This window comes from Monodelphis domestica, chromosome 8, assembly GCF_027887165.1.
Source record: "Monodelphis domestica isolate mMonDom1 chromosome 8, mMonDom1.pri, whole genome shotgun sequence".
In the NCBI taxonomy this organism is placed as follows: Eukaryota; Metazoa; Chordata; class Mammalia; order Didelphimorphia; family Didelphidae; genus Monodelphis; species Monodelphis domestica.
The window spans coordinates 20,591,918-20,736,096 of NC_077234.1; positions in this window are offsets into that span (position 1 = coordinate 20,591,918).

Consider the following 144,179-nt stretch of genomic DNA (forward strand, 5'->3'; position numbering starts at 1 on the left):
GTTATGTGTTTATATGTTATTTTGAAAGGAATATTTTCAGGTGGATGTATATTAGTTTATAGTAAAAATGGAATTTTTCCAGTGGAGTATGGTAGGTGGTATTTTGGAAACTCAGATTTAGGTTGAAGTAAAAGACCAGTAGAATGATGCTCACCATTTACTGTCATCAGTTTTTTTGCCCAGAGTTCATTTTAACAGGTTAACTTAAAGTTGTATGACTGTGTGATTATCATTTTTAAAATCTTATTCCTAGAGTTTATTTTCATAGCTATTCTACTCTATGGCAGAAATATAATGTTTATATTTCTATAAAATATTACTAGTATAAAGTTTTGTAGTTTACTATTTTAAAAAATCACTATATTTAAATAAGAAATTAAAGTCATCAATTCTTCAGAAAAATAGGTGAGGAACCCAAGTCTCCATATGTTAAAATCTAAAGGGCACTCATTGGATCCTGGCTCTGCTATCCTATGTGACTGTGAACAAGTCACTTATTCTCTCTCTACCACATTTTTGTCCTCTGTAAAATGACTAGAGGTTTGACTAGAGGACCTCTGAGGTCCTTTTCAGCTCTAAATCTGTGATCTTAAGACCTTAACTCAAAGAAGCAGAATTTGAACCCAGATATTTCTGGGTTCGACCCAGTACTCTAGACACATCATGACTATACTTCTCCCCTCACTACTTTAAAGGGTGGGTAACACAAGGGTTGCCAGCCCCCAATTAACAGACGACACTTAGAAAGTTAATTGACTTGCTCACAATAGCGCAAGCTAGGAAGTGTCTGAGTTTGAATTCAAACTTAGGATTCATACAACTCCAAGCCCAGATTGTTCTACATTACTTTTCACTCATTAATCAATCAACAAACATTTATTAAACACTTATTATATGGCAGACGTTATGCTAAGTTTGGGGGAAACAAAGAAAAAAAAGAAAATGACGGTCCCTTCATTTAGTGAGTTCCATTTTGGGTCACAGATTCCTATAGCAATACATACAAGATCAATACTGAGTCAATGGAAGCCAACAGTGTAGGCTTTGAAGAGAAGGTATTAGCAGTTGGTTCAATTTCTCCTATTTACTTCTGCCTGGGTCTTAGCTATTTCCATTGTAATGTATGCCAAACACTCTGTAAACTGTAAGGTTCCACATAAATGCCAGCTTACGGTGGTAGTAATAGTAAATTATGTGACACAATTAGATTCTACTTTGTTTATTCATAATCACTACTTTCTGGACTGAAAACAGCAAGGATTCTACAACTGAGGAACCACATCCAGTCAATTAAACACAGAGCCATTATTTTTGTTAAACCCTTTTCTTCTGTCTTAAAATCAAGAAGAGTGGTAAGGGCTAGGCCATGGGGTTAAGTGATTTTTCCAGGGTCACACAGCTAGGAAGCATCTGAGGCCAGATTCAAACCTAGAACCTTCCATCTCTTGGCCTGGCCTCATTTACTGAGCCACCTAGCTTCCACAGAGCAATTATTAAACACCCACTACATACCAGGTTCTGGGGAGACAGAGATAAAAGAGAAATAGTCAATTTATTATATTACCTAGTTAACAAAGTGATAATGAACATTCTATTGTGACTACTAAAATCCTTTGTTTTGTTTTGGGTTTGTTTGCTTGTTTTTAGTAGTTGACAAATGTCACTGGGGGGGGTATCCCCAGGAATGAAGAGAACACTTTATAAATTTATGGGCACTGCTACTTATATTATCTCATTGTAGCCCCATGACAGGCTTCAAAAGTGGTACAGACTCTAGAGACCTTTCCATCTTATAGACAAACAAAATGAGACTTAGAGGGGTTGATTTGAAGACAATGAATGAAGTAAATTGAATGAATAAATAAATAAATAAGCATTTATTTTAAAATTTCATTTATTTTATCTTAAAATTAATACTGTGTATTGGTTCCAAAGCAGAATAATGGGAAGGGCTAGGCAATGGAGGGTAAGTGACTTGTCCAGGGTCACACAGTGAGGAAGTGTCCAAAGTCAAATTTGAACCCAGGATAGACTGTCTTCTCTATCCACCTGCCCTGATAAGTATATATATGATTAAAGTTAATTTTTACAATACAATAAACCTCTCCACCGAGAACCCTTGATAAAGTATGAACAGAATCACAGAAAGTTAAAAAAATTAAGAAGACTTTTAAAAAGCCTCTGGTTTAACCCCTAATCCTCCATTTTACAAATGAGATCTGTTAACTTGGGGGGGGAAACACAGAAGTACTAACTCAGAACTAAGTCAGAAACTAAGTCAGAAAAACCAATAATAATCGGCCTCTATCACAGAGCCCAGCACCAAAAACTTCACAGAGCCTCCACCCTGGGGCTTGGGGACATATTCCTGGGAGCATGCACAGGGCTAGATGATTTCTCTGAAGAACAATAGAATTTGAGAAACTTATATACCAGTAGGGGAACTAAGGGCAGGCAAGTAGGATTGATTGGCATTACCTTGGCTACAAGGAAAAGAGAAGCCCAGGACAGAATTATCAGGGAGAGGCTGATGCTTTACAAAGGATACAAAAGGGAACTGTCCAGCCAAGAGCTTCTACCTGGGAGAGGACTTTGATACAATGGGAGAAACTACCAAGACAAAAAGCGTGCTTCACATTTGATATGGTCTACCTATTGTTGTCTGAACTGGTGAGTCTGAGACCTCCCTGGGACAAATTTGGGGTCTTCAGATTGCAAGTTGACAGGTCTTTCCAGATTACTAGAGGTTACTTGTAAATGTTCAATTTTGGGGAGAGGATGAAAGTTTTTCTAAGATGAATCGTACTTTATTGCCTTCTTAAGCAATGTATTGAACAAAATTCAACCTTTTCTTGATGCCATGGGTCATTATGAGCACCAATTATTTGGTTTTGGGGCATGAACTGTGTATCTGTTTTGTTTCTTCTCCCTTTCCTAGTTCTCCAGTTCTTGTGCTTGACCTAGGTGAGTTTAAAGTTCTTCACTTGTGAAGGGTTGGGAATATGTGAATAATGGGAATACCTTTTGCTCTTCTATAACAGTTCTCCATCAATTATCTGTGTGAACAGTATCTAGGTGATACATTGCCTAGAGCACTAGACTAGAGTCAGGAAAACTTGAATTCAAATCCTGTCTCAGATACTTAGCACCTATGTAACTCTGGGAAAGTCACTCCACCACTGTCTGCCTCAGGTTCCTCATCTGTTAAATTAGCACTTACCTCCTAGGATTGCTGTGAGGACAAAAGATATTTGTAAGGAGCTTTGCCAACCTCAAAACTCTCTTTGAGTGCTTTCTATTATTAACTAGTTCTTCATGATGTCAACATGGAATCTAGAAATCCCCAAACTTGTAATCTAGTAAGATCTGAATACCCCCAAGTTTTAGGACTAGCTTGTAAACTGGAGACCTCAAAGCTTGTCCTAAAACTTGGGGTTATTCAGATCTTACTAGACTACAAGTTTGGGGGTTTCTAGATTCCATGTTGACAATGACTACATAATGAAAAACTGGAAAACCTCCCAGATCCAATGGCACAGCCATCTTGATTTTCAAGCAAGGCGATGGCTGTCACACTTACAGAAATCACTGTTTATGATACAGAACCCTGTGGCAATAGCATAACACTGAGGGTGCTGTTGTCACAAATGCAAGGAGGAATTCAAGTGGCTTAACCATGGAAGCCACAGTGTTCTCTTTCTCTTTTTTATTTTCCATCCTGAGCAAAATCATACACTCAGTCCCCATGACAAGGAGGCAAAATTAGCATGCAACAACCTTGCCTTTCCAGACACATAAATAGCAATGGGTGTCTGAGGTATCATCCTCCAACCCAAGGGACAGCATTCAGGGACTCTTGCTAAATGGAAGGTTGCCCAAGAAGACCTTCTTGGTCAGTCAGCACCAGTTATGACTTGTCAGCATCCTCTTTCCAAAGTGTAATGACACCCACAGATCCATGTCAACCTATATAGTGGAGAATATCAAGATGTGGTCTTGCGTTGGGGGCAATGGAAGAATAAACCTGCCACTTTGATTGCAAAAGAGAACCTCCTGATTACAGTATTTGAGACTGTTGCTTGAGATAAGAGTCCCATGAAATACCATAAGGAATCATCAGCCTGATGCCTACCCTCGGCACTGAGTCCTGGATCCATTTATATGTGCCCTGGAGACCAGTACAGCATCTGACATACACTAGGTGTTTATTAAGTGTTTAGTGCATGAATAAATAAATAAATAACTTAGAGAAAGGGATGGGACTTGTCATTCATTAATCAGTTAACAAAGGTTTATTAAAGTCCTCCTGTGAACCAGGCACTGTACTAAGTGCTGGACATTTTTTAAAGGGATACATTGAAATTAGATCCCTTTGTCTCATGCTGTGTGACTTCTCAGAAATTAATAAAATCATAGATTTAGAATCAGAAGGGATTTTTAGAGGTAGGCTGAGACTCAGAGATGTAAAAAGATTTGATCAACATCAAACAGGACAGAGGTCAGGTAAGTGGCTCAGTGAATAGAAAACCAGTCCTGGAGATGGGAGGTCTTGGGTTCAAATATGATCTCAGACACTTCCTAGCTGTGTGGTCCTAGACAGGTCACTTAACCCCCATTGCCTAGCTCTTACTGCTCTTCTGCCTTGAAACTGATACAGAGTATTGATTCTAATAGGGAAGGTAAGGGTTTAAAAAAAGATCACACAGGACCCTTAGGAAAGCACCATGAACCTGTGGGACAAATGAATTCTAATGGGTTCAAGAGAAGAGTGGGAACACAGGGCAATAATGACCAGCTTCCAGAATGATAAAAAACAAATAGCATGGAATTTGGAATCATTGAGTCAAGGCTCTGATTATGGCATACCTGGCAGTGGAGATACTAAATTGTTCTAAAGATACATTTTGCCTGTTCATAACTCACTGAGATCAAGTCCTGCCACCAGTCAGTCAGCATTCATTAAATGCTTGCTGTGTGCCAACCACTGGTCAGAGAAAAGCAAAAAACACAGCCCTTGCCCTCAAGGAGCTTATATTTGAATGGGAAAACTATCATATACCTAAATGTTTATGTACAAGACACACACACAAAACAAAAATTTGTTTATCATTCTGTATGTCTATATCCATCTAGTTGAGACAGAAATTGCAAATGAGCAATGTTCTGGCCCAAAACTGACTAGGAGAAGCAGAATGCACTAGGATGACTTTGGGAAACTGTGCAGTTTTCAATTATCTCAAACTACTCCCTGAAGCAGAAACTCATATATTTTTAAACCCCAATAATCTCCTAGAAACACTATGTAGCTCTGGCTCATGGATCACCACAAGCTCTAGAAAATCAAAATTGTGGATGGCTGAAAGATCAGTGCATGTACTCACAGAGGGCGCCCCTGGGGAATAGCATCCTTAACAATAATGACTCACATTATTAAATGGCAGAAGAGTGTTTATATATTATCCAGAAAATGAAGAGGAGAGAAATGAGGCAGAATGATCCTATAACAAGAGTGAACGCAAATGGACGTAAAGCTCGAGACCTTTACTGCTCCATGTACCTAGAATCCCTCTGAGCTAATTCCTCTGCGTTGCACAAGCGTTTTCAAGTTGACTCCCCAAGAGGATATGTGCATCTAGTTTGCACTGTGCTTGCTTCTAACACTATAAATCAAGAGTCCCTCAGCAGGGTGCTTCACACTAACAGTCAGCTAATTGGCATGATTAGTTTTTAGATAAGGCATTTGCCAAGATGTTGTCTCTGTCATTTCAGTCCCATCTGACTCTTTATGAGCTCATTTGGGGTTTTCTTGGCAAAAATACTGGCTTGGTTTGCTATTTTATTCTCTAGCTTATTTTACATATGAGGAAACTGAGGCAGAGTGAAGTGACTTGGCCAGGGTCCCCCTTCTAGTGTCTGAAACCAGATTTCAACTCAGAAAGATGAATTTTCCTGACTCCAGGCCCAGTGCTATAGCTGTCCATTTACCAAGATATCATAGTGTGAAAAAAAGACCTATCAAAGTAACTCCCTCCCCCCAACCAGAACTGAGACACATTCTATCACAAATGCATATGGTATCCATGGAAAGAGTGGCATGCTCGGGGCAAATGCAACTCCCAACGTCTGGTGTTGAGGGGCCTGGCAGCCTTTTTTTGTCTTTATTGGGTTCTCATGAACTCCCCTTAGGTGCAGCATCTCTTCTGGATGGACTACTTGGCTGCGTTCCCAGGGTCTGCTCCTTCCCATGGCTACTCTCTTCCCTGCAAGCTGGAGTCTTATTCCTCACAGCTATATCCTCCCTTAGGAGATGGCCCTTCTGGATCCCTGTTTGTCTGGAGCATGTGGACTCAGGGTCTTCTTCCAGTGTAGTAGTTTTGCTTCACATCTACATAGCCAATGGGTGGTTGGGCAAAAGAAAGTCCCTCTCCCCACTCCTGGCTTATCATGCTTCCCAGAACTAAACTCTCTCTCCCTAGGTCTTAGCTATTTAAATCCCTGCTCATCCAATGAAGTTGTTCCCTTTAATTCCCTATCAAAGAAAGGTGTTCGTTTGCCCAAAGGACATAGATATGGCTTTATAGTTAATTTAACCCCTCATTAATACCTCAGTTCCCAAGATATCAACAAAGGAGCATTGTGAAAAATATTATCCACAGCCAAAGAAGGAACTGTTGAGTTTGATGGCAGATCAGGGCATGCCATCTCCCTCTTAATTTCCTTCATGAACTCGTTATTGTATATGGGATATGTGTCTTCTATCATGACATGAGCAATATAGAAATATGCACTGTATGAAAGCATTGGTATAATCCATATCTATTCATCATCCTGAGGAAATGAGGGAGGGAGAAAACCTCAATCCTAAAATGTCAGAAAACAATTGTCAAAAGTTGTTTCTATGTGGGACTGAAAAGATAATGGTTTTTAAAATTTTATCTCTATTTTATTTTAATAACAAATTTACACATGAGTTTCCCAGATTTACTTGATTCATGTTGTCTCCCTTTCTTCTTCCCTCCCCTCCCAGAGTTGACAAGCCATTCACTCTGGGTTGTACATGTCTGATGATGTAAAACATATTTCCATATTATTCTAAAGAAATAATTTTTAAATGCCTTGTGATTATACTCTAGGCTTTCTGAGCTGGACAGTTGGTAAAAAAATCAGCTACCTGACTTACATAATGAGAAAAGATCTAGAAGAATGTCCCCCATCACCTTGAGTGAGTCCTCTATAGAGAATATTTGGGAGGGTATGGACATACATCATGCAGGATAAGAGGAAGAAAAGGAGGTGCCATCTTACATGGAAGAAGGTGTGAATATTGATAAAAATCATGTGACCATTAAAATATGACTGAATTCTGTTTGTTGTTGTTTAGTTATTCATGATTATTCATGACCCTGTGAACCATAATACACAAATACTGTCCATGGGCTTTTCTTGGCAAAGATACTAGAGTGGTTCTCCACTTCCTTCTCCAGTGGATTAAGACAAACAGGGTCAAGTGATTTGCCCAAGGTCACACAGCTAAGTATCTGAGGCTGAATCTGAACTCAGATTTTCCTGACTTCAAACTCAACATTCCATTCACTGAGCCATTTAGCCACCACTAGCCATCTAGATGGACTGTGAGTGAAAGGAGTTATTCTGAGAGGAAGAGTGGAGTAGAGAGTGCCCTCCAGGAGGGGAGGAGGCCTGTGGTAAGGAAGGAAAGAAGGAAGGGAGGAAGGAAGGGAGGAAGGAAGGAAGGAAGGAAGGAAGGAAGGAAGGAAGGAAGGAAGGAAGGAAGGAAGGAAGGAAGGAAGGAAGGAACGGAGGGAGGGAGGGAGGGAGGGAGAAGGAAATTACAGTTGTGTTAACAATGTCCCAAATTTACCTGGGAAGATGCTAGAATCTTCAGCAGATTCTTATATCCAGTGGAATGAATCCATGCACACACCTACTCCAGTAATGGTTAAAAGCAGAAGAGCTTTACTTTTCCACTCTCTTTGTATTTCCAGCTACTAATCCTAATGGCCCTTGCTGTTGAAACTATAATGAAGCAAATTCTTATTCTAAACTGAATTGAAGGTGGGCTTCTTTCCATGTAAAAAAGAGGTGAGTTGGCAATGGCTTCTCACACAAAATCAACTGGGTGAACTTCTTAGCTATCCAGCAGCAGGATTTGCAATGAACTGATGGGAAAGGGTGGATAGTGATTTCTTAGTAGACTGGACTCATGGACATCTGGAGAGCCAGCCTCTTCTTTCCCAGCTGATGCAGCTTCAGAGTGAAGTCATCTTCCCTGAGAAACATAAAGCCTTGGTCATCTGAAAAGCACTTGGGTTGCATATTGTATAAAACCAAGCATGCTACACTAAGAATGAGCACAGCTTCCAGTTAGCTATACCATGGAGTGACCAGGTTTGATCCCAGAGAAATAGGAAGAAAGGACAACACCTCCCTCCTTCCTTTAGAGAAAGGAAACATATACGCTGTCAAGCAAAATAGATCTGTTGTTTGTTTTGCTGAACTGCTTCCCCCTCCCCTTGTTCATTCTTTGTTACAAGAGATGGTTCACTGAATGGAAAGCCTCCAGTAATCACAAGGTATTAATGAGGGGTTAAATTAACTGTAAAACTATATGTCCTGAGGACTTTGTGGGAAATGAACACCTTTCTCTGATTTGCAATTAAAGATAATTTAAAAATAAAACACACCAATAATTTAAAAATCTCTATCATAGTGGGCTTTGCCTTGTGACATAGAAAAAAAAAACAGAAAGTAAAATTAACCAACACTCCATTCATGTCTGATAGTGTATACAACATAGATGATGCAGTGAATAGAACACAGGACCTAGAACCAGGAAGAGCTGGGTTCAAATCTAGATTCAGACACTTATTAGCTGTGTGTCCTTAAGCAGTTGTCTTAACCTCTGTTTGCCTTGGTTTCCTCAACTGTAAAATGAGGATGATAATAGCACCTAGCTCCCAGGGTTATTGCAAGGATCAAATAAGATAATATTTATAAATAAGTAGTTTGCAAATCTTAGTGTTGCATAAATGCTCACTAGTTAGCCCTTTTTTCTCTTCTTTTTAGTGAAAGAAGTGTTGCATGTCCTCATCTCTTCTCTAGGGCTAAGTGGGGTATTTATAATTACATGGAGTTTCCCTTATGAATTTTTGATACCATCCTTAGAATTCTGAAGTTAACTCATTCTATATTTAAATAGACAACCATGGATTCTTGTAAGAAATGATATTTTTTCCAAAGTACTAATTTAGAGTTACTAAATAAGACGATGACTATGAGGATGAGGATGATGATAACTGATGATTCAAACTCTCAGACTTCTAACAGGTTTTATATGAACTTTCTCATTTTATCCTCATGAGAAGCTCCAGGGGTGAGGACTATTACTATCCCCATTTTACAGATAGGAATAATAACATTTAAATCATTTAATAGTGTTCCTATTTGTTAACAAATTTTAGCACCTTCCCTAGGTATAATCAATGTCAACTCAAACAACCAATTAAACCATTTTGACTCAAATGCCTCTTTATCAGCCATTTACTGAAGTGGGCAGAGCAGTAGAATCAAATCCAGGAACATCTTGTGTCCTTGATACCAGTGACAGTACCTTGCCAAGAGCTGTGTACATACTAAATAGTTAATACGTATTTATTGAATTATTTAATCAATTAAATTGTTCTACCTATATTACTCATTCTCTTTGCTAATTTTGACCTCCTTTGCCACCTTCACTTTTTAGAAACATGGTGGCCTGATAGAAGGGGCATGAAATTTGGGTCACAAGCCCTAGATTTTAATTCCAGTTATGCCAGTAACTCATTGGATGACTTTGGGGAAACTGTTTAATCCCTGTGGGTCTCAAATTCCTATGGTGTTTGAGGAAAGTGTTTTGTAATGCTTAAGGTACTTTCTTGCTTGAAGAAAAAATCCATTTTATCCCCATAACTAGGTGAAGTAACTTAGAGTTTTATTATGTGGCTAATTGAACTCCTTTCCCAAGGCATTAATTTTCCCTAATGTGGTCAAATCATAGAGCAAAGTCTCTTCTGGCCAGATGAATATTTCTTAGAGCAAAATGTGTTTTCAGTTAAGTTAGTCCCCGCCAGCTCTCCAAACAGGCAATGCCCAAGCTAGCCTTACGTTGAAGATCTTGAGTTTCCAGGGAGAGTCCTCAGAACATAGAGGGACCAAGAAAGACTGTTTTCTTTTCTCATGATTTTCACAAATTAACATGATAAAATAGTGATTCTTCTTCTCCCTTCCTTCTTCTGCGGGGATACATTTTAGTTTGGGGCACCACAGACAAAAAGGGAGTCAGGTAGAAACCTGATTGATGATCTCCTTTTTGTCAAGAAAGGAAAATGAGCATCAAGCTGAGAATAGACAAATTGGGTGGGGGGAAATGTTAGAAAGACATCAATTGTGTGTGCTAGTTTCATTCATTCAGTTCACATTCAGTAAGGACTTCCCACGTGTGGGGCCCTGAGGAGCTATGAAGATACCCTCTCTTACACAATGTCTTCTCCAAAATAACCTTGTATCTGCTTTGTATGTATCTGATACAGACACACACACATACAGACACACATGCACCTATAAGTGTACAAGTCTCTCTCATGAGGATGTAAGTTCCCTAAGGGTCGGAATTGTTTTGTTTTGTCTTTGTATCCTCACACACAATTGGTGTTGTTTTTGTTCAGTTATTTCAGTCATGTCAGACTCTTCATGATCCCACTTGGGGTTTTCTTGATAGATATTGGAATGGTTTGCCCTTTCCTTCTCCTACTCATTTTACAGATGAGGAAACTGAGTAATAGAGATAAATGACTTGTCCATAGTCACACAGCTAGTAAGTATCTGAGGCCAGATTTGAACTCAAGAAACATGAGTTTTCCTGACTCCACGTCCAGCATTCTATCCACTTTACCACCTAGCTTCCCAGCATACAATAGGTGATTAATATAAATTCTTGTTGATACAATAATTTATTTTCCCCAATTGTGCCCTTTCTGTCCACAAATTATTTTGTGTTGTATGTATGAGTTTATACTCGTATTGATTTTGTATGTACTTGCCACCCACCTCCCACTAAAATGTTAGCTCCTTGAGGGCAAGAACTGCCCCTTCTTTCTCCTGCAATGTCTTTACTGTCTAATATTTAGGCTCAACCAAATGGCAAATTTGTGTAAAGCTACTCTATTAGACTTAAAACCTGGAAGAGAATCTCTGGTGTATGCTGAAAATGCACTACACTCTGTGAGTAAACAATATGAATATGCTGAATAGCCTATTCTGAGAGTTTGGACAACACTGTCCAATAATCTCCTATTATCCAAAAACACCTTCTGCCAGTGGGAATCCAAACAAAGCCCTTGGCAGCCATGAAGAAGGACAATTGATACTCTTCCTTTCTTGTGAGCTGTTAAGCATCTTTCATTGTTCCCCCAATAAATCTGTTTCACAACACTTTCCATCTCAATGAGCAGCCCCAACACATATGAGTTTGTAGAGAATACACAATCCATTCTCATTAAAACCTGTCAAGGTTGATTTCAGGTTAGATTTTTCCAAGATATCCAAGTAAAAATGCAGCAGAAAATCTCAATGCCTGAACCAAGATAATTAGTGATGTCCATTGTTTCGCTTTGGGGGAGTAGTCTTTTTCTATTTGGATGATAGATGGTTTCCATTTAAGAAAACAAATTCCATGATAGTGATGATATTTGCTTGTAAATATGCTTTAAGGGCTGGGAATAGAGTGTTTTAAAAAACTATTCAATAAAAATTTGCAGAGGCAGGTTAAAAGATAGTGTGCTCCTCATTGTATACACAGAAGAAAATAGAGATAAAAGAAACACAAAGAAGGGGAGGCAATGGCTATTGAAGGAGCCATAATATTGATTGATTGAATAAAAGGAGAGAATCTAGCACAGGCAAATGAAGAAATACCTAAGTTTTAGAGGAAAGAAAAAAGTACAAGAGGATAAAAGTACCAGACACAGTCATGATGGGGAACACAGCAAAGCCCTGATCAACTAGAGGCAAGCAAAAAATAGTCCACCCCACATGATCAGTTTCTAATGATGGGGGAAAAGTGGTAAAGATTTAGCAAAGGAATTAAAAAGAAATAACATAAGTGACCCCTCCCACAAAAGGCACATTGGGGAAAATAATTCTTTCAGGCTCTTGAAAAGTGGGCTCAACTATGACCAGCCATTTTGTTGTTGTATAACACATGCCAGTAATTTAACTTACACTGGATTTAGGTTCACAGGACCTAAGATTTAGGAACACAGATGTCCTGGGTTCAATTCTCAGCTCCATAAAGTTTAGCAGGTATGACCTTTGACTAATCATTTAATCTCTCTGGAACCAAGGTTCTTCTCCTTTAAAATAAAGTATTAAAGAAGGAAGTTTCACACTGAAAGATGTCTAGGGTTTCTTCCAAATTCCAGTCTATCAATGTTATTTTAGACTGAAATTGTAAAAATATAGGCTATTATATGGTCATTAATAAAGTACAATGCACTTCAAATCCATTATATCTTTTTGATCTCCCAACAGTCCTTGAAGTAGTTATTACAAGTATTTCTCTCCCCATTTTGGAGATAAGGAAACTCAGATTCACAGAAGTTCAGTGCTTGCCAAGGGTCACATTGTAATCATCTGAAGTAGAATTAGAACTCACACTTTTCCAGATTGCAAGTCCAGCATTTCATCTGTTATGCCACAAGGCATTATTGATAAGAATCCATTTTAATTGCATTAATATATTAGTATTATGGGTTTTTTTAGATTTTTTTAGATCTTATTGAAGAATCACTTTCAGTAGTGAAAATTTTGAAAATGATCAAAAAGAAACTATGGAGCTAAGGAAGCAAGGGATTTGTTTTCCTGGAAAATAACAATATATGATTGAAGTATTTGCCATTCCCATCAGAGGCACCTTTCTCCAGTTAATTCAGAGAACTGGGTATATCCAGAAAGACAACATGGTGATAAATAGCATGAAAAAATCAACTTATTAATATAGACAAAAAGGCATCTCAGGGAAAGATGGAAAGATTAAACTCATTCCAGGTTACAATAACAGGCCTACCCAATTAAAGCTACTACCTAAGATAAATGAGGCAATTGATTCTGAGAGCCCCTAGCTGCCATCCCTGAGCTCATCACAAAGCCTAGATAAACTAGATTCCAGGATATTTATTAAAAATAGTGATAGATGTGATTACTGACCTATCCATGTGATATTAGAAAGATGGAAAAGAAAAGATGTGCCACAGACCTAAAGAAGGACAAATGTCCCAATTTAGAAAAACTGAAAAGCAAGAAAGTATAGCCCTTGAAACAAAATCCGCTGATCATGCCTTGGATTCCTGCCAAATTCAAGGACATCTTATTAAAGGGATGGTGTGACCATTTAGAAAGGGAAGCAGTAATATTCTTTCAATAACAGATCATGTATACCAAATGGATTTTATTTCCTTTCTGTGTGTGTGACAGGATTACTAGAGAGATAAGAAGAATGCTTTAAGTATAGTTTACCTGTATTTCAGGTATATGAGAACTGGTTAGAAGAGTTGGAGATGTCTAATTTGATGAAGAGAACAAAACTGGTCATGATAGTAGATATTAAGTGTCTGGACAACAATTATTTTGAAGAGAACTTAGATTCATTCTGCTTAGATGAACTGGGAGCAAGAGGTGGAAGTTACAGAAAGGCAAATTTAAATTTATGGTAAGAAAGGTAATGTAACAATAAGAACTATTAAAAATGGGATGGGACTGCCTCAGAAGTTAGTAGGCTTTCCATCAGTGGTCTTCAAGAAGACATCATATAGGAGATTATCGTTCATATATGAGGACTCCCTCTAATTCTCATAGTTGGTGATACCAATATTAGTAGCAGTAATGCTATTTTTAGTGAAATTGTGTGATTGAATATGCTTCTCTAAAAAAGATGATGTAAAAATGCATAAATATCCTCCCCAGATAGGCAATCTGAAAGACTGACTCTGGATTCAGTTTATTTTGATACTTGGATTGAAACATAACCTCAGGACTGAAAATGTAACCACCAGTAGATCTAAATGGAAGAAGTGACTCATGGGCTATGCTTACTAGATGACAATTCTAATTTTTCAAACCCATGCACTAAACATGTAAATATTCTTGTCTTTATCTGGCTAGTAATGTTTTATCTTCCCTAGAATCTATAAATTCTTGCAAATTAAGCAGAAGACCTTACTTATTTAAATTTTTAACAAGTGCATTCAAAATCCAATGAGACTTCATCTGGAAAAATTTTTTAAATAATTAAAAATTTTTTCATAATATATGCTTTTTTAAAAAATAAGAAAATTATTTCTCTAAGTTTTTTAAGGTATATAGATGTTAAAGTTTGTAGAGTTGTCAAGCATCGTGTTTGGCCCTCAAAACTTAGTTTTTTAATATCTTGCTGTTTATAATGGTTTAATACTACCATTAGCTAAACTCAAGGCATTATATCCAGTTAGGACAGGGTTTCATTGGTAGCAATAGTATATATAAATTCATATTCCCTTCATCTTAATAATCTTAAATTCATTGGCCAATTTCTTTTTAGAGTTCATGAAATCATTATCTTTTCCCCCTTTGTTATCTGATCTGGCAGAGTTTGTACCAGAGGTAGGAGAAGTGTCCTTCTGCTATTTTCTTGCCATTTTGTTTTTGTTCACATTATTAGTATTACCTTCAATCAGTAATTTCTTTTTAAGAATCTTTTAAACCAGTTATTCATTTTGTAAGGATCAGTTTATTTGAGACTAGGCAATATAATCTATAAATCCACTTACTTGTACATTTTATATGGCATAATGCTGCTAAAATGTGTTAAAAGTGACAAACAAGTGAGGGCACCACTGTAAACTTCTCCATTCTATGGAAAACCAACTTCCACAAGATACCTGACATACTGTATGTGATACGTGCCTGTCTGATATACTGAAGGTACTAGTAGCAATTCACATCTAAAATTTTAAAAGAATATAATCTCTTCATTTTCAGACAAAATATTAATATAAATATACCTTCCAAGATTCTCTTCTCCAGCCTCACAGGATCACTTTGAAGCACCTTGCTATGCAAGTACACCTCCCCAACCCCCACCATTGTGTTAGACTATAATGATAAAGTCAATCAAGAAGCATAATGGTGCCATGCTACGAGTACTAGATTTGAAGTCAGATGACCTGGGTTCTCAGCTCTGACACTTACTACCTAAGAACTATGCTGGATGCAGGGAACACAAATGCACTGAAGGGCCCCATACTGGCTGCAAATCAGGGCAAATCACATAACCTCTTAGTACCTTGGACAGCTCCCCGAGAACATCAATCGAAGAGAAGGTACTGACTTCCACTGAGAGAGGGGATACAAAGAAACACAAAGAAAGGGAGGAGAAAGTCTCAGGTCAAAAGGAGCTCACAGTCTAAAAATGAACCATCCTCTAAACAAGTATGTAGGTATAAATATATTTGCAAAGTCAATAGCAGGTCATCTCAGAGGGCTCTCTGGAGCAGATGAAATCATAGGTACAGCATGTGTATATATTACATATAAAAGCATCATATATAATATATTTCAAAAATTATATATTAAATATTAACTACATTTATATATATAACTTGTATAGAATATTCTATAGTAATGTTATGTTATATGAAGTAGTTATAAAGTATATTATAGTACACACATTATGTATAATATATTTTACATATGACATACATATTTAATATAAATGTATTTGTTTATTGCAATGTGTACAATATACATATTTTAATTTATTTATTAAATGTGTTTGATGTATTGCTTGTGTTTTGTGTATATGTTTGTGTTTGATGTAATGTTTGATGTATTTTTAATGTGCATATATGTGATGTGTATGATTATACACACAAACATTCATGTATGTTTAATTCAATGTATGTTGTAAACATATACACGTATGTCATGTATGTGTGAGCACACAATAAATGTATGACATGTGTTTGTACGTATATTGTGTGTACATAGATATGGGTATATATTTATGTGCATACATACAGCGGTACCTTGATACATTAGTTTAAGTTTGCTTGTGTGTCAAATTGAACTTCCCCATTTAAAATGGAAATGAAATTAATCCATTCTGGCCCCCCAAAACACAATTTTATATGCTTTTAAATACAAAATATACTTAATACACAATTTTATATGCTTTTAAATACAAAATATACTTAATAAATAAATACATTTATAGATAATAAGAAAGAATGTAAGGAGATAAACTTGTTTATGAAATGTTATTTACCTTCAAGGTCAGGCGAAGATGCTGGTAGATGAGGTTTTCATTTTGTGTGCTATTGCTTAACATAACTTATTCTCTACACATGTAATGCTACATTTAAATGCAAAATTGACCTTACACATTACTTATGATATACAACTTTATTGCTAAACTTAATTGCTATTTTTTTACTTTAATTAATTATCATCATCTTCTTCATTTAATTTTGGCTATTTTGCCACAATTTCCTTGATTTTACTTAAAGGTCATTTCCATGGAAGTTTGTTTCTTCTTTTCAGAATGTTTCAATAATTAGTGAAACAAGTGTCATCACACAACTCCAGTGTATGAACTGTTGCAACTTTTTCTGGGTATGTCTTTTCAATAAACTGTTTAATTTTTTCTCAAAATTTCAACATTTCCTTAATCTCACTTGTACTGCTTATTTCATCCACCTCGGTCTCCTCCCTACTAATTTCCTGCAAAGCCTCTGAATGCTGCTGCTGTAAATCCTTCAATTCCTCCATCATCAGAACCCATGGTTAAAAGTTAAGAAATTTGCCCAAAAAACTGATAATAAAGACAGAAATAAAGAAGGAAGCAAAAGAAATTTGATACAGATGCTCACATGGCCAGAGAAACACTGACCTAAATGAGACAGCCTCCTGTAACTTGTGAAACCTAACGTTTGATGGGCTATCTTGTGGGAGGTGGCAGAAGCTTGTGATTCAAATATCTGCTTTTGACTTAAAGCAAAAAATCCTGATCATGATGCTCATATCTCAAATGGCTCTTGACTTAAGGTGCTCGTGTATCAAGGTACCACTGTATATAGACATATTTATACATGTCCTTTTCCCTGATAGAATCTGACCTTATCTATCTATCTATCTATCTATCTATATCTATAGATATAGATATAGATATAGATATATATCCAATCCCTGAACACATCGTCTTCCACAAAGTAAAAGCTTAATCAATACTTTCCAATTGATGGAAGCATATGCTCTACTTCCCAGTACTGTTGGAGGCTCAAATAAGGTAGTATATGTAAAAGATTTTGTAAATATCAGTCAACAAGTATTTTTGAAGGGCTTACCGTGAGCCAAGAACAGTGTTAGGTTCTAGGGGATACAAAGAAACACAAAAGAAAGGGAGGTGAAAGTCCCTGGTCAAAAGGAGCTCACAGTCTAAAAATGAACCGTCCTCTAAATAAGTATGTATGTATAAGATATTTGCAAAGTCAATAGCAGGTCATCTCAGAGGGCAGGTACTAGCAGTGGGTGGGCTTGGAAAAGGCTACCCATAAAAAGTGGGATTTCAGGTGGATCATGAAGGAAGCCAAGAAGAAATCCAGTAATAGAATTTAAAAGGGGGAACATTTCATCCCAGGAGGCAGTTTCTGAGGAAGCATGGATTTAAGAGATGGAAGATTCTGTGAGAGGAATAGCAAGGATACCAGTGTTTCTGGATTTCAGAATATACGGAAGAGAATAACACATAAGAAGACTAAACATAGGAAAGGACAGCTTGGAGAAAACAACGTAAATGTTAAAGTAATGATTTTATATCTGATCCTGGAGATGGTAGAAAATGCTGGAGTCTGGGAAGAAGTGGGACGATGTACATGTTTGGACCTTCCCCTTAGGAGTGGAAGAAGGAGCAGAATGCAGAGAGACACCATCAGAAGGTAATTGCAGTAGTATAAGTGTGAGATATGTATTTGCAAATTTGCTCTTAAAAATATTAGTAGCTATATTTTCCAAAAACATACACAAATATTAATTGACACTTACATAGTGCTTTAAAACTTACAAAGTGTTTTACATAAACTATTTCATTTGAGCCTCCCAGAAACCAAGAGGGAAAGGTATAATACTTCCCCACTGGAAACAGTGTGCAGTAATCCTCCTTGAAAAAAAATGCTTATTAAAATTCCAAATATCTTTTCTAGGATCACAGGACAGAATCCTAGCCTCGCCATTAAGTTCAAAAGTTTAATTTGACATCTCTCTGTGGAGGGCGTCAGAATGCTGTAGGCAGTTACTTATACAAGGAGCCATATGTAAGAATTAAACCAACATGAAATATTCAGGTGTGCTGAGTGTCTCTTCAATTGAGATATAAATAAAATTATATGGAATAAAGATGGCAGAACTCTTAGGATAAAAGAGAACAAAGGAGTAGAACATAAACACATAATTTTGTCAAAAGAAATGGGACCTGGGTTCCACCTTATTGGTGTTAGTAAATCTTAGTTAAACACATGGCTGGGATTTATGCTTAGGTTGGTAAGTAGAATGGAGCGCTTTTAACTCACAAAGCAGAGGTCTCAGGGCATCCTTTCTAAAGTGATTTACCCAATGAGTTGGAAAGGGAATGCTTTAAAGGTTTGTTTTATTCAAATGACTTTTACCTTTAAAAAAGATGCTCCTTCCTCCTTCCCCACTAAGAGATCTATCATCTCTGCCAATGTATGCCTAATACAACTATATGAGATTAATGGAGAAGAATGTAGATTATTTGCTTAACATTTTTAGAATAGAGTCCTACTGGGCCCAAGATAACAGACAGTACTCTAGACATTAATGTCCACTTTAGGATTAGAAACCAGGAACTTAACATAATGGAAGGAATTTTCAACAACCATTACCCTCAGAGAAATTCATGTCTAATTAAAATGGAAAAGAAAATAAAAGGCTTATGTTTGTGTGCAACCAATTACATTCAACAAATATTTTTTAAAGAGCTACAAAGTGCAGAGCACTTTGGCAAGTGAATGAGACACAAGATAGTAATTGAATAGTGTCTGGCCTCAATGAACTTACATTCTATTGAGAATGGGAGAAGTCCAGAAGGTGCTGTACAAAGAGAAGGGAACATTGAGGTAGTTTGAGGATAGTGAGAGTTTTTAAAAGTATGGAATCTGAGAAGGGTTCAACAGGATGCTGCCCATGGAAAATGACTTTTCAAATATACTGAGGTAGGAGGTAGAAGCTATAATCTGGAGAATAGCTAGTATTTCAACTTGGCTAAATTGGAAAGTGAATAAAGAGGAGTACCATAAAATAAAATTTTATTTTTTAAAGATAGTTGCATTGTGTGATATTGCAAATATGGAGCAAAGCTGAGTCAAAAAATGGTGACTATTGCAGAAGCTATAGTATACGGATACATTGTTGGTGGAATGGTGAATTGGTCCAACCATTCTGAAAAAAGATTATACAAAGGAAGCAACTAAACTACAGCTTTTATGAAGATTCAAAGGAGGTCCTTCTAATATATTAAATTACTCTTTGCAGCTTCTCTTGAAGAATTAAAAAAACAGAAATTAAGTGGGTGTCTATCAAATGGAGAAGGGCTGAATAGATTGTAGTGTATGTATATTATGATTACTTTTGCCATAAGAAACAACAAACATAAGGATTTCTGAGGAATGTGAGAAGACTAGTATTAACTGATGCAGACTGATGCAGGGAAGGCCAGAAAACCATGTACTCAGTCAGTATACAACAACTACAGTCATGTAAAGGCAAAGAGTACTATAAATAAAGCTATGTGTTGAGAAAGAACAATCAGTCATAGGAGGAGAACAGATAAGAAAGTGCATTTTGCTCCTTTTAGTAAAGATATGGGAAACTCCAGGGTGAAACTCTTACTTAGTTACCCCCAAATGCTTTTAGGGTTAGTTTAAATTTTCCTTTGGTTTCTCCAGTTCTGATGAATAAGATTTTGCCTTCTGCTCTGATGAATCACCTTTCTGTATGTCAACATATCACTTTCAGATAGAGCTTTCCACCTTCTCTTTTGGTATTAGCTTCTCCATTAGAACAAAAGTTCCCTGAGGGCATGGACTGTTTGTTCACTTATGTTTCTATCCTCAGTGCTTGGCAAGGTGCCTGGTCAATGTTAAGTGTTAAATAAATGCCCCATCCATCCATCCAACCACCTATCCATCTAAAAGCAGGACTTATTGAGCTGAGATGGGGGTATGTCTCTGGATGAGACTGTAATATTTTAAGAAGAAATTAATTGAAAAATAGAAGTTACTTCAAAAAAGAAATAATGGGGAAATATTTTTGATTTCCTACCTTTTTTAAAACTTTGAACCTGAAATTTCATACACAGAGGAAAACTCTTTCCCTTGCCACAATCAGTCAATGTCATTTAGAGAGTTGCCTGAAAAGATAACAAGGTTAAATGATTTGCCCACTATGCCATCACCAGTATGAGTATGTATCAGAAGGAAAACTTGAACACAGTTCTCCTGACCCTAAAATTCGGTACTTGATTTGCAAAGTACACCATACTACCTCTTCATGGCTCTGGGGGTATTGATTAATTGAGGAGGGGATAGCTGATGAAAAGCACATTTTAGATGAAAACTACAATACAAGACTCACTCTGAGAACATAACCTGCCAACCTATTTTATAGATGAAAACATACAGCACTATAGAAATCATATCAAAGAAATGTTATGTTGAAGAAAAGACGCACATGAAGGAAATAGACATTCCCTATGCTTAGAAACTTGGCTGAGGGTATTGCCCCAGGCTTAAATAAGATGATCTCTTGTCTGATACCTGTATTGAATTCATAATTTGCTTCACTGGCTGTAGGAATGTGGGAAATGAATACAATGGATGAAATAAGATCTTTCAGTTATAGAGGAAATACTATGGAGCAGCCAGGGCACCAGAAGACCTGGTTTCTAGCCTTGGTGCTGACCTTACTTAGCAGGGCGACCTTGGGCAAATCTCTTCAACCTTTCTGTGCTTCAGCTGAGGGCTTTGACTATTAAAGGAGGAGGTAGGACTAGGTCATTTCTAAGGTCCTTTCTGGTTCTGATGATACATGATCTCCATTTTCTCCAGACCCCCAAAAGTGCTTCTGGAGATGTGCTCCTCTTCTTCTTTCAATCCATCTCCATTTTATGCTAAGATCCATACTGATCTCCCAGAATCAGATGAAGAGGAAACAAACAAACAATTTCAAACATTTCAGATGGTAAGATTTCCTAGGTTCAATTTTGACTGATTAAACTGTCAACAACTTCATGTCCTTTGATTTCACTCATTTACAAGAAAAATAGTATGATTCTTTTTAAGTTTGTCCTCTATGTTTAGACTTGGAAAGTCAAAGTTTTCTCCTTATGGAGTAACCTTGTTAGCTTGAAAAGAGCTAGACTTCAGGCACATCTTTTTTCTCATCTATATCATAGAGTCTATTGTATTAAAGTGGATAGGTAAGAAGCAGTTTTTGTTCAAATCACTTGGGAGTCAAGCTCTGAGGTGGTAGTAGGTTGTTTTTTTTCTCCTCTTTTTTCCCTTCTAGGATAATGGCTCTTTGGAGAGCAATGAATCTTTCATGCATGGAGTTTTTAATATTTCAGCCATGAGATTAGCACCGTTGTGTTGCCAGTCTCATTTAAATTGTTTGCCAAAGGCCTGAATTAAAACAATTTATGATAATGCAAAGTCACTATGGCAGGAAAGAGATGACAGATAACTTTTAGTGGATTTCAGAATAATTGTCTGTTGGACAGAATGATTTCTAAGTCAAAACTTGATGCACTTGTTAAAGAAAATACTTAGTGTTGTGCTAATTACATTCAGGAGTTTATTTTTTAAGAGTTAAAATTAGTTATATCCTGGGCAGGGGTTTGAGCTTCTTTTGTTGGAATGAATAATGCAAAGGTTTGTTTAAATTCATGTAGTCCTATTTATAAGAGAACACCTGGGTAGCTTTATTTCAAGCTTGGAATGAAACATAAAATTGTTAAGTTGAGAACGGGATATTTAAATTTGCTCATTTACATTTTTAAAATGATGGGTGATAAGAAAATAAACCAGAGTAGGCATCCACTGAGGACACACACACTTGGGATTTGCAAAGTAGGGGTGGCTGGCAGTCAGGAATGATGGATGGCAGAATAATGGTAGAAGAAATGAAAAGAGACACAGGTTTTGCCCACATGTTGGGGCTTTCACCCAGTTCATAGCATCATAGAATGGCAGATTAAGAGCTAAAAGAGACCCTAGAATGCTACTGATTTTAACCCCATTCTTTTACAGAAAAGTAAACTGGAGGGCAGAGAGGTTAAGTGATTAACCTATCTAGTAAGCATATGAGGCAGGATTTGAATTCAGGGTGTCCTAACTCCAAATCCCATCTGCTCTCTCTGTCATCTTGACTCTTGTGTGTTCATTGTATCATTCTCCTTTCCCAGTGTGTTATTACTTCTCCCACCCTAGCATGGAAGCAGGAAACAAACACAGCGTCTGATGGTCAGAATCAGCAGCAACTTGGGAGCAGGGAAAAAGCTGATACTACAAACTTCTTTCTCAGTGTCCATGCTGGGGGAAGTCATCATCTCCACTCCCAACCCTAAACTAAAATAATAAATTATGTTTTAAGTCTTCTCATCACAAAGGCAGCATACAGCACCATTGGCAGGCAAATAGATCTGTTTATACATTCTGAGTTGGAAGAAATCTTAAAGAACATCTAATCACCCTTGGTTTTTGGTAATGCTCCTGTTCCATTTCACAGATGAGGAAACTGATGCCAAATTAGGTCTGACTCAGGCCCTCCTCAAAAATGAGAGTTGGAGCTCTGAATCTGTAATTCCAGGGAGATCTCCCCCACCCAAAGAACAACACAAAAATCAGTCCTGGAGAGCTGAAAGAAGGAGGAGGTGGAACAGGTCTGTTTAGTGAGGAGGCATGGTGAGAAGACTAAAGAAAACATTGTGGAGCACAAGATCCAGGACAAATAACTGCCACCCACTTAGTGGAGGAGGAAGAGGGAAGAAGGAACCAGGAGACAAGTCCAAGCCTCTGGTGGGGTAGAGGTAGTCAGAGAGTGAAGCCATGGTAGGAAACCAAAGGAAGTCTGACTTAATTAATCCATGACCTTCTAGATTTGGTCAAAGACTTGACACTTTTGACTTCCCTTCTGTGATAACCTTGGCCCATGGGATTAGAACTCTGTATTCCACTTTGGCTTCTCTTCTGATCCCCTCCTATTTTTCCCATTAATTTTATATCCTAGGGATGAAGAAGTGTGGCAGATACCATATGCATCTGAGACCTTTGAAAGGGCTTCACTTTTGGAGGCAATAGCCACTGATCTTTTTCTTCAGCATATATGAGCAGCACTGCCAACAGAATTCTGATGGTCAGAGAACCACAGCCCCTCTGTGAACATCCCTGAGTGGTTTTATGCTTTTGCAGAGGCACACTAGGCATAAAGTTAAGACCTGCTCATGGGAGACTCTAGTCCTGTGTTAGAATCCAAAGTATAAAGGGTACCTGGTTAGACTTTTGTGCTATTCTGGGAGGGCTCTCCTGTTGATATGCCAGTGGTCTGCCTGGGGTCTTTCATGAGTATTCCTGCTTTATTTCTCAAATAACTGAAACCAAATATTTCTCCTGCCCCCGCTCACATACTGAATCTTAAAAATGAGTTTTGAGCCCCCATCTGGAAAGAGAAAGGAGTCAGGGAACGTGTTTTCTTTTAATGAACAAAAGCAAATGAAAGGAAGTTCAGAAGAAAATAACAGACCAGTAGGCCAGCTTTAGAAATAACATGGTGAATTTATTATACTTTCTTTGTTAATATATACTTTTTTTTAAAAAAAATAAAGCAGTATATAATGAAAGTTCTTAGTTTCACATATACAGTAATCACTTTTTTCAGTTCTATTTTGGATTTGGGAATTGTTTTTGGTGTTCTTTAAATTCATAACTTAAAAATAAAATGTAATTTGATAAAATGAATGCTTGCTTGTCACTTCATGAATTTCCATAGACAAAGCAACAGTTGCCAAGTGGACATGCCCTTGAGGATGTAGATCTCAGAGCTGGCTGGGCTGATCCTCAGAATGAAGACATAGCTTGTTACCAGGTCTGCCCTCAAAGCCATTCCAACATGGCAGAGACTTAGCCTCTGCCAGCACAGTCTTCAATACCTCTCTTGTCACCTCCAGGGGAATCTGAGCCACCATTTATATGCCATAGTTCTTGCATTCCATACAGAGACCTTGAATACTTTTAGAGTTATGATCTTGGTAGGAATATTTTCATATTTGAAGTCTTTTTTGGAGTCATTGTTAACTAACATTCAGAAGCTTCAGACAACTTGTGTTGATAAATTATCCTCTTAAATGCAAAGTGTAGAGGCAGAATTGAGAATTGAGAAACCTCAATTAATTACTCATCACAGCCATTAGAACAGTTCGTAGAGATAAGTGCCCCACTCCTGGACTAACCAACTCTTTATCTCTACTCATCTAAGTCTAAGGCTTCCTTTAAGGATGAACCCAAGATGTTCCTATGCCTGCAAGAAGCTCTCCTTAGCCTCACAATTTTGTACTTGCCCATATTTTAATGATAATCACTGATGCCTTGTTTCTTATAAGAGCCATTTATCTTCCCAGTTAGGTCAGAGCATTATAGATGCAGAGATGAAAAGAACATCAGAGGTCATTTAGGCTACCTCATTGTACAGATGAGGGAGGAAGGAAAGAAGGAATGAATGAATGAAGAGAGAGAGGGGGAAGGAGGAAGGAGGGAGGATGGGAGGAAGAAAGAAAGAAAGAGAGAGAGAGAGGGAGGGAGGAATGGAGGGAGGATGGGAGAAGAAAGAAAGAAAGAAAGAAAGAAAGAAAGAAAGAAAGAAAGAAAGAAAGAAAGAAAGAAAGAAAGAAAGAAAGAAAGAAAGAAAGAAAGAAAGAAAGAAAGAAAGAAAGAAAGAAAGAAAGAAAGAAAGAAAGAAAGAAAGAAAGAAAGAAAGAAGAGAGAGAGAGAGAGAGAGAGAGAGAGTGAGAGAGAGAGAGAGAGAGAGAGAAAGGAGGGAGAGAGGAAAAGAGGAAGAGATGGAAAGAGGGAGAGAGGGAGGGAGGAAGGGCAACTAAGAAAGGTAGCAATAGAGGGAGCACCAGTAAGCAGATACAGTGGGCTTCCCCTATATTCCCTACCCTAAGATAAAGCCCTGTATACCCAACAGGAGTTGCAGCTCTGTACATCAGAAATCCTCTGTTATATTGAAGTACATCCCTAGGAAGATCATATGTGAAAGTTCACATTCTAGAATTCATTATTACATAATTGATAGCAAAACTATAAATGGTTTCTCCGATTGTTGCCTAATTCCCATTATGGCTTTACCGTGCAGTGATATGATAAATTTGGAGCGTATACAATTTTCTTGCCAAGGACTGCAATAAGTACGCCGGTTGCTTCTTTTCCCCCAATATCGTCCGGCTTTGCCTATTTTGTAATCATTGGCATAAATATAAAAATGGCAAACAATGTTTATTGTTTGCACACAAGTGACTGGGAGTTTGAGGCTTTTACTGCAAGTCATTCCCAGGGCAATCTCCTGAATGTAATAGGCAATCAGTGGGTGATTTATTGGCCCCATTATTGAGTAAGAACCAAGAAAAATCTCAGCGTCTTCTGGTACACTCAGGAAAGCAGTGAATTATTTGAGCTGCTCCATGTTCCTCTATTCTGTAACCATTTCCAGGAGCTAGAAACAGCTTTTCCTTCCTGACTGTGCTGGGCGTCTGGAAGTTTGGTCATCGGAAAGAACACTGCCTGAAAACCAACGGGCTTGGAGGGCGGCGTGATGTGGCAGACGGGAGGCAGGATTGTGTGACTTCAGAGTCAGCCTTGCCTCTGACGCGCGCTGCCCTGGGCCTCCAGCTTGCCAGGGAGAGACCCTCTCTGCCTCTGGGCTGAGGTCTCTGAAATGACAAGCTGCAGAGCATATCTGCCCCATGTCAGGGATTCCCTCCATCAATAATGAGTCGAGTCCAAAAACATTTGTTGTGGTTTACTTGTGTCTGATTCTCTTTGACCCCATTTGGGGTTTTCTTGACAAAAATACAGCAGTGGTTTGCTGTTTCCTTCTCCAGCTAATTTTACAGATGAGGAAACTGAGGCAAACAGGATCACATGGCTAGTAAGTGTCTCAGGCCAGATTTCAACTCGGGAAGAGGAGTCTTCCTGACTCTAGGTCTGAGCTCTGTACACTATGGCATCACCTAGGTAAAAATAATAATAATAATGGAAACTCACAAAGGGAGAAAAGTTTGGTTTATGAAAATCCCACTGGTGGCTCTGACTTCCTCATGAGAGATTTTCCTTATTTCTTTGAATAAGAGGTGATGTAGAATGCAAATGGCATGGTCAGAGGCATCAAGTTGGTACTAGAGGGTATAGATCCCTAGACCTGAGGGTCAGAAAAACTTGGGTTCAAATCCTACCTCCAGCACTTATTATTCCATGGGTTTCAGTTTCCTCATCATGTGAAAATGAAGAGGTTGGATGTGCTGACTTCCTGGTTTCTTTTCAGCTCTAAAACCTGTGATCCTCTGACCTGTGGACCCTCCTTCACTAGCTGGGAAAATTCTTATTGCAATTTGCCTTGATTTCCCGTATTTTTCACTACCCTCTCCTAAACTCTTGGGAAATGAGTCTGCTCAGCAGTTATGAAAATGGCAGAGGTTTAAGACACTTCTTAAGCTTCAATAAAAAGCCAAAGCCAAATAATAATAACAATAAATATCATTTAAACAATCTCTCTCTTATTTCTCTTGTTTTCAGTTTGGGATAATTAATGAAGATGGAAAATTGATCTGAAATGAAAAGTATTTGACACGTGTATGCACCAAAAGAATCATTAGAAACTATTGCATAAAAGCAATGCAATATGAATTCATTTATTAAAACTTCTCCATCTTCATTATCTTTACCTTAATATCGGGTTAAGGGTGGCACTCTGAGATAAATAAGATAATTAGTTCCAGACCAACTTTTGCTCCATTCATAAGGCCACTTGGTTTAGTGACTCAAGAACTGAGTTCAAATCCCACTTTTGATAGAGGCTGGTGACCTTGGACAAGTCACTTAATTTCTCACAGACCCCAAGTAATCTATTAAGACTCAAAGTTGCAGAGCCCATCATGACTTCACCATAAGGGAATGTTTTTTCACCTTCTTTTGATATGCCTTAAACTTGCCTTTCTGGGCATAGTCTGTCCTGCTGTCTCTGAACCCCAATCAATGGAGTAAGCTTACTCCTCATTCCTTTCCCCTCCATAAATGGCCTCGAACCAAAGGCATCCTGCCAGAGTCACATTACCCAACTCGATCTTCTGCTGAAAGAGAGAGGAAAGACCCACCTAAAACATACAAATGCGTCTTGGCTCAAGATGAACTTTTATGACTTTGTTTGCATTTGTCGAACTTCTTATTATGAAAACTAGAAAAGTGTCTTCCAGAGATGCTTTGGGAGAAATGAACTGTTTTCAGCTTTAAGTATCCAAGTCTAAGTACTGATATAAACAGTGGAAAGTAATGCAGATATTGTATTAAGGCAATTCACGGAAGATTAAATTAGAGCGATGCATCTCGCTGAAGCCAACAGGCACAAACTCATTTACCTCTTGACACAAATTATTAAACATTATCTTTGGCTGAGACCTGATCTACAGGCTGTCAAGGATCAAAGGAGATTATCCATGTTGCTACAGTGACGAATGAGGCGTTCTTGGTCAGGAGGAAACGAGGGGAGTCCCATACAGCTCTGACATGCAATTAGAAGCATTCTGATGGAGGGCTGGAGATTTAAAAAGGAAAAAAAAAGATGTCATAGCAGGAATCACTCTTTTTTTTAATGAGGTAAATTCAAAGGTTATCCAGTCTTGTTGCAGTAGGAAGGGAGAGTTTTACCAGTCCAACGATTACTTTTTCAAGGAGAGAAAAGCAATCACTTTAGGGTAGTTCACTGATGAGAAGAAGCACATTTAATCACAAATTGGCAGGCTTTTCCCACTGCCCCTTTGCTCCTTCTTCCCAAACTCGAGGTAACCTGTTATTTAATTTACTGGATATTTATTTTAAATTAATGTTCAACTACTGGGCACATATCCAAGGGAAGCCAAAGTCAGAAAGGCCCCATACACCCTCCCGTTTCTTCCCCCCAAAGATAAATAAAACATACAACAGCTCTCTTTGGGGGGGAACAAAATCTGGAAATGAATCAATTGACAGCCACTGATTAAACACTTACTCTGTGGAAGACATATTGCTAAGCACTGGAGATGTCAGAACAAAATGGAAATAACACTGACCCTCAAGGAGATTAAATTCTATTGGGAGGAAGCAACTAAGTACTGATCATATGGGAATGAAGAAACAAACTGATTTGTAAATATCAGGGAATCTTATTCCACTGTAAGAAATAACAAATACTCAGAGAAATAGGAAGGATTATAAGAACTGATGCAGAACAAAAGAAATATATTTCCTAGAGGAACAATAAGTAATTTAATATAAACAAACTAAAAGGCGATGAACTCTAACTAATTGATAATGACTAATGTAGAGAAGACTTCCAATTCAGAGATCCAAGCTAAACATTCTTTAATGTTGCCTTAAGCACTAAATAATTGCAAAATATTATGAGTAGTACATTAAATTATTGTGGGAGTTCACAAGTCATTTTTTATGGAAACTACTTAACTAGAATGCAAATGCTCCTCCTTCCTATTAATGTCAAGGTTGGGAACTTTGGGGGTAGATTATTTGTATATGCTGTCAGAAAGTGTTGATGCATTAGTTGGATTTGCTTAACTGCTTTTCTTCATTATGTGGGAGGATTGGGGTGTGGAAGGACCATATCAGGAAATGGCTGTGGTTTACAGACAAAAAGGACCAATAATGTTTATTTTCAAATTAATGGCTACTAAAATGGGAAAGAAAAAGATTGTTGTACCTAGCTTTTAAACGGTTGGGGAAAACAGTGAACTTTTTCTTTCAAAAGACCTTTTGTTTCTAAAATATCCAACACATTCTCTTAGGTGACAACAGTCATAATTTACTGTATATAACATGCCGCATTAGCTGAGAAGCTGAGGAATATTTCATAGCTACAACCTTGACACAGCAAAAATACGGCCATAAAAAGGGGAAATGTGTTTTTAAAAAAGGTAGTCTATGTGACTAAGGTGTTTAAGCATTAGGGATCTTTGGGGTGGGAAGCCTCTGCCTAGCCTTTGTGTCTAATGACATTTCATTTTGAAAACCCTTGCCTTCTGTCTTAAAATCAATACTATGTACTGGTTCTAAGGCAGAACAACATGAAAGTCTAGGCAATGGGGGTCAAGTGCTTTGCCCAGGGTTATATAGCTAGTAAGTATCTAAGGTCAGATTTGAACCCAGGATCTCCCATCTCTAGGCTTGGCTCTCAATCCAAACTGAGCCACCTGGCTGCCCCTTCTGTATTCAATGACTTTTAAGTGATGGTTCTGCTAATAACTTGGAAAAAGTCTCATTTCCTATAATATCCTAAAATTGTTCTTGTTAATTGATTTACAGAACATAGTGATTAGGGCAAGAGATTGATCTGAAAGGCTTGTTTATTGAGGCGCTATTTGAACTCAAGAGAGTTGATGAGCTCCCTAAGGACAAGAGCATAGAGAGAAAAGAACAAATCCAAAATAGAGCCTTAGAGGTTACTCTTAGAAGGGGTGTTGAAGAAGCACAAAACCAGGAAAAGGAATATCACTATAGACAAGGTATCCAGGAGGCTGTCATCATTCAGTCCATTTTTTCATGTGGCATCACTTCATGTAAGTCTTTCCAGTTTTTTTTGTGATCATCTTGTTTGTCATTTCTTGTGACACAAGAGTCATCCATTACAATCATTTACCACAACTTTTTTGGCCATTCCCCAATGGAAGGACATCTCTTCAGTTTCTGGTTCTTTGTAAGCATAAAAATCTGGTTTAAATAGTTTTAAGGGCCACATGGACCTAGGCTTGACTCCTCTGATCAACTCCCCTCATTTTACAAATGAGGAAACTGAGGCTTAGAGGAAATGTGAAAGTTATGGATCATGAAGAGGAAACAAATATGAGTAAAGGTGAGATCAAAGATGTGATAATCAAAGGTGTGAAGAGCTTTGGCAAACATATTTCTCTTTATTTTAGGTTTTACTCAATACTGATCATCACAGAACTGTTAGCCAAATCTAACTCATCACTATCAAGGAATTTTGCAAGACATTAACACATGGATAATATATTTATAATCTAGAATTGAATTGATTGTCAGATCTGGGAGATGGGAGGGAGATAACATGGATCATATGACTTTGGAAAACTTAGGTGGAAATTTGTTATTAAAATTAAAAATAAATAAAAATAAAACAGATGTCCTGTTTGAGGATGCCTGGGGAAAAAAGATTTTAGTACATGCACAGAAAACATCCTATTAGCTATATTTTGATCTATAACTATTTAATTTTGGGGGGTGGTAATCAACAAATAATAAATGCTGTAGAAAACCCTGTAGAATCTTGTGTTGTCTTTTTGTGGCATTATTTTCAGATTGGTTGGAGATGATTCTCATGGTGGCTTTGAGCTTCTCTTCTTCTATTCTGCCATCTTGACTCCAACCCCATTTAATTAATTCTTGAATGACTTAAAAACAAATATTTGGAGAATTCTAGACCATTTTCTTGATCAGTCTGATATATAATATAGGTATGGGGAGAATGGATTTCAAAGTGCTCAGAGAAATGAGGGGTGAGATCCCTTGGCCAAAAATTCTATAGGAGAAGCTATCTCAAGAAGGATGAGAAGCTTTTAAATAGGTATAGTAATTGCTGAGCAACTCTTAGAATGAAAGAGTACCATAAGATTGGAGTTCAAATGATAATTTTACTAATTAGATCAAAATAAAAGAAGAATAACAAGTAGAAATAAAATGGAACAGATTTCCCAGAATTTCTAAATGATCTCTATGCACCCATCAGAAACATCGTATCTGCCCTCTACCAGCTAAGTACCAAAATGATATAAAGAAGTAGTAACAAGGACAGCTGGGTGGCTCAGTGCATTGTAAACCAGTCCTAGAGATGAGAGATCCTGTATTCAAATCTGACCTCGGACACTTCCTAGCTATGTGACCCTGGACAAGTCACTTAATCCCCATTGCCTAGCCCTTACCTCTCTTCTGCCTTGGAACCAATACACAGCATTAATTCTAAAATGAAAGCTAAGAGTTTAAGAAAAGAAAAGAAAGACAGTGGTAAGACCCTCCTTTACCCTCATGGTCAAAGTATTCATGGAATAAGCACTAGGACCTGACCACCTACCCTAAGCTAGGTCATCTTTACTCGACTGGAGTTTTCATACCTGGAATTCCCTACACTTATAAAAGAACAGTCTTAAGTGGGAAGAGATAATAATAACATATTGATTTACTTTTTCAGATTTGTAAAGTGCTTTCATCACAGCTCCTTGTGAAGTAGGAAGAGGAAAAATGTTCTCCCCATTTTATAGATTAGAAAAGTGAGGCTTACTTTTAGCTAAGTGATTTTCTAGAAGTCGTTCATTTCAACTCTGATGACCAGACTCCAAGTCCAGAACTCTTTCCATAGTATTTCGGAGAGCCTGCTAACATTGCAAACTCAAGGTCCTTTATAGCAGGCAGATCTCCTGCCTTTCTGAATGTCAGTATTAGCCTCTCCATCTGGTGAAATGTAATGATGCTCATATTATAAAATAAGATATTTTTAAATGAAGCATATGATAATGCATTCCTTCCCAGGAATTGTCAGGACCTCAGCACGTTTGCTTTTCATCATCTTCGGAATGCACGAGAAGTCCTCTTACCCACAGGAATTTTCCTACCTGCTATTTGAAATAAAGTAATTAAGGGGTAGTCTCTCCTAGGATCACACTGAGGGAACTTTAAAAACCCTGAAAATTGGTTTCAGATTCAGCCACCAAATTTAGTTTCTCTTCTATTCTATCCATATTCTGCCATTGTCCAATCTATTTCAATGAAATCAGAAGAATGCTGAGATGTCCTTGGAAATTCATCTGGGAGAGATGGCTCCTAGTGCTAATTCTAGAGTCTTTTAAGGAAGAAATCTTTTTAAATTTACTCTTCAAAGAACTTTGGTTGTCATTTAAGAGAACGGTAACCTTTTAAGTAGAAATTGGCAAGGGAGAAGGAGAGCAAAATGTTACTCTTCAAATTAACAAGGTCAAGGTCAGAAAGACAAAATGGTCATGGGTTTGATGAAATGAATGAACTGCACTTGTAGTTTACTTTACTTCTGAATTATGTTTGATTATTGTGTTTTAATGTTTATTGAGTACCAGAACAGGTACCTCCCGAAGATTTAGAATCTGATGACTTGGGAGTAGAGAAAGCCCACGATGATAGCATAACCACATTTCACCCAAATAGATTTCCATAAAAACAAAAGTCTCGATGGGGACTTCCCCCACTACCCCACCACCACCACCATAGAATCGATCTGTGACAAATACCATAAAGTAAAGTCTTTGTTGAGAGAAGGAAAACAGAGTGAATGAAGACACCCTCCCCTCCATCTTATAGCTTCCTGTTTTACCTGATAATTTTTGCTAATTAGACAATACACTCAATTATTTCTATGCTACTGGAATGCAAGTGCTATCAGTACTTTTTAAACTTCACACCCTTGACCAAGGCTCTTATCACATTACCCTAGTGATACATTTCATAAAGTTAATAGAAATTCAGCCTGTGTCTAGACAGATAAAACTGTTCAAGCATTTTTGCTTTAGAAGCATCATTTTGTAAGGGGTTTTGGGATTAGAAAACCTAGAATCCTCTGTCTGCCTTTTGGAGCAGTAGTTTCTGTACTAACTAAGTTTGTCATAATATTAGTAATATCTACCTCACAGGGTCACTTCAAGGAAAACATGAGAAGTTATTGTTTTCTGAAAGGAATCCTGATGCAATAGATCTGAGGCTTGTAGGCAGGAAGGTCTGAATTCAAACATCACCTTTGATACATGCTAGCTGTGTGAGGCTGGGTAAGTCACTTAACTTTTCAGGGATCCACCCACAGATAAATAAATAAGATAGACAGGCAGATGGATAGATAGATAGATAGATAGATAGATGGATGATAGATGGCTAGATAGATGGATAGGTAGATAGATAGATAGATAGATGGATGATAGATGGCTAGATAGATGGATAGATAGATAGATAGGTAGGTAGATAGATAGATAAATAGATAGATAGATAGATAGATAGATAGATAGATAGATAGATGGATAGATAGATGGATAGATAGATAGATAGATAGATAGACAGACAGACAGACAGACAGACAGACAGACAGACAGATAGATAGATAGATAGATAGATAGATAGATAGATAGATAGATAGATAGATAGATAGATAGACAGATGAATGGATAGAGAAAGAGACAGAGAGAGAAGTGAGTCAGAAAAGAGTCAGAAGAGGGAAAGACAGAAAAAGAGAAGGGATGGAGGGAGAGACAGACAGACAGACAGAGAAAGAGAGAGATGGAGAGACCTTGTTAAGTGTGTTCTCTGTGGGGGTTATTGGGCTAAGTTAAGTGTAGATATGCAAATACAAGGAAGCAAAACTGTCCTTACCCTCAAGAAGCTTACATTCTAATGGGAGGGGGGAATAGCACATGAAGAAGAGCTGGAAAGAGAGGGAGGGCATGTGGAGATTTCTTGGAAATGTCATAGAGGTCTGGTTTGAAGAAAAATAAAGCAAAAGGTGATCTGAGGCAGAGTCCAAGACTTCAATGAGGGAGATGAGAATGATAGTCAGAACATGGGTAGAAGTGAGGAGATGGTCAAGGAGAGAACAGGACTCATGAAGCATGGTGATGGTGAAAGGTATGCCCCAGGCTGAAAAAAATAATGAATACTTCTCATAGTATTTGCTGATTTACTAAATCAAAATAGTTTCAATAAATACATTCATTCACATATACCCTCTTATTGCTTATATGTGTATGTATATATAAATAATATTCTCATAGATATACATAACTGTGTATGTATGTATAAAAAATCTGAGAGAGAAAACAGAGCAGTTTATACAGATACACAGAGTTCTGTAGACAGTCTCAGAAACAAAAACATATCTCATTCATTCAGCAAGTGTTTATTAAATATCTATTATGTGCCAGGCAATAGGATACAAAGACAAAGAGAAAAATATCTTTCTCTTCAAGGAGCTCACATTCTGTTGGAGAAAACAAGAAGGACGATGTCAGCAAATAAAAATATTTACAAAGGACTTCAAAAGCTAAAATGCCTCTATGATTTTATCAATTCAGAAGTTCCCTCCAATGATTCAAATTTTAAGTCATTCATGCAAATCTTGTTCCTGCCCTCCAATAAACTTATCACAAATATAGTTCAACTCTGAGCCCAGCTTATTATCCATCTGTATTTTCTTTTTTTATTATTATATTTTATTTGATCATTTCCAAGCATTATTCATTAAAGACAAAGATCATTTTCTTTTCCTCCCCCCCCCACCCCCCATAGCCGACGCGTAAATCCACTGGGCATTACATGTTTTCTTGATTTGAACCCATTGCTATGTTGATAGTATTTGCATTAGAGTGTTCATTTAGAGTCTCTCCTCTGTCAAGTCCCCTCAACCTCTGTATTCAGGCAGTTGCTTTTTCTCAGTGTTTCCACTCCCATAGTTTATCCTTTGCTTATGAATGGTGTTTTTTTCGCCTAGATCCCTGCAGATTGTTCAGGGACATTACACCGCCACTAATGGAGAAGTCCATTACGTTTGATTATACCACAGTGTATCAGTCTCTGTGTACAATGTTCTCCTGGTTCTGCTCCTCTCACTCTGCATCACTTCCTGGAGGTTGTTCCAGTCTCCATGGAATTCCTCCACTTTATTATTCCTTTGAGCACAATAGTATTCCATCACCAACATATACCACAATTTGCTCAGCCATTCCCCAATTGATGGGCATCCCCTCGTTTTCCAGTTTTTGGCCCATCTGTATTTTCTGTCTCATATATAGGCAGAGATAAATTCTACATTTGAATGGAAATGAAATGATCTGTTTAAATGAGTGTTTACATCTGAGAAATAGACAGGCTTCATCCCCTTGGTCTTTCTTGCGTGAATGGATTGGCCAGCTCTTTTGAGTGGTTATAATTTGCTACCAGTAAATTCTGCATTGATCTGTAGCTTGAGGCAATAAACATATTGTCAACTGCAAAATGTTGCAGAAATTCCTCTTTGACCTGGATACTGATCAGTCTCCTTCATTAGTAGCAAATATGTGAGAAAGATGGACAGACAGATGATAGAATGAGAGAGGTGTGTATGTAGATTGATTAGTAGACAAATAGGTGATAGATAGATAGATAGATAGATAGATAGATAGATAGATAGATAGATGGATGGATAGATAGATAGATAGATAGATAGATAGATAGATAGATAGATAGATAGATAGATGGATGGATGGATGGATGGATGGATGGATGGATGGATAGATAGATAGATAGATAGATAGATAGATGGATGGATGGATAGATAGATAGATAGATAGATAGATAGATAGATAGATAGACAGATCTGAGATAGACAATAAAGTAAAAAACAATAACAGCAAGACATTACTAGGTAGTATCTATTATAAGTAAGTATTCCACACAATTGCTATATTCCCCAGACTATTGCCCATCTTTCAACTAGTTTTATAAGAGAAAATAGCTAAGATATAGAACTGATGCAAGAAATGCCCACACCTTGCAGGCATTCTCTCTTTCTTCCATCACCCCCCCATCTCCGTCTCTCTGTCTCTCTGTCTGTCTGTCTGTCTCTCTCTCTCTCTCTCTCTTTCTCTTTCTCTTGTCTCTCTCTGCCCATCTGTCCTTCTCAGTACATATAGATATTCAAATTCCTTGAATTTTAGAAAAGATGTCAACCTAACTCTTGGTTTCTTAAGAAACCTGCTGATTTAAGACAATTTCTTAAAGAAAGAGAATTCCAATTCAGTTAACTGCCCAAGTCCCTGTGTTGTTGGAGTTGCTAGGGCAGCTGTTGTTTCTATTTCCTTTTACTAGTGAGAAAATAGATTAATTTTCTAAAGAAAGCCCATGAAATGACCAGGTTCCCAAGGCCTGCAGTTGCTGGCTATTGAGACTCCACTTTCTTTTTGCCCTCTCCCCCATCTCCCCTCTTCCTCCCTTCTTTCCCTCTTTGTCTTTCCCCACATGCCTCTTCTCCTTTCTCTTTCAAGATGGTTTTTACCTTTAATTTTCCTGTAATTCCTGGACAAACTTTCCTCTAGTGTTAGTGGGCTCTCTTAGGGCAGTGCCTCAGTCTTCTTCACAATGAGTTGGGGGTCTTGTTCCCTAATTACCGTAAGCTTAACGAATTGGGAAAAGAAGTTATTTATGCCAAGCAGCCACATCCATCTACTGGAAATTGCTGAGAAGGGCTCTTTCTCTCCTGTGCTGTGGGATTCCTCTCAGTAACAACTGCTGTTATTTATTGCCCTCTCCCCAAAAGGCAGCTAAACAGAAGACCGTGCATTTTAACCATCACCTCCCATAAATTAGCAAAATTCTGAACTGACAACTTGCCAGCATGCTTTTCCTCTGGTAAAGAGGCTACTGAATCCCATGGGGGCCCCCACCCACAAGGAACCTGGCTTTCCTAATGTCTTAAGAACAGAGCCAGCCTCAGATCCCTCGTGGAACCCCAGAGGCATCGTTTTGCCTGAGCTCCATCCATGATGGATGGGGAGAAGAGAGGCTCTTGCTGCTCCTAGTGGCACAACCACACTGGGGAAAGGGGCCTTCGTTATGCCAAGACAGCACTTTATTTACACATAGGTTGCAGGTGTAGATGACTCAAGGAAGAGACAAAGGAAATATGGTTTGGGTAAACATTTACATTTTAATTTTCTCTTAATTTCTTGAGGCCCATTATGTGTTTACTAAGGCGTATAACAGCTTTAAGTTAACAATGCAGCGATGCATCGTTAGCCGGTTCACCAGCTGTTTGCGTTCTAGTACCTATTACGGAAGGCCCTCAACTTTCCCTCCCTGTCAAGGGAAGGAAAAATGCGCGTTCTCCTTTAATAACCAACACTAACCCATCAAAACAAGGAGCCATAATAGAAAGACTCTGACACATGGCTTTGATCAAATGCTGCCTTGAAACTCATTAGTGTAACGGGCTGCAGATGAGCCAAAGGAGCCGCCACTCCCGCCATTCTTCTGGAAGAGCTCGGTAATAAAGATACTCAACAGAAGGTTAATCCAAAGGATTGAACTACTGATGCAATTGGAAATGATGGGCACAGAGATGTCCTTGTGAATTCCAAATACTGGAGATTTCAAGGGGAGCTTATAATGTGAAAATGAGTATGCAGTGAACAAAATTGAAAAAAGGGGCAAGATGTGTTTTTGCGATATTAACCCAACCAAAGGCTGGTACAGATGGGGACATGGGCATAAAAGTTTCATGATGGGCACACACACACACACACACACACACACACACACATAAGCGCTTTCTATGGAGAGGTATAGTTGGGTCTGAGAGCTGAATAGAGATAAGGTTATTCCATTGCTTTCCCTTTTATATGATTAATATACCTCTCTGGCAGTAGTTACTAAAATGTACTTTCATAGATCCACTGTATCCATTTCTAAGAAAAGATGATGAATTTCCCTGGTGGCTGATAGATTTATGGATAATTCTCCAGGTCAGACCTCAGCCTCTGAGTTGCGGAGGGGGAGAAGAGACAAAGCATACATAAGAAAAAACATGGGTTATGGTTAATTGATTATAATAGCAATAGCATTTGCATAGCACTTTAAGATTTACAAAGTACTATTTAAATATGATATCATTTAATCCTCACAAAAAACTTGGGAGGTGACTATCATTATTATTCTCATTTTACAAATGAGGAAATTGAGGCAGATAAAGGTTAAGTTACTTGCTCAGAATCACACACTTAGTGTCTGAATCCAGATTTGAATCCATGTACATGAATTCACATCTAGAACTCTATCCACTATACCATCTAACTGCCTCATAGCCTTGATCATACTCCAAAACTTAAAATTGCTGTAATAGCATTGATATTGGTCCATGTTGGTGAACCTATGGCACATGTGCTAGAGGAGGCTACTCCTTTTCCCCCTTCTGCACTGCACCTGAGGACATTTTTCACATAACCTGACCTTCTGCCCAGCAGCCCAATGGGAGTGCTTCTTCCCTTCCCTGTCCAAGGTAAGGAGGTGGCTCACATCTAGTATGAGGGTTCAGTTTGGGGTCTCTATCTCTAGATCTCCAAAAGGTTCACCTTCATCCATATAGGCATTCTCTCACTTGATGTTAGTTGTGCCTCCTTCACATCTGTAAAGGAATGAACTTCTAGACTTGGATTCAATCAAGCATTTATTAAGCACCTCCTATGTACCAAGCACTGTCTAGAGATTCAAAATATAAATACAAAGAATGTTAACAATCTCTACTCCTAAGGAACTTCCATTCTGATAGAGGAGACAATACAATGGCATGCATAAGTAAATATTAAATAAATACAAGGAAAAAAGAAAAGAAGGGAGAGAATCATCATTATCATCCATACGGTCATACAATCATGGATCTAGGAAATGGAAACCATCTAATCCAACCCCCTTGTTTTATAAATAGGATAACTGAGACCCAGATAGATTTGGTGTCTTGTCAAAGATCACACAGATTATAAAGATTCTCAGAGATGGAATTGAAGTTCAGGTCTTCTGTCTTCAGACATGAACCCCGCTGCCTGCTGGCTAACCATTTAGAGACAAGCTTCTCCATGCTTAGCTAGATTGGTTCTCTAACCCTAGTCCAAGGCTGGGCTCATACTTCAAGCTTTTCCAGATTGCTTTGTGAGGTGGAACTTACTAGCTGAGTCAACAAGGAGCTAGGCTCACCTCCATCAGGGATATCAGTCATGTTTAAATAGAGGAATCATGGATCATTTCTTACTTAATAAAAAAAATTAATACAATTATAGTGTTCTTCTAAAGCAGTTTGAAAGCTTTGGTGATCTCAAGTAACTGAGTAATCAAACAGGACCCAACTTCCCTCTATGTCCTGTTTAGTTCGGTGGAGGGAAGGAGGGGAGGGAATATCTTCCAAACTGATAAACTCAGAGAATTTCAAGGGAAAAATCAGAACTAATGAAGTCAAAAGCATCTATTAAAATGTTTTGAGACAGGTAAAACATATCTTTCTCAGGGGCTGAAGATGTCCCACTTCAATTTTTTTGGGCTAAAGCTTTATTTAGCACAAATGAGACTTCCACAGGAAATGTGGCAGAGAACCGAATGTGAAGTTGTAGGAGCATGGTTCAGTTCCTGCTTTTCTTGCACATTACCCATGTGACCTTGGACAAATGATGTAACGTTTCTGGGACTCCTATTTCTCGTCTGTAAAATAAGAAGGGTAGACTCAATAACTCCAAAGGTCCCTTACCATTCTAGATGATGCTATGGTCATCTAGCATTCCAGCTGCTCCCTGGTATTTGGGGATCTTGCTTTGAAGTGTTGAATGGACATTTGGTGGGCTCTTTCTTCTATCTTTCCTTTTATGGTCCTTCCCACTTATTTTTTAGAAGGAAGAAAAGGTGGAGAGGAAGGAGAAGAAAAGGATAAAGGAAGAAGGAAGAGAACCTTCCCCCTCCCGAGAGCACATTTAAGCCAGAGATGATCAAGCCATGCCTTGAAATGCTGAAGTTTCAGGTCTCTCCAGAGTACCTTCTTGCCATCTTTCACATGGCCTTTTATTCTTTCAAAGCGCCATTCTACTAGCATTTAGGGACCCTAAGACCCTTATTGAAACAACATTGTTACAGATTTCCTGAGGGCTTGAATCGTATTGCCTACCAGTTTTATACAGTCTTTAGCCTGTGGGAGATACTTGATAAGACTGAACTCTTGGCAAAGAATTCTTACTCTGCCATTTGAGAGATCCCTCAAATGCAGGAAGCAATCAGGTCTGCTTCTGCTTTTTCATTGACCTGTTTGGTCAACTTCTACATCTTTCAAAATTGCAATTGAAATGAGGAAATTGACCCAAAGAATACATCATATGCTTCCTTTGTTGTGAAAACAGTAATCAGAGTTGAAAAGCCCAGGAGTTCAATTCAATTCCATAAACTTTTATTAGGTTTCTGTAATGTGTAAGACACTGCTAGGTCCTGAGGATGAAAATATAAGTGATTCAGTCTTGGTGCAGTGAATAGAGTCGGTGGATAGAGTCAGGAAGACCTGAGTTCAAATCCAGCCTCGCATACTTACTTGGTATGTGACTCTGGGCAAGTCACTTAACTGCTATCTACTACCTCAGTTTCCTCATCTGTAAAATGGAACTAATGATAGCACCCTCCTCTCAGAGAAGCTGTGAGGATTCTGCCTTCCTTCTAGTTCTTGCCAGTTTCATTGGATGGCAGGGATGTTAAAAAAAGGAGACAAAGAAATACCACATGTGCATAGATAAATATAATACAAGACACTAGGTCATAGGGAAATGGAAAAATTGAAACCGAAGAGCATTTTCATTTGGAGAAGGCTCTTTGATAGATGTAGGACTTGAACTGGACATTAAAGGACAGCAGGATTCAGAAAGGATGAGAAGAGAGCTCATACAAATCTTTACGTTACAGTATATGGAATCAAGAGATGAGATGATCTGTCCATTCAAAAGCCAGCAAGTAATCCAGGTTTGCTAGAACACAGAGTATGGGAAGGTGAGTACCCTGAAATAAGGATGCAAAAATTAGATTGGAAGCTGATAGGCTAAGGACTTTGTATTTTATTCTAGAGGAAATCAAGAGCCACTAATTGTTTCTTTAGAGAGAAGTGATTATTTTCCCCTCTTAAGTACCTCAAAAATCTTGTTCAACATATCAAATGCCTCTGAGCCTGAGCAGGAAAAGACTGGCTTTGAATGACCTGAGTTCACAGGATCAAATATTTCTACACAATGTCAACAAGATTGAGTTATTAAAAACTTAAGATTTGGGATTTTAACAAAACTTTACCAGGAACCTGAAATTGAAACCACTGGAATTATTTCTTGGAGCCCAGATATTAATATTTCATCAACTTACAAACCAAAATGAGAACAACAGAAATTCTTGGGCTTACATACGCTATTACACACCAAGGGAGACATGTGCATTTCTAAATCTATGCAAATTCCATGCAAGCAGTAAGGGGTGGCACTAGTAACCGAGAGGAAGAAGGACATAGAAGGCGATGCTTAAAAAATAAAGAAAGAAATAAAATTTAAAACTTTTTTAAATTAAAAAAATAAAAAGAGAAGGTGGTGCTTGAGCAGCACTGGGGAGGAAACTAAGGATTCAGAGGCAACTATGAAAAGGGAGGACATTTCTGATATGAGAGACAACCTGTACAGTCGGGGACTGAGAAAGGTGAGGAACCGCAATAAGGAAGTAAGCTTGACTGAACCATGGAGTAAGCAAAAAGGGCATAATGAATAATAAGGCTGAATAGGTTGATTGTAACCGATTTGTGAAGAATTTTTAATGTCTAACAGAGTAGTTTGTATTTAGTCTTAGGGGCAAAAGATATGAAGTCAAGCCATTAAGGAACCATCGGACAATCAGGGACCTGACAGTATCAGAAGTCTGAAAAAAAAACCAACCCAAGACTTATTCTATAAACAGCCACACTCAAAGTTGGGCATCCAAATGGGCATCCACCTTTTTAGAGGAGATGGGGATTTCTCCTAATCATGCATCCCTTCAAAGAATTCTACTAGTTCTTACCTTGGAAATACCTTCAGAGTTGATTTCTGTTCTTTTTAATATCATCTAATATGATAAAATGCTGTTTTTTCATTCAACATTCCAAAAATATTTTCTGAAATGCCCACCATATGCCAAGGCCCTGTGCTAAGCTCTAGGGATATGAAGACAAAAAGGAAACAATTCCTGCCTGCAAGAAGCTTAGGTTCTACGGGGAGCTAACATTCTGCTTTGACAGTGGGTTTGATACTGAAAATAAGAAAACCTCAGATTTAGATCTGGTTTAAACTCCTTGAAGACAAAGACTGTGCTGTTCTTCATCTCTGAATCCTCAGTGCCCAAACTTGACTCTAAACGGAGCTTAGCACAGAGTTTGCTGGGTTGTACTGAATCCTAATATTACGAATAGCCAAGCAGAGCAACAGTAGTGGTGGTAGAAATTCAATGAGATTATAGAAATGGAACTCTTGCTTTTATGAATATAAGCAGACTCAGTGGGGATAGGGGAATAGATGCAAGTCAAGAGATTGAGACAAGAGTGGAGACAGATTCCTTTTCTTTTAATAATAAGAGAGAAATTGAGAATCTTTCTATCTTTCACTTTGCCATGGGTACCAGCCTAAATAATTCATATAAATTCCAAATCTGAGCTCAAAAGATTGACATGATCAAGAAGACGATGGCTCAAGGTGATTTACTCTGTGGTCCTCTGTACTACATCTTGACTTCATTTCCTTCCAAGATTCCAGAATATTTTATTAAGGAAGAGTTTATGATCATTTAAAAAGGAAATCTGCATCCTTAAAAGCCAGCTTGGCTTCATCAAGAACTAGTGGCAGCTGAACTCCATTTCCTTTTTCTATGGTTACTAGACTAATAGCAAAAAAGAATGCTTTAAGCATGGTATACTTGATATTTGACAACTGCAATTGACAAAGATTCCCAGGATTCCCTTAGAATGAGATAGTGGTCTGGCCAGTATGATAATACAGACTCAGGTGGACTCCAAACTGGCTAAATGCCCTGATTCAGAGTCCTAATGAGTGGATTATGGCTCACCTAGAAGGAAGTCTTTACTGGAGTACCCAAGTGATCCATCCCTGGTGATACTGGTGGCATAGATGGCATGTCTTTTAAGCTTTCACATGATAGAAAGCTGGGAATGATGGTTAAGTCATTTGAAAAGTTAGGATCCAAAACAATTCATCACAGGCTAGAAGAATTTGTTAAAATTTAATAAAAATTTTCAAAAGAGATAAATAGTAAATGTATAGCAAAAAATCTTTGGTTCAAAATTGAATTATATATATGAGCACAATGCATTAGACATCTTCTGTCAAAAACAACTTTAGTGGACTTCAGTTTTCATAAGAATAAACAGTGTGATGTGGCAGTCCAAAATGAGTAACTGAAATTTAATTACTTCTGCAATTAGAGCCATAGCATCCAGATAGGTGGGTGTAATCATACTCTCCATGTCTTCTCCTATGATCAGAAAATCTCTGAAGTATTAGAATCAATTCTGGTGCTATATTTTAAGAAGTTCATTGATAAGCTGAATGATGTCCAGAGGAGAGTGAGCAGAATGGTGAAGGACTCTAATACTGTGCCATAAAAAGATCAAGGGGAATGTTTTGCCTGGAGAAGAGAAGTCTTAGAGGGAGAGGTGATAGTTAATCTTCAGGTATGTGAAAGTCAATAATGTTAGAAGGGATTAGATTTGTTCTGTTTAGCCCTAGAGGATGCCACTAAGAATAATGGGTAGAAGTTGTAGTGAAACAGATGTTGGTTTGATACATTGAGAAGCTTTCTATAATTAGTTGTGTGAATTTGAAATAAACTACTGCAGGATGTGGTCCATTCCCCATTACTGATGGTCTTCATGCAGAGAAGAGATCATTACTTGGCAGGGATGCTGCCTAGAGCAATCTTTATCCAGCTCTGGTTTAACCAGACCTCCATGTTTCTTCCAACTTGGAGTTCTTGTGATTCTGAGACAAGTAAAAGAACTAGAATTCAGAAGTCCAAAATCACCATCCTAATGCACAAGTCTTATTGTACCTTTCCCCTGTCTAAAAACCCTCAAAACTATTGCCTGCAGTCTAATGTATAAATTCTTTGATCTAGGATTCAAGACCCTCCACAACCATGCTCCAAATTTCCCTTTCTGCTTTACTTAGTACTACTGCCTTTCAAACACTCCATGTTCCATACAAATGAAACTACTGCCTATTTCCCTGGTCTCCTTCCTTTCCAAATATTTACATCCATCTATACATGCTGCCCCATGTTCCTAGAATATAGAACATACTCTCTGCCTAGCAAAATCCATTCATTGTCTTTAGCATCAGAATATGGGGGGACACCAGCTATCTAGAACTAGAAGGGACCTCAGAGGTCATATATTTCCAACTCTTCATTTTAAAGATAAGAAAACTGGGAGCCTAAGTCACTTGCCCAGGGTCATACAGAAAATAAGTGATGAAGCTAGAATTCAAATCCCTTTGAATCTTTGAATCAATTCAACAACCTCATGCTCAAGTGCTATCACCTCTAAAAACCTTTTTTCAATTGATCCTCTCAGTTTAAAGTAAATGCAAGATTTATAATTCTGTTGTACCAAAGAGTTCGTTTTGCCTACCCTCTCTTTTCACACATCAGAAAACTGAGGCACAAAGAGATGAAGTATCTTAAATGAGATTGTTCATTCTCATTCTTGCTTTTACTTTGCTAATAAGTAACAGAACCAAGATTAGAATTCAGATCCTCTGACCCCAAATTCAATGCCATTCCATGATGAGAGCTCTCATCGCTCTCATTTGTAACAACATTGTCTGAGTCTCTCCTTTGTACTCATCACATCATGCTTTATCTAAAGGCCATTTCTTTAAATGCCTTATCCCACATCATAGTTCATTCTGGTCACAGACTGGATAATTATTCATTTTTTGTATGTTTAATGCCTAACCCATCACCTTTCATTTAATAGGAATTTAGTAAAGGTCCTGAAATTGAATTAATGCATTTAATTTTTTAACATGGTGTATCTGGAATAGTCTAATAATGCATTGGACTATTCTAGATACACCATGTTAAAAAATTTCTGAAGTAGAATACTAATGGTCAGAATGGAAAGTAAGGAAGATTTGTCAGGGAAGAAGTCAAAGAAAATCAGTCCCAAAGTGATTAAGATCAAATAAGGATAAACACAAAGTCTTATATGCAGGTTCAACAAGTCAATTTCACAAGCAAAAGATGAACAAACTTTGGTTAGAAAGCAGTATGTCTGAAAAGATCTGGAATTTTGGGTGGGCTATGTATGAACTTAATATAAGTCAGGAGTATTATATGGAAACGATAGGTTGCATTTAGAGGAGTAGTGTCCAGGATTAGAAAGATAATAGTCCTACTGAACTTTACTCTGATTGGACAATGGCTGGAATCATGTGTTCAGGTCTGAATCCCATATTAAAGGAAAGTCACTGAAAAACTGGAAATCACTAAGAGGACAGAAACTAGCATAATAAAGGACTATAAGTCCATGTCATTCAGTGTCTGGTTGCAAGAGCAAGGGATGGGAAAGCTAGGTGGCTCAGTGGATAAAGAACCAGGCCCAGAGATGGGAGGTCTTGGTTTCAAATTTCACCTTAGACACTTCCTAACTGTGTGACCTTGGGCAAATCACTTAACCCCCATTGCCTAGCCCTTACCTTTCTCCTTTCTTCTGAGGAAGGAAGGAAGGAAGGAAGGAAGGAAGGAAGGAAGGAAGGAAGGAAGGAAGGAAGGAAGGAAGGAAGGAAGGAAGGAAGGAAGGAAGGAAGGAAGGAAGGAAGGAAGGAAGGAGGGAAGGAGGGAAGGAGGGAAGGAGGAAGGAGGGAAGGAGGAAAGGAGGAAAGGAGGAAAGGAGGAAAGGAGGAAAGGAGGAAAGGAGGAAAGAAAGAAGGAAAGGAGGAAAGAAAGAAGGAAAGGAGGAAAGAAAGAAGGAAAGGAGGAAAGAAAGAAAGAAAGAAGGAAAGAAAGAAAGAAAGAAAGAAAGAAAGAAAGAAAGAAAGAAAGAAAGAAAGAAAGAAAGAAAGAAAGAAAGAAAGAAAGAAAGAAAGAAAGAAAGAAAGAAAGAAAGAAAGAAAGAAAGAAAGAAAGAAAGAAAGAAAGAAAGAAAGAAAGAAAGAGAAAGAAAGAGGAGGAAGGGATGGAGGGAGGAAGAAAGGAAGAGAGAGAAAGAGAGAAAGGAAGGAAGGAAGGAACAGAAGGAAGGAACGAAGGAACGAAGGAAGAGAAAGGGAGGTAGGGAGGAAGAGAGGGACAGTAAATCTAAGAAAGAGAAGACTTAGAAAAGACAAAATAGTTGTCTTCAAGTATCTAAAGGACAGTCATGTGGAAGAAGAGTAAAATTTATTCTTCTAAGCTCCAGAGGACAGAAGTGCGGACAGTACAAGAGATTATGATGAAAAAGCCAATATAGGCCTGATTTAAAGGAAAAACTTCTTAGTAACTAGCATTGTCTAACAGTGGAATAGCTTTATGAGATAATGAATGTATTCACCCTTATTGGTTTTAAAGAAGAAATCTAGTTTAGCACCCGATAATTATGAAGTGAGGGGAATTCTTGTTCAGATGTGGGTTGGACTCCATGACTGCTGAGGTACTTTCCAATTCTGACATTCTGATTGTATAATTTTGTTAAATCAATTTCATTGAATTAATCAACAAGTACTTATTCTTCTGTACAGATGGGGTATGGAATTCTAATTTTATTATCATCAGCAACTCCCAAGTGAGGAAGCTCCCTTTACCAAGGCAGGTCAGCACTTCTATCTTACAAAGTTGCCTAGAGGTTAAATGGCTTGCCCAGATCCACCCAGTGTGTGTCTTGAACTCAACTCTTCCTGTCTTCAAGCCATATTCTCTCTCTCTCTCTCTCTCTCTCTCTCTCTCTCTCTCTCTCTCTCTCTCTCTCTCTCTCTCTCTCTCTCTCTCTCTCTCTCTCTCTCTCTCTCATCCCCATTTTATAGGTGAAGAAATTGAAGCCCAGGGAAATGATATATCTAAAGTCACACACAAAAGAGAGTTGCTGAGAGAAATCTCTGTGAAAGCAAGGCTTTTTGTGTCTTTATATTCCATCCCAAATCTCAGTAACCTAGTTCTGAATCCTCTATTTTACCTATTAAAAATATCAAGGCCCCCATTACAATGATATATTGGTAGATGTATCATTGACATCTTTAACTTTTGCTTTCATTCATGTATTTCTCTTGCTCCTCTCATTCAATTTTGTTATCTTAAATATTTTTTAACAATTTGAGGGTTTTTTAAATAATGAACCAACTTAATTGGAATGGACTAAAAATGACTTATAAGGTCAGAAATATCCATGTTGTGCCTGACATTTAGAAGCATCATTAGCATGGCAGAGATGAAGATCCTGGGCAAGGGTTTGATTTTGTGTCTGTTTCTCCCCAATTGGTGGTTTTCCAATCTGGCAGCAAAAATCTGTACAACATTAGTTTCAACGGACACGACTTTAATTTCTGCAAAAGGAGAATTGTAAAATCCCCCAATTTGCACTTGCTCTTTGTGTGATATTCCCTCTGACTACCCTTGCATTTTAATTGGAAACCTTCCTTTGGACAAGGGCTTTGTGAGCAACCCAACTGACCTTGAGTTTCCTAATCACCATTCTGGGTCTCTGCTCCTACTGAAGAGAGTCATTTATGTTCTCCAAGTTGGAATGTCAGTGTGGCTGTAGTTGCATTTTTAATTGTGGCCCATTGCCTTCAAAAACCCCATTACGCAGAACATCGAGGAGGATTTCAGTTACCGCTGTTTCTCAAAACATTCTTCAGGGAAAGTCAATACTTCCATGGAAACAAATTATGGCATGTAGAATTATAAGATGACTATCTTTAAAGGCATTTAGCCAACCCTTCCCACCCTTCCATTTATTTTGAAGAGTAAAATTGCTTTCCCAAACACAACAGGCAGATGTGGGTCTGGAAATATTTGAGGTAGAATTGTAAAACAGCATTAGAATTGTTAGCTTTGTAATCAGACTTCAGCCCCTTCCCTAACCTTACCATTTATTTGAAGAACTTCCTTTATTACCTGACAAGCTTGCTCATTCTGTGCATTTATTTCGATTTTGTCGGGCTTCCAGCCATGCCTATAATGTTGCCAGGGAGTAAAATATCGGTTATAACCAGAATCATAAATCTTTCTTATAACCATGAGACTGTATCTTTATGGTCATAGATCATTTTAGTTACTGTCCCAAAAAATGCCATCATATCATGTTACAAATTAGAAAACTGGAAGACAGTGCCCAGCTGACATCACCTATTATGTCCAAGCAGGGAAAATGATTTTCCTTTCTTAGAAGGCAGTATTTCCAATTAGGAACATTTTGGATACAAGTGGCATGCACCATGGACATGTGCTCCGACCAGATTTTGAATGTTCTGGGAAGCACGAGAAATAAAAATGACAATCTCTCTGCAGACGTGCTCAGCCAAATGGAGAAGGCAAAAACTCTTCACAGATCAGAGAAGAAAATTGACCCCAGCTTTGTTTGAGGGATTAGATGATCAGATTACCCTTCTGAGTAGTAGGCAAAGGTTGACAAAGGATGCAGGGAAAAGATAAATCTTGAGTTTGGTCTTGGCAAGATCACGTGATTCCCAAGATCCTCAGAATATGACCCTTGTTGATATTCTGAACATAATTGTCAGTAAACTACTTTTCCCTGGGACAAAAAAATTACAACAAAGATTACTTTTTTTATCCTGGAATAAAGGCTATTTTTAGCCTTTTACCAGGAATGTAGAAGTTTGGGCAAGTTCTTCGTAATGCAAAAGCTTCCAACCCCGATTAAATGATAGACCAGAACTCTATTGTCTTGGGTCCCACCTAGATGAGTTTGAGGATGCTTAAAACCAGCTACTATTCAACTGTAATCATGACCATTGGATTGATTCTAAGATGGAAGATAAGAGTTTTAAAAAGAAGTACCTAATAGTTACTGCACACAAGTGTGAAGGTCCTCATGAAATGAGGTTGTTATTACCAGAAGAATGTCTCCTGGACACTTTCTTGTATCACGTCCCATGAGGCATAAATGTAGACTTGACCACTGACCTAATTATCATTACTTGTTACTGAGCATTCCCTTGGATAGTCACGTAGCTACAGCCTTTAAGGACCAGTCTCCATAGGGTCAGCAATGCATATGACTGCTGAAGCATCCTCCCATGATGCCCTGAAAATGGTCTCAGACTTCTTCCTGTGATTCCCCTGAGCTTTTAACCTCAGTATACAATCAGGAGCCTCTTCAGAGCCTACTTCAAAGAAAGAAGAAGCTACAGAGAAGCAGGAAGAGTTTAGATAATAGGGGAGAAAGCAAGAAAAAGCAACACTTACGTATATATGTGAGTCCTAGTCCCAGCTCACCCAAACTGGAAGTCATTTAGCATCTCCAACCTTCAGTCTCTTCATCTGCAAAGTAGGGATCCTACTATCCTGCTAGAGGAATGCTCAAGGATGAAAGGAACTACTCTACAGACATACCTTGGAGATAGGGAAAGTTTCATTCCAGCCCACTGCAGTAAAGTGACTATCTCAATAAAAAGTCACCTAGGTTTTTGGTGTCTCAGTGTACCTAAAAATTATGTTTATACCACACTGCTGTCTGTCCGTGTCTGTGTCCAAAAAGAATGATGCACATATCTTCATTTTAAAACTCTCTGTTGCTAAAAATGCTAACCATCCTCTGAGCCTTCTGTGAGCCATAATCTTTTTGCTGCTGGAGGGTCTTGCCTTGACAATGGTGGCTGCTGACCAATCAGGGTGGTGGATGCCAAAGGGTGGGGTGGCTGGGGCAATTTCTTTGCTGCATCGATTGACTATTCCTTTCACTTGAACACATAGAGGCAATGGTAGTGCGAGCAATGGGCCCAATTTCAATACTGTTGGGTCTCAGAGAATAGGGAAGTCCATGGAGAGGGAGAGAGACAGGGAACAGCCCATCAATGCAGTCAGAATAGACAATATTTATCCATTACGTTTGCTATCTTATATGGTGGGATTGTGGCAACCAAAAGCAATGACAAGAGTAACATCAAAGGTATCTGATGACAGATCACCATCAAGGATGTAATAATAACGAAAAAGTTCAAAGTGAGGTAAGAATGACCCAAAAAAGTACACAGAGGCACGCCATGAGCAAATACCATGGGAAAAATGGCTTGGATAGCCTAACTTCTCGATTCAATGCAGGGTTGCCACAAATTTCAAATTTGTGAAAAAATACAATTATCTGCAAAGTACAATAAAATGAGCTCTGCCTGTGTGTCTTCATATTTACAGGTATTTTTACTGACTTAACCATTTTGCCTGCATGCATATGGAGAATTTCTTTCTCATTTTATTTTCACCAAGGCTTAGAAAAAGGTGTTTGACATTGATGCTAAGACCCCAGTTTTAGCAGGAAGCTAATGAACCCAAGACTCTGTGGATTGAAAGCCTGAAGCACACACTGTGAGTTAATTTTGTTGCCAGTTTTGTAATGGTCTTTCAAGTCATTAGGGCTTACTGCTGTTTTCACTTTGGGGTTTTCTTTTTGCGTTAACTGTACAGCGTTCAGAATTGAAAGCACTGCCTTCTCCAAACCACTGAGTGGTTTTCTAATGCTCACAGTGAGTGGTAACTGGGCAGACGTTTATGGAGTTGAGCTAAATGTCAGTTGACACAGAATAAGCTGCCTAATTCATTACCAATGCAACAGGCCTTTGCTTGATGAGAAAAAAGGAGAAAACCTTTTCATAATGCTGGAGTCGAGGCACAGTATGGCTGTCTGCCTTACAGGGGCGCTATATCAGGCTTCTACTAAATGTAGTTAGGATATGGGACAAATACGATTTGCCCTACTATGTATACAAACCTCCGCCATTGTGAATCTTGTCAGATTTCACCATGATCTCAGTCCATACAAAAGAAGACACGCTTGTAAGAGAGGTGGCATGAGCCAAGTCAGCGAAAAGGCAAGAGAGTGCCTCATTCTCACATTCTCTTTATATAGATGAGCATGTGAGTGTGTGTGTGTGTGTGTGTGTGTGTGTGTGTGTGTGTGTGTGTGTGTGTGTTTGTATCTTGCTGGTCAAGGCATCTAGAATAGGAAAGAGACTCCTGAAATCCAACTAATCCAGCCAATTCATTTCACAAATGAAGAAGCTGAGACCATAGAGGTAGAGTTCCTCAGTGTAAATCTCTCCACTTGACACTTCTTTTTTTGCCTTCCCTACTTCCATTCTGTAATCTTCCTGACTTCCATCTCCCCCATCACAAAGAGAACCAATGCAAATTCAGTCTCAGAGAGAAGATCTGTATCTCCCCAACTGTAAGTGGGTGGGCAATGGAAGAATAAACAGAAATATGAATGAATGAATGAATGAATGAATGAATGAATGAAAATGTTTACTAATGTCCCCCAGTTGTTAGAGAACCTCCTCATCCCCAGATCACTTGATAGCTACTTTATATTTGTATATGCACTTTTTCTTAAGTAGAATGTAAGTTCCTCAAGGTCAGACACTAATTCTCTTGCATCACCTATATTCCTAGCACCTAGGACAGTGGCTCGTGAATTTAAGTGCATAAGCACTTGACTCATTTGTTGAATGAATTTGTCTATTTGTTTTTCAGATATTAATTCATTAATTCAAGGTATAAATTCATTCCCTCACCCTCTACTGCCTCAGAGAGAATATAAACTGCCTCAGTAGCAAAGATTGACTCCTGTCTTGGCTAAGGCTATATACCAACTGTGATGAAATCCCAGTTGAGTCCTGAAGACAAGTCAGGGTTTTTGATGATCTTCATCATTTGTTTTATATATATATGTGTGTGTGTGTGTGTGTGTGTGTGTATACATACATATGTGTGTATATATATGTGTATATATATGTGTGTGTGTATATATATATATATATATATATAAAACCCTGACCTTCCGTCTTGCAATCAGTACTGTGTATTGGTTCCAAGGCATAAGAGTGGTAAGCGCTAGGCAATGGAGGTAAAGTGACTTGTCCAGAGTCACACAGCTAGGCTGTGTCTGAGGCCAGATTTGAACCTAGGACCTCCCATCTCTAGGCCTGGCTTTCAATCCACTGAGCTACCCAGCTGCCCTGTCATTATTATATTTCTTGACCAGATCAACTTGGTGAAACACAATTTCCAAGGAAAGACAAAATACCGATGAGAAAGGAGCAAGACATAACAGAGTAACAGTTATATAGAATATTGTATATAGTCTATAGTAAGAGTATCTATACAGGCTAGTAAAGTAGAAAGAGGACTAGATTGGAAGTCAGAGGATTTTGAAACCTGACTCATTCACTTAACTCTGTGTGATCTTGGAAATGTCACTTTACTTTTTTGGAACTCTCTTTCCTTATCTGCAAAATGAGGGCTAGATTACTTCTAAAGTTCTTTTCAGACAGATTGACTAGAGCAACCAGCATTTCCCAGTATTGCCCAAAACAGATGAAAATATAATTGAGAATTAGCTAACAACATACAATGCAATAAAACAGATAATATTAAGGCAAATACAGTGCATAGAGATCGTTGGGTATGGCTTTCTAGCCCCCATTTCTAGTTGAGTGTGACAACACTGGACCAGATGATCTCTGAGGTCCCACTGGCTCTAAAGAGGCTGTATGTACCTTGTGAAGTCTGAGACTTGTGTTGTGAAATTAGAAGTAACCTACTAAGAGATATCCACCCCAGAGACGTCCTCCAACAAAGACGAGTACCCTAATGGAGCCTCTCATCTGCACTTCAGTCCCATTGGACATTTCCTTCACACACCAGTTCATTTTGATGCAGAGTCATTTTCTCAGTCAGGTTATTTTTTATTTCTGCCATTGAGTCAATGAGATAATGGTTTTATTTTTCACAATGAGCCTTTGCATTCCATCAAACTTGAGGAACATTTGGCTGAAATACAAGTAAATTTAACATTTCCAAATGACTAATTATCAAAGAGAAATGAGTCAAATGGGAGTCATTATCTCGCATAAGTCATCTTCACCTCCTGCCCACATGTACCTAATAGCCTAAAAAAGAAAAGGATACACACTGTTCTTGCTTGGAAAAGCAGTAATTTCACTGAAGGTCAAAGTATAATTTCTTTGATTTCTGAAAACCTTCTCTAAGGCAGGATCACCCCCTGAATGCTGAATTAAAGGGAATGAAGCTAAGTATCACTTTAGATATTTAGATATATTTCTAGAACACTAGTCTAAGATTAAAAATGTAGTAAGGATAGATGTAAAGCTGTACATTTGGGGTTTAAAATCAACCTCATCAGTACAAAATGGGGAAGGGAGATATAGTTAGAGAAGTTTATTTGAAAACCTTCTGCGGATTTTAGTGAACCATAAACTTAATATGGAATGGAAGCCAAGAATGTTAACAGGGCCCGAGTTTGCTTTAAGAGATGCATCTTATTTGGGACTAGAAAGTTCCTGCCCTGGTCAGTCAGACCACATTCTGAGTACAGTGTTCAAGTCTGGATAACACACTAGAGAGGGTCCAGCAGAAGACAGCCAGGATGGCAAAGGGATTCAATTCCATGTCATTTGAGGACTGGCTAAAGGAATCTCGATAGAAAGGAGACAGGTTCAGGTAGGAGTTGACCTAGATAGTGTCTGAAGTCCCTTCCAAAGCTGATATTTTATGATTCTATTTTTCTATCTCAGAAAAAAAATAAAATCCAGAGTGGGCTGTATACTTGCCAAGTAAGTAACCTACTCTTGGGGTGTAAGTTAAGTGCTACAAAAGGGGACATTTCTTCTTGCAGAGATGCTATTTGGTAAATTACTACTCCCTTGTGCTCGGTAATGGTACCCTAATGGCCTGGCAAACACATGCAGAGAGGAGCTTTCTGGTCCATTGTTTTGCAAATTAAATTTTAAAATAAACTTTTGATCCATAGGACATCTTTATATTTTCTCTGCATGTCTGTCTTCTATTTTTTCTTTCCCTACATCCCTGGCTTCCCCTCCCCCCATTAAAAGAGCCTCCGGGATTATTTTTCCCTTCCATTTTCTTGCTCTGCATCCCTGGCCTTCCTCCTGGGTCCTCTGGACAGATTTTTCCTCCTTCTCACCCAATGCCTCCTTTTCCCCCATCCTTTCATTTATCATTCTTACTGGATTTTCCACACGTCTTTGATCCAGCAACTCCACCTCTCCTTGCCCTCTTGCTTTTTCATTTCTCTCCCTTTCCTTTCCCTCCACCTCTACTTAGGATCCTTTTTGTTTCCCTTTTCCTGCTGTTTAATGATTTTTCCTGCTGACAAGCTTTGTGGAAAATGCCGAGAGGCCAGCAGCACTCTTCTGCTAACTCACTGCTCTCATTCCTGCCTCCTAAACAGATGTGGCAAGAATTCTTGCCATGGTGTTAGAGGGGTGGTTTGTTTCTCACTTGTAAATCTTGGAGATCCAAGTAGTTTGAACCTCCAAGTGTTCCATTTTGAAATTCTTTTTCTTTAATTTTTCTCTGTGTAAGACCAAGCCTCCCCCTCACTCCACTGCTCTATTTTGAGCACTGCAAAACAATATATCAGAGGAGGGAAGAATGGATTTTGAGATAAGCAAGACCTGGGCATTAGTCCCATATCTAACACCTACCAGTGGTGTGGTTGTGGGTGAGTCAGAGGATCAAAGAATCTGAGACTCAGACCTGGAAGATATCTCTGTTCAACTGCTTCATTTTATAGTTGAGGAAACTGAGGCAAATGGCAAAGTGATTTGCCCAAGGTCACACAGATAATAAGTGTCTGCTGACTCCAGAGTCCATGCCCTTTCCGTGATACCATAACTAAATATCTCTGAGCTTCATGGTTTCATCATCTGTCAACCGGGTATCAGAAGATTATAGAATTAGAACTGGAAGCAATTTGAGAAAGACATTTGAGGATCACCTAGGTAGCACAATGGATCGAGCACCAGGCCTATAATCAGGGTTCAAATCTAGCCTCAGACACTTCCTAGCTGTGTGACCCTGGGTAACTCATTTAACTCCCTTTGACTAGCCCTTGCCTTCTGACTTAGAGTTGTTACTAAGACAGAAAATAAGGATTAAAAAAACATTTTATCCAACTCCCTCCTTTTATAGTTGAAGAAAGTAAGATAAATAAGGTAATGATACCTATAATAGCTTCCTCACAGAGTATTTGTGAGAATCAAATGAGATAACATACGTAAAACCTTCTATAATTGTTAGCTGTTTTGTTTTATTCTTGTGGTTGTTTATTTGCCAATTTTCTAGGAATAGCCTGGTTTTGTCATCTTTTTCCTTTGGCTATCAGTACCTTTAGATTAGTTAGGAATAAAAACTAAGGCTAGAAAGTGAAGAGAGAAAGAGAACTCAAAATGAACTTACGTTGAGTTCATAGGACTTTGAGCAAGAAAGTACCTTAGTAATAAACTAGAACAATGTCCTCATTTTATAGATGAGGAAACTGAAGCTCAAAAAAAAAAAGAATAGATTACCCAAAGGCACAGGAGTAAGTTGAAGAGTCAGAATCTAAAGAACCATATCTCCTTCTTCACACACACACACACACACACACACACACACACACACACACACAAAGTATTCTAGTACCTTGGACAAAGGTGCACCCACCAAACTCCCTGCCTTCAGACAAAGAGATGATCTGCTTTCCTCATTGTCATAGAACTGTGACCTTTTCTGGGTTGGCAGTTGGATCACAAAGCCCCTTCAGGATATAGGTATCATTCTCCAAATATTCTATATTGTTCTGAATGTCAGTCTATTGCCATTATATTTTATAGTGGGAGATTTACACACACCAGTATCAGCCATTGGATTACCACACTGTGGCTGATTTTACACATTAAATAGGATTATGAAAGCTAGGATACAAATCAAGTTGTTGCAAATCAAATTATGTTTTCAAGATGCCTAGGGGATTGTTACTGTTGAATTGTTTCAGTCATGTCTGACTCATTATGACCTGCTGTGGGGTGGGCCAACCTCCCACAGGGAATGGGGTCTTTGAGGTGGGACAGTGTCAGTGGAATGATGAATGGGACACAGCTTTCTATTCAACCCACAGCATAGGTTTCATAGGAAAAACTGCTCTGCCTTGGCTGAAGCTTGGCTTTATTTTATACCCTCATGATCACACATCTACTTGACACACAGTTTCATTCTCAATATACATGTTTCCATAGAACCTAACAACAGATGCAAAGCCTAAGGAGATAGTCAACAAAACATTGTTACTAAGTGCAGGGTCAGAGGGTAGAATAAACATGATCCAGATATAGGTTGGGGAATTCAGAGCACAGATTTGCCAGAAGTTTTTTTGCCTAGAAAAGAGGGCCCTATCTAAGTGGGTATATAAGAATCCTTAGGTTTAATTTTGTAAGTGGGCTCTGCTGGTAATATTTTGGAGGGACAGAGTGGGACATCTGTATTAGCACTGCAGCATGTTTCTCTCATCTATTTTTCCTGGGGCTAAGTAAAAATAATAATCATAGCAATTCCAACAATAAGGAAGGGGATGTTAATAAGGAAAGTCACTTAGAGGGGTTTCAGTGGATGTTTCCATCCTTCCTGGGGACTGCTTTGTAGTCCCCGGTTTCCACGTGTGACTGTGTCAAACAGTGTGGTCTTTGATGGCTCCCAGCAATGACCCCTTTGGGGATTTTCTTGGTAAAGACATTAGAGTAGTTTGCCATTTCTTTCTCCAGTTCATGCTGCAGATGAGGAAACTGAGCAAAACAGGTTTAAGTGACTTGATGAGGATCAGACAGCTAGGAAGTGTCTAAAGTCAGATTTGAACTCAGGAAATTGAATTTTCCTGACTACAGACCACCATGCTATCCATTGTGCCACCACCCAGTAGAATATAGGCTTCTCAAAGGTGGGAACTATTTCATTTGCTTCACTGAATCCCACTTTGCACAGCCCTAAATCAATAAGTGCAAAATAATCAGTGAATTTAATAAGTGTTGGCAAGCTAAACTGAAAAATTTTCTGTCTTCCATCCTTAATCCAAATAATAGATCTGAGTTTTGTTGATGTTGATACTATAGTGGAAATGTCCCAGTAATGGCACTTGTTGGGGAACCATCATCAAAATATACCTAAACCACATTCAGTCAGATTCCACTCTCTTACATCTTCCCTCCTCTAAAACTTTGTAGTTCCTGCATAGCCATGTACACCAAGATAACATAAGAGCTGGAATGGATCTCATGGAGTATACCCTCATCATTTTACAAAAGAGGAAACTCAGGGAAGCTCAGGGAAGGCAAATGACTAGCCCAACATCATGCAGCTAGTAAATGCCTAAGGCCCCATTTGAACCCAAGCTGTCCCAAGTTCAAGTCCATTGCCCTATCCTCTACACTGAAGATATCAAACACAAGACGCATCTTTTATGTGTCATACTCTGTAGTGCAGCTGAGCCAGATAGATCAAAATACAATTTAGGAAATGTTTAATCAAATAAACAAAAATACAACAAAACAAAGATAACATAGGTTTTCTAAGTCAATGCACATCCAAAGGGATCCTTTTGTACCATTTAGTGATGCAACACCATTTCTGTTTGAGTTTGGCACCATCAAGCTACATACTGTGCACATCTATAAATGAGTTTTATTGGAGTGGTTAAAACTGTGACTTTATTGGTGCAGTAAATTCCAGGTGAAGAAGTGTCCTCTCTCCTAGGACCTCCTACCAATGAATGGGCTAAGCACCATTTCTACAAAATGGAGTCATAGAACAATAATTCTAAAACTTTGGGGTCTGAAAATTCCACAAGATGCTTTAAAAGTATTGACTCTATTGTTTACATGAGTTACATTTACCAATATTTATCACATTGGAAATTAAAAGTAATACATATTTAAAATATTTATTAATTCATTTAAAAATAACCTATTAGGTATTAAAAGATATTTTTAAGAAAAAATCTATTTCAAAAGAAAAAACATTAATCAAGCGGAATGCCATCGTGTCATACATTTGTGCAAATCTCTTTAATGTCTGGCTTAGTAGAAGGCAGCTAGATCCTCATGAGCTTCAGTATTCACTCTATATTTCACTGCTGTTTGGATTAATGTATAAAAAAATCTTCCCTCCCATGGAAAAGGAGCAGGGAAAGGGGAGAAGGTTTTAATAGGTTAATGACATCTTAGTACTATTAAGAAAAGAACTAAAAGGGTCTTGGGGGGTCCCAAGGGGTCCACTGGCCACACTCAGGAAGGTCTTAAAGAGTCACCTCAGACATGAGGTTCAAGGATCTATCTGCTCAGGGTTCACAGGCAGGATGGGGCGGGGCCAGGACTCGAATCCAGGGCTTTTCAACTAAAAAGCCAATTCTCTGCATGTTACAAAATTTTGTGTGTATATGTTCTGGTCACAATTTTATGTGTGCATATATATATACATATATATATGTGTATATATGTATATATATATATATACATATACACACACATACATACAGGGGGTAAGATGTCAGGGCTAGATTATGTGAGTAAATGCCCTTTTTAGAAAAGGTTTGGGATTAGAGGATGAATGAATGAAATGAACGAAAAGGTGCTTATGAAGTACTTACTCTGTGCCAAGCATCCTGCTAAAAATTAGGCAAAGAAACAGAAATAACAAGACATCCTTTGTCCTCAAGGAGCTTATAGTCTAGTTGGCAGAGACAGCACATGCAAGGAAGTCTAGCGACAGACTACCAAGTGCTAAGGCTTCTGTAGTAGGGCCAATCATAGTCCCAGGGCTCCTTAGGTTAATGGCCATCTTTGGGATCTCCCAGGAGTAGAGGCAGGGTGAATAGTGAAGCTCGGTGCTTTTCCATCAGGAGGTTATCTTTGGTTGGCGATTCCCATATCCTCCAAGCTAGCACCTTGGATGGATTTTGCCTGAGGTCTTATGTCTTTTTCATTTTTATTCATGCTACACCCTGAGCTAGACTATAAATAACTTAAAGGCACGAAACCCACCACTTGTCTCCTTTATCTGCCCCTTCAGTTTTCTTTCCCACCTAAGCCCCAGTGGCCTGTTCAACGCATGGATTGTTTACTTCTTTACTGACTGATGGAATTAGTGACTGACACGCAAGCCATGCCAGACAGCTCCCAGGATGGCTCATCTCTTGCCTTTCTTGTGAATTATTATTATTTCAGTCACTTTAATGGTAGCACACAGATCCTTCCTTACTGTTTACCAAGTGAAGAAATAAGCATTCTCCCTCCTTCTTCCACCCTTTAAGAGTTTTGGTACCTAGAAAAGGATGGGCCCAACTGCCTCATATATTTTTCATATACTATGTGATATAATATCAATTTCTATAGTTATGAAAAATAAGTATTATGATAGGACTTCCCCTGGTTCCCAGAGACCCTGAAATCAATGGGAAGGTGCTTCTTGCCATCTTGATCAGTGTTCCCATTCTGTCTTCCTTTTCTCCCTCCTTTCCTTCTCCATCAGAAGAAACAACAGTTGTGGACACAGATGGTCGATATTTGTTAAACGTTTGCACACTAAGGGGGCCTCTCCATCTCCACAGAGGCTCATAATTCCTGTTGACACTAATAGCCATTACACATTTTCTATGGGGTGAACAGGTCTCTAGACTTCGCCAAAAAGAACTTAATTGGATGCTTGTCTAAGGTGTATTTTTTCTTCTTTTCCTTTGTGGTATATATGATTTAGCAAAATGAAAGGGGAAGTCTGTTTACTGAAGGAAGCCCAACAACCGATGGTTCTCTTGAATATATGTAATGCTCAGCATTTATATTCCCAACTTCCTCTACTAGGCTTCTTATAATTATCACCCTACCATTAAAATGCTTCTGTCAAGAGAAATTTGCCCTGTGACATATGCTGTAATTTCCCAAATGGGAAGCCATTTTTCCCTTTAGAAAATCAGGGCAAACATCACAGGATGAATTGGTGTCACATTTTACTTAAAGTATATATTGTTCGTCAAGGAAAGAGAGAAAAAAAATTAATCTTCCCAGAAATAAATTTCCTGGGAGAGTGTTTCACTGCTTTAGGCAGATAGACCTGGTTAACAGTATGCTGGAATAGAGAATTCTTGTCCTAAAAGTCAGAAAACATGAAGTTCAGTCCCAAACCAGGATTATAATGTAATGTTGAGCTATGGTACCCTGGACAAATCATTGCTTGACTGGTTGGCAGCCCAGTGAAGAGCCTATTGGACTTGAAATCAGGAAAACTCGAGTTCAAATCCTGATTCAGACTCTTCTATGTGACTCTCATTGTCGCCCTCTGCCTGCCTCAGTTTCTTCATCTGAAAAATGGGATAATGATAGCACTTACCTCTCATGGTTTTTGTGAAAATCAAATGTGAGAACACTTACAGAGCTCTATATAAATGCTAGTTATTGTTAGTGTGGTGTATAAATTCATCTGAGTCAACATTAGTCAACTATTAGTATTAGAGTAGATTGGTTTCGCCAAGATTCGTCCTATCATTTTCATAGAATTGATTTATGAATCTGAAGGCTATAATAGTAATGTGAGTTGACATCATTAATGGATTTTGTGTTTGTTTTTGTTGTCCAGTCATCCAGTCATCTTGGGTTCTTCATGACCCCTTCATGACCGTACTATCCAAAGGGTTTTCTTGGCAGAGGTACTGGAGTGGTTTATCATTTCCTACTCCAATGGATGAAGGCAAAATGGGTTGAGTGACTTGTCTAGTGTCACACAGCTAATAAGTGTCTGAGGCCATGAAACCTGTGATTTTGCTACTAACTTGCAAAATGGCCTTAGGTAAGTCATTCAGCTTTGTCTGACCTTTTATTTGCTCTAAAATGGAAAATGGCAGCCCTTACTCTGCCTACCTCCTAGAAATGTTACAAAGATAAAGGCAATATGATTTATTTGAAAGCACTTTGTGAACTTCAGGGGTTCAGTGTTGTATAATTACATCAATATGAGCATCTTCTTCACCAGTGCTAGTCCTGAACCCTCCGGACTTTGGTAATTGGTCTCCGTGATTTTCTGAGACCAAAATCCATGGCCTCAGGGTTAAATGTTTTATGATGAGTTTCTAGATTTAGGTAAGACTTCAGAGAAAAGTAGCCAGCCCTTTACCAGACTTGTGCCAAAACGCTCTCCTACTTGGAGGAAAGTCTTTGAGAACCCTGGTCCATTTCACAGGGAAGCATGGGAACAAGACTTCCATGGACACTCCAGTTACAAGCACTATTTCAGCATGGAATTGTCATGGTAATGTCACTGTGGCATTTTGGGGGTGGCAGGATAAGAACAGACCTGTAATTTTGTCCATCTATGTAACTACCAAAGAGGAAACTCTCTCTACCAATGAAAATCAGTACACAGTCTTCAAGTTATGGTCTTAGAAAGTTGCCTGGAACAGAGTCTAAGGGACTTGCCCAAAGTCACAGAGCCAGTCAATGTCAGAGTAAGCCTTGAACCTAGGTCTTCCTTCTTCTAAAGCCATTTATGCATCTGCAATGCCTTTCCACCATAAGAAAATACTATCTAAGAAAAAAACCTGCCCAGTTTGCTCTGCCAACTTACTCTCCATTTTCCAGTGGATCTCTGGGCAACTTTCATATAAAATAGAAACCAGGAAGAGTTCAGAATTCCACCATGCACATTGTTAAATGTGCACAGGGACACATTGGTTAAAAAGCTGGATTTAGTGTCAGTGAGATCTGAGTTCAAATCCTACCTTAGGAATCTAATGGTTGTTTGAGTTTGAGCAACTTGTTCCCTTAACTTCTTTTTAAACCTCACCTTCCATCTTAGAATCAATACTATGTATTGGTTCCAAGACAGAAGAATGATAAAGGGAGGCAATAGAGGCTGAGTGACTTGCCCAGGGTCACACAACCAGGACGTGCCTGGGGCTAAATTTGAAGCCAGAACTTCTCCATCCAATAATCCCCCATACTGCCCCTCATTTCCCTTAACTTTTGTTTATTCAACTATGAAATGAAGGGGCTGCATTTCATAGCCTCTGAAGATCCCTCTATGAATCTAGGACCCTATGAGACTATTCAAATTGGTTTGTTATGGTGCATGGAATATGAAGCCTTCCCACCTGCCAGTAGAAGGATAAACCCATCGAATCTGGAGTCAGCGGACCTGGGTTTGAGTCTCCTTCCTCAATCTTAGTCAGTGCTCTTAGAGTAATGGAGTGTCTGTACTGTAAAATGGGTGAACATAGAAAGATTTGGCTGCAGCCTCATTCACAAGGGATTCAAAGCCAGGATGAGAAGTATCAGTTGGTGTAGAGGTAACTGAGCTCTGGAAATGTAAAATCAAAATAAAAAGAATAGTATAATCATCGTTGCCCCAGCATTGATAAAGCCAATGGAAGCTGTACTCTGGATAGCAGGTAAGTGAAATATGGGCGATCCAATTTTCCCTGGCTTAGAAGTAGAAAATTGGTTATTGGGAGACAACAGGGGTGCCTTTGGCATCCATCCAAAGCTTTCCTGTGTGGCAGGAGGCCAATTAGGGGAGGAGAAATCATTTCAATTATCAACATGACCAGAGCCCTTCTACCACACATATGTTCTTAGCACCAGGCAGCCCCATTTAGAGGTCCTGCTGGGTCAGGGAGGAAGATCCAGCTGTTACAAGGAGAAGCCCTGCCATGGAGGGACAAATATCTACCTGCCTACTTGGTAGCTCACTGTGAATTCCCCGCCATGAGAGCTGCTATAGCAACTGCAAAGCACTTTTTCAGGAAAAGTTAGACATAAGCATTGGCTCCTTGGAAACCAGGAGAGAGGGTCAGAGGACAGATTTGTCCTTTCTTAGCTCAAAAAAAAGAAGACGATTCAAATTCCATTCAATGGTAAACTCCATGAGGGCAGAGAGAGGATTTTACATATGTGTTCTATTTCTTCCGATGAGAAACGACATGGTATATGGTGGGATGGAAGGTCAGCCTTGAGTCACAAAGATCTGAGTTTCCATTCTTTTTCTGATTCGTGTTAGTCAGGCCCTAGACAAGTGATTGACGTGCTACGGAGTTAGAGATGAGCTGCTGCTCTTTATTGCTTTATTCCGGAGGAGGAAGCTAAGATTCTAACAAGTGGAAGCAAGGGCAGAGCTCCTGCCAGGCATGGGGGACGACCCGTGATATCCTGTGTACTACAGAGGCAGAAAATGGGAGGTCATTAGAGAGGGAAAGTTTCTAGGCCAGTCCAACTGCAAGTCTTGTAATAACCCAATCTCCAAAGAATCCAGACGACAAGGGACCCAGAAAGCAGTGGGGAAAATACCTGGCAGGGGTAAAAAAAGCCCACAGCATATTAATAGAGATGACTCATGGGAAAGAAATGGCCAAAAAGACAGAGATCAGGAAGGCATCCATGATATCATTAGACAAGAAAGTAGGCTGGTCAAGTAGCAAGAAAAAAGATAATATTACAAAGCGTAATGATCAAAACTACTTGGTGTTGGTCAAAAAGAAAAGGTCATCAATGGAATGGATTAGAGATACACAAGAAACACAAGTGAACACAATGGCCTCATATTCATTAAACATCAAGACACCAACAACTGCTGGACAAAAATTCCTGGGAAAACTGGAAGGCAGCCTGGCAGAAATGAGCCTTAGATCAATATATTCCACCATATAATAGAGTCAGCTCCAAGGGGATGCTTTACCTAAATGGATGAGAATAAACATTGATCTGACACCTACTATGTGGCAGGGACTGACCTAGCTAACTAAGCACTTTACAAATATTATTTCATTTGATCCTCCTGGCAATCCTGGAGCCAAGAGTTATCATTACCCACATTTTATACTTGAGGAAACTGGGACAAACAGAAATTAAGTGACCTGCCCAGGGTCACCCAGCTAGCAAAAGTCTAAGAGTAGATTTGAACTCAGGTCTTTCTAACTCCAAGCCCAGCCCTCTGTCCACTGTATGCTCTAGCTATCTCCATAAGTATATAATATGTAGAGAGATATTGATAGTCACTTAATAAACAATTTAGAAGAGACTCTAATCAAAGCAATGACCACACATCACCCCCAAAAGCTAATGATGAAACCTGTTTCCCACTTCCTGGCAGAGAGATGATGTGTTCTATAGGTGTCAATCATATAGAGTTAAATATAAAAAATGTATTTTCGATGTGTAGAGAAAAACCTGGACTAGGTGTCTTGTCTCTATTCTACTATATCATCTCCAGAAGGCATGTTGCTTAATCCAGATGGCCAGAAATCCATTCATAGGATGATCTCCCTGGCTTGAACCCTGCTCCCTATCAAAGAGAAGTTTGCCTTGGGTCCATTTTAGAGAATGGCATCCATTATGTCAAAGAGTCTATTGCCCTTTCCTTCTCTCAGTGAATACTTGAATTAAGGGTGCTCCAATCTCATATCTCAGGCTGGGAGACTAGAAAATTCCAGGGGGAAAAAAGTACTGATTGTTCTTTGAAACTCAATCGAATTCAGTAATTATTAATGCAATACCTCCTGTGGGCAAGCCATTATTTTGGGGCACAAAAACAAATGCAAAACAGATTCTGCCCTCAAGAAGCTTACTTTCAACCTTGACTCCATATAGTAATATCAATACCATTTGAATACAAGCAAACTCATTCCAAGCTAGAGCCGAATGTCATTGGAGGTCCCTTCCGATTCTGAAATTCAATGACTCCATGAGAAATTGGGCTACAAAGCTTATTGGAATTAAAGAGTCCATGACTGCCCCCCTTTGATGAGTTTTCCTTTCTAGTAGAGCCGGTTAGGATCCACCAAAGATTTTTATTCAGGGGACTGAAGTGGTTGGTCAGATGGCAATACGTTATTAGGAATAGACCATGACTAGAGGTTGTCTTCCTAAACTGGAGTTCTCATTTCAATGCTGCAAGAATCCATCGTCCCAATGGTGGGAGCACTCACACTGCCAATGCAGGTCACAGATCTTCTGTAACTTTAGTAATTGGTCTGCAGGGATCCCAATGGCCCAAACCCTAATCTGTAGCCAGCCAGTGTCTTTAGTTGGGCTGATTCTCAGACAACAGGCATGCCTGTACTCAACGGGCTCAACCACAAAGTCCCTGTTGGAGCTGGGTTCTGCTAGTATAGACTGAGAACTGGAGATGATTTCCAAAGGAGTCTTCTCCGCCATAAGAGTGTGAAGCTCTTGAGCCTGGGGACTCTCTTCTTTTTCCATATCCCCAATGCAGTGCTTTGCATGTAGTCAGTACTTAAATTCTTTATTCATTTCCATTCAATAGTGAGGTACCTCAAGAGGACTTGGGTCAAGGAACCACTTAGACATCACAACCACATTCCTCCGCTCTATAATACTGACACAGGTGAATTTATGGGTAGAACATTGGACCTGGAGGCAGCAAGATGAATTAAAATCCCACCTAATCACTAACTGGGTCACTCTGGGCAAGTCGCCTAACCTCTATTTGCCTCAATTTCCTTCTCTGTAAAATGGGGATAACAATAGCCTCTACTTCCCAAGGTGATCAGTCATGAGAATAAAGTGAGACCTTTGTAAATCTTAAAACTATAGCAATGCTAGTTGTTATTATTATTAATTATTATTCCTATATAAATAAGTCATCCTTGGAGCATTGCATCACCCAGTCTTGTGCTTTCACAAAGCTAAATCAATGATGTCATTTGGGGTTTCATGTGCGACCTCCCAGGTAATATGCTGGATTTATAGATAATGGAACCACAGGAATGATCTAACCAACCTCTGATTTTACAAAGGAGAAAACTGAAGCCTGGGGGAGCTGTGACAGAGCCTGGATTGTAGCTGAGGGTCCCTGACTACAGACCTAGTAGTTTTCCTATGGTACAAGCTACAGGGGGTCTTTTTTGACAATTCTCACTTTAAAATGATGATGGCACGCTCTTTAAATACAATTCCAAATAAAACCTCTTTCCGCATGTTATTTTACAGTAGTTATTTTAATAGTATTGATTTGGCAAAAAAGGAGAAAAATAGGTTTTAGTTTTCCATAGCTGTCAATGTCATAAAACTACCAATTATTCAATATTTTTCTATTGTTAGGAATTCAGGCACATAACTTGCTTTTCAAAAAGAAAAACTTACATTTTCCCAGGAATATTGTCAAGCATATAACATGGTGAAGACCAGTTAGATTTATTGTGAAAGAAAAGGAAAGAATGTTTCTTAAACTAATTTTTTTCCTTAAATGTGAGAAATGAGCACAATGAGAAGAGAACTGGATTTAAAATCAGGACATCTAAATTGAAATTTAAACTCTGCCCCTTTTTGTGACCTTGGGTAATTCACTTAACCTCCACAGGCCTCAGTTTCCCCATCTGTAAAATGGGAGTATTGAATCAGATGATCTCTGAGGCCCCTTTCAGCTCAATCTATAATCCCCAAATCATTTCTTTCTTTCTTTTTTTAAACCCTTACCTTTTGTCTTATAATGGATACAAACATCAGTTCCAAAGCAGAAGAGCAGCAAGGGCTAGGCAATTGGAGTTAAGTGATTTGCCTAGGGTCACACAGCTAGGAAGTGTCTAAGGCCAGATTTGAACCCCCCAACTCTAGGCCTGGCACTGTGTCCACTGAGCCACCCAGCTGCCCCTTCCATGATCATTTCATAGATAAATTGGAATTATCAGGAGCAGTGAGGTGGCTCAATGGATTGAGAGGCAGGCTTAGAGATGAGAGGTACTGGGTTCAAATTTGACCTCAGATACTTCCTAGATGTGTGACCCAAGATAAGTCATTTAACCTCCATTGCCTCACCTTTACCACTCTCCTGCCATGGAAACAATACAGAGTATTGGTTCTAAGACAGAAGGGAAGGGTTTTTATTTTTTTAATGGCATTATAGAGGCAAGCCCACATTGCTAATGGGTTACCATGAAAACCATGGCGTACCATGAAGAGACATAGGCATGGTTTGATTCCATTGGGCTGCCTTCGCTGCACCCTTTCTGCTTATTTCTCTGGTCTGGTTTCTATGCATCTTTCCCATCCCTCTCCCACATAGCAGCAGCTGGACCAACAGAAGCATCCCTTTGGAGAACCTGAGCTGACTTTTTCTGAGCTGGCCAGTGGGTACCGTTTCTAAGCATCCCCTTATCCCCTGACATGAGAAAGTCTAGGAATTGTCATTTAGCATTTCAAAGCAGCAGGGAGGGACCAGGAAGCCACAACATTTTCAGGAAAAGATGATTAAAACAAAAGAACGAGAAGCAGTTTTCATTTGGAAAATTCAAGCCAGTTCTTTCCCCATCCTGATAATTGCCTGTAATGCCATTTGCTATGGAAACCTGATTTGTTCTACTTCTCACCTAAAGTCATCCAAAATCAGAGAAATCTAACAAAAGACCCCCCAAACCTCATTTTCATAAGAATGTCCAAATCATTCAAGTTCTCAAATGTAAATGCTTTAGTCATTTTAATAAGTGAAGTACCGTCTTACATTTGTGTCACATCTTCATGCTTCTGAGAGCAGATTTTGTTTCAATGAGCTCATTTCATTCTCTTTGAGAAAGCTCCAAGAAGGGCAAAGCTTACATTATTCCCATCTTATGGATGAGAAAACTGAGTTCAAAGAGGTGAACTTGCTTGCTCAATGTCCAGTAACTGGATTCAGGATTCCACTTTAACTGTGTCTATGTGATGTGAAATATACAGATGGAAACAAATGGAAACAGAAAAAAAAAACAATTTTTCAATGTATTTTGGAATTGTTTTCTCAAAATGATGCCCCAAATATATATGTTTTAAAGCTTCCACATTTATTTTTTTTACTGCATCTTCCCTTTTTCCTTTTGTTCGTATGAGCACACCAGAAGAACCAGGAGTCCTGAATGTTCCATCTGGGAACCACAATTCACCTGGGCAACCTTCGTTAAACTGTTTCCATTTTTTCTCTCCTATCAGCTGAGGGAAAAGACCTGAGTTCAAGTACTGCTCTTTCACTTAATAGCTTTGTAATAATGAGGAAGCCACTGAACCTCTCTGAGACCATTTCATCCTCTAAAATTGAGCACCATAATTGCCATTTTAAAGAAATTGGAATGTAAACACTAAAGTACTTAAAGAAATGAAGTATTTAAAAAAGGAAACCTAAAGACCATCTCCAAAATGGCAGTTAATGACTATATGATTGACTTCATGGGGCTGTGATGAGAAATTAATAATAATAGTATTAGCTATTTCTGTAGCATTGACTATTTGTTAGTCACTGTGCTGAGTGCTTTGTAATAATTTCATTTGATCCTCACAGCATCACTGGAAGGAGGTTGTTAGTAGCCTCATTTTATACAAGAGGAAACTGAGGCAGACAAGGTTAAGGGACTTGCTCAGTCACACAGCTAAGGTACTGGAGGGGTTTGCCATTTCCTTCTCTAGCTCATTTTAGAGATGAGGAAACTGGGACAGAGTGAAGTGACTTGCCCAGGGACACACAACTAGTAGGTATCTGAGACCAGATTTGAACTCAGATCTTCCTTACTCTAGGTCTAAGGCTTTATCCACTGAGCCACTCAATGGAGATGTTTGTAAAGTAAATTATAAATCCTTTATATGATCTATAAATGCCTTTTATTGTTGCTATTGGTTGGCTAGGTGGCACCATAGTGCGCAGAGTGTTGGGACTGGAGTCAGAAATATTCATCTTCTAGAGAAATCTGTGACCCTAGCCAAGTCACTTCCCTCTGTTTGCCTTAGTTTCCTCATCTGTAAAAAGGAGCCAGAGAAGGAAATGTCAAACCACTCCAGAATCTTTGCCAAGAAAATCCCAAATGGAGTTCCAAAGCATAGGACATGACTGAAAACAACTGAATTGTTGCTATTAAAGAGCTTCCTTTCTCTCCTTCAGAAATATGAGGATGAAGGCTCAAGTGGGAAGTATAGGAAAGCAGCTGGGACAGCCACCAAGCAGTGCCCAAGGCTCTGAATGATCTTTGTACATCTGCCACTATTTTCCTGGCTTTATCAATTATTCATTCATCCATTCAACAAATATTTCTTGAATAAAATTCCCCAGCCTCTGCCCAAGAGAAGCGAAAGACTATGGGGAATGTGGAGAGGGGCAAGACAAGGTACTGGGTCTCCAGAAGCTTATAGTCCAGAAGGGAAAACAAGACAGATGGACAAATCACAGAATCCCAGAGGATAGAGGATGAATGACCTGAGCCAAAGAGCCCAACAGCGGTGTGCTCCCAGGGCTGCTCTTTCCAGGAAGGAGCCTGCCTTGCTGGAAAGATGCATCTGGAGCTGGGCATTCACTTCTGGGTACCATATTTTAATTGATGAAGAGTGTACAGAGGAGGGAGCTAAAGCAAGCAGTTAAATCCCTACTATGTACCAGGTTCTGTGCTAGGCACCAGGAATACAAATATGCCATAAACGAAACAAGCAGCCATAGGAGAATGGACCAAAGGAACTGGCCCAGAAAAGACTTAAGGAAGGCAAGACAACTTTTCATATTTAGAGAGCTCCTAGAGATGGGAGGTCCTGGGTTCAAATCTGGCCTCAGACACTTCCCAGCTGTGTGACCCTGGGCAAGTCACCTAACCCCCATTTCCTAGCCCTTACCCCAATTCTGTCTTGGAGCCAATGCACAGTATTGATGCCAAAATGGAAGATGAGGGTTTAAAAAAATAAAAAAGATGCCCCTGCAGAGCCAAAGTGACCCTTTTCCCTCCCATTTTACAAATAGAATGCCCAACTGCAAAACAGCTCACTGCCAAGCTGCCAGAGTGCCTCTCCTGAGTAGACATTAGACACCACTTTGGACCACAGTGAACAGAATCATTTTGGACTCAGATTATTTCCTGAGGAGGACCCTATATATGTGGAGAGCATAGAATTTAACAATTGAGAAGGCATTTTTCTTGACTGTGCAAATTGAGAATTTTATTTCAGTCTTGATGAATTATGTAAATAAGGCTTTACCAAAGAGAACTTAAACCCAAAGTGGTGGTAAATATTTATGTGACAGACACCTGGCCTCACCCATGGCTTGAAAGGCTTCTGAGTGTGTTTTCAGAAAGCTCAGAGTCCAAATAAAGTGTAAATTCCAACCGTCTCTCCCACTTCGTCCAGAGACCCAAGTGTTAGCACTGCATTCTAACTGTTCAGTTGAGCAGCAGGAAAGAACAATTAGCAAATTCAGGACTTAAAGCTGTTTCTAATTTTTCTAATTTCTAAAGTTTCTAATATTTTCTAATTTTTCTAATAATTTCTAATTATTATTTCTAAAATAATTTCTAAAATTATCCTAAATTATTCTAAAATTATCTCTAAGAATAAATTCTAATAATTTCTAATTCTACTTTCAGGAAAGTAGGAAAAAATTTTTTTCAGGAAAAATCAAGAATTTGCCTATGTAAGATTATAAAATTTGAAAACATGGAGATTGATCAGATCACTACGAGTGCCCCTTTCAGGTTACCAATTGGAATAAGGAACCACCATTTTATAACTTCAAATAGTGTGAATTTGAATACATATGAACACTTCATGGCATTATACTAATCAAGACCTACTTATAGTTCCATTTCTCTGTTACTCATTGAAATCTGATTAGTACAAAATTCCCAAGTATTGATGATCTATGTTCTACTATCAAATATAACAATTAAAGGCCAGCATTATAGTTTTTTTCAGATACACATTTGTGGATAGAAATTAATAATAATGGATGCCAGACAGCTTAATTAAAAGGCAAAATCATTATAATTTATAACAAGTATAAATAGGATCCTACTTAATTATTGTCTTTATGTAGTTTCATATAATGCCATTATTCTGTCTTTAGTTATGATATAGACATAACAGGATGTTTAAAAAATTCTTGGATTTAAAAAAATTTCCTCAAATATTTTTATGTGCTTAGACAGTAACTAGACATTTTGAACTTATAATAAAATATACAAAAGACTTATTGTTAAATGCTTATTAATTTTAATTTAAGCTATGTTTATGGGGTTCTTAATCAAAACTATCCTTTTATATTAAATTTTGTCCTTTTTGGTTTCCCTGGTCTATTTCCCATTTTGATTCACTCAATTATTCAATGATAATAGCTAACATTTATATAGCACTTTAACGTTTGCAAAATATTGCACATATATTATATCATTTTCTCTTTGATCAACATTTATTGCCACTATATGCAAAGTACAATGCTATAAATACAAATGACAGGCTCTCTGCCCTGGGGCTTCTAGTGAGGAGAGAGAGTCAGAGCCTGAGAGAAGAGACTGAAAGAGAAAACAAATTGGATAGAAGTATTTATTTTCAACAACAACAAAAGAATGGAAAAGCCCAGGAGAATTACAAACAATGGGCTGTGGGATGACCCGGAGGAAGAGTTGATCAATTTCATTTGGGTAAATCAGGGAAGACTTCAGCAAGACTTCTGAACTAGGCTGGGAAGGTGGATTATTTCAGCAGAAGGTAAACTTCTGACCAATGAGCATTAGGGCTGCCTCGTACAGGGTGAGGGCTTAAGAGATGTTTGTTGAATTGTTTTGGAGATGAAAGCAGGGAGAAGAGCCTTCCAGACACAGGAAAGGGGATGAACAAAATATCCAGAAGCAACCAAATATGGCATGTGTTCAGAGGATGGTGAGTTGTCTTGTTTAGGTTGATTGTAGAGTGAGTGAAAGACAGTTGGATGAATTATTTGGGGAAGGGAGATTTGGAGCAAGACTGGAAGAGGGTTTAAAATTGCCAATTGAAGAATCTGGACTTCAGGAGGAAACTGGCGAAGGCTATTGCATACAAATATGAAGTGATCAGAGCTGATACTGAACTTTCTCAGGAATAAAAATTTAACAATGGTAGGCTATCAACTGCACATCTCCTGGACAGCCTCCTGGGCTGGTGCCTCACTGGACATTTCTTGTACAGACTTATAGATGGATAATTAGCAGCACCACAACTAAAATAAGGAGAGTGGGCTGCATCGCTTTGGGGGAAATGGCCAGTTATGATCCCAAGCTGCTCTCTGAAATAAAAGAGCATCTTTTAAAAATAGATATTCTGCTGCTGCTGCTATTGGATGATAAATAAAGGAATGAGCTTATGGGTATCTATAAGGAGAATGAAGAGATGTGTGATATACACAGGTAGGCTGCTACAGGTAAATGACAATGGCTTGTACCCCACCCAAGAAGTGCCCCAAAAGATCTCATCCAGGACAGATTTTGTTCCAGGAGCCTCCTTTGGCAATCTGGTGCAATTAATGAACCCTTTCTCAGAGCCATGATTTTAAAAAAGACAAAACAGGAGCAGCTCAGCGGATTGAGTGACGGCCCAAAGATGAGAGGTCCTGGGTTCAAATTTGACCTCAGACCTATCCTAGCTGTGTTACCCTGGGCAAGTAACTTAACCTCCATAGGCTACCCCTTATAGCCATGGGACCAGTACACAGTATTGATTCTAAGATAGAAGGTAAGAGTTAAAGAAAATAGATAAAGTAAAAAAAAAACAAGAAGTGCAAAGGATATGAAATTATATTGAAATGCAGTTATCAAAAAAAAATTTTTTTTCAAAAAGTTCATGGATCCTAAAGTTAAAAACCCTTGATTTTAGAGATGATGATCAGAAGGAGAAGAGGGCCAATGGCAAAAAATAAATCATAGAAGAATAGCCCAAATTCTACTCTTATTCCCATGTTTCCCTGTTTAAAAAGGCTAGAAGGTTTCCAATATGTTGGATAGTTGATAGATGTTGCAATTGTGCAAGATTTATGGGAAAGGCAGGGACAAGAGGTAAACAGGATGTGACGGCATGGATGGACTATCTATACCATTCTGGAATTACCCACATTGATGAGATCACAAATCCATGGGAACACTGAAGAATGGTGCCGGCTAGTTTCTAAGCTGCACAAATATAAAACTGAATCAGTAATTATCCGTTGTCAACCCTCTCCTATGCTCCTACCTTAGCAAAGCACGAGTCATTGTTAAGATCATCCTTCCACTATTTTTTTTATGATCCTCGTCTCAGCTAAGGATTCCTGACATTAATTCTGAAAATGAGTTTAGCCAAAGTTGATAGCTTATTGTAAGCTTGACTTCAACTGGAAAGAAATGGGAGCTCTCTCGGAGCCCAGAGCACCGCAAAGCAGACAAAATGAACTGAGTCGCCCATTTGAAAATGGCTCCGTAATAGCTCTGAGATAGGAAATGCTCCTTTATAATTTAAATCTCCCAAGGCCAGGAGTTCCTGAATCAATCCCATCCTGGAAATCGATGTCTCCAAATCTTTTCGGCAGTTTGGGTCCCTCTTCGATGGGAAGGTTCCATTGACTCTCCTATTCCTATATCCATAAATGTAATCGTTTTCCTAATTGTCATCCTCTTCCCACTCCAAATACACCTTGATCCTTTTGCTGAATAGCTGCTGCTGCATCGTTTGCCCATGTCCAGTACCAGGGGCCACACTCCAATCACATTTGCAAGTTCCCCATAAACACAAAATGGGCTGCACATGATTCAGACTTCCCCCTTGCAGTGATTCAGTTATCTCATGCTGGCTCTCCTATCTTCCCATTTTTTCCTCTTAGTATTCTCTCCCCTGTCTCTTCCCAATAAATTCCTGTGGGCCATTGTTGGTATGAACACTCCTTTAGCTTCTCTCTTTAAAAAAAAATAATGTTTATTATTTAGAAATCAGGAGGATCTGTCGTCTTGTCCTTCCCTCCCTTATTATCATCGGTGCTGACGAGGATGGGCTATGACGCTCCGGGTTTTTCATCTTCCCCTGAGAGACAGGAGCAGATCTGAATTCTGTCTGAAGGGTAACAAGTCGACCCAATTATGTACCTCCCTCCTCTCCACATTCTCCTGCAAAGGGCATGGATTTGTGTTTGCCTCGAAGCAGACCACAAATTCTAGTGCCTGGAGAAGAAGAAAATGCCACGTGCAGCGGGGCCCCTCATTCCCCCAGCCCAGCTCCATCATCAGCATCTCCGGACAGGGCGTCAGAGAGCCGGCTACCTTGTCCTTGTGAGACATCACAGCATAGCGTGGCACAAAGACGAGGGAGGTTCACTGAACTCAGACAGACTCCCTCTCCGCTTCAGGGGCTTTAGTTAGAGCTGATTTGCTTTCATGGGGAGGAAAAAAAGCTTTTGTTCTCCTTCTAGCTGCACTTGCCTGGTCTTCGGGGGAGGCGATGTGGCATCTTGCAACCGTTGGCAAAGTCAGGAATGTTTAGACAAACCGAGAGTTGAAGAATGTTTCTTTGCCATTCAGGGGATCATTTTGGAGCTGAGCAAGGGAAGGATTTCCAGACTGGTCCACCCACCCCCAAATGCTACAGTCCTTCAGACTACACGTCAAAACCCTACCTGGAATCTTTAACTTATGAAAAGTCTGGATTCCCAAAGAGACCTTCTACGCCTTTTTTTAAATTTGGGGTTAGTTTCTCAAGTGGAAAAACCACCTCATGTACAATGGCAAGGTTCCCAGGCTAGCCCACAACTGCCTGTTGAATCCACATTGTGCCTAGAGAGGATAAGCATCACAAAGATGCTTCCTATAGAGGCTCGTCATTCAGTAACTTCAGCCATGTTTGACTCCTCATGACCCTATTTGGGATATTTTATTGTAATGTTATTGGCTCGGTTTACTATTTCCTTCTCTGGCTCATCTGACAGATGAGGAAACTGAGGTCAACAAGGTTTGGTCTCTTGTCCAGGGTCACACAACTAATAAGTATCTGAGGCAGGATTTGAACTCATGAAGATGAATCCAGCACTCTAGCCACTATGTACCTTGCTACCCATACATAAGTTAAGTATACAATACGCATAAAGTGGATACCATATGTATGCACATGGATCACTTATTGGGGGGAATATCTTGTATACACCCAGGTGACCTGGTCACCAAGCTTCCGGCCCTTGTTGTCAGTTAAAGTTTGGCCAGAGAGGCAATGCAATTGGTGTGATGGAGATATATTTATTGGTTGGGTTTCTAATCTCCCTGTTTTAGGCTCTAACCCATATTAAAAAGCAAAAAGCAAAACAAAATGACCTTTCCTAGCATAAACAACAGAAGCCAACTTCTCTTTGCTGGGGCTTGATTTCCATCTTTACTGACAGCCGCTTTGGTGATGTCTTCTTCTAGCTGCCAGATCAGAAGGCATCCATTTCTGGGAAATTTTCTTGTTGTGGCAACTCCAAGATGTCTTCCAAAATACCTACCGAAGCAGCTCCAGGTAGAGCATCTTCATGTGCAGAAATAAAGTGAACACATTTTGGGGGTGGTCCCAGATGCCCAGGAAGCCACCGGGATTAACATCATTTTGCCAAGTTGTGAGTTAGATTAATTCACCAGCTTCTGCATGTTAGCTAGACAAAAGAAGCAAGTAAAAAAGGAAGGAAGGAAGGAAGGAAGGAAGGAAGGAAGGAAGGAAGGAAGGAAGGAAGGAAGGAAGGAAGGAAGGAAGGAAGGAAGGAAGGAAGGAAGGAAGGAAGGAAGGAAGGAAGGAAGGAAGGAAGGAAGGAAGGAAGGAAGGAAGGAAAGAAGGAAGGAAGGAAGGAAGGAAGGAAGGAAGGAAGGAAGGAAGGAAGGAAGGAAGGAAGGAAGGAAGGAAGGAAGGAAGGAAGGAAGGAAGGAAGGAAGGAAGGAAGGAAGGAAGGAAGGAAGGAAGGAAGGAAGGAAGGAAGGAAGGAAGGAAGCACAAAATCCAGGTTCTTGACAGTGAAGAAATAAATTGAGGAAATAGCTTGGTAATCTTTGCTGGGCTTATTTTCTTTATCTTTGAACATTCTTTTTCACATGTTGTGTCAATAGGTTAATTGCCTTCTGACACTGAGTGACAATAAGACACGTTCCCTGACGAGGATAAAGCAAAGTTAATTGAAGAGAGGGGTAATGAAAATATTGGATTCCGTCCATCCCAGGTAGCTTTTGGCACTTGAAATTATAGGCCGGGTGGCTCTTAGACTCGCTGGTGGGGTTTGTAATTCTTTAAGCACTTGGCTCAAGTTAAGCAGTGATCAATCATATACTATATCCAGGCCGTCACTGGGAAAGCTGCAATCTGTGAACTGAGTTTTGAATAACATTTGGCCATGGGAAGTTGGAGAAGCATCATTTGAAAATTCATTAACAAGGTCTTCAGCTTGGAGAAAAACCAATTGTTTATAGATTTAACCATAATATTATTCCTTCAATCTGAACTCCATTGGTTGACTTCATTCATTTCCATGCCCTTTTTCTACCTGGCACTGGAGCTCTTCTCCCAGCTCTGTCTTTTCATGATGGAAATAATGGTTTTTGAAAGCACAAAGCTTTATTGTTGTCTCCTGAATCTGCCTGTGTGCTGTCAGGTAGAGAGAGGAGAGAAGAAGTGTTGGCTTCCATTCTAAATGGAACTGACATTTACCATTTTCCATCACACGATTCACACCTACCTTTCCTAAGGCACTATTTCATCCTTCTCCTAATGAGTGCTCTATTCTCTTCAAACCAGCCTGCTGGCTGTTCCCCTAAACCAAACATTGCACCCCCTGCCCATGGCCCTGGAACAAGCCATTTTCCACATCTTCAGTGCCCTCCCCCCACATCTTTGATCCATAAAATGCTCAGCTCCCTTCAAAGAAGATTTTAATAAACAGAACTAATCCGGAGGGAAGGGCTCACCACATCTCAGGGGTCAAATAAGATAAAGACCTTTCCCAATGGACCTACTTATTAATATTCTCTCCTCTTGAAATAACTGCATGATCTCATATTCAATATGTATATTTGTCTAAATATAGGTTTGTTCATTTATATTTACTTGTGTATGTGTTCAAATTTCCAAGCAGAGTTAAGTTCTTTGAGATCAGGGATCATTTTCTTTCTGTCCTAATGTCCTCAGTGCCTATGACTGTGTCTGGCATAGGGCAAATATTTAATAAAGATCTGGAGCTGAATTAAAGCCCTGTGGACAGAAATGAGTCCCAGGGCTTGGCTATCTTCAAATGCCAACCTTCCTCTGGTGACTTAAATGATTTCCCTTTTTTGGCCAGCATCTGTCATCAGTTCTTCAAAAGAATTACTCTTCTAGGGCAGTCCATTCCACAATAAATGAGAGTCAAGTCAGAGTTGCTGTCTAGGCTGCAGTCTGCTAATGGTATGAATGCAAGCAAAGGGAACCTATAAAAGCTGAATTTTGAGCTCACTTTGGGCAGAAGATGGGCCCAATCCTATCTATTTCCCAGTGCCCTCCATTGCACTGAAAGAAGTGATTGGGGTGGTTAGATGCCCATAATGCTCTGAGCCAGAGGATATAGATATTTACTCCCCAGGATTTTCTTATTTCTTTATATATATTGATGTTATCTTGGCCTCATGTGTCCATCTTGCCAAGAGAGGGATCCAGAAACCTCCTGCTTTTTGTCATCTGGGGAACAGTCCCACCTAAGAAACCTTTCCCCCTGCTCAGTGCTGTCTCGCCATATTCCTACAAAGAAGGGCAAAGCAGTTCCCTCTCCCGTTGGAATGTGAATAGCCCTGGATTGCATGTTGTCCCCTTGAGAGCAGGTTCCTGGTTCGTTCTTTGGGTCCCCCAAAGAGGGTCTGCCGAGTGAGAAATAGAGGCTGGGTGATGGGTTGATTGATTCGCGTATAGCTGGAAATCACCCTCCATTCACACTGCAAAAGGTACAATCGTGGCCAGGGACTGAAAATGACGGTTTCAAATGGCCGCTGCCCTCAAGGGCTCTGTGTCACAAGCGTGAAGGACAATGAGGGCAAAGGCAAGGTGATAGGACCTGCAGTAGGACAGGCTGGCTGAACTGTGGTTTGTAGATAACAAACAATATGAAGGTCATCTGGAAAGTAATAGGGAGCCACTGAGGATTTTTGAGAAAGAGTATGGTTTCCACCTTGGTATAAATGAAGGAAAACCAGTTCTCTGTCAACAAGTATTTCCTAAGCAGTATTTGCCAGGCACCATGGTGGTATTTGCAAAAACAAAAACAAACAAACAAACAAAAACCAATTCTTGCCCTCAAGGAGCTTACATTTGAATGGAGGAAATAGCATGGAAATAACCAGGTACCTCCTAGAAGATATATGTAGAGTAGATGGAAAGGCTTCTGAGAGAGTAGACAGGGAAAGGCTCCCTACAAGAGGTGGGATTGGAACTGGATGTGCAAAGAAGGGGGGACGATGAAGTGGAGGTGAGGGGCACATTTCTGACCTGGACAACAACTGAATAAAAGTATAAAGTTAGAGTGTGAGAGGCACGTGGGAGGAACCATCTGCATCAGAGGAATGGGAAAGAAGCAGAGAATGCCAGAACCTCTGTCAGGTTGGAGCAAGGAGCATCATGTGGAAAAAGGATTCAGAAATGGAACATGGAACAAATGAAGGCAAAACAAGTCTTCGTTTTTTCCCAAGGGATACTCCTTCCCTTTGGAGGGGCTATTCATGCCAGGATCATGTTAGTACCAGTACCAGTCACCCAGGAAAGGCTAAGGACTTTTGTGGATCATCCCCTCATGGGCCAATGTTCAGAATAAAGTATTGTTGTTACCCAAAAAGAGTGTATGTGGGGAGGGGATGAGGGGATAACAGCTAGGTGGTTCAGTGAATTGAGAACCAGGCAGGGAACAGGAGATCTTGGGTTCAAATGTGGCCTCAGACTCTTTTTAGCTGTGTGACCCTGGGTAAGTCACTGAACCCCTGTTGCCCAGCCTTTACCACTCTTGTGCCTTGGAGCCAATACCTAGGATTAATTCTAAGATGGAAAGTAAAGGGTTGAATTAAGTTGATGTGAAGGCAGAACTCAGGCTGTTTGCCCTTCATGCATATTGGGAAGCTCACCTTGGGTCTCTACTGTAGTGCAATGAGATGATAGCAAAAATCAAGCTGGGAAAGAAGTAAGAAAACTCATCTATTTTTCTTGCTGTGGTCCTAGACAGGACCTTTAATGCACCTCTAAGAAGTAGAGTCCAAAAGCTGCCATGCTTGTGGAGAGAACAAAGGAAACACGTGTCTTGGTCTTCCCTTTGTCTTGGAGCAATAGACCAAAATGAGCTTTTTCCAAATTTCTTAATTGCAATTTTGTGTTAAACATTCAAAGAAAAGCTGAGGGAGGCCATGCCAAAATCCCGAGCTCTTCCTTCACTGCCTCTCTGGGTGTTTCTTGCTGTCTCCCTTTGTGGTCTCTGCTTCTCACAGTAAGAAGCTCGTTATTGACTCGTTTCCCCAGGAAGTCTGTAGCTCCCAAATCAGGAATCAAGTTGAGGCAGGAGAACCTGGATGGCAAATTCACCTCCACTGAAGGTGACTCATCCCTTGGCAGGCTTTCCCAACTTGTCTGAGTACGTTGTAAAAATAAGCCAACAGCAACTGTCTAGTGTGTGATGTATAACATCCCTCATCCCAGAAAGCTTTGTGCAGCACACGGTGTCCTCGGGCTGCAGGTAAATATTCATTGCTTGTGAGCCTGGGTGGTCCCCTCCTTCATGAAGCCATTGCAGGGGCCCCCATCTTTTTTTAAGCCCTTCCCTTTCAAGGGCATCTGGGAGGCTCAGTGGATTGAGAGCCAGATCTAGAGACAGGAGGTCTGTGTTTTGGTTGCAAGGCAGAAGAGCAGTAAAAGCTAGGCGATGGGAGATAAGTGGCTTGCCCAGCTAGGAAGTGTCGGAGGCCAGATTTGAACCAAAGACCTTCCAGTTCTGGACCTCTCAATCCACTGAGTAACCTAGCTGTGCCCCAGATCATTAGTTAGGTGAACCAGTCCCTCCTCTCACTTTGTCTGCTCTCATCACCTCAACACAATCGGATGTCTGCTGGGCACAGGAGGATTAAGAGTTGGCTGTAAAGGGATCCAAGTGCAAGCAGAAGAGATGACTTTCTAAAGTGCATTTCAACTTTTCAATTATATTCAACCCAGAGACGATGGTGGCCCTCCAGTTAACAGGCTGAAACGTGGAAAATTCAGCTAATCATCTGCATGTATGCTTCATGCTAAGCATCCCGGGATTTCCCAATTTCTTGGTCTCCCAGTTCTCAGAATCTTTCCTTTCCTTCTAGACTCTGCTCACACGTTGCCTCCTCCATGATGCTCTCTTTGTTACAACCCTCCTTCCACCATCTTGTATTTACCTGCTGGCAAACATATTGATTCCCCAACAGAACTAAGCTCCAGGAGGGTAAGGACTGATTTTGTCTCTTGTATCCCTGGCACTTAGCCCAGCAATAGATCAACCAAACACCTACATCAGAGAGCTTTAACTTCCTGCGTGCCATAGACCCAAAGCCCTTTGGACGTCTGGAGGACACTTTTCAGAATCATGCTTGGTGAAGATAAAGATGTTATTTATTTCCCATCCAAGTTCATGGAATGCCTGAAATCTATCTCTGGACCTTCAGGGACCTGTGGACCAGAGGTTTAGAGCCCGAATCTAGACGAAGGCCTGCCTTTATCTTCTCTGAAGAGGTTTTCATAAGAACAGGTGCAAGTAAAGGGACCTTTAGTTCTCCGAATCTGTTTGAAAATAACATAAACCAGTTTAAAAAATAAGGCCATCATCACCTGACCTGGGAAAACCTCTGTGTCTGGGGGTGAAGGGATATTGGTTTGATTTTTTATCTCTTTTTGTAGTCAGTAAATATTGATTAAGCACCTACTATGTGTCTGGCACTGTGCAAGAGACACAAAAAGAGACCAAAGACCGTCCTGGCGCTCAAGGAGCTCATAGACTAGTGGGGGAGACAAGTTGGAAATAAATATATGCAAAGAAGCCATACACAAAATAATTAACCAAGGGAAGGCACCAGATTTAAGAGGGCTCAGAAAAGGCTGCTTATAGAAGATGAGATTTTAGTTGAGACTTCAAGGAAGTCAGGAAATCGAAGAGGTGTAGACGAGGAGAGACGGCATTCCAGCTATGAAGAACAGTCAGAGAAAATGCTCATAACTGTGAGATGGAGGGTCTTATTCATGGACTAGCCAGAAGGCTTGGAGAGTCTGGAGTAAGGAGTAAGAAGGCTGGAAAGGTAGGAAGAGGCTCAGTGATGAAGGGCTTTGAATGCCAACTAGAGCATCTTGTATTGGCTCCCGGAGGTGATAGGGAGTGTGGAAGAGGGATATTGGAAAGGCAATGCATGCAAAGGACAGAAGCTGGAGATGGGTCAGCTGTCAGTCAAATGAAGATCCCTCTTCCACGGGAGCCACTAGAGTTTATGGAGGGAGGAATGGAGGGGTGTCCCGGTCAGAGCTGCCCTTTAGGGAAATCACTTTGACTTGTTGTTGTCCATACTAGAAGAGAGAAAAAAGGCATCTTTGCTGATGTCTTTTGACCAGTGCAGAAACTGGATTGAAGGGAAGCAAAGGTGGGCAAACTTGTCAGCCTCATCAGCCTTCCACAGTCATCAAAGCCCAGTGGCAGGACAAAAGTCAAGAGGAACGGCAATAGCCCAGGATGCAGTGGATGACCTTGACTTGGCTCAATGGATAGGTTGTGGGGGGAGAGACCCCTCCCCGAGCACCCAGCAGGTTGGGTGACACTACTAGTGGCACAAGGGGATGGGATGGGAGTCTGAAAGGGCACACATTGGAGAGAGGCTGCAAAGGCACCATCAGCAGGTCTTGGCAACAACTTGGAGATGGAAAAAATGAAAGGACGGAGGAATAGGCACAGTGACTGGCTATTTCCTGGGGTCAGCTTGACAGACAGAAGACCAAGCCCAGGACGTGGAAGACAGGAAAGACTCTCACAGCCTGGGCTTCCAGGAACAGCCCGGAGTTTGCCAGCCTCTTCATCGGAGGCCTTCCAGAACCACCACATTAAATTTCATGGTGACACATGCACAGCCATCAAAATGCTGGCAAAATGGACGAAAATCACAGCAATTAATTTATGAGGTTGAACGAGTGCTTGAACTCTTGGGTGTCGTAAGGGCTGGGACATCATTGAGCTTCAGCTCATGAATCAAAGGATCCTGGAGCTTCTGAAGGGAAGCGACCCTGGGAATCACTGAGCACAGCCTCTCGTTTTATGGATGAAAACAACAACCACCACCCAGGAGGAGAGACCTACCTAAAGTCACACGACAGTAGAGCAGGGCCAGGATTGTACGATCTAAGCGGAGGCACCAGGTTTTACAGAATCAGCCAGAAAATGACAATAGATAGAATGCGTGTAAGTAAATAACATAATATTGCCAGCGGACAAAATAGCTGTTTGTTGACTTGGAAAAGGCAAGCATGACTTAACAAATCAGCCTGACATTTAAATTAAGACTTATTTTAATTATAAATACCAATTCAATTAGAAACTTATTATATAGACCAATACTTCTGGTGTGGTGGCAACCTTGCTTTTCTCCACTTAATCGGGAATGGGGAATGGGGAACTCAAGGGGCCTGATGAAGGTCTACACTGGCCAAGAGCAGCCTAGCTGCCTGCTCATTTGAGCTAATTCTCATGGTAAATGAGCAGCTGAATGAGGGAGCAGGCAGGGGTCCCAACCTCATCACTTCCCCCCAGGTCTGTAAGATGATTTCTAGGATCACCAAATTGTACTCCAAGGGGCATGGCAATCACATGATCAATCAATCAACGAGCATCCATTAAGCATCTATTATGTGCCAGATCGCTCTCTCTAGGTGCTGGGGATACACTGACAAGGATGAAACAGTCCTCGTGCTCAGAGAGCTTAAGTTCTATTAAGGGAAGGTAATATGGGCACATATAGGGAGAGACAAAATAAATAGAAGGTAGCTTTAAAAAAAACTCTGATCCTTCCTTCCTAGAATCAATACTGTGTATTGGTTCCCAGGAAGAGCAGTAAGGGCTAGGCAATGGGATCAAGGAAGTGCCTGTGGTCAGATTTGAACATATGATTTTGGTCTCTAAGCCTGGCTCTCCATCTACCCAGTCACCCAGCTGCCCCCCTAAGGTAACTTTTTAAGAGATGACTCTGGTAGCGACATTCCAGGGACGAATGGCCCAGCCTCACCAAATAAGAGCTTATAATTTGTCCCTGAAGGGTTGTTATTGCTTAGTCATTTCAGTTGGGTCAGACTCTTTGTGACCCCATTTGTGGTTTTCTTAGCAGTAGTTTGCCATTTCCTTCTCCACCTCATTTTACAGATGAGGAAACTGAGGCAAGCAACTAAGTGACTTGTTCAGGATCACAGCTAGTGTCTGAGACCAGATTTGAACTCAGGAAGACATCTTCCTGACTCGAGGACCAGTATACTATCCATTGTACCACCCAGCTACTCGAAAGGTACCCTAGACATTTTTGTTCCAACCCCATCATTTAATAGATGAGGAAACTAATGCCCAGAGAGAGGAAGTTATTTACCCAAGGTCATGCCACAAGTTAGAGGAAGAGCCAAGAACAGAAACCACTTCAAAATGAATGGCTTCAGGGGCCTTTTATTGCTCAACAATCAAGGCTTCCAGCTTATGTCGCTGGTAAGGTTGTCGAGGTAATAACACTTGGCTATTGCAGAGACTGTCCGGGTAAATGTCTTTCTGAGAAAACTGAAGCCATCTTCACAGGCTCGGTGGCAACACAGCCTGCTTACTAATTCCTTCCATTCCATTTCTTTTATTCTCTTTCCATTCAGTCTTTTCCCCACTAGGCCATTTGTCTGGTGACAATCTCAGTTTGGTTCTTCAAATTAAATTCTGGATACCCATAAATGCAATTGTTCTTAAATAGCCTTGTGAGCTTGGTGATGGTGGGGGTTTGGAGGCCATTAATCACGAGCTTCAAAGAATGGCTTCTGGGCTTCCTCTTCCTGATTTGTTCTCAAAGTCTAGAAATGCCAGAAAGAAATGAGACTGGAGTTTCTGTTCCTTCCGGAGAGAGGGCTAATTCAAGAGGTACCATATTGGAATTCCGAAGGCAATCCTTTCCCAGCTTCCTTAGCATTAGGGTCACAGCCTACCTCCTGCACTGAATCCCCCAACTCGAGGTGTATGTATGTTACAGACCATTCCACCCTCCTCCCCACTCCAAAATGGCAGAGACATACAAATTACTTGATCCATTTCTTTCATGTTTAACAAGTCCAAAGCTACCTGCCTCTCTGGACTAAATGGTTCACATTATATTTGTTCATAAAATAACAGAGTTAAAGCTCCCAATGGATTTCAGGAGCCCTCTAATCAAATCCCATAATTTTTACAGATGAGAAAATTGAGGCTCAGAGAGTTCTTGTGACTTACCCACAGTCATACATCTAGCAAATATAAGTGTTCAGGATTTGAATCTAGTTCTTCTAGAGTACAAGTCCAGCACTTTAGCCATTATATCATGGCACTTCAATTCAGGTGGACTCAATAAGCATTTACTGAATACCCACTGAGTTGGAAGATGGATAAGCTAAGTCTAGAGAAAAGCAAAGAGGTTATTTTGGCTAGAATATGGAATTCATGAAGGGGAGTAATATAAACTAAACCCAGAAAGGTAAGCTTAGAGTCAGATTTTGAAGAGCTCTGAATGCCAAAGAATTCTATTTTACTCTAGAGTTCATGGGGAGCCATTGCAGTTTCTTGAGCAGAGATCAAACCCATACTTTGAAAAGATTAGTTTAATAGCCATAAGTAGGGAGACTAGATTAGAGAAGAGAGAGATTGGAAGCTGCCTAATAATTTGGGAGGTTATTGTAATAGTCATGGCAAGGGATAAGAAGGGCCTAAACTATGGTGGTGGATGTATGAGGGCTCAAGGGAGACAGGCAGAAGAAACTTGGAAATTGAATCAACCAGTCCCAGCAGTGATTAGAAATAGAAGGTAAGGGAAAAAGAAGACTCCAGGATGGCTCCGAGGTTAGAAACTTGGATCACTGAAGGAACAGAAGTGCTCTTTGCAGAAATAGTTATGTTAGAAGGAGTAAAAGACTTAGCAAGAAAAAATGGTCTCTCTTTGGCCATTACAACCAATATGGTGGCTCCTTTAGCCCCGCCCTTCAGACACAGCATATCAATATGGAATTAGCACTTAGAACTCTCAAGAGGAATGACCCAGTATTTGGCCAAGAGGATGCTGTAATTCTTTTTAGACTACTATTAAACAAGCCCACCATCTCACACTAACAGGCTATTATTTCAGTGTTGGGACCTACTTGCCAAATGCTGACGTATTTAATTTCTCAGGAAGCTCCATTGCTCAAGATCTTAGTTTCCTCATTCAAAAAATAAAAGTTTAATTTGGATAGAGTAGCATTTCTAGAGCACTTTGCAGTTTGCAAAGCATTTCACATGTGTTATCTCATTTGATCCTCCACCCAAACCCAAGAGATAAGTGTAATTGTTATGTCTATTTTCAAAATAAAGAACCTGAGGCTTCCAAGGAGTCAAATGGTATATCCAGGATCCCACAGACAGCGTTTGAGGCAGGATTTGAACTCATATCTTCCTGATTCTAGGTCCAAAGCTCTATTCACTATAATGCTATATAGATACCTAAATCAGTGAGAGCAGCATGAGAAAATCCTCTAAAACTGTATAATCCTAAAAGAGGGAAAGGAGGATATCTTGCTTCCTATCCCATGTGATCTTTTAGGATAAAATGCTTTCTAAATCTTGCTATGTTGCATAAATGTGTTATTATTGTTATTTTAAAACATGTTTTACATTTGTAAAAACAAATTGACTTACAGTTAGGAATAGCTGACTTCCAATCTCACCTCTGGTGCTTGTATGACTTTAGGCACGTCACTTAACCTGTTTCCTCATCTGTAAAACTAGAGAGATCTCTGAGATCCCTTTCAGCTCTAGGTCTAAGATGCCATGGATGGTTTGAGATGCCCTCAGAGGTGTCCTTAACCATAGGCCTGCTAATCTGCCTTTATTCCCTCACTAGAACCCCACAGGAGATGGCTATTTTCACTTAGAATCAGCATCATTTTTTCTTGTTGCCTCCAAGAATCATTCGAGTGACTTTCCATTTTGGTCTTTGGGCTTCTGGCTTGTGATGGCTGATGGAAACCCTTGTGATGTGCTTCTTTCAGGATTATGGGGGCTCTTCCCCATTATTCTTGATCTCTTAGTCACTGAACATTTAAGATGTCATACCTGAAGCTATATGTGCCATTGTTGTTCCCCCACACTGAAGATCTGGCATATTCACCAGGCTGGCCTGAAACTAAGCACAGTAGCATTTGTTAGGACATTTGTTGGGGACTGATATTTTAAAGTGTCAACTTCTGTTCATTTCCTGCTTGAGGTACAGCTTTAATTGTATCTGTCTATTAAACAAGCTAGTCGCCTGGAGCTTTGCAGTCCACATCAAGAAAGCAGCAAAACACCCTGATGGAAAATTCCTTCTTGGACCAAAATTGGAAGATCAGTTGTATCTTTTCTTATTTAGATCCTCTGCTTACTCCTCAAATGTTCACCAAGTTCTCCACTAAATGATAATGTATGAGAAAATGGTGTGGTAAGCTGATGTACACCAAATACAAAAAGACAGAATAGAAAGCTTGAAGCACAGTGAGCTGACCCTCCATAGAGGATTTAGGAATGGACAGGAACAAGCATCACAAAGAAGAAATAAATAGGCAAGGATCTGCACTAGAGAAACAAGCAGCTACTTTGTTGAGTTCAAAGAGCACCTGAAATGACATCAGAGGACCTGGTTCCAATCTCAGGTTTGCTTCTTATCTAGCTGTGTCATCTTGGGCAAGTCACTTCTCTCTCTCTCTCTCTCTCTCTCTCTCTCTCTCTCTCTCTCTCTCTCTCTCTCTCTCTGTATATATATATGTATATATATATATATATATATATATATATATATATATATATATATATATATATATATATACTTCAGTTTTCTCATCTGTAAAATGAGAGGGATTTGGGCAAGATGGTCCTTAAAGACTCTTCTAGCCCTGAATCTGTAATCCATTAAAGTATCCCATATATTTGTATATCCTTCTCTACTTTTCAAAATTTACTGGGTTATTTGGTCTTTATAATATTCTGTGAAGTATATTGGGCAACCATCATAAAGATATAGAAACCAGGAATTGTAGAAACGTCTCCTTGTGAGGTGGATAATGCAATTATTATCTCCATTTCACAAATGATGGAAGTATGCCTGACAGAAGGCAGATGACCTGTCCAAGGTCATACATCTGGTTAAATGGAAAGACCAGGGCTAAAACCTAAATCTAACATATTAGACTATAAACTCATTGAAAAATGAGACTGTATCATTCATCGTTTTATTTGATCCCCAACAATTAGCAGAGCGCTTAGTACATTGTAGGTGCCTAATACATACACAATTCATTCTGATTTGGTGTCCTTTCCTCTCTATTCCCTAGTTAAAGATGTAGAAAAATTCCTGGGGGCATCCATCCCAAGATTCTTTAAATTGTGTAAGCCTAATTCAGATGTACCCATCACACAAAGGATCTAAGTTAACTTTGGAAGGTATCATACTTGTGCTGACACGTTCTGCAACTCCTGAAATGTGAGGAAATCTCTTCATTGGGCAGCCTCAAGCACTGACACCTATTCTCCATTTCCACGTACTTCCCAAATAAAATATCAAAGAAAGTTTTTTATTCAAGGAGAAAACAGCTTCAAAGAGCATCACAGGGCAGGAAATGAATTAGAGTAGCCCCATTTCCCACATATTCCATATGGGCAGTTTTTACACTGGTGAAATAGTTATACAAAATTGTTGTCTCTCTGATGAATTCAGTTGTGATCTCCCAGGCCCATCCAGAAGCAACTCTGCCTTCCTTGGCCACCTCCAATAATACTATTTGTAGATCTTGGTGCCCTGAGCTAGAGCAGGCTCTCACAAGCTCCCCTTATTTTCACATAGATACTCACTCATGACATCCTTTTGTGATGTAAATGGTAACTGCTGGGAGACCAATTCTCTCTGGACACCCTTTCCACTAGACAGAGTAGCCCTATGGAGTTTCTATTCTTACCTAGCTAGGATGCAGCCTCTCTTCTAGAGATGCACACTCTATGAGTGTGCTCATAGCTCTAGCATCAGGGTCTTTTATTATAGCTGTACCAGAAGAAGAAAGGTTGGGGCAACTAGATGGTGCAGTGAATAGAAATGCCAGGACTGGAGTCAGGAAAACTCATCTCCCTCAATTCAAATCTGGCTTCAGACACTTACTAGTTATGTGACCCTTGGTAAGTCACATAATCCTGTTTGCCTCAGTTTACTCCTCTGTAAAATGAACTGGAGAAGGAAATGGCAAACCAGACCAGTATCTTTACCAAAAAAACCTCAAATGGAGTCCACGAGGAGTTAGACACAACTGGAAATCTACTGAACACAAGAAAAAGGAGACTCTTATTGTCATTACTTTCAGTGAGTTGCACAACTTTCATCCTTATACATCCTTGTAACTCTCTCTTTAGAGCTCTGAAGATCTGACTTAGAGTTAGAGGAAGGATTATCTAGTCCAGTCTGGTGATGACAGTCTTAGGAGTTCATGCTAAAAAATTTTTAATAATACTTTAGCAGGAAATAGTCATAAAAATATTATGATTCATATGTTGAATCATCCTGAGGTTCACAATATTTTTGTTGTTGAAAGAGATTTGGGGAACACAAAACAAGGGGAACCACTATAACCTACCATACTGCAGTACTCAGCACAAGTTCTGTGTTCAATGAGTGTGTCCAAAACCCCTTGTCTAATGCTAGTTGTAGACCTCTACTCACCCCTCTCTTCTCCGGAGATAAATAACTCGTCCTAATTGTTCCATAGTTTACTTGACTTCCATTCTTGACTCTTCTATGAATAGCCTTCTCTGATGCCTCATCATGGTCTGAGTCGTGAGTCAAAGCTCAAACTAGGGAGTCACAAATTTTGGTAGCTTCCCTGAAGCCTGAATGTCTTCAAACATGAGCTCAGGAATGTCTGTCTGTCTTATGAGAACACATGAGCCAAATTCGGAGAATTTCAACAGAAGATTGCCCACCAAGAGATCCAATTCACCACCAAGTGGTTAATTGTTCTTGGCCCTGGCAACTTAGCAAGGGAATGCTTGAGTGAACTTCACCAAAGCATCCAATTCTGTCAGCAACCTGTACAAAAGAGCAGCCCTTCACCCCACCCTCCCGGAGGGATTAGGGTGTCTTTAGTACCTCCTAAGGTGCATGGGTACCACTAGCCCCAAGTCAGTGCAATGAGCAAGAGGAAGAAGAAGAAACTCACTGTGGTTTCTTCTATAGGCTGGAAGAGTACCAACCCCAAGCATTATTCCCATTTGTGAATATGGAAATGAAGAAATCAAGAAATGAAGCACGTATAAAAATCTGGTAATAATCTCAAAGGAACCTAAAGCATTTTTCATATATTAAGCTAAATTCTTCTCAGTGCCTATGCTTATAGACAGTCACTCTTTTAAACCCTGTGGGGACCATTTAAGACATGACAGTTTCTGTATTTGAGCTTCTGAGGAATTAGAAAGCAATTAAGTCCTTTTCTTCACAACAACTCCATAACCAGGAAGAGGCCAAATAGGGCCAGATTCTCTCCACCCAGAAACACCAGGATATTCCCATGTGGCCAGTTGACTGGGAATATTTTATGGAGATAGGCCTCTAAGGATTGGAGAAAGACTATGTGAAATTACTAGGGAGAAAGTCTATGGACAAAGGACAGATGGATCTCTTTAGCCAGGTGGGTCTTCTCAACTCTGGCTCCCATCAAACACACACAAAGACATCCCATAGTTTTCAGGATGCTCTCTAAGCTTCTGAGAAAGCATCTTGACAAGGCTCTTTAGAGTAGCCACATCCCAGAGAATAACATCCATTCTTTTTGTCCACTCTTTTATTTGACGTTGGATAAATCATTTTACTTCTTCATTTCTTCATATGAAGAAAGTTAATATGAAGGGGTCCAGCTAAATGACACCTAACATCCTAGTGTTTGAGCATGTGGCACCAAACATCTGGATATCTCTAAATTGTTCCTTCCCCCCCCCCCCAGGGTTTGAGTCGTTATCCAGGTGCTATTCACGTTTCCTTATTTTCTTTTCAAGATTGATTTTTTTTAAAAAATAGATCTCTAAGTCATTATAAATTGGACAGTGAAAATGACAATGGGGCAAAAGTGCAATCCAATCCATGATGATGGTACTCATTCTTTGATTTTCAACATCAAAAAAAGGACATTTTTTTTCAAAAAGCACAAACATTTGGATTGGTATTGCACCAAAATATTGTAGCTGAAGACATAAAAACAGCATGTCAATTTGATAAATAACAAAGCAAAATGGATTTAATTTATAAGCTAGGACCCAAACCTACATTTTTCATTTCTTGATATTTAGCAAAATTTACTGCCCTGAGACTGGTAAATCTAGATAAGTGATGGAGTGGAAGCAGCATATCTGTCCTCCTCATCAAGATCTGAGTTTTCCATATTTTGTCCTTTGGGCAAGAGAGATTCCTCAAGTTAGTGCTTCTTTTGCTAGCTGTCCTGAAAACTCTGGATTTTCTTCCATATATCAGATAAAAGGTAAGGCATACAATTACTATTCACCACATTATTTCAAGGTGTTAATTAAGTGAGGGTCTTCAGAAGATCGATGATGAGTTCCTACATTTATTTATTGTGAAATAGGTGCATCTCTAATCTCAATCCATGGACCAATTTTCATTTAAAACTGCTAAAAAAGATAGCTCCCCCCATCATCACCATTTGAAAACTCTTAGCAACTGTCATTGTGTATCAAGATGGTGGACTCATTCAGAAGTCAAAGTTAATTCTTAAATATAGGTTAAACACTTCAAACCTTATCCCTTCTTTTGATGGCACCAATTTCTCTTGGACACAGATTCAAAACCTCACAGTCATCTCTCTCTCTCTCTCTGTCTCTCTCTCTCTCTCTCTCTCTCTGTCTCTCTCTCTGTCTGTCTCTCTCTCTCTCTGTCTGTCTGTCTGTCTGTCTCTCTCTCTCTCTCTCTCTCTGTCTCCCCCCCCTCTCTCTGTCTGTCTCTGTCTCTGTCTCTCCCTCTCTCTCTCTGTCTCTCTTCCTCTCTCTGTCTCTCTGTCTCTGTCTCTGTCTCTCTCTCTCTGTCTGCCTGTCTCTCTGTCTGTCTCTCTGTGTCTCTCTCTCATCTGTAAATTTTAACAACTTTATTATGGTGCATTCCATTTCCTTTGTAGCCCATCTATTTTATTTTAGTTATTTGTAAACATTTTGAGAAGGGGTTGCATAGGGTTTCACAAGCCAGCCAAAAAGTTCAATGACTCAAAAAGAAAAAAGAAGAAAAACCTCGGGCATGAGCCCTTTTTTTAACCTTATCCAATTCTGCTATATGACCTGTTATCTGTGTACTTGCCTCCTCCTACCACCATCCTTAGACTATAAGCTTCTCAAATGCTTCTGGCACTTTAGTACAGAATCTTGCCCATGTTGTTGTTGTTTAGTCTTTTTCAGTCTTGCCCAACTTTTCATGCCCTGAATTTGGAATTTTCTTGGCAAAAATAGTGAAATTGTTTACCATTTCCTTCTCCAGCTCATTTTACAAATGAGGAAACTAAGGTAAGCAGGATTAAGCGATTTGGCTGCAGTCACACAGCTAGTAAGTGTCTGAGGCTGGATTTCAACTCGGAAAGATGAGTCTTCTTGACTCTAGAGTCAGTACCCTATCCCCAGTGCCACTTAGCTTCCTGTAATCTTGCCCACAGTAGACACGTCATGTATGCTTACTGCTTGGTTAGGAATGAGACCTGTAATTTCATTGGATAGGGAATTCCCAGGTTAGGAAACTCCCTCTACTAATGTAGGTTGACACCTTCTTTACAATTTAAAACTCAGAGAGTTTCCAGGAGCACTGAGATGTCAAGTTACTGCTCAGCATCATATAACCAGCTTTTGTCAGAGATAAGCTGGGACAAGCTTAAGCAGGTTCCCTCACAGTTTAGGCTCAATACCAGAATAAAATGAGATATTCGTGGAATATTCAACACAAGGAGATTTACTTGGCCATAGCAGAATAGTGTATTCGACAAGGATGGGGATTTAAGCATCTCTCAGGTTGACTCAGCAGAGTAAATCTAACCCAACCCATTTTGTTCCATCAGCGAAACATGGAAGAATCCATAGCTCCCTGTGGCTGCTCTGTACTCAAACAATAAGAAAGTGATGTCAGCACTCCCATGAACCAACCCAAGCCTCAACCAGGTTCCAATCCCTTGTAAGGAGAAACTAGGCTATCTTCCATAAGAGGGAAGGGTTAGACTGCTGCTTCTGCCACATAGGACTTGAGCCCTGGTCATCCTGACTTTGAAGCTGGCTCTCTCGATCCACAACCCACATTGCCTCCCATGTTTGTTGAATTGAAGTTGAATTGGATCTGTGGTCTCTATTTATGAGATAGAATTATGATAAATTTGATCAGAAGAAGTCAAGTCTTTTGAAAGCTATTATGTAGCAACCAGGTAGGCATCCATGAAAATCTGGGTAGTCTTCCTGAGAGATCTCCATAGTTTTGGTCAACCATCTTGAAAAATGCTCCCTACCCACTTTTTCCATCCCAAAGCTAGGCAGAATCCTTTGCATGTTCAACCTATAGTAACTACCTATTGTTATTCCAAGGATTGGTCTTTATCTGGGTTACTACAATAGGGGCAATCAAAACAGGAGCATCTTCAGAGACTAACCATCTCTATTTCTCTTGTTGTAACGGTATAGATAATTGTATGTCATTTCTGGAGGGTCCGATGACTTTTCATGCTGTATCATGCAAAACTCCAACATCATTTCCCTTTTCTGTTTCTGCCCTCACCAAATCCCTCCTTTGATGATTTAAGAGTAGAGGTGACCCTTGACTGTGTCTGATAGCAGGACAGGAGCTCCAGAAATGTCTTACAGCACTAGAAACCAGGCATAACTAGTGTCAGGATAGTCATTCAGGCTCAAAATCTGATGAAATAAGGCACTCATGGGGTCATCAAAAGCAATAAAAGCATTATTTGTTAAGTGCATGTGTGGAGTGACCATTCCCTGGCGAGTACCCTACACTTTTCACGCAGGGCATATTGGCGCCCACTTCTTCCTCTCAGACCTGTTCTCACATTGGCAGATCCAGGTTTCCAGAGAAGAAGCACTCGCACAGAGTGACACTTGAAGTCTTTTTTGAGTCCTGATGGTAGCTCTGTTGGGGAAGAATATACCCCACCATTCACCAACATGGGTTTTGATACCCCATTAGAGTGCTTCCATTTATACAAATCCAACCATTTATGACAACAACACATTTAGATCTTAAACAGAGCCTTCTACTTATCAGTAAGATAATTATCCTAGTACTAGCACAGTTATCCCTACTATAAAACACCTATGATAATAATAAATATGTCATGGTCCGCCTGTAAACCTGTGTCATGCATCTCACCAATCTGCAGGGGAAAATGAACACACACTTACATAAACCTGGCAAAGAATCACACAGACACTGCCACATATCTGGATCTAGGCTTTGGTGTCATCTTCATCTCTGGAACTATCCAGAGACGTTTCCTAATGAATGTCACTTCTGTGTCAAACTCTTGCACAGCCAATCTGAGTCAGTCCCACTCTACCATGCCTAACATGTCATTGGAATGGCATCTCTACCAAAAGCGATGATCTCCTACATGACTTCGGGTTCTCTGCTGCCATGATGGCTCTCTATTTAATTTACGCTTAGTAACTAAAGCTACATTTTCAGTCTCTGCTCAGTTGCATTACACTTGCTCCCACTATTGCAACACAGTTCAAATGTCCATGGTTTCCTCTTAATTAATCCCAAAGCTAACCAATTCTGCCATTTTTCTTTTGCATTCCCCTGTGATCTCCCAGTGCTCTAATATTCTATAGCCTGTCACCCATAAAAATGAGAAACTGCTATTACAGAACTCTGAATCAGAGTAACTTCTCTCAGAACGTGGAGCAGACTTAACCCCCAGTGCCTAGCCCTTACTACTTCTGCCATGGAACCAATTCATAGTCTCAATTCTGAGATGGAAGGTCAGGGTTAAAAAAAAGAACTTTGAGCAGACCCATGCCACCAAACCAGTGAAGGCAGGCTTCATTCTGCAAATACTTTTCTCAGACGCAGATTTATACCCCAAAAAAGTCATGTCTGAAGGATCGCTCCATCTGACCTCACACATTTCCTAGCTGTGTGATCCTGGACAAGTCATTAAACCCCATTTGTCTAACCCTACCCTCTCTCCTGCCTTGTCACAGATACTTGGTGTTGATTCTATGACAGAAAATAATAGTTTTATTTTTTTAGAAAGATCATTCCTTTATATTTGTAATAAGATTAAAAAGGATGCAGTTCCTAGTTAAAGTCAGATAAGGCACTACTCCTCTCTGCCTCTGCATTCATTATATGAATCTAACAACATTTGATCAAGAAGTTGACCCCTTAAAGCAGGGTAAAGTCTTTTTTAAAATTTTTTCTTTATTTTATTCCAATTACAAATTTACATGTAAGTTTCCCAGTGTTACATGATTCACGTTGTCTCCTTCCCCTCTCCCACCCCACCCAGAGTTGACAAGCCATTCCACCGAGTTTACATGTATCATCACTCAAAACCCATTTCCCCATTATTCATTATTTGTAATAGAGTGATCATTTAAAACCAAAACCCCAAATCCTGCATCCATATAAACAAGTGATAAAGCATATGTGGTCGCCTACATTTCTACACCAACAATTCATTCTCCAGGGGCGGAGAGCATCCTTTTTCTTAAGTCGCTCAGAGTTGTCCTGGATCATCGCATTGCTGATAGTAGCAAAGTCTATCACATTTGATCATCCCACAATATTGCAGTTATTGTACAAGATGTTTTCCTGGTTCTGCTTGTTTCACTCTGCGTCAGTTCATGTAGGTCCTTCCAGCTTTTTCTGAAATCATCCTATTTATCATTCCTTGTATCACAACTATTTTCCATCACCGACATAGAACACATTTTGTTCAGCCATTCCCGAATCAAGGGACTTCCCTTCAATTTCCAATTCTTTGCCACCACAAAAAGAGTAGCTATAAATATTTTTGTATAAGCAGATCCTTTCCCATTTTTTCATCTTTTGGGGATACAGACCTAATAGTGGTATAAAGCAATGTAAATTCTGCTAAAATTTACAGAATACTAATTTCTCATAGACTGGATTTTTTATGCTTTGGGGAAGGGAGCCAAATCGACCACTCTAGCTCCTGGCCAATCAAATCCCAAAGATGGCTTCTCTATCCCTTGAAGGGGAAACCAATTCAATCTACCAGCCTGGTATTAGTGCCTATTATATAAGGTATTAGTCTATATCAGTGAAGTCCCCACACTGGAAAAATCCTCCTAGTCATGAAGTAAATTAGGTGTACTTCCATTCCTAATTAAGAGTTGACCCTCTGGCCTTGAAACAGAGTCACAGGGAGGGTAGGATGACTGGGACTTTTCCTTTGATGTCATTGGCTTCCTTAGACTGTAAGCTCCTTGAGGGCAAGGGCTGTGTTTTGTTTCTTTTTTCTATCTTCAGCACTTAGCACACAGTGCCTGGCACAGAGCAGATATTCAGTGAAGGGTTTGGATTCATTGTTAGGACACAGACCACTATCTAGGGAGTACAACCTGACTAGGAGTGACTTGTGTACAGGGAAGCCATGATAAAGATGTACCAGAGAGAGGAAGGATGCCAAGGCATTGCTCTGCTCCAGGATAGCTCCTCTCCATCCTGTTCCCATCCTGTTCCTTCCCTCAGTGATTCCCATGGTTCCTTCTTGTTCTTATGTGGTTCCTCCCCAGCAAGGGACTCATGGTCTCCATATGGAGTCTCCTAGTACTTTGCACAGTGTCTGGCACACAGTAGGCATTTAATATGTGCTTTTTGACTGTCGAATGACTCCCTTTTTCCCTCCCTTGGTCTGGATGCTAGAATTTCCAGGTACAAAGCCTCAAAACCCCATCTCTTGTTGCAATTAAAATTAATGGAAGTTCAATAACAACAACAAAATCATGTTCCCTTGTCTGAAGAATTCTCATTTTCTCTTCAGGTCTTGTCCTCTCTCCTCTCTTTGCTGACAACCATTGTCTCATCCTCATTATACTTTTATATCTAAGGATTATATTATACCTCATAAATTTAGAGCTGGAAGGGACATCTAGCCATGATGCCAATGAGCTTTTACTCGGAGGGAGGAAAGAATAAGCATTTATTTAGCATCTACTATGTGCCAAGTACTTTACGAATATTTTTACAAATATTACCTCATAGAATCTGCACAACAGGATTTATGCCAGGCATGCAGGGGTGGTTTAATATAAGGAAAACTATTATCATAATTGATTACATCAACCACAAAAGAAACAAAAATCATATGGGTATGTCAATAGGTGCAGAAAAGGTTTTTGACAAAATACAACAGCCTTGCAAAACAAGTGCTATTATTATTATCCCTATTATATTATTATATAATTATAGAATATATTATATTATTATATTTTAGAGTTGAGGAAGTCAAGGCAGATAGAGATCAAGTGACTTGCCCAAGGTCTCACAGATAGTAAGTGTTTTATGTCAGACTTGAGCTCAGGTCCTATGCTCTATCCACTATGCCACTTAGCTTCCTCTAGAGGAAAAAGAATGGAATGCTGGGAGGTCTCCAGTGCTTTTCCTTCTTTCTTCCTCCTCTCTCACAATGCACATTCCCAACTCCGACCAGCCTTTGCAAATACCCATGCAGAGAAAACCCACAAAAAGGATGCATTTAACACTGTCAAATATAACCCCATCCAATCCTTTTTCAAACAAAGCAAAGTATTTGGGAGAGTTTAATTCAACCAAGGAAACAGCAGCTTTCTTTCAGGTTTTGTTTCAAAATCCAAAATTAAAACTATACTCCTCTAGTAGTGGAAAAATTTGTGATTTTATGGGCAAGAGGGAGGCAAAAGATCCCACTAGCAACATAGCTTGTTACCCAGGCATTGCGGATGAGTCAGAAGCTGGTCTCAGAATCAGAGAGACGTGGGTTCAAGTTGTGCCTTTGACACATACCAGCTGTTTCTGGTCTGCTTTGGTAGAGGACTTCCCTCACCAGGAAATTATAATCATAATTTGGTAGATAATCTTCTCCATTTATGGTGACCAAAACCCAGTACATTCTGGGGTTTCAACTACTCACCTCTAGCTAGGCTGATTCCAGACAGATACAGAATTAATTATCTGGCCACAATTGAAGTTTTTCCTGCTTGGCAAGACCAACTGAGAGTGGCTAGGTGGTACCATGGATAGAGTTTTGGGACCAAAGTCAGGAAGACTTATTCCTGACTTTAGATCTGGTCTCAGACACTTGCTAACTGTGTGACCCTGGACAAGTCACTTTACCCTATTTGCCTCAGTTTCCTCATCTGTAAAATGAGTTGGAAAAGGAAATGGCAAACCACTCCAGTATGACTGCCAAGAAAAACTCAAAGGGGGTCATGAAGAGTTGCACACAACTGAAATATGACTGAATAATAAAACCTACTGAAGTGTGGACCCCATTGGCAGAGCTTTCAGTGATGCAAGTCCCCCTGTACACCACAATAAGGCATCATCATATGGCTTAAATGGAAATTATAATGAATTTGGGATACCTTGTTGTAATGGAGAGAAAGCTTCAAAATTAGGAAAACCTAAATTTAGATCTTACCTCTGGCATGCAGTGTCAACGTTACCCTGGGCCAGTCACTCAACTTCTCGGATGTCTAGGAAATTCTCTAAGATTCAAAGTTGAAAAAGAAAAAAAGGTACCAATCTGCCTTAGTAAAGGGAATTCTTCTACATCACAAAGATCATATCCAATCCCAGTCCTCTTCCCTCTAATAGAATAAAGCCCACAGTCCTTAGAAAATCATATGGAACCCTTCTGTGCCATATGGCTTTTTCTGAGTCAGATCTTATAAAAATGCTAACAGCCTTGCTGCTAGAATCCTATGGTGTCACCATTATGGAAACATTGAATGCCTTCCTGGAGACCACATGGTCAAGATAGCCAGCCTTTGTTTTTGGTTTAAAAAAATTAAATCATCACCAGGAATTGGCTCATCAAAGTGGGTTCTTTCCTTGCAGCACTGCTCACTGTGAGAGGAGCAGTCATTTCAGCAGGTCCAAAAAGCATGCCCAGTTTGGGGGACAATGGGCTAAGCCATACATTTTTACCAGGGAGAGCAAAAGAAAGACAGACGTAGAGACAAGCCAAGAGAGGAGAGGACAGACAGAGGAAAAAAGAGAAGGGACCGGAGGTGGGAAGGAAAGAGGGAGAAAGAGCATCCATGGGATGAAGCTTCCTTCAGTATTTGTTTGAAGTTAAATTACTCATGTGAGCCTTTCTTTTGCTTTTATAGGGAAACTTCATGAGTTCACAGGCCAAGTAGAGCCTTTATGTAAATGGGCTTTAAATCCTTTCCAATAATAATAATAAGGATAAGGATAATGATGGCTGACATTTATATAGGGCTTCCTAAAGTTTACAAAATGCTTTGTGCATTTTGCACTCATACTGGAAAACCTCAACATGCCAACGATCACTTCAAATAAATAATATAATGTACTTTTCAAGATTTAAAGTGCTCGGTAAATGTCAGTCCGTATTATTATTGATACTGATGTCATGTGTAGTTGACTTCTGTGCTTTGCACTTAGGATCATATTTTTCCCACCTTCATACAAATTTCTCCCTTCCTTGTGCTCTGCAATCCAACCATTCTGACCTCCACAGTGTTCTGCACACACCATATGCCATCTCCAGTCTTCAGGTTTTTGCACTGGATTTCCCTTGAGCCTGAAATGTCCTCCCTCCTCACCTCACCACTTGGGTCCCTAATTTTTTTAGGACTCAACTTAGATGCAAGTTGATGATGAAAGTAAAACCTTTCCTGATCCCCTCAGCTGCTCGCTCTAAAATGGCTTCTATTCATTTTCTCTTCTGAGAGAGGGGGCACATGAACACATAGAACTCTGTGAAATGCAGAAACTAATTCATGCCTATTACTTAGCACTTAGCACAGACATTGGCAAATAGTCAGCACCTCATAAATGATTGCTGATTGATTGGGCAGAGGATTAGAGCTAGAGAGGGAACCAGAAGAGATGTGAAAAGTCATAGGTTCATGGAGTAGAGGTGGAAGAGATCTCATAGAACATCTAGTACAAGATCATAGAGGACGTCAATGGTAGAGTTGAGATTGGAATTCAGAGACTCTCATTCCAAATCAATGAGTCAGTAAGTATTTATTAAATGGCTACTTTGTGCCAGGCACTGTGCTAAGCTCTGGAGCATTCTTGATTTGGAAAGTTACAGAGTTGGAGAATGGAGGCATAGGGGAGCAGATTGAAATATTCTTTCCAGTAGCAATGGCAGGATTGGTTTGCTGATGGTTCCAGAACTGGGAATGGAGGGCACAGAGGGAATACATGTTAACAAGACATTTGGGAGGAGATGGTCAGGGAGCTCATTATTGCTGGTTTGTCACAGATAAACTCTAAAGCGTACATTTACTTCTTTCTTTTTTATTGTAAACTTGACAATCACCAACAAATACAAACATTTCAATATACAAAAAATAAAAGAGAGTTTTACAGAGAACTGAAATACTGTTATAAACAGTTTAAAGAAACACATAGGGATAGAGACTGGGTCAGTGATTTCACTGATATAGGGAACTCTCTCTAATTAAACTAGATCAAGCTTGGCTGCTACCCAAACTACCTAAAAAGTTAAGTGACTTGCCTAAGGGCACAGTACCAGTAAGTATCAAAGTAGGATTTGAATTCAGATCTTGAAACCAAACTCTCTATTCACTACACCATACTATATTTATAATATGGAAATGTGAGTGCATGTATGTAAAAGTTTACAAGGTAATTACAAAATTCTATATTTTTGTGACCTTTGTTTTTTCCTCTTCTTTGTTTAAAAAAAATAGTGCTATTGATAACTTTCTATTTCTCTCCTATCCTTATTCCCCTTCACCTCCCTTCCCCTTTCGCTCTTTCCCTTTCCTCCTATCCCTCCTCCTCTTCCTCCTTGTCTTTTCTTCCTTGTCTTTCTTTCTTTGTTTGTTTATTTGTTTCTCTCTCTCTCTCTCACACACACACACACACAAACACACATGCACACAGTATGAGGAGATATGTGCTTATACTTCATAGTGTACCTTGAGTCCGAAGCTTGATCTAGTTTAAAAAATGAAGCCACAAAAATAACTACAAACCAAGATGTTACCCCTACAGACAACAGCCTGGTTTAGAATAGCCTGAGGTAATTGAAGGTTACACAATTTAAATCTAGGGTAAATGCGGGGATCTGGACTCATTCACAAATGCACCAAACTTGACTAACCAGATCCCAGGCATATTTGAACAACCAAGATCACCATTAGGTCACATCATGATAAAAAACAGGGGCTGATAGAATTTCTTTTGGGTCAGAAGTGAATCCTATATTCATTAGTCATTCTAGCTCTTTCTGTCTGTATCTTCTCCCACTTTCCTTCTGGAGGAAGGAACTCCATCTAACCAGCCTCTGTCACCACCATTTTACCTTTACATTCACCAAAATGTTCTTCCCACAATTTTGTAGGGTTGCAAATCTTGGCATACCATAATCAAGAAAAGTTGGAACTGGCCCAAGGAGCAATGGAGGGAGAGAAACATGATGGGCGGAAGGAGGGTACGACATGTCTCCAGTGATGCCCAGCATTAACAAAGAAGTATAGGGACTACTGATGATCAAGGAAATGTCAGATCCAAAAAGGAAAGAGCTAGTCAGTGTGGCAAGGGTAGCAGTAGCTGGCATGCCAACAGTCAGAGTACTCTGCTCCTCTCCACAGTCTGTAAAAACACCTTAAGGAAGGCTTTAGGTCTTTGGGCAGGATTCTCCATGGAAAACGTTGGGATCTAGGAAAAGAAATGGACAAGAACCTCACAAGATGAAAAGGTATGGGTCATTGAGATCAAGGATCTAAGGACAGATTGACAACTTATACTGATATTATAGATATGGAACTTCGTCAACAGTTATTAAGCACCTTCTGTGTGCCAGGCATTCTGCTTAGGGTTAGGGATTCAAAGAAAGACAAAAGACAGTCCTTACCCTCCAAGCGTTCATAGTCTATAGGGGGAGAGAATCCATAAAAAGAAGATTTGAAGAGGAAGAGAGTTACTTAGCTAAAGTCCAGAGGAGTTGAACCCAATGGGAAGTAATGAGGGAGCTGCCCTGAGTGCCCTCCTTAAAGAGAGGTTCTGGGAAGAGCCCTCCCTAGCCTACTCTCCACCTGCTCTAATCAGAGAGAGAGAGAGAGTAGAGCCAAGGGCAGGGAGTCATGAGGAAGAATGAGTTTCCAAGTTGATGCCATCTTGGAGGAGAGCATGATGAAAGTCTAGATGCTACATCAGGCCTATGGAACAAATGAGATCGTATGGACTGATAAAGAGCTTTGAGATGCTGAATTAAAAGGATAACATAAGAGGTCCTGTTTACATAGCACCTGGGAGTTCTTTATGGGCAGTATCTTATTTAAATCTTCAGAACAGCCTTGAAAGATTGGAGCTATCATTATTCCCATTTTATGTAAGAAAACTGAGGCTCAAAGAAGATAGATAATGGATGGAGAAATGGACATCTATCTATTCATAGAGATAAATATAGTTTCTGCATATATTTGGGAGCAGAGAAGAATATGTATGTGTTGTATACATACACATACACACTCATGCTATTATAATAGGGCATTGATTATAGCTTTTTTTAATGGAGAGAAAAGAACAAAACGAAAGCTGGGGGGTGGGGGGAGAGGCTGAAAGTACAGAGGCAGCTAGTGACACGCTGGAAACAGCATTGGATCTGGAGTCAGGAAGACCTGATTTCAAATCCTGCCTCAACCCCTCATTGACAAGCTCTGTGAGCCCAGACAAATAAATCTCTGAATTTCTCTGGGTCTACAGCAATCTATAAAATGGAGTTAATAACAGCATCTACTTTACAAGGTTGTTGGAAGGCTCAAATGAAATAACATTTCAAATATTTTTCAAAGCTATAAAGTCAGCATCTAAATGCTTTTTTAAGAGCAAGCGGTACCTAATAGCGACTGGCAGTTGTTCCTGCTACCTCTACAGAAGTGCTCTTCTGTTTGGTGTTTTCTGAGTTCAGAATACAAGTAAAAAGGAATAAACTAGGGAGTTGGTTGTTGTTTGCTGTTGTGAAAAGAAAATCCCAGCCACGTGAAAAGTGGCAAGCAGTTCAAGCCTTGTGGCACTGTGACAGATTTGATGGCTGGTGCATATCTCTGGTAGGAGGGCCACGGAGCTGGGGGGGGGGAACGAGTGGGAGAAGCAGGGGAGTGATGGAAAGGGCAGGGCTGGGAATTGGGAGAAGCAACCAATGTGTCAGAGAAAAGGCGATAGCTCTGAAGTTCTCAGATTTATTGGCTTCACCCCAATATGAACAGAATCTGAATTTCTAAAAAGAAGCGGCAACATTCTCCTCATTACTGGGAACCTCACCGAACAGCACTAGGCCTCTAAGGACCAAGGAAGCTAGAAGGAGCCACCAAGGGTCCTGAATCTTTCTGATAACAAGTTTCAAGTTTTAATCCAATGGCATTATTGGAAGGCGGTTGTTCATTGTGGATTCCTTCGTGCTCATCACGACTGTCCCAGATGCCCAGAGCAATACCTACCCTAAAGAAAGCAATTGTGTTCTCCAGGAATGACCCTAATCTCTGCATTTTCTATCTGGGGAATTAGGAAGTGGCTGCCTCTTTCAGAAAGAACAGCAGCAACCTTTGCAGGCAAGTGCCTTTTAATAAGGACATCTGTCTTCCAGCTGCAAGTGCCAACCAACTCCTGTCATCTTGTCAACGAAAGAATAAATAGTCCTCGAAACATCAGAATGACCCCTGAAGTGACCCTGTTTTTAGGCAGCCCACCCAAAGCTATCTTTAAGTCACACAGCTGACATTGGGCTCTTTCAATGGGCTGGGCGCCATCTTGGCACATGGACAGGAGCAGAGTGGACCAAAGTTAATGGAGAAATGTCTACTGTGGGTGACACAGGGCACAAGGCCAAACCAGCGATGTCAACACAGCTGCCTCACTTGCATTTTTACATTCATAGTGAAAGGGTACTGCCAATTTTGAGCTAACATAATTATAGAAATAAGTAACTTCCCCCAATGAAATGAGAGATGCTCAGCATGATGGGAAGCAGCGTTTGATTCAGCTGGAATGCTCTCTAAATCTGTACCCAGCCTAGGTCTAGAGTGGGAGGGTACCTCTGAGATCACCTACTCTAACTTCTTTATATCCCAGATATGGAAGCCTCCCACATGTGGATGATATTCAGCAATTGCCCCAGGTTACACAGCTAGCTTAATTGGAACTCATATCTCATCCCTCCAAATACAGGGTATGTTCCCTGTATTATGTTGCCTCCTGTGTGACCACACAGCTGCCCTTATATAATCCTGGAGCAAACCTAGACCCTTGGCAAGGGAGAAAGTCCTATGATTTATTTCAAATTAGGGAAACTTTGCTCAGTTTTCCTTAACGTGTGTGTATATATGTGTGTGCATGTGTGTGTGTGTGATAGACTCCTCTGGAAATCTAGTAAAGTCTGTAAGGATAATTTTAGTGTTTTGACTTAAAATCTAAATAAGTGGTCACCATGGGAAATTCCCAAATATGAAAAATACCCATGTCAGCTGGGGATTTATGGAGATTTTAATTAATAAAGAGAGAAGGAATTAAGGGAGAGAGAGAGGGAGGGAGGGGGAGAGAGAGAGAGAGAGAGAGAGAGAGAGAGAGAGAGAGAGAGAGAGAGAGAGAGAGAGAGAGAGAGAGAGAGAAAGAGAGAGAGAGAATTAATTTTTAAACTGCTCTGGCTCAGGCTGAGCCAAGCAGTAGTTAAAGGCCTTGGCCAGAGTGGCCTCCCTGAGCCTAAGGGAAAAAGGAGTCAGTCTTATCACTCACCACAAGACTGTCTCCAAGCAAGCTCCAGTCCTCCACTGAAAACTATTTCCTGAACTCAGTTCAGAATCTAACTCAATTCCAAACTCAATTGCCTCCTGACTTTTTACCCCTTCCTTTTAAAGAAATTTTCTCTTATGTCGCTTTTTTCCAGGACTACCCATTCTTAGTTCTCATCTTCTTTGGTTCTCACCTTCTCTGGTTAAATTATATCTTCTGAGTACTTCGTACCTCTTTGTCAAGCTTGCCTTTTTTAAGTTACTTGACCTTTTTGTGATTAATTTAACCTTTTACAGGTGCTTAACACCTTTTTGTATTAGATCTAAAAATAGACCTAGCTTAAGGTTCTAGCTTCACTATAAGGTATGAGTTAAGGACTTTCATTGTTCAATCAGAAGTTTACAACTTTATCTTCCCCTAAGGCATTGTCTAAGTAGGGTGGAATAATTTTAAAAGTTCCCAATACATTCCTGATTCTTGTTAGACCAAGTATCTCCATTGTTACAATAGGGGAATAAATAGCTAAACCAAATCTTCTAAAGAACAGTCTAAGTAGTTTTTTTAAGATTCACAATTCCTCCATCTCAAAATAATGTTTTCAATGAATAAAATAAAATACATATGCTTACAAAGGAAGTCAATCACATTGAATTATAGTTATCAAAAATATTCTTTTAAATTCATGAACTTGGGCCAGCTGGCTCAATGACTAGAAAGCCAGACCTGGAAAATGGAAGATCCTGGATTCAAATTTGACTTCACACACTTCCCAGCTATATGATCTTGGGCAAGTCACCTAACTCCAATTGCTTAGCCTTTACTGCTCTTCTGCCTTACGACAGACACTTAGTATAGTTTTTAAGATAGAAGGTAAGGGTTTTAAAAATAAATCAATTCATGAACACCCCCCCCATCCTGCCTCAGACACTTCAAACCCTCTATTCCTCTACTTTCTCATGGACAAAATAAGGATAATAATACATCTTTCCTCCTGTTTTATTACGGAGGTCCCACAACAGTGGATAAGTGTTCATTCCAACAATTATCTCTGGATCTCACCATCCATAATGGAGCCCTTTGTCAACCTGCCATCTCAATAATCCCAGAGGCAGAAGCTAGAGAGAGCCTGGCTTCTCTGCATTCAGAAGTCGTTACTGCGGATGCCATAGACACCTCAGGCAGTAAAGGCAGAGAACAGGGACTTCCAGTATGAAAGTGGCTTTTTGGTGGTATAAAATCAAGTTACTTTTAAAGAATTGGCTCCCAACTATACTGAGAAGAACCCATATGGAGGAGGGAGAGGACAGCATTGTCCAAGAGATTCCATTAGGTTCATTCATGGTGAGTCCCGATTCTACTTCCTGAGAACGTTCCACAATCAGGATGCTCCTTCTCTTCCTGACACTGGGAATAGGAGACTCACAAACTCAATGCGTAAGTCACTTCCTAAAACTCAGAGCAGGGAGGAGCCACCATCTGTCTTGGATGCATTCGATCCTTGGACCAAATCCAAGCAAGCATCTTAATACGCCATTATATCAGAGATCTGGGATTTCCTCAATGGTGACTCCATGCGGCACATCAATCACAACCTGTCTATAGCATGGAGTCTCTGAGAGTTGCCTGAGACTCAGGAGGATAAAATTATTTGCTCAGGCACATTTAGTTTCCAAATGACAAAATCAGGATTTGAACTCACATCTTTCTGTCCCCAAGGACAGTCGATTGCACTAAGGCCATACACACACAAACACTTATTTTTATCCCAACTGGCTTGTCTGTCATCATCAGTCTGTCTGGGCATATGGAAGAATCCTACCTTTCCGCGTGAATGAATAAATTATCGTGTATGCTCATTCAACAAAGGCAAGCAAACAACAAAAACAACATTTAGGGGGAAAGAGACTGGTGCTTATGGTCATGAGTGATGGCTTCTTAGCAGCCAAAATGGACCACTGAGGCTGTCTCCATCAGTGAACCATCTTCCCCAAACTGCTCTGTTCTGTCATCACGCAGGGAGCTTTCTAACTAAAGCAATTCATTAGTGGTTAATTCAGGCAGCCCATCTGTTGGCCTGTGTTCTTGACCGACCCTTTGTCTATGTCTCGGGATTGGCGAGTTCTTGCGATCTGTCAGATATCATCTGGCCGTGGGCCTCTTAGAGTAATGAGTAAAGACACAGACTCCACGCGGCTCGAAACCCAAATATGGATGGGCAGCCATTCTCCCCTAACCTTTTTAGGCTCTTCTGTTCAAAATTCAATCCAGCAAACATTTATGAAATAACCATGATGAGTGAAGCACTCTGGGAGAAGTAGAAACCAATAACGAGGCAGCCTTGCCCTCAGGGAACTTCTGTTCTGGAGAGAGAGAAAGGAAATGCTTGTGAAATCAGTCAAATATGTCTTAGAGTATAATGGGGGCAAATTAGAGCAAGGAAGGGATAAACGTTAAGTCTAAGAGATTTATTACCACATTGGCTGCAGTTCGATGGATTCTTTTGGCCAAAGTAATTCTCCAAGTAGAGCTGGTTTAGTGTTTTATTTTCTACTCCTTCCTGAGTAGAATGGAAGCTCTCCAAAGACAAAGACTAGTAATTCTCCAAGTAGAGCTGGCTTAGTGTTTTATTTTCTACTCCTTCCTGAGTAGAATGGAAGCTCCCCAAAGTCAAAGACTAGTAATTCACCAAGTAGAGCTGGTTTAGTGTTTTATTTTCTACTCCTTCCTGAGTAGAATGGAAGCTCCCCAAAGACAAAGACTAGTAATTCACCAAGAAGAGCTGATTTAGTGTTTTATTTTCTACTCCTTCCTGAGTAGAATGGAAGCTCCCCAAAGACAAAGACTAGTAATTCTCCAAGTAGAGCTGATTTAGTGTTTTATTTTCTACTCCTTCCTGAGTAGAATGGAAGCTCCCCAAAGACAAAGACTAGTAATTCTCCAAGAAGAGCTGATTTAGTGTTTTATTTTCTACTCCTTCCTGAGTAGAATGGAAGCTCCCCAAAGTCAAAGACTAGTAATTCTCCAAGTAGAGCTGGTTTAGTGTTTTATTTTCTACTCCTTCCTGAGTAGAATGGAAGCTCCCCAAAGTCAAAGACTAGTAATTCTCCAAGTAGAGCTGGTTTAGTGTTTTATTTTCTACTCCTTCCTGAGTAGAATGGAAGCTCCCCAAAGTCAAAGACTATTCCTCTTTTGTTTTTGTGTCCTCTGGGACTGGCACTTGGTAAATACTGTAAGATGTTCATCAGCTGCAACTGGTCTGCTTCATCTAGAGAGGGACTCAGCTCTGGATCTCTTGAGGGAATCTCCAGGGTTCCCACATCTGGAGTCTTTCAAGACAGAGGTCCAAAGAGAGTTTTAGGAGGATGAAGGGGAGTGAGGAAATTAGGGCAGGCTTCTGAGAGAATGTGATGTTGAAGGCACTCATGTTTTAAAAGACTGTAGCTTCATTTAAACTGCTATCTGCCTGGTGCATAAACTTGTGTTCTTCCTTCTCCAAGTTGATCCCTTTTGCTCATTCTTATTCCTTTGGCAGAGGTTTCTTCAATCTGTCCTATTTCTGAGCAAAATCTCTCAGCTCCTCTTGGCAATCCTACATGGATAGATGCTCTGTTCCCACCAGTCTTATTTATGTAAAAGCCCTCTCAATGGTGAAATCACACTCATTTGCAAAGATAATACCTCACCCAACAGAGAGATGCATTTCACTGACTCCCTTCAAGTTGCCACATATTGTAGGGAAGTAATTCTCAAAGTGGGTTTGGGGAACTCCTGGGTGTCCCAAGATGCTTTCAGGGAGCCCATGAGGTTAAAATTATATTTGGCCCTTCCACATCATAACTTTCTCTGCTGTGGTTTCACAGGTTGGCATAATGAATTAAATGAGAATTTTCTGGGTGTTTTGTGGAAGCTGTAGACTACACATAGAGGGCCAGCAGATGACAGAGAAAAAGTTTGGAAACCCAGAAATGCATAAAATGGCCTTTGACCAAATACTAAGTCCAAAAGTTACAATAATGTAAATTCAGACTTCTTCTCTGATAGGAAAGGAAGGTCAAACATTTTTACTTGGATTTTCTAGATCGTGAGGTCTCTCTGACCCAAACCCTCATGATGTGGAAGGGCTAGCTGTTTTTTCATAATATTAGGGTGTTTTAGGTAGCTATGAGTAGATATAATTCATAAACAAACACTTTTGGGGACAGTCTTCAACAATTTTTAAGAGCATAAAGGGATTGTGAGGCCAAACAAATTTGAGAATCATGATTATATTATTAAAACCTTGAATCTGGAGTCAGAACACGTAAGTTTTAACCCCAACCCTGCTGTGGTCAGTAATACGAACAAATCATTTAACTTCTGTGGGTCTTTAATAAAAGACCTCTCATCTGTAAAAATGAGCCAGTTGGATTAAATGACCTCTAAAACTCTCCAGCTCTAACCTGTGTTATTCATGAAGAATGTCAGATTCAGCAGCATTTATTAAACATCTACTATTTGCAAGGGAACACAGGAGAGTAAATTGATTCTTGCCATCAGGGAGATTGCAATCTACAATAAAAATGGATGAATTCAAATACATGCTTATTAAGCACAGATGTGTCTGATACCCTGTACAGATATCCACCCTAGAAGAGCTGCTATGTCAGTCTAGTGACTGAGAATGTTTTTGAAGAGTTTGAGATCTAGGATTGGGCATGTAACCATTTTTATTTGGAACAATGATGGGGGTTTTTCTGGCCCACATGATCTCAAAGGTCTCTTCTGACTCTAAATCCCAGGAATTATCACTTTTGATTAATCAGCTAAGAGTAGGGAAGAGAAGGAGAGAAAAATACCATGCCTTGTTAGATGACCATCCGTCGTGTCATCCCCTATAAAAGATTGCCCAGAATAAAGCATGAAGGGACAATGGCACCCATATCAATTTTATTTGGAGGATAGAGTCTATGTGCTATCCAATAGACTTAAAAATATCTTATGAATTCAGATGATATCCAATAGATGGGAGTTGGTTTGGGGAAGTGTTTCTTCTTCGAAGACACAAAGGGGCACTATGGAAAGAGACCCAGAATCAAGAGTGTCCTAAGGGGGCAGCTAGGTGGCTCAGTGAATTCAGAACCAGAACTAGAAATGGAAGGCCCTAAATTCAAATGTGGCTTCAGATACTTCCTGACTGTGTGATCCTAGGCAAGTCACTTATCTCCCATTTCACAGCTCTTACCTCTCTTCTGACTTGGATCCAATACACAATATTTATTCTAAGATGGAAGATAAGGGGTTAAAAGAGAGAGAAAGAGTCCTGACCTCAAATCCTGCCTCCAACAAATACTTGTGTGGCCAAAGGGGAAAAATTAACCTTTCTTTGAAGAAACATCAATTTCATCATCTCTTAAATGGGAATAATAATGTCCAGAGCAATAACTATTATTTTTCATGCCTGGGACAAGAAACATAAAAATCACCATCAAATCATTTCTTCACGACCTCTTCCCACCCTATACCAAGATTAATTCAGAATGGGTAAATGATTTAAATATAAAGAAAGAAATCATAAACAAATTAGGTGAACATGAATAGTATTCCAATCAGATCTATGGGAAAGGAACTAAATTGGAGACAAGGGAAGACAGAGACCCTGAAACATAAAAAGACTTTTTTAGGAGCTCACCTAGAGTGCAACAGCCAAAGTAAGGAAGGTAGTGATTTCTATTTTAGTTAATTATTCATGATAAATAGGTGTTAAAGTTCTGTCAGTCTTCTGGGTTTCTGCTCAGGGAACAAAGCCCTCTCTCATCACCCTACTTATGATTCTGATAATATCTCTACAGCATTCCTCACAGGATTGTTCTAAGAACTGGAAGAGATGCTGTATGGAAAGACCCCAAAACGTCAGCTATTTTATTTTTTTACATTACTCTAATTCTGGGTTCAAGCCACCAAACAGGGGGTGAAATGTTCATTTTTCAACTTCAAAACAACATTTTTGGATGGTTAATGGTACAGTTCCCTTAGCTCTGCTAATGTAAGGAGCCTTGCTACCATGTTAGCAGATAGACAGAAATGCTCCTATAGAGAAGGGTTTCCATCTAGCCAGTGACTGAGTAGCTTAAAAAGTATTTCATCCATGGCGTAAGTCAATTGTACCTTTTAGGTATCATGTTCCAAAGAGTATGTTTGTGTTTTGATACCAGTATCCCTACTGGGAGAGTGGGGGAGGAGAGGTTAAGGACAAATGGGTCTTCTCTAAGACCGTGAATCATCTTTGGCTCAACTCCGGGTAAAGAAACAATATTCCTTTTGGTTCATCTCTCAGGCAGCCTGTGATCCTCTGCCAAGGTTCATTCTAGGAAAGGGGAGAACCCAAACTGGTCACGCCATTTTTGGAAATGGTCTCTGCATTGGGAAATGTGCTATATGCCCTACTAATTCAGAGGGAACTTGAGTCAGAGACACAACTTCCACTTCCCTAGCTCATTCTACAAGCCAGTATTCTCTCTCCAATTTGCCAAGATCTGAATAGATTAAAAAAAAAACTAGGCAATATTTCAGGGATTTAGACCAGATGCAAAATATACTTTTACTGAAAGGATGGAAAGTGGTTCAATTCAATTCCCCAATGTTTTGATAAGTCTCTGCAGGGTGACAAAAAGCAAAGATCCCTTTCCCTCAAGGTGCTTACATTCTATTGAATAGACTCAACAAGCTCCTCAGAGTAAAACTTTCCCACTATCACAAGCCAAGAGTAATTCTAGAGTTGGATTTGACTATTCTCATTAGCCTACAAAAATCACGTGTTCCAACCAACACCAGCAACACCACTGATCTGAGATACTCTCGAGGAAATTCTTAGATAGTTATCAGTTGGATTTAGTGAGCTCCAAGATCCTTATCAACTGTGAGACTCTGGAATTCTGTAGTGAAGGGAATCTTTTAACTGGCTGGTGGTTTCATTATAATATTATGAATCTATAAGTGAAAGAGGTCTTGAATATCATCTGGTCCATCCTCTTCATTCTATAAATGAGGAAACAGGTCCATGAAGATCAAGAGACTTGTTGTAGGTTACCAAGTAATAAGTGGCAGAGAAGGATTTGAACCCAATTCTGCTGGTGCTCGATCCAGGATTCCTTCCTCTATGCCCCAAAACCCCTAACGTTGAATTCCGTTCCGTGACTGCGCCTCATCCAAAGGCGGAAAAATAGAGCCTATAAAGTCTGCTAATTTTAGAGTTCTCATCAGAGTTGATATTCAGATTTAGGAGTTTTTCTTTCTTTTCATTGAAGATGCCTTGCACCGTCAGCAGTCTTTCCACAATTCCTATAGACTGACATCTTTCAGTTTCTCCTCCTCCTGGGTCTTGGGTTCCTTATCCACAAAATGAGATCGTCCAACTAGCATTCCAGATGTATAGCCCCTTGTTTCCATGTCATAATAATAATAGCTAATATTTATATAATGATTTAAGGTTTGCAATGCTTAGCAAGTGAGCTTAATTAATGTTGATTGGTTGGTTGCTGATTGATTCCAATGTACGACAGAAAGACAGAGAGTCTTTACCCTTATGGTCTAGTCACACTGGACTCTATTTTCTGGTGTGTCTTCCTTTGTGCTCACAGTCCTCCATGGCTTGAATGAACTCCTTTCTGACCTCTCCGTCTTAGACTCTCCCATCTCCTCCTGGTCTTAGTTCAAGCATCACTTCCTATAGGAAGTCTTTCCAATCCTCCCAGCGTCTAAAGCCCTTCCTATCCCCTCTGCTCTCCATCCTAGGCAGAGTTTGGATATTCCAATATATGCATTTGTTGTCTCCCAATTAGACTGAACGTTGCTTAGAGGCAGGTTCCATTTTGTTCCTCAATGCCAAATGTGGTTCCTCATCCTTAATAAATGTTTGTCGCTAAAACTTCCCCCACCTTTAAGCTAAGATCCTGTTACCCACCAACAGTGTTTCAAGACAGTAGTTTAGGTGTGTCGTTAGCCAGGTGGAAGTTCTGGCCAAATTCAGCTGTCAGAGAATGAGCAGACGGGCGAACTCAACGGAGCAAGCTGTCGGATGGAAACGGAGACATCCTCCCTCTTGGGCAGGCGATTGAAGGAAGGCAGAGAGCCCAGATTGGTTGTTCTTTTGTTTGTCGGGAAGCTGGGAGGTCCTGTTGAAGCGCACAGTCATCCCCTCGTGCCTATGTGCCCTGCCACCGACCCGTTGTTGTTTCTGAGCTTCTTGTCTAGACCGGGTAGTCTCAATCCCCAGAGTTTCACTGGGGCAGATTGCAGGCTTTGCTCAGCTGTGTTGGTCCCACACTTCCTCGCTCGCTTAAGTGTCTATTAGATGTGAATGAGGCATTTTGCAGTGTAATCACCATATTTGAAGCCATTCTTTTCCTGGCCTTTTCCCCTTTTCTTGATTTCTCAGATTTTAATAGAGACTGTCATCAGGCTGGGAAGGGATGGCTTAATGGCCGCTTCAAATGCAAATTTGACAACACAAGGGAGAGATGACGCAAAACAAACAAAAGGACTAAATTTCTCATCTTGTGTTCAGAGACGCTTCACCCCATGGCAGAAAAACAGACATGTTTTCACAGTTTACAAACCCAGCACATGGCCATTGTGGCTGGATTATCCACTCATTCCACAAGCTTTTCTGAAGCAAGTAGAGGCAGCATGGAGTAGGGATTAGAAAACCAGTCTCAAAGCTACAATGACTTGGGTTCAAATCCCACTTCTGTTATGCTTCCTGAATGACCCTGGGCAAGTCACTGAACTTGTAGGGGCTCTAAAAGATCTCTAAGATAACTTTCAGAGAAGGGATCAGCCTATGTTGGGAGAGGGAATTTCCTCACATGGGGGTCCTTTCTAGACCATTGAAATGACCATCCTGTCCCTATCTTTATCTTTACATGCACTGTTCTGGATGCAAGAGAGATAAAGAGACAATAAATGAGTTTACATTCTACTGAGGGTAAACTCCACTTCACATGTATGCACATCTACATACATGTGTATGTGTGACACATATACCCCCCAAACACATATACAAAGTAATTTTTGGTATTAGAAGCTGGAGAAGATAAAAAAAATACCTTGTAAAAGAAGTGACACTACTCACATCCCATTCATTAAAGAAGACAGTTGGGAGCCTGCTTAGACTCAGAACTCATCATGGTACCTGGTATATAATAAGTGTTTCAGAAACGCTTCTTGCCCTTGCCGTGGGTATTCCAAGTCTGAGATGACATCTCACATAAATATAACAATTAGCGGGCAGCTGGGTAGCTTAGTGGATGGAGAGCTAGGCCTAGAGATGGGAGGTCCTGGGTTCAAGTCTGACTTCAGATACTTCCTAGCTGTGTGACCCTGGGCAAGTCACTTAACCCCCATTGCCCAGCCCTTACTGCTTTTCTGCCTTGGAACCAATACACAGTATTGATTCTAAGAAAGAAGGCAGGATTTGTTTGTTTTTTTTAAAGAAATATAGCAATTATGAGTAGGATTATTGGTAGCATCAATGAAATCATATACCTACCAAACTCTCCCCCATCCTGCTGTGGCCCACTTATTAATCAAATGACTTTGGACAAGTTATTGATCTTCTCTTGCCTTCAATTTCCTCTGTTTAAAATGAGCACTTAAGATAAGATAACTTCAGAGTATCCTTCCTGATCAAAGTTTCTGATCCCATAATCTGAAGTAAAGTAAGACTCCTATTGAGCAGAAATGAAAAGGGAGTCCATTCCTCCAGATATTGGGGCACAGCCTGTTCAGTCATAGAGGAAAGAAGACTAAGTTCATGGAGAAGCAAGCACACCAGTTTAGCTGGAACATGGACTGGGAGAGAGGAGTAAAGCATAATGTCTGAAAATGTAGTTTGGAGTCATATTAGGAAGGGCTTTCAATGCCAAGCTCAAGTATACACACTCTTGTAGGATGCATTTGATCTCAAGGGAAACAGAATTAAAACATATCCTTTTAAATTTAATCAACAGGAAGATCAATTAATATTTATATTCTGGTAATTCAGGCTCACAAGGATGTGTTAGACCCATGGTGCTGAGCCTGTGGCACATGTGCCAGAGAGGGCACTCAGAGCCCTCCCTCCCACACATATACTGTTGCCCTTTCCCCAGCACAGTTTGCTAAAGTTTTTTACTAGAAAGCTAGAGGGACACGGGGCCAGGCTGTTCCCTGCCCCCTCTGCCCAACAGCCCAATGGGAGCACTTCCTCCCTCCCCTATCTGAAACAAGAAGTGGGGGGAGCTCACATGCTGCATGAGGATAGTTTGGGCACTCAGTCACTAAGAGGTTTGCCATTACTGTGCTACACTCACCCCTCACACCCCCTGTTTCTTTTAGCTATAGGAGCCTATAAGGATCACACTTACTTACATTTTCCTTCAAGTAATACAGGGAAAGAAATTAGCCAGATTTGGGTTAGTCACAACCTAGGACAAATATCAGAGATTTTGTTGCTGTCAGAAATGACAAATGATGGCAGGAATGTAGAATAGAGGCTAAAACTAAGAGCCCTGCCTTCTTCAACTAGCTTTTTGTCCTTCCCCTATGTTTATTTATATGCCCATTGGTCATTATCACGGGGCAAACTCAGTCTCCAAAGCCCCCACATAGCTCACATGGGATTTTGTTAGACAAGTCTACAAAAGAACTTTTAGGGATGCACACTATCAGGTTTTTAATAGACTTTTTAAAGGATATTCTAACCCTTGATCATATAATTGTCTGGAATGAGGGACTGAATGTCAGTATCAAACGTGGTCAAATGATAAGATTTAATTTTAGATTAAATAAGAGTCCTGGCTTTTGCTGGTTGTTTGATTGGCTCATCGCTCTAGGCTCTCTACTAAAACCCCAACTTAACAGAGGAAGGTTTATAGAATACTATAGCACCAGCAAATAATATTCAAGAAATGCTAGCAGAAAGCTCTAACTGATCTCCCTACAATGTTTCATCACATTCAGAGTCCTAAGTCCTACAGTATTACACATTTAAAGAAAATGTTATCAAAATGGAAATTAGGAGAGGTCTTTCAGACCCAATGATTTTAGACATAAGAGTGGATAATGGGAGAAAAAAAGAAAGAGCTGGGAAATACACACTAAAATGGTAGAGTGTGGGAATCCTAAACTTTATATTTTCTTTTGAACCATCAAAACTCTCATTGCAGTAATAGATATTAGGGGCAATGATAGAAATTTTGCTAAGGTTCTTGGGCAAAATTTTCCCTATTAGAAAAAAAGTCCCCAGGGTTTCTCTAGGCTGCTTTCAAATCTATAGACCCACGCTACTATCAGACATTCTTTCATATTTCAAAGTGTCCATGATTTCACTGATTCTACTACCATCACCAAAGCATTCCCAACATTCTATACCTTCTCCTTCTATGATTTTCTTCCATGTCCTTACATTAGTCCTCCATAGGTGGTCTACCCAATGCACTTGAGTTCATCCTTCCTTAAGCACTTTCAATATTTTGTAGATCCTGGTGCCTCATTTTGGAAGCATGACTGACCACCACCTCCCCATGTCATATACATCCTTGATGGTGTCCAGCTCCAGGACAATGATCCTATGTCTTTTGAATACAACTTATATTATTATCATAGACCTAGAGCTGGAATGTTGTGATAGTCTATATGCCAGCCGCCATATTTCTTTCTATTGCCAGGTAGTTCTTCTGAGATTGTGGTGTTTACTGATTCATAGCTATATATCATGGCTAGAAGAAAAAAAAAACATTGACATAAAAAAATGGGTATCTGTGGAAGAGAACAGGTTGGAATCATTGATACAACTTCACAATGCTATCCAGTCCATCCTCTTTTGGGGAGAGCAAAAGAATAACTAATATTGCAATAAGTATTTTTCTACTGCATTAGAAAAGAGGAAAATCTATAAATAGTCCAGAGGAAATTAGATTTGTAAGAAAAAAAATCAGTGCTAAGTATCCTGAAAGTTAACAAGTAATATGGACAAAGAATTGCAAGAGAATGCCACTTTCAGTTTAATCATGAAATTTATAGCTATTTTCCTTCCTGAAATTTAAATGAAGAAGTAATCAGCATATGTGATGTGCCTGGCCAGCTGGATTCTAAACATGGATTCACACATCAAGAAGCATGTTTTACCCAGGAAACAAACTAGCATGAGATAAATTTATCAAAGGATTACATTTTTCAGAAGATGTATAGCCTGGCTTTCCCAGGGCCCACAGAGAATTCTGGGATATTAAAGCAATTTCTCCTTTTGAGCATGTATGACTAATGTGATATGATAGAAAGGGACCCACAGAAACTACAGTCAAAGATAGACGTTGGGCTTATTAGCTCACCTTTCCCAATATTCATTAGCAGTTTTTTGAGCTCCCCAGACTTGGGAAAGATAATTGCTGAGTATTCCTTGAGCTAACCATAATGTTTTAGAAGGATTCGGTTTAATGATTGGAAGGGAGCAGGAACAATGTGTTTCTTTCTTGATTCTGGAAACTTTGAAGCTCTGCCCTTGTCACAGAATCTCAGATTCCCCAAGTTGGAAGAGATCTCAGGACCCAGTTGGTCTGACCCATACCTGAGCATGGATCCCTTCTGTAGCCCAATGGGGGAATAGTCATCCAACCATTGCTTGAAGCCCTAGAATAATGGGGAACCCTACCAGCTCCCAAGGCAGTTCATGGCAGCTCTCATTGTTGGGAAGTTCTCCTTTCCATTAAGCCAAGCTTGTCTTAGGATGATAAGACCATAGATGTCAGGCTAGGATGAACCTTAGAGATCATCTACACAAAACCTTTTTCATGGTGTGAGGATCAAATAAGATAACAAAGGGCAAATGAGGTGCAATAGTGGGCCAAGCACAAGATCTCAAGCCAAGAAGACTTGAGTTCAGATCTTGACTCAGATACAAGTGATGTAAACCTGGGTGAGTAAGGTTAGGGTTAGAACTCAGCCTTCCTCAGTTTCTTCCTCTGTTAAAGGAAGATAATTACAACTACCTCCCAGGATTGTTGTGATGACCAAATGAAACGATATTTGTAAAACACCTTGAAAACATGAAAGTATTGTGTTAAGTGCTAGTTATCATTATAATTGTTATTTTATGGAAAGTCTTTTGTAAACTTTAAAATGCTACCTAAATGATAGCTTTTAAAAGCATGACATTGACAAATGTTGGGAAAGATTTCACTTTGCCCTCAATACCTAGAGGGCTTCTGATCTTTGAACTCCAATAGAGCTGAAGCATGAGATAGAGGACAGAGAGAGACAGACAGAGAGACAGAGAGACAGAGACAGAGACAGAGTCAGAGAAAGAGAGACAGAGAAAGACAGAAAGAAAGAGATGAATAGATGAATGGATGGATAGATGGATGGATGGATGGACAGAAAGAGAGAGATGGATAGATAGATAGATAGATAGATAGATGATAGATAGATAGATAGATAGATAGATAGATAGATAATGTATACCCATACAAATATTTACATTTTGCATTTGTTTTTGTTGTTGTTCAGTCATTTCAGTCCTTTCAGACTTTTCATGACCCCATTCTGGGTTTTCTTGGCAAATATACTGGAGAAGTTTTCCATTTCCTTCTCCAGCTCATTTAACAGAAGAGGAAACTGAGGTAAACAAGGTTAAGTGACTCGCTTTGGGTCACAACTAGGAATCTGTCTGAGACCATATTAAAACTCAGGAAGATGACTCCAAAACATCTTGCTTGAGTTTGTGTGTATTTTAAAGAGTTATTTATAATCCCTAGTACTTTCTTCTTCTAGTCCTGGATACCTAAAATACTCTCCAGGGCACACTTTTTTCTGAGCACATATTTGGAAAGAAAATCCAAGTGTAGACAACACCCTAAATTTTAGAACTTTCCCATCATCATAAATAAAGGCATTATTTGACCAAACATCAACTCTCTCTCATAAGAGGGATAGTGGAAAAAAGCACTAGACAAGAAGGCAGGAGATTGGAATTTTGGTCCAGGTTCTCTTGGCTGATAGCCCTGGACATGTTCCTTCTTTTCCTGGACCTCAATTCTCTCATCTGTGAAATGATAGAAGCTAGGAATATGAATTCAGACAATCAACTAGCATTTATTAATTGCCTGTGATATTTCAAATACTGTGCTAAAGCCCTAGGTATGGAAACAGAATCAAAAAAGAGTCCCTTCTTTCAAGGAGCTCACAATCAAATGAGGGAGACAATATGTAAACAAATCTGCACAAACAAGATATAGACAGGAAAAATTAAGAATAGTTTTAGTGGGGAGCAGCTAAGTAGTTGAGTGGATTGAAAGCCAGGACTGGAAACAGAAGATCCTGGGTTCAAATCTGGCCTCAGACACTTCCTAGCTATGTTATCCTAGGCAAGTCACTTAACCCCCACTGCATAGCCCATACCACTCTTCTGCCTTGGAACTAATACACAGCTTTGATTCTAAGATGGAAGGTAAAGGTTTAAAAAAAAAAGAGTAGCCTCAGAGGGACAGCCCTAAGATTAATTTTTCATTAATTAACATTCTATGAAATCTATTATTCTATGCCTCAGTTTCCTCATTTGATTGGACTCACTGACCTCCGAGACCCTTTGAAGCTCAATACCCACAATACTCCGCATGCCACACTTGACATTTCTGCAGAACATCTTTTTCTGCAAGGTCAACAGAATATAGGTAGTTCCCGTTTCTAGAGTGCTTTGAGGTTTGGAGAGCATTTTTCTCACATGATCTCTCCTGAACCCCCAGTAATGCTATTAGGCAGACAATACACAGATAATAATGTTATCCCGATTTTCTGGTCAAGGAATCTGAGACTCAGACAATTTATGTGACTTGCCTATGCCCACTGAGTTCATCAATCAACAAGGGTTTATTTAGAGCCTCCTGAATGTCAGGAATTGTACTAGCTTCTGGAATGCAAGGCCAGAAATTAGGTCATCCCTACCTTCAAGGAGCTTATAGTCTACCAGGGAGAAAACATGAACATATGGAAGTATAATCCAAGACGGAGAGTAGAGATGGGATTTCAGGGTGTAGGAAGCTCCCTCTACCAAGGAGGTCAGAACCTTCTCTGAAAACGCTAGTCCTAGAGTTGTTTAGAGCCTTAAAAAGGGGCTCATAGGGTCAGGTAACCAGTATATATAATAATAGGTCTTGAATTCAAATCTTCCTGATGCCAAGTTCCATACTTTATCCACTAAACCAATTTCCCTGCCAACCCTACCTCCAAGAAAAAGAGCAAAGTAATGACTTTCTCCACCTCTCTTAAGAAGCATCACTTACGAAAAGCTTGGCCAAAAAAGTACCAGTACTATTCTAATTACCTGCTCATATCACAAACTATTTCTCTACTCTAGAGTGCTAGGAATTAGGCAGAGTCCCTCTGTGTTGGCTTCCATTCAAAAAGTACATCTGCCCACCGACAGTCAACAAGCCAAGTCAAAAACATTGATTGAGGGCTTACTGTATCACAAGCATCATACTAAGCGTTTCTGCCAAGTAGTGGGCAGGTAGAGAGTTTGAAATATTCCAAGTTGGCAAGTACCCAGATCGGATGGAGACTTTCTCCAGAGAATGTCCTATGACTTTATTGTGGAAAATAAAGTTGGCTAGATGCACTGGTCACACCACATCTCTACTTATTTTAGGACTCTGTTTGCATCTGTATGGGAACCCCCTTGGCCAGTACAAACCATGACCATGCCATAGTTTTGTAGGGGGTTTTCATGAGCTGCTCTGGCCATTGGCTAAGGTCCCTTCCAATTGTAATATTCTGTACGTTCACACAAAAAAATCTAATCAGTGATGAATGTTCTGATAGAGAACTTCTCTGAATTCAGGCCCACAATGCATTGCTACGTGACCCTGGAGATTTTTCCATCAGAGTTGGACTAGCCAGTGTATGTACTCCATTAGAGAAGCCTTCAAGCACTCAGAGATATGGTGGGGTGTTGGTTAAAGACCTGAGTAGAGAATCCTGTGTTTGGTCCATTCATGTTCATTTCTTCTTTTATTTTGTCCAAGGTTAACTTTTTTTGGATTGCTCTGCCATTTGTTAAGTCAAACCAATCCAAAACCTACATATTCCTGAGTGACTGTACAGAATCAAATGTGGACTTTATCAATCCATTAATAAACTGGTTTGAGGCATTTGCCAATATGATAGTCATTGTTGCCTTCATCAGTGGAACAGAAGAGATAACATGAGGCTGAAGTTCAACAGCCACTAGGAGGGCACAGAATATTGGCTACAATTCTAAGACAAGAGATTTAAAGCTGGAAGAGACAGTGAGCATCTGGTCCAACCTCTTCATTTTAAAAATGAGGAAACTGAGGTCCAGAGAGTAAGTGACTTACCCAAAGACATGGAGGTATTACAAAGCAGATACAGGATTTGAAACTAGGTTCCTGACTCCAAAACCAGCACCATTTCTACTCTATCATCCTGCCAATCACCCTAAGTTTTCTGACCATCTCAAGCCATAATAAACTTTTAACTCATGATATCTGCTAGCATCGGTTAAATATAATTACTTAGTTGGATTCCTAGTTCATTTGGATGGTTTCATTTGTCTTTACAATGGTTACTCCAAAATTTCACTTTTTACTGATTTTTAACTTTAAAAAAGAAATTGTATATATTTGTGGTATTAAAATATAAAATATGTTGATATTACACAATAGTATAAGTAGATTTCGTGCATTTCTGAGTTTCTAAACTTTTGCCACATTGTCTGCTGCCCTTTGTGTGTTGTCTGAGGTTTCCACAAAACTCTCAAAAGTTCCCATTTAATTTCTTATGCTGGCATATATTATGTTATTATAATAGTATATAGTATTTATCTTATTATATATTATTTCTTATCTTATATTAATATTATGTTAATTATTATTCTATATTATATCAAAGTCGTGATGGGGAAAGTCACAATGTGGAAGGGATCCTCATACTGTACTGCACTGCCTTTCTTCCTCTCACATCAAATCATTCATTTCCCGGGTTGAAAAAAGGCATTTAAACACAATACTACAGAGAAGCACAAGCTCTAATAGTCTTATCCTGGTCTTCCATATGCTTCATGGCTTGAAAGACCTTCAAAGGCCTTCAAAGTGGGAATTCAGCTGAGTGGTTCTCTGAGAGGTCACAGCTAATCTTGTTCATTGGGTGATTTGAGTTATCCCACAGTTATCCCTCCTTCTTCAGGATTTGATTTTAATCTTCATACCTGAAGATACAATTAGGGAAAAGGGTGCTTGGTTATCTCCCTGCCAGCAGACCAAGCATTTCTGAGGAAAAGTTCAAGAAGAGAAATAGAGAAGATAATCAGTTTATGATAAGGCGTCTGAAAGTGTCTTTTGATCTTCTGACCCTAAATGAAAGCCGTTGGTTTTCCCCAAATGTCAGACCAAGAGAAGACGATGACCCCACATCCTGGCGGAGGGGATGGTGGGGCTCCCTCATTTCCTGAAGGCCTAGAGCTTAGCCTTGCCTTGTCTGTTTCCTCACTGACAAAATAACCATGAAAACATGGAACTGCCACTCAAGGGTGGCCTGAGAAATGCTTCAGAAAGGTCAAAGACTCAACTTCTAAAGCCTCCAATACCCTCTGGAAGGGAGAAAGAGCCACATGCTCCTTAGCCTTGAAGGCTTGCCTACCCACACTGGAAAGCCATTCGTTTCCAAGGCTCACTGTGGCTGGTGTCATCCCAAGGGTTAAAGGTAAAATAGGGCTCTTCGGCACGATCCATAGTCAGATCCACCCAGTCTTTGGCCCTTCATGAAGTCTCAGCTTTAAAAAAAATAATAGGAACAACTCCTTCTGTTTTTAGAATCATCTCCCATTGATTGGAACGGGGAACGTTCGGGATGGTTAATTATTGGGCCCTGATTATCATCACTCTATAACAAAGAGCGTGTTTTAAGAGCAACGTCCTAGTCTATGATTTAATAATAAGAGCGCACTGCATTGGCACTGGGCTTTGGGACTCCAGAGAATGGCTTCATTTAAACTTCACTCTGTATCCCACCCAAGAGGGAAGGTTCGGTCCTCTGCGCCCAGAGGAGAGTGCGATGGGCGGCTGAAGGGCGATCTGATCAGAGCCATGTCTAGAAGGAAGTAGGGCGGCCACCAGGGTGGGAAGGTGGCTGGGAATCCCCAACTCCATCCCAGGGAATTTTCATCCACATAAACACACATTCAGCCAAAGGCCAAACAGCTGTGGGCCACAAGAATGCCATCAGGACCAAATTCCGTTTATCCAAGAGTTTATCCATCAAATTGTCCTGTGCTTAAATTTTAACCGTGTCATGAAGCAGAATTAAATGTGTGCATGTGTGTGTGTGTCAGACAGACAGACAGACAGACAGACAGACAGACAGACAGAGTCTGAACAGGGCTTTTTATTTCAGCATCTTCTTTGAAAACAGCAACACAACCACGTAACCTCCATCGCAACCAGCCCAGACCTCCGGCTGTGTTTCTAAGACATATCAGAAAAAATGTGAGTTTAGATTATGGAAAGAGTCCCGAGCGTTCGCCTTGCTTCCTAAGTGATTGTAATTCTGCATTTACAGCGCATCAGACAATGCTCAGAGGCATCATCTCAACAGCAGAGCAGCTTCCTTGGGCAAGGAAACACATGGCACTCCCAGAGATAATCAAATATTAGCACCAAGTTCTTAGCTCGGCTCTTGTTATAGGCTAGAAGCAGTCCAAGGTAAAGCACAGAGAGAGGGAGAGGGGAAACGTGCTGATCGGGTTATCGTTTTATAACCTGGATATTGGACAATTTTTGTCTCTCATCCATTCCAGCCTGTCTCCTGTGTGCTTTGTTCTTAATGAGGATATTTTCAATAAAGCTACATGGTACAGTGGAAAGAGAGATTATCGTAGAGCTAGAAAGTCTTGGGTTCCAATCCTACCTATCCATCAATAAACATTATTAAGCATCCACTGTATGCCAGGCACCACACTAAATCCTTTCACATCATGACCATATGACTGGTCAAGCAAGTCACTTAGCCTCATAGAACTCTAGGCAGGCTATATCAGATTGCTTGCCATCATATGGCAGAGGGGAGGTAAGAATTTAGCTCAAACTTTTAAAAATGAAGATGAAAAATTGTTTTTTCATGGGACTGAGCGAGAAAATATTTTTTAAAAGAACTCTAGGCAGCCCTCTGTGACTCAGACTCAAAGAAAAGATACTGAGTGCCTGGTAGAGGGGACGCATAATCCCATCCCTTTCCCTTGGAGGAAGGAAACGCTGTCATCTTTGGTCAAATCCTATTGTTTCCTGAACCTCAGTTGCCTAGTCTGTAAAAGGAAAGGATAGGATAGTATTAGCAATCATCAGGCATTTATTAAAGACCAACTACATGTTAGGCATTGGGGTCACAAAGACAAAATGGAAGGAGGAAGAGGAGGTAGCTTGGATGGACAACCTGTAAAGTTGCTCCAACAGCATATATGAGTTTGTATATCTATATATGTTACATATGTATATATGTATTTATGTGTGTGCATATGTATATGTTTATGTATATGGAAAGAAAGAGAGAAAGAGGAAGGGGGAGAGAGAGAGAGAGAGAGAGAGAGAGAGAGAGAGAGAGAGAGAGAGAGAGAGAGGAGAGAGAGAGAGAGAGAGAGAGAGAGAGAGAGAGAGGGAGTCAGGTTCAGTAGGACAAGAAGATTAGGTAGGCTGCATTGCCTTCAGGGAATTATACTGCACCTTTAGTAATTTTTCATTCTTGTCCAACTCTCCATGACTCCTTTGGGGTTTTCTTGGCAAAGACACTGGATTGGTTTGCCATTTCCTTCTCCAGCTCATTTTAAAAATGATGAAACTGAGGCAGAGTTAAGTGACTTGCCCAGGGTCACACAACTAGTAAATGCCTGATGCTGGATTTGAACTCAGATCTTCCTGACTTTAGGGTCAGTGCTTTATCCACTGCCCCACCTAGCTACCCATTTGCTCCTTTAATTCCCCAAAACTCCCCTCAGAAATTAAGGCCCATCTTTTTCATATGAGTATTCTTCTAAGCCTGATGCATGATGTGTCCCCAAAAGTGAGATGAGTGCCACATGTGGATAAGGGAGAGGTGCCAGGTCAGGGTGAACAGGCTATGACAGAAGATCAACCATGAACACAAATCAAAATGTCACCAAGGAAATGTATCATCTTGCATAGACAAAGGGTGACTGGTGGCCAGCCAGAGGACTCCAACTGTGTCCTCATATTGTCTAGAGAAAGCAAGAAAGGTCTTCAGGACATGGAGAGGACTATCTGTTGTGAGCTTAGGGAAGGATATGGACAGGAGTCATGCAGGATGGGCAGCCACTAATGCTCTGTCATCTGTCACTGGAGGGAGCATCTAAATTAATGAGATTATAGCTACTCACTTCCTGATACTCCACCCACTCACAAGAAAGCTGTTCTTATAACCAAGAAGGGAAGGGAAGCAAAATAAACTTACCCTTTGATAATACATGACAGCGTTTGCCATTTTTCTCACCAGTAGACCACTACCTCTCTACTGAAAGGGGCGAGATCTATTTCAGTGTCATGTCTCTGGAGTTACAAGGGGTCACTGCCTTGATCTGAATTCCACTGTCCTGTCGGTTCCCCTGTCATTACAGTAATCACTGTGTGTATCATTATTTTGCTCCTGCTCGCTTTACTCTGCATCGCATTTCTTCTCATGAATATTCTGAAACTGGTTTGCCACTGATCACTGGCTAAATCGGGCATGTGTAGGAGGGCAGAGTATTAAAAGAAAAAAGAGATAAGTAATTTACAAATAATTAGGAAGAACAATGACACCAGAAGTACCATGTTGTGGGAAACTGTACCCACAAACAAGCCCAATGTCATAGTTATGGTCATTTTATAAGTTACAAATATCTATGTATGTTGTTATACCACCATTATTCTACATATCAGATTGGTTTATATATTAATAAGATTGTAATAAATAAAGAAGGAAAAGAGAGGGAAAGGAAGGAAGGAAGGAAGGAAGGAAGGAAGGAAGGAAGGAAGGAAGGAAGAAAGAAAGAAAGAAAGAAAGAAAGAAAGAAAGAAAGAAAGAAAGAAAGAAAGAAAGAAAGAAAGAAAGAAAGAAAGAAAGAAAGAAAGAAAGAAAGAAAGAAAGAAAGAAAGAAAGAAAGAAAGAAAGAAAGAAAGAAAGAAAGAAAGAAAGAAAGAAAGAAAGAAAGAAAGAAAGAAAGAAAGAAAGAAAGAAAGAAAGAAAGAAAGAAAGCATAAGAGATCTAGACCACAATGTCAAGAAAAAAACCTTTATTGGATTCAGACTTCTGATCTTTTCATGTAATGAAAAAACAGCTGCCACATTTATTCTGGATTTCCTCTTCCCTTTGGAGTCTATGTTTACATTATTTTTTCTTGCTGTTGCCCATAATAGTATTGAATCAAGATTATCAAACAAACTCTTTTCATGGAGATCAGTGAACGGGAGACTGCCCATGTTTGTTGCTTCAGGAGCAAACAGTAGAAAAAGAACCCTTGGCCCAAGTCTGAGTCTTCATCATATGCACCAAATTCAAACCAAAGACTTCCTTTCTCATTATAGAAGCCAGTGAGATCACCCACCTTCCCTGCTTATGAAGGCTTCCTGCTCTGACTTTGTTTATCTCTTATCACAGAATCTTGGAATCTCAGAGGTGGAAGGGACCCGAGAGGGCATCTGTTACAACCCTTTATGTGTGTTATTTAATTTGATCTCATTTGATCCAGTGTTTAGCAAAGTGTCTGGCACATAGTAGGCATCAGATTTTTTAAAATGTTTATTGAATTGAAATTGATTTTTAAAACAACCCAGTGAGATAGATATTATTATCATCCCCATTTTGCAGATGAGGAAACTGAAGCTGAAAGATGTTGAGTACCCAGGATCTCTAAATTATGCAATCTCTGAGGTAGAATTTAAATTCAGGTCAGGCTGGAAAAGTGGGTTGGCACCAGATCATGAAGAGCCTTAAGTGCCAACCTAAGAAATTTCCATGTTAGCCTAAGGAAAATAAGGAGCCCTGGGGGCTTGTGAACTAGGAATGGTGTGGTTGAACCAGTGTATTAGGGAGGGTTTTTGGACAGTTGTGTGGACATTCTGAAGAAAGGAAATCCCTGAGAGGGAGGTCAGCATGGAGGATGTTGTAATAGTCTGGGTAGGAAGCAGGGAGGCTACCACTGGGTGGTGGTCTTGTCAGCAGAGGAAAGAAGGTGGATGGGAGGACTACCGTAGAGGGGGGAAAAACAGCAGGGCTCCTAAGGTGAATCCTAAGGTGAGTAATTATTTTTTTATAAAAACCCTTACCTTCCATCTTGGAATCAATACTGTGTATTGGTTCTAAAGGCAGAAAGACACTTTGATTTTCCCCATTTAACAGAAGAGAAAATTGAGACTAACTCTGACCCTTGTCAAGGGTCACAAAGTCAATAATAGACTCACTCTAAGTTCTGTGTTCTCTCCTATACTCCCCCTATTTCCCCATTTATACATAGATAATACATATACACACATATATAAAAATAGGCATATATATGCATTCAGAAATATATTTAAGAGACAAAATCAATGGGACTTTAGGCTGGAACAGAGGACATCAGTTCTCAGGACCTCTCAAGTCTCTAATGCAGCTCTAAAAGCACGGGAGCAATAGGATGTTCTACAAGGACTAGCTTGCCAACAACATTAATAGTGACCATGGCAGTCAAATGCTAAGGAGAGTCATCTAGTGGTCTCACTGAAGTTTCTCCATCTAAGTGTGATGATATGGTCGAGTAATGGAGATGAGAGACACTGTGTGCTCAGGCCCATGTGCATAGGTGTCACACAGTGTTCTGCCATAGCACAGAAGTTCGTTTATTATATAGGGTTTCAAGTACATTCTTCTTTGGCACACAATCAATTTTCTACATATATGTTTCCATGGAACTTAACAACAAGACATGTAGCCTAAGGAGATAGTCAATGAAACATTGTTGCTATAGATGAATGACATAAACAGGGTGATCTAGAGGTTAGTTCTCTCTGACCTAGGAGAATCACTGTTACTTTTGGTCAACTTTCACAATCAATCACAATTACTTAGGAGATGGGTAACAAAACATTTTGTAGCTAGGTACAAGGTTAGAGGGCAACTTAATGACAGACCAGATTTGGGGTTTTCCTCAATTTACAAGTTCTATTTTTCTTGTTACTTTAAAGCGCCTGACAATGTTTCTTCATTTCTGTCCATAAACAGAATTCAGTGGAGTGTGTCTTGAAGGTGATTGATGTTCTTGGCTTGAGTGGCTTGTAATGGGAGTGAATGTGGCTATGTGAAGAGGGAAAGGAGGGGGTAATAGGCAATAATCTTTGGGCTTTAATTCTGTAATTTAACCTTTTGGGGTAATAACCTAGGCAGATTAAAGTGAGATACATATACTCTCATATTATTTATCCTGTTTTGGGGAGAGAATAATAATAATCATGACAAGTCCATTAGTAAGGACAGTTAGAGAGAGAGAAGTCACAGAACAGGGTCAGCAGGGGGCTTTGTTCTCAGGGGACTGCCTTGCAGTTCCTATCTCTCAACTGTGACCTTGTCAGCCAGTGGGGAGTCTGTTGCCTCCCCGCAAAATGCTACCAAGTATCTTGTTTCCCCACATCCCATCTCAGGCAAAGGTTTTGCCCAATAATAATCTTATCTTTAATGTCTATTATGTTTCAGTCATTTTTTCAGTTATGTCTAACTCTTGGTGACCCCATTTGGGGTTTTCTTGGGAGAGATGCTGGAGTGTTTGGCCATTGCCTTCTCTAGATCATTTTACAGAGAAGGAAACTAAGGCAGAGTTAAGTGACTTGCCCAGGGTCATAGTGGTTAGTATCTGAGACCAGATTTTAACTCAGGAAGATGAGACTTCCTGACTTCAGGTCCAGTACTCTATCCACTGGGTCACCTAGTCTCCATTAAACTACCTATAGCGGAATGAACCTCTTCCCTTCCTTCTCTCAGTTGCCTCCTCCTGTCTACTACCCCAGTGATGTGCCAGAATTTCACAGGTAGAAAGGAGCAGAACCAGCAGTGAAAACTCACGTTTCCAAACTCCTGACAGACCAGGCTATAGGCTCTGAGCTAGAGTTATATCCTGGGATTCTGTGCTTCTCCACTACACTTTTATTTATTTATTAAAGCATAATTGTTTTTATTTTTCACATTTATTTTATTTTTAGATTTAGCTTAATATGTAACCTTACAATAATACATATTTGTTATGAATATGTAATAAACTATAATAAATATCCTGATCCAAGAGAAACAAATTCTCACCTTAGCTATGTCCAAAAATCTCTGCCTCATTCATTCTTTTCCCCTCTGTCCCAGCTTTCTGCCCTCCCCAAGAAAGCAGATACTATTATATAGGTTGTAGCTATATTACCATGCAATATATACATCCATTTGTCATGTTGTGAAACAAGAGATATATTGCTTACACTAAAGAAAAATTCATGGAGGAAATAGAATGAAGAATGGTTTGTTTTAATCTGCATTCTGGCTCCATCTGTTCTTCTATGGCAGTAGAAAGCCTTTTTCTTCATGAATCCCTTGGTGTTGTCCTGGATCCTTGCCTTGTTGATAAGAGTTAAGTCATTCACAGTTGATCAGGGTGCATTATTGCTGTTGCCTTATACAATGTACTTTTTTAAAGAAAATTTCATTGGGAGGGAAAACTCTAGGAGGCTGATATTAAAGTACATAAAACACTGGTCTTGGAGTAGCAAAGATCTGAGTTTGAATCTTGGCACAGATTCAACCCTGGGAAAGTATACTAATAACAATAATAATAATAATATTTGCAAAGCACTTTACATATGCTATTTCCTCGTACCCAAAACAACTCTGTGAGGTAGATGCTTTTATTATACTCATCTCACAAATGAGAGGTTGTGTCTTGCCCAGAATCATCCAGATAGTAAATGACAGAGTCAATCTTCAACCTAGGTCCTGTGGCCTCAACTTCATTCCTCTTTCCACAATACCAGTGACTCATTCAAGCTCATACAGTCCTGAAGGAGAACACAGTATTCATTCTCAGGTCTCTGAAGAATTCCAAGTCTGATTCTTCAACACATGCAGTTTCATTTCTTCCAAAAGGGTATTTTGGGTTTCATTTGGTCTTCATGACCCAACTCTGGATCCAAGAAAAATAGTCCTATTTTCCCTTTCTGACCTTCTACCCCTTCTTACTTGTGTCTAAGGAAGGCAGACTGAGATAAAGAGGAGGACTAGGGTGTCCCATGAAAGATTTTTCCATTTCCCAGAATAAGAGAGAAGAGGAAGCATACAAAGTTCTGTCTTCGTATCTCACCCTAGATCAGACTTAGCAAGCACAACTTTCAAGCAACTCAGATTATCCTTTCTAGAAAGAGTTTGGTGCTGTGTATCACATCTCAGAATTTGTCCAAAGGAGGGCCACCAAAATAGGGAAAGCCCTTGAGTCCCTGCTGACTGAGGAACAGCAGACAGAACTGGAAATGTTTGGCCTGGAGGAGACAGACTCAAAGACATGATGGCTGCCTTTGAGTATTTGAAGCTCTGTCCTGGAAGAGAGATGCTGCTTGTTTTTCTTGACCCACAATGGGCAGAAACAAGGACCAGTGGACTAAAGTGTCAAGGAGGCAACTTAGGCTCTTACACACAAATGTTTCCTCTCTAGAAATGCACTAGGCTAGCCCTGGATACGCCAAGTCACATCTCACTAGCTGAGTCTAGATGACCACTTGTTGGGTCTGCTGTCTCTTTGGTGGATGTGGGTTGGTCTAGATGACCTCAGAGGCCCCCTCCAGCTCAGAAAGGTCTGTCACTTTCTCTCATCTCCCAGAAGCAGGACTGCTGAAACTTTAACATCAACATTTCAGACACAAGCACCCAGGGGCCTGGAGGTGGGATTTTTTTTTTTCCTTCACTTCATAGAATGAAAGAATAAAAGATCTGGAAGGGACCTTGAGATGCCATCTGATTTAAACCATCCAGGACAGATGTCTCTTCTGGAGTGTCTCTAGGGCAGAAGAATGAATAATAAGAAACCAGCCCCAGGAAGAAAATAGAATACTGCATTAAAAAATAAACACGAAGCCAACTCAAAATCCCAAGTCATGCTTCCCTCATTCCATTATGGAATTTATTTAATTGTTTTATGAGTAGCACACAAATGTTCTCTGAGTAATTGGCCTTGAGACATTAACTCTAGAATAAGGGAATTTCACATAAAATAGCAGGCTAGCACCCTTGTTCTTATTCAAAGCATACCAAGTAGAAAATAAAATCTAAGCTTTCATTAGGATATTGTTTCATTAAAAAAAAGAATATTGTTTCATAACAACCTTGTCCCACGCAAAATCCGTTTTGATTCCATTTGCATTAAGACACTCTATTAATCCAAGTTTCACTGCCACAATTGCAAGCAATGTGATAGCTTGATTATTGCCTCAACTACATTAAAATGCATTTATGTTCCTATAACCACATTAGGGATGTCATGATTTGCTATAAGCGCCAATGGAAAAGGAGCTGCCAGATGAAAAGAAAATTGTAAACCAATTAGGAATATAATAGATATCATTTATCTCATAATTTCTCAAGGCATCGAAACTTGGAAGTAAGAAATGTAGAGTTTTTGAAACATTCTGGCCCAAATCAAGCTTGGAACTTAGAGCACTCCAGTTCTCGTGGGATAATTGGGACGACTTAACAGTAAAGTTATAAAGAGGTGTGCGTGGGGCATGTTTGTGCATGGGAAACTGAGGCTGTAAGGGCATCACAGCTAATTAATATATTTGACCAGTGTTAATATTCTGCAAACCAGAAGATCATTTAGCTGATAGCTACAGTCTTTGCCAGCAGCAGGCGGGTACCACAGAAGAGAGAGTGCTGGCCCTAGAGCCAGCAAGACTCACTTACTAGCTACATCACCCTGAGTAAGTCATTTAACCTTGTTTGCCTTAGTTTCCTCATCTGTAAAATGAACTGGAGAAGGAAATGGCAAACCACTTCAGAACTTTGGTGAGAAAACTCCAAATGGCATCACAATGCATTGGACACAACTCACAATACAGATTTTGCTAGAGGTGCTTAGCACAAAAATTGGATAAAGGGATGATAGATAAATTGCATTTGTATGCAGTTATTTCATTTCATCACTAAGGCCTGAGGCTTAAAAAAAAAGCAAAACAAGGTTTGTTATGCTAACAGCCCCTGAAAGTGAACTATGAAGCTTCACCAAAGATATACTCCTCTAATCTGCTACTTTGGGCTCCATGTACATTATTCCACACATATGAATATTTACAAATCCATTGTAATGGAGGAGCATGCAGCAATTACAGAAGAAGGAAAAAGGGAACCCACAAATCAGGTTTCTTTTACAGGATTAACTTGGGCTAATATACAAAAATTTCATAACTAAAAATGATAGATTTAGGCAGGGACCTTGTTGTGGCTCAGTCGTGTCTGATTTTTGTGACCCCATTTGAGGTTTTCTAATATTGGAGTGGTTTGCCATTTCCTTCTCTGGATCATTTTACAGATGAGGAAACTGAGGCATACAGCATTAAGTGACTTGCCCAGGGCTATTTAGTTAGTAAGTATCTGAGGTCAGATTTGAAGTCAAGAAAATGAGTCTCCTTGACTACAGGTCTGGTATTCCATCCATTGTTACACTTGGCTTCCAGGAAAGAGCTCCTAGACTTACTGGGAAATAAAATGGTAGAATTTGGTAGCTCTTAAATGGTGCCTAGAAGCAACCAGAGTTGGGTAGTGATAGGAACACTCATTGTGGAGACAGAGGACCTTAGTTTTAACACTATCTCTGACATTTATGGTCTATGCGATCTTGAGAAATGAGACTAGACCAAGTGACCTTCAAGGGCCTTCCACTTCTCAAATTAGGGTCCTTGGGTAAAGAGGTGCTTTGGGCTGGAACTTTATTCTAATATTTTGAAAAGACTATCAGTGTTTCTATTTTTTCCTTTCATGTCTTTTTAATTGCCATTTATAAATAATTAGAAGGCATATTCACATATAAATCACAAAAAATGGTATGTCAGAAAACCCCACCATTCCAGCTGTCTTCATCTGCCTTTTGAGTTAAGAAACATTTCAATGGCTCCAGTGCCCTTCTTTTAGCATCTGCTATCACTTGGGGAGCTGTCCGCCCACTCAAGCAGATATTCCTGACCTCTTTATGGTGTCCTGGACCTCTTGGGCCATCACTGGAGAACCCTATGGATCTCTTCTCAGAATTCTGTTTTTAAAACATTAAATATAATATATAGGATTGTCAGTGATAGTTATTATGTTGAAATATAGTTGATATGTATATTTTAAAATCAGAGACTCCAACTTAAGAACCCATTTTCTGGAGTCTAAACACTCTTTCCTAGTCTTTTCCCTTCCCATCCATCCTCTCAAATCTCCTTCTTATCTTTTCCTCATCTAATGACTCTCTCTGCCCATATTTATCACCCATCTATGTGCCCATCTACCATGATGAGTATTGAGGATTTATATGGTCACATATGAGAAGGAGTAGGGCATAACAGCTCTAAAGTTGGACTTGGAGTTAGGAAGTTGTAGTTGAGGCATTATCAGTTGTGTCTGACTCTCTTTGAGTCCATTTGGAATTTTCTTGGCAAAGATACTGGAGTTGACAATGGTTGGCCATTTCCTTTTCCAACTCATTTTGCAGATGAGGAAAATAAGGCAAACCAAGTTACGTGCCTGAGCCTAGATCTGAATCCATATTTTCCTGACTCCCTGGTGCTCTCTCCACATCCTTCTGACACATACTAGCTGTGTGGCAATGGGTAAGTCAATCAGGGATGCTGATTAGTCATAGTTCCTACTTGGGTGATCTCACAGGTCTGGATGAAAAACAGATGGATTTGTGTGACAATATATGAATCTCAGGAGGTTCAGTATGGTACATTGGAGCACACCCTGGATGAGGAGTGAAGGGAGCTGGATTCAGATCTCAACTCTGTTACTTATTGCCAGTGTGACTTTGATAAAGTGGCCTCATGCACCAGACTCAACTTTCTTCACTGTAGAATGGAGGGATTGAGCTAAAGGGCCTTGAAGATAAATCCATGATGCTATATATAAATATGGAATTGGAGGAAGAGAGGGCATAAAAGTGGAATTACCTTTGAGTGTCAAACCTCTGTCTCTGTGGAAGGAGATGTGACACCCCAGTCATCCCATAATTCACAGAGTGCTCAAGCCTTCCCAGATATCTATAGCTCCCTCTGTTAAAGAAAAAGGATATATTTGGTGCAGCTAGGCTGCTCAGTGGATAGAGCCCCAGGCCTGCAGTCTGGAGGACCTGGGTTCAAATCTAGCCTCAGGCACTTCCAAGCCATATGGCCTTGGGGAAATGACAACTCCATTTGCTTAATCCTTGCCCTTCTGTCTTAGAGTTGTTACTAAGACCAAAAGTGAGAGTTAAAACAAAAGATACATTCCACTGTCCCATCCCCTTGTAACAGGAGATGAGCACATGAGGTCAAATGGTTATAAGATCATAGATCTAGACAAAGGAAGGATTTACAGGCCATCTAGCCCAACTTCATCATTGTGCCAAGTATAGACCCAAATCTCAGAAAGGTTAAGGGATTTGTCCAAGGTCGTAGTATACGTTTCAAAACTGAGATTTAAACTCAGATATTCTTGACCCCAAATCAGGAATCACTCTGTCCCCTATAATATACTCTTCACTTATGTATATTTTCCTTCCCACTATCAAAGCCCCCACCATTGAACAAACAAACCTGAAAAATAAATCACGCAATACACATCATTAGTCTAAGAAAACTAATTCCCACATTAGCTATGTCCAAAAATGGATGTTTCTCTGTTTTTGAAGTTCTTCACCTCACTGGCAGGAGGCAAGAAGTGTGTATCATCTTCATTCTTTTGGACTCTCGATTGTCACTGCACTGATCCAACTAGAGTGGTATTGTCATTGCCGAGACTATTTTCCTAGTTGTGCTCACTTCATTCCAAATTGCTTCATAGAGGTCTTCCCAGTTGCCTCTGAAAATGTCCATTTCATCATTCCTTATGACACTGGATTGTTACCTCCCTTTACCACCATTTGTTGGACCATTCCCCAGTAGGCACACACACTTGCTCCCTCTTTGTTTCAGGTTTGGGGCTACCATGAAATGACTGCTATTGATACTTTTATACCTACCGTTACTTTTCTTTTTCCTTTGATCCCTTGATAGCAGAGGCCAGCTAGTGGTACAGCTGGGTCAAAAGGTGTGCTCAGTTTGGGAACTTTCCGAGCATAGATCTTAGTTGCTTCCCAGAACAAATTTGCAGCTCCATCAAGAGTATACTGGCATGCCTGTTCTCCCACAGCCCATCCAGAACTTGTCATCTTCTTCATCTTTGCTGGGCTGATAGGCGAGATGGGACCTCAGAATGCTTTAATTTGCTTTTCTCAAATTATTGCTAAGCTAGGTCATATTTTACATAATGTTCAATAGTGTAGATTTCTTCTTGTTTATGAATTCTGACCCTTCTCTGTCAAGATAAAACGTAGTCTTATGAATTTAAACCAGTTCCTTATATATCTTAGAAGTAAGACTTTTATCGGAGAAACTCAATGCAAAGATGGCATAGAAAGCTGAGGTGACTTCCTCAGAGATGCATAGATAAAGATCCTGTGTCCCTTTCTCACCAACTTCTTCCAAGACCTAGAGTCCACCCTGCCCAACTACAAGAGGCTTCTCTCCCCAGATTCAAACCCTGTGTTCTTCTCCTCGGTCCTATAATCTCCAAATAAGTAACTTGGGGTTTCTGGTGCATTTTATACCTTTCTGTCTAATAACACAGTGTCAGGAGGAGTAAAGGAAGGGTTTGGGCATGTTGAGTTGGCCTCCTAAGGCAAATTTATTGGAGGAGTAGATAAGACAGACAGAACTTTCAGATATGACTGGCTTACAACCAATATATTTTTTCCATTTTTAAAAGTCTTTTCCAGATTACATATAGATATAATTTTAATAATCATTTTAATATATTATGATCCATGTTCTCTCCCTCCCTCCCTCCTTCCAAACATGACAGATAATATGATATAGGTTATACATGTGCTGTCATGTAGTATATGATATAGAATTATTATATAATTTTATTTTATATTATGTATTATTATATAGTATGTTATATATTTTATTTTTATATATTGTTATCTAATTATATTATTACATATTTTATATAATTGTATATTTTAAGATATTGTATGTTATATATTATGTAATAATATATTACATATTATTTTACATTGTATTACATTACATTATATTATTATATTGCATTATCTTACATTATACTACATTATATTATATTATATTATATTATATTATATTATATTATATTAATGTTATATTATGTGATGTGATATTATATTATATTGTATTGTATTGTATTGTATTGTATTGTATTGTATTATATTATATTATATTATATTATATTATATTATATTATATTATATTATATTATATTATATTATATTATGTCATGTTATATCATGTTATATCATGTTATGTTATATTATATCATATTATAACAATGTCCATGTTTGTCATGTAAAAGAAGATATATATTGCTTATCCTAGAGAAAATTCGTGGAAAAAACAAAGTGAAGAATGCTTCAATCTGCATTTGTACTCCATCAGTTCCTTCTCTGGCAGTGCACAGCCTTTTTCATCCTTGGAGTTGTCCTGGATTGCTGATAATAGTTAAGTCACTCACAGTTGATCATCCTATGCCATTGCTGTCACCATGTACAATATTCTCCTGATTCTGCCCACTTCACTTTGCATCACTTCCTAATAGATCTTCCAGGATTTTTGTGATAAATCTGTTGGTCATTTCTTATGGCATAACGGTATTCTATCACAAGCATATGCCACAACTTCCTTGGCCATTCCCCAATTACTGGACATCCCTTCAGTTTCCAGCTCTTTACCAACACAAAAAGAGCTGCTGTAAATATTTTTGTACCAGTAGGTCCTTGCTAATGATCAGTATCAGTGGATGCAAATCAATAAGATAAATCACAGACCCCTTTCAATATCTGAATATATTTAATAAAGAAACAGAATAATGTAGTCTCTAGAGTGGAAATTCTTCAAATTTTACATGTCAAAGAACCTTTTGGCAGTCTGTCAAAACCAGTGACTTATTTTCAAAATCTTTTTTTAAATTTGTAATTGAAGGGATTGCTAAATTCCAGTGAGAGATTAATGATGGTAAAGATGCATTTTTCTCATCCAAATTCACTGACCCCTTGAAATCTCTTCGTGGGGCTCTTGGGAGTCCATGGATCCCAGGTTTAAAACCCTTCATCTCCAAGACAGTCCTTAGATCCCACCTCTGGCACTCCCTGGCTGTGTGACCAAAGCCAAGCCACCCAAACAGTGCTAAGCGGGACCGTCTGCTAAGAAGACGGTTCCATGTTGGTGGTGGGAGCTCTCACACAAATGAAATCCCAGACCCTTGACGTCTTGATAGAAATTTAATGGTCCTTTTGCACCATAACTCCCCTTATCTGACATCCTGGAATGCATCCCTATGCTTTCTGTATTATTTCAACCTCTCCTAACGCTACTTCTGACAAGGTAATGTGTGGGTGGGAAGCATCTCCATTCCTTACGGAGGCTTCTGAAGGTGACACCGTGTGTCGGGTTTCTGTGATTAGGGCATAAGAACCAGGCTTAGAGATGGGCTTGGTAGGGCTCAGTGCAACCAGCTCGCAGATATCTAAATGATGGATGACAGTCAAGGACACAGCAGAGATATCGGAGCTGACACATTTTTTTAAAAAGACAGTAAATATATTGTGTACATATGCACAATAGACTTACACAAGATGATGTGTAGAGTGTCATTTAGCCTCTAGCAAAAAGGCAAACCAGGCAATAATTGTCTTTCCCATCACTCTGTCCTTTCTGCCCCACCACAGCCTTTGGATGGGTCCCCAGGCTATCTCGTGGCTCTAGCTACCTAGAACATCCTGCTCCATTCAGGACAATGCCTCAGTCCCTCAGGTGACACCTAATAATAGGATTACCCAAATCTGCAGTAGTGGATGATGGTAGATGAATACATTCAACATAGGGGACCCACTGCCCGGCCTGGAGGGGGCTTTCCCTGCCTTCTCTAGGGATTGCAAGATGCCAGTGGAACCCATCTAATGGTGTTAGTTGTTTCTTTTTAAAATTTTCTATTTTAATTATGGATTTTATAATCATAAATAAACATGAGCATTGAAATTTTCAAAGGAGAACCAAAAAAAGAGGAATGTATATAAAGCCATGAATTTTATATATAATTTGCTGTTGTCATTCAGTTGTTTTCAGTTGCATCTAACTCTTTATGACCCCTAATTTAGGGTTTTCTTGGCACAGATATTGGAGTAGTTTACCATTTCCTTCTCCAGGTCATTTTTTCAGATGAGGAAACTGAGGCAAACAAGGTTAAATAACTTATCCAAGATCATATAGCTAGCAAGGGTTTGAGACCAGATTTGAACTTGACTCCAGGATGGCACTCTATCCACTGTGCTACCAACCTGCCTTATATGAGATTTAGCATAGTTTTAAAAAAAATTAACAGTCAGCTAAGTTGGGCAGTAATGTGACAGACTTGTAGTCGGGAAGACTTGAGTTTATCTTTGTTGCTCTCACTTGAAGTCCAATACTAGGTGAAATAAACACAGTTTGCTTTGTTTAAAAAAATCCCTGCCGTCATTTCCACCTCACAAATGAAATGGGAGAGTTTTTAAGTTTGTATTCTAATATCCTGTACAGATTAAGTTGTTTATTAGAAATAACACTAACAACTTTTTAGTGGCCCATGTCAGTAACTATTTGGGTACAGTGAGGCTGGCTTGGGAGTTGAAAATTCCACATTTGCTACCAACTAGCTGTGTGGCCCTTGTACACGTTCATGATCTATCCTTGTGTATAGTGAGTGGAATAGATACTGGATAATCTTAAGATTTTGTCCTACTTGAAATGCTAAGGAATTTGACAGAAACTGAGGCACTGATGGTGAAGGGAAATAAGTATATTGTGAGATACAAGGGCTACGAGTTGGACTAGGTCCTGTTGAACTTAATGTATTCTAATTTGTTAGCATTAAGAGCCCAATTCATCCTAGAAATGATATATTAAGCACCTACTGTATGCAGGGCATTTTGCCAGTAGATGTTGGGGATACGAGAAAAACCAACCCTTCCATCAAGGAATGGGTTTTCTAGGAAATTAAAAGTTGATTCACATGTAAAAAGAAAGTATCATGAACAGGAGTCTGAACATAAGGGAGTGACGCATCAGCTGAGATCTCAGGCTTAGAAGGCAGTAATCATCTCAACTAATTGCTGAGTGAGTGTAACAATAGACAGGGAAGACCTGGCACAAATGTCGTCCAGCGCTGATAAATATAACTGATTGCTTTTGCAGTATTTGGGTTTAGTCTACACAGTAATAGCCAAATGACAACAGTGTAAGAGTTTAAAATTAAGAATGGAAGGAGTCGCTCTTGGTATCTGTGGCCAAGGGAAAGTCCAGCAGCCTCTGAGGGATGAGAGGTGTTTTTATGTATAGCTGATGTAAAAGTGAGCTTTTGTACAAAATGCATTTAGAATAAAGTGTCAAGTGGGGGGAATCGTTTATAACTTTTGGTCACTTATCCCTATGGAGATGACTGGAGAGTAGACTTTAAAGAGGGATTTGATCCCCAAAGTACCAGATTAGAAATATAAAATCACTAATAAAAATTCAAATTAGCAACTGAAGCTTCATTGCACCAATCAAGTTGGCAAATGTCAATAAAGGATGGAAGTGCTTGTGGGGTTGTGGAAGACGGCACACTAATTAACGCTTGGAATTGTGGGCTGCCCTAACCCTTCTGGAAAAGAATTTGGAATTCTATCTCAAGTCACTGAACTGCCTTCTGGCCATTTTTTCCTCTTGTGCTGTTGCATGCCACTCTGGACCCTTGGCCTCCAACCTGCACTTCTCCCTTGGGCCTTTCACTCCTGATTGATGCGAGTTCACCATACCCAGCAGCCACAGATTCACCACTCTGAACTCTGGCAATCCTATCAAGAATGTGGCAATCAAGTGCCCACAACTCAACTCACTATCCCTGTGACTTCCCAGAACAAAGCCTTGCTATCGTTCCTTTCTGTTGTTTTCCCTATGTGAATGTAAGCTCTTTGAGGGCAGGAACTATTGCTTTTTGTATTCGTATCTCCAGTGCTTAACACAGTGCCTAGCATGTAGTAGTAGTAATAGTAGTCTCTCGGTAACCAAGGATGACAATTGTCTTTGTGTGCTTTCATCTGTGATGTAGATGAGTGTGCACAAAAACACTTGTGTGTGAAGGAGATTTAAGTGGAAAAGTCGATGCTATTAGCATGTAGTAAATGCTTAATAAATGCTTTAATTTAAAAAAAAAGACTTGAGTTTATATCTAACCTCAGACACACTAGCTGTGTGAGCCCAGGTAGGTTATTTAACCTCTGTCTGCCTCAGTTTCCTTAAGTGTAAAATGAAGATAATAATAGCACCTCCTTGCCAGCACTGTTGTAAAGATCAGATGAAATTGTGTTTATGTCATGCTTGATACATAGTAGGTACTATATAAATGTTAGATATTATTATTAGGAACCAAGTTGCCCTTTGGAGGCCCCCCCCAATTATTTTGCTTATTTTCTTCTATACATTTTGTAATGTTTCATGAATTCTCTTTTTTTCCTTTTTTACAGTCATTTGTATAGGAGAGAGTTTATATGAGAGGTTGTTGAGCTAAAATGTATTAATAGAGTAGGAAGTCAGGAATAAAGGGAAAGAGACACAGACAAAGAGGAGGAAGGAGGCAGAGAAGAAAACAGAGGGAAGAAAGGCAGAGAGAGGGGGGGTGATGGAGAGAGAGAGAGAGAGAGAGAGAGAGAGAGAGAGAGAGAGAGAGAGAGAGAGAGAGAGAGTCAGGAAAGAAGGAAGGTGGAAAAGTGACAGTCTTTCACCAGGCACTCTCCATCCCCTTCTGTATTAAGTGCATTTTTTTATTTTTTGATGATTAGAACATCTCAGGACTCTCCACCAACTATCCAACATCCCAGCTGGAAGACCAATATTACTAATAAGATGTCTTTTTGTTTCTCAGAGGATTATGGGGCCATCAAAGAAACCGCAATTTCCCAAAGGCAAACCAGCCAGCTGTCATCCTCCTTCTGCTTAATTCTGGGTAAGAGCCTCCCAGGATGGGCAGGCATAGAGGCGTGACACCATAGGAAAGAAGAACCTCCTAGAGAAGATCACAGTCCCATTAGGGCATTTTCAACATGTTCACACTATCTTGCTCTCTCCATTCTCCTTCCCCCACAATGCTGCACATTTTCCCTATACTTTCTAGAGGAGATTGTCTTATCCAAAGTTATAATTCCAGTGGTGAAGATTTCAATCATGATAGTAAGGAATAAGGGATCACCTCCTTGAAGCACCTGCTGTACATAGCCTACTACCATACTTTGCTATAATTGTTCAATCCTGTCCAACTATGACCCTATTTTGGGTTTTCTTGGCAAAGATACTGGAGCAGAGTTTTCCATTTCCTTTACAGCTCTTCTTGCAGATGAAGAAACTGAGGTAAATAGGGTTAAGTTACTTGTCCAAGATCACACAGCTAGTAAATGTCTGAGGCCAGATTTGAACTCAGGAAGTTGAGTCTTCCTGACTCCAGAGTTGGTGCTCTGTTCCCTAGGGTACCACTTAGCTGCCCTGCTACATGTACAAAAAGCTGATCTAGGATCTACATTTAAATTCCAGCCCTGCCACTACTATATGTGTATCTTCAGGAAAGATATTTAAGCTCTCTGTGCCACAGTTTCCTCATCTGTAAAATGAGGGAGAAAGACTAGATGATCTCTAAGGTTCCCCTTACTGCTCTAAATATCTAACCTATACCAAACATTAGACTGAAAGCAAAATGAACTTAGATAGTGTAATAGAAATGGCCTAATGAATAAGGCACTGGCCTCCTAAGCCAGGGATTGTGTGTTTGGGTCCCATCTGGGGTGCCAATCTGTAATAGATGATATTTTGAGCATATGTATTGATGGATACTAGATAACTAATGGATCAGATAGTTATCTACTTCTGCCTAATCTCCTCCCTTTGTACCTCCCTCTTCAGAAGCCTTTCAGCCTCCCCTGCCCCCTTTTTCATCTCCTTCAAGTCACTCAGTGTGAGCTGTGAGGTTTCAATGAAATAGCTCTTAATCTTCTTTGTCAAACAAGGGGTTTATTTGGGGAAGACAGGACAAGGATGGAGGATAAGGTAAGAGGAATAGGATATCCCTATTCTCTATAGTGAGTGTTGGATTAGAGGATATTGAGAGAAATGGCAATTCAGTCACTACCATGAAACAGAATCAGTCAGAGAGATATATGAGAACTGTCTTTCTTCTTCTTCCTTCAAATCAACCAGGTCACCTCCAACTTGATTATCACAAGTCCCAGAGATAGACAACCAGCTTCCTCCTTCAGGTCAGCCAGAAGCCAAAGACTTTCTTCAGGCTCCTACCATTAGCTCCCCAAAGACCAGAAAAAAAAAACAGTTTTGCAGTTGGCTCTTGCCTTCAACTGTTTCCTGGTCACATTCCAAATGGAATCTTCATTTGACTGACAGCTGATCCATCTCCAGCTTCTGTCCTTTGTATACCTTGTAAATTCTCTCCTCCACAATAGCCCCTGTGCAGTGGGAAAATGGGGAAAGGGGGAAACAGAATCGTATTATATACATTTTTCTTATTTAAAAACAAAAGTCAAGGAAAAACTAAAACCAAAAAGAAACAGTGAATTTAAGCACACACACATTCCCTCCCTCTCCTTCTCTCTCTTTTCCCCTCTCCCCCTCTCCCCCTTCTCTCTCTCTCTCTCTCTCTCTCTCTCTCTCTCTCTCTCTCTCTCTCTCTCTCTCTCTCTGTGTCTCTCTCTCTCTCTATTTCTCTCTCCCCCCTTCCCCAGGTTTGGAGATATCTGATTATCCCATGAAATGAATGTCTATATGGTCCAACCCAAGTTCTCTCTCAGGGCCAAAGCCAACCAGCCTTATGATACCCATCAATGGCTGGCTCTCCATGGACTCCAGCATTCTGATCACTGTTCCCTTCATTTATTTGCGCCTTTCCCATAATGAGCCCAGCGATATTATTAGAAGATGATGATGTGCATTTACACCACGTTCCATTTCCAAGCTTGTCATTAAGGTTGTTAGGGAAGGCCGTTAGTCACACTCCATGTGACCCAAAGCAAATCTGTCACCAAGTCTAAACTGACCAATAAATACACGTCAAGTGTGGAGAATAATTTAAATGATGATAAAAGTCTACCCGCTTAGATAGCAATTTTATTGGTAGAAATTTACTGCTGGCCAAATGTCACTTAACTCTCCAGGAAACAGTATGATATTACTGGATCTTCCAACCAGAAGTCTAACAGTGGGGATTAGGAGAGATATTAGCCTCCTGTTGACAAGCTAATTGTTAGATTTGATTTTAAATTAATAAGTGCCATCCATAGAGGAGAATAGAGTAAAAGGACTCCAGGGGCACTCGGAGGTGCATTACGTGGATGCAGTTGCTATGGCGATGGGTCTGTTCTCCAGGAGACAGACATCAGGATGCAAAAAGCCAAGAACCAAGATGACACCAGCCAGGCAATTACAATCACATACAGCCTCGTGTCTTCTTTCCTCTCCCTCCTACTTCAAACTTGCCAAAACCCAGCCAGCAAACAAACAAACCAACCAAACCAACCCCCACCCAAAAAAAGGCCCCTATCCCTTAGCAGGTACCAGAGATTCACATGTAGTTGAGTTCCAGAGAGGAATCAGCAGGTGGGGACTTATTTTTGGACAGCAGAAGGCTCAAGAAATCCCTACACCTTCAAGAGTCTAAAGGATTGTGGTTGGAATTCTGAGCCTGGGAACTTACATAGAGGGATGTTTCTTTGAAGGGTCAGAGATTTTGAGCTGGCAGGCTGGACTTCAGAACCTAGTTAGTTCCTTGTATTACTAATGAGGAAACTTTTCTAGATAATGTCAGTAGAGTACCTAACACAGCACCCTACACATAGTAGGTACCTTCTTCTCTTCTGGCTATTTTAACTCAATGGGTGAGAACTTGACAAATGTTTACTCATTTGAAATGAGAAGACATTCTGAAACAGATCAACTTCATTCCAGATGTCCCTCCATGTCTGAAGTTTCCAGATGTCAATAATCCTACTGTTTACACAGTGTGAGAGGAATAATTGCTACCATTTGTAGAGAGCTTAAAGGTTTGCAAAACATTTTATTCAGTCAGTTAACTAGCTTTTAAGAACCGATTATGGGGGCACCTGAGTAGCACCCTGGATAGAGTGCCAGACCTGGAATCAGGAGGATCTGGGTTCAAATCTGACCTCAAACACTTCCTAGCTGTGTGGGCAAATCACTTAGTCCCAAATTAGTTAGTCCTTGCCACTCCTTTGTCTATTACAGAAAGTTAGGTTTAAAAAAATAAACTAAAAATAAATGCTTATTGACTGACTAACTTTGGCCATCGCCATCTAGGCTTCTGTTTCCTCATCTACAAAATGAGAAGGCTGCATTCAAAGACCGCCAAAGTCCCTTCCATCTTACAATCCATACTCCTCTAGTTATCATTTTACATCTGAAATAACTGGGTCTCAGCAAGTTTAAACAAGTCACCCCAAATCACACAGCCAATAAGGAGGTGGCAGTTTTCTGGCTCTTAGTCCAGTGCGGTTTTCTTTTCCCCTGCATTCATGCTCTTTCCAGAATGTTGAACTAAACATATAAAAATGAATGTGTGTCAATGAATCCAAATGCCATTTTTAAGCTGGAGAATGACAGGATGAAAGAAAGTCATGATATATTCATGCTTTCCAAAGTATGCTAGAATTGGTAGAACAGAGAGTCACATGAATAATTCAAATGAGACATAGAGTTGTTTTTGGTTTTGTTTCCTTGCTAAAGGTGGAGGAGGTGAAAAGAGGGAGAAGGGA